At 60.5% G+C, this 139,323-nt stretch overlaps 3 protein-coding genes and 2 long non-coding RNA genes across 5 annotated transcripts in view; 3 read left to right on the top strand and 2 right to left on the bottom strand.

Annotated features, from left to right (window-relative positions):
• Positions 1 to 14,288, bottom strand: part of GLT1D1 (glycosyltransferase 1 domain containing 1) — a 15,747-nt gene extending 1,459 nt beyond the window's left edge. Inside the window, exons 1-10 of the mRNA XM_059676637.1 lie at positions 14,157 to 14,288; positions 10,621 to 10,769; positions 10,119 to 10,224; positions 8,076 to 8,127; positions 7,240 to 7,276; positions 6,108 to 6,164; positions 4,613 to 4,708; positions 3,806 to 3,855; positions 1,628 to 1,671; positions 445 to 565 (exon numbers count right to left, since the gene is read on the bottom strand). Of these exons, the coding sequence (XP_059532620.1) occupies positions 445 to 565; positions 1,628 to 1,671; positions 3,806 to 3,855; positions 4,613 to 4,708; positions 6,108 to 6,164; positions 7,240 to 7,276; positions 8,076 to 8,127; positions 10,119 to 10,224; positions 10,621 to 10,769; positions 14,157 to 14,224 (780 nt within the window). The 5' untranslated portion in view covers positions 14,225 to 14,288. The remainder of the gene's footprint in view (positions 1 to 444; positions 566 to 1,627; positions 1,672 to 3,805; positions 3,856 to 4,612; positions 4,709 to 6,107; positions 6,165 to 7,239; positions 7,277 to 8,075; positions 8,128 to 10,118; positions 10,225 to 10,620; positions 10,770 to 14,156) is intronic.
• A 2,824-nt stretch (positions 14,289 to 17,112) lies between these two features.
• LOC132221961 (uncharacterized) lies at positions 17,113 to 17,958 on the top strand. The gene is made up of 2 exons (XR_009450114.1): positions 17,113 to 17,227; positions 17,430 to 17,958. It is a non-coding gene; the product is annotated as an uncharacterized LOC132221961 (long non-coding RNA).
• Positions 17,959 to 20,252: 2,294 nt separating this feature from the next.
• SLC15A4 (solute carrier family 15 member 4) lies at positions 20,253 to 31,687 on the top strand. The gene is made up of 8 exons (XM_059676636.1): positions 20,253 to 20,840; positions 24,688 to 24,983; positions 26,767 to 26,935; positions 27,310 to 27,387; positions 27,771 to 27,939; positions 28,990 to 29,145; positions 29,651 to 29,809; positions 30,752 to 31,687. The coding sequence occupies exons 1-8, from the start codon at positions 20,307 to 20,309 to the stop codon at positions 30,904 to 30,906; spliced, it is 1,716 nt and encodes a 571-aa protein (XP_059532619.1). The 5' UTR covers positions 20,253 to 20,306; the 3' UTR covers positions 30,907 to 31,687.
• Positions 20,956 to 24,619, top strand: LOC132221962 (uncharacterized). Its single transcript, XR_009450115.1, has 2 exons — positions 20,956 to 21,108; positions 21,149 to 24,619. It is a non-coding gene; the product is annotated as an uncharacterized LOC132221962 (long non-coding RNA).
• Positions 31,688 to 40,080: 8,393 nt separating the features above from the next.
• Positions 40,081 to 113,573, bottom strand: TMEM132C (transmembrane protein 132C). Its single transcript, XM_059675909.1, has 9 exons — positions 113,291 to 113,573; positions 73,759 to 74,647; positions 65,204 to 65,350; positions 57,037 to 57,217; positions 48,949 to 49,092; positions 44,110 to 44,315; positions 43,005 to 43,290; positions 42,566 to 42,757; positions 40,081 to 41,346 (listed from the first exon to the last, which is right to left on the bottom strand). The coding sequence occupies exons 1-9, from the start codon at positions 113,373 to 113,375 to the stop codon at positions 40,081 to 40,083; spliced, it is 3,396 nt and encodes a 1,131-aa protein (XP_059531892.1). The 5' UTR covers positions 113,376 to 113,573.
• Positions 113,574 to 139,323: the final 25,750 nt, after the last annotated feature.

Below are 139,323 nucleotides of genomic sequence, written 5' to 3'. Positions count from 1 at the left end.
GGGGGGGGGACCCAGGCCTCATGAGAGGGCAGTTGGGAGGGACCAAGCCTGCAGGGGAGGGCAGTTAGGGGCAATCAGGCTGGCAGTGGAGCAGTTAGACATTGATCAGGTTGGCAGGGGAGTGCTTAGGGGGTGATCAGGCTGGCAGGCAGAAGCAGTTAAGGGCAATCAGGCAGGCAGGCAGGCAAGTGTTTGGGAGCCAGCCCAGATTGGAGAGGGTGCAGGCTTGGCTGAGGGACACACACACACACACACACACACACACACACCCGTGCATGAATTTTGTGCACCGGGCCTCTAGTAAGAAAATAAAATAAATGAATAAATACATCGGTATTGTCTGCACTGAGCCCCTGGGGAAATGCAACTGCATTTTCCAAGCTGGAAACGTGAGGAAGATGGCACCTCGCATGAGGAGGGGAGCGAGGGCCTGAGAGCTGTTACCTCCAGAATGGCCGCCGACATGCCCTCGGAGAGCGAGCTGTTGACCAGGGCGAGGCAGTTCTTCTCGGCCGCGTGCAGGTCGCCCTGGGGCATCTCGGGGAGCAGCCGCACCCCCACCGACCTGCAACACACGACAGACTGGGAGTGGGAGGCGTGTCTCCGGCGGGTCCCCGCTCGTCGGCGGGCGTTTCAAATGCATTTAACACACGAGACACGCGCTTCCCGGACACTGCGAGTCCGAGATAAGGCTCTGCCGTTCTGCCAGAGGACTGAGAAAACGACGCGTTTCCAATATTAATGCCACCCCCTCCCACCCTCCTGGTGGCGACATAACAGGTGAACAGAGAGAATCAGGCACTACAGTAGGAGAACGCAAGCAATGCCCGCGTTCCCGCCCGGAGCTGACAGTATTTAGTCCTGTGGGTTTGACCTTTAAAATATACGTATTTACTGATGTCAGAGAGGAAGGGAGAGGGAGAGAGAGAGAGACATCCATGATGAGGGAGAATCATGGACCGGCCGCCGCCTGCACGCCCCCACCGGGGCTGAGCCCACAACCCAGGCCTGTGCCCTTGACTGAAGCCAACGGTGACCTCCTGATTCCTAGGTCGACGCTCAACCCCTGAGTCACGCCGGCCGGGCAGTTTTTCTGTTTTTGTTTGTTTTCGCTCAAGAACACTGACTCACGGCCGTCCCCTCCGCCCCTCCGCTTCTCACCACGGCCGTGATTTGATACGTGTCCTTTCCCAGAATCGGTCACGCTCTCATGTACCTGCACCTGTATCCGTGAGCCACACAGAGACCTGATCGTATACGGGGACACGTCAGAATCTCCCAGTCCCTGCTGCTGACCAGTCAGGGGTGGCCAGTAAGTGGGGCAGAAACCGGTTGGGGGGGGTCCCTGAGGAAATCACCTAACGGGGTGACCCGGAGGGGAGAGACGGTCCTCGGACCCTGGCCCGTTCCCGGGAGCGGCGGACGCTGCGGCCCGCATTTCCGGGCTGGTACGCGGGAAGTCACGGTGTCGGTCCCGCAGGACCGGCCGGGGGGTGGGAGGAGGAGTCCTGTGTAAAAGGCCGGGAGCAGAGCCCGGGACTCGTTGCCGCGGAGACGTGGGGAACGGGAGAGAGTGCGGGCCACTGGGGTTCCCCTCCCGCTAAACCCCTGCTCCCCCGATGCTCACCTCTCCACCTTGGCCTTGACTTCCCTCGTGAACACCGGGTCCACCTGCAGAGACGAGACAGGCGTGAGCGAGAGCCGCTCTGGACAGTGACAGCGGCGAGGACAGCAGAGCCGACAGAGGAGACTCTGGGTGGGCCATGCCGTGCAAATAATGGGGCGGGGGTGGTTTGAGGGGAGGCCCCGGAGAAACACCCCCCGTGGGCTGTGGGGTCCGAGCCTGGAGCCCGGGCGCGGCCACCTTCGGGGGGACCAGGGGGCGCTCAGTGTGGGGCTGCCCCGCGTGCGTATCACCCAGAGGCTGGTTTTGCCGCACCCCCCCCCCCCCCCCGTGTTATTAACAGTGAATGGAATTTACCGAGAACTGACAAAATGCTCTCTGGTCTGTGCAAGTGTAACACCAAGTGTGAAACACTGTGACCAACACGTTGGCTTCCTGTTACTCGGGGGGAGGAGCTGGGGGCGGGGGGAGCTGGGGGGCGGGAGGAGCTGGGGGGTGGGGGGAGCTGGGGGGCCGGGGGAGGCACAGGCACTTCCTGTGTCACTCACACCTGCCAGCGGGGCTCCGAATGACGACCCGCCCAGCCAGGGGGGTGCACATGACGCTATCCCTGTAGTTTATCAGGAAGCCACTGTTTTCCAGAAGCTTCGTGTGTGTGCGCGCACATGTGCGTATGTGTGCACGCACGTATGTGCATGTGTGTGCACACACGTGTGTGCGCGCGCGCACGTGTGTGTGTGTGTGTGTGTGTGCTTTACACTAAACAAACGACAGGGGTTGAGGGGCGCTTGGGTCTCGTGCGGCGGCCTTGATACCTTGGGGAGGGTAGGCGGCCTTTTCCTGGGTAAACCTACCATTTCCAGGGTCTGTGCAACACTGAGCCAAGCATAGGGAACCCCCTCCCCACCACACACACTCTGCATGCTTTGTGGGTCCCGCGGGAACCAGAAAACCCACAGAAGGAAAAATTACAGAACCGGCGAGACCCTGAGCTGCGAGGAACCCCGCTGCCTCCCGTTAGGGCCCTGAGGGTCACGGCGGGGTCATTCCCGCAGGCAGCCCGCGCACCCTCAACGCTCCCTGCTTGAGGAGAGGACGTTGGGGTGCATGTGCAAGTCTGGGACGGACACCCGGGGAGGACAGGGAGGCCTCACTGCCCTGTGACTCCCCATCGCCTGGGCATAAACCGAGGTTCACTCGCATGAGGCGGCCGGGTGGCCGCGTGGCTCTCCTGAACCCAGAGCAGAGGGACCTCCAGGCACCCCTGACTCCGTTCCCGGGCAACAGCCATGGTCGGGCTGAACACCTGCCCGCCAGGTGAGCCCCTCTGTGCAGCGTGGCCCCTGAGGGCCCGGAGTCACCGCCCTGGGCTTGTCTGCGGAGTGGGTTGGGGGTTTCCCAGGCAACCTGGGCCAGCACAGGGCGGCTTCTGTGCGACAGACAAACCCTCTGCTCTGCGTGACTCTCTCCCTGCGGCCGCCCCGGGTTCCGTGACTACGTGTCCCTCACGCTTTGTAGCAATAAATTCCCCTAAAGCTGCATCAAGCCTCTCACTCTGCAGCTGGGGTCTAGTTTCCACTTATTTTTCTTTTTCTTTTAATCCTCACCTGAGGGTATTTTCCCATTGATGTTTAGAGAGAGCGGAAGGGAGAGGGAAACACAGAGAGAAACATAGACATGAGAGAAACACATGGATTGGTTGCCTCTTGCACGTGCTCCGCCAGGGCCCAGGCCAAGGAGGAGCCTGCAACCCAGGTACATGCCCTTGACCGGAACCGAACCCGGGACCACTCAGTCCGCAGGCCGACCTCAACCACTGAGCCACACCAGCCGGGGCTAGTTTTCATTTTCCAAAAGGCAAACAGACTTGCCCTGGACGGGTGGCTCCATTGGTGGGAGCGTTGTTCCCTCACCAAAAGGTGGCGGGTTCGATTCCCAGTCAGGGTGCATGCAGGAGGCAGCCTATCTCTATCTCTCTCTCTCTCTCTCTCTCTCTCTCTCTCTCAAAAATCAATAAAAGCATATCCTCAGGTGAGGATTTAAAAAAAAAAAAAAGGCAAACTTACTTACTCAAAAAGGACAAAATCACTTAGTTAGGGCCGTAACGGGGACTCGTTTTAGAAGAAACCTAGAGCACAGGCCACAGAGGCGTCGGGCAGGTGCGCACAGGGGTCCACTCACCTCGGGGCCGACGATCACCAGGTACGCGCTGGGCTCCTCCCGGTGCCATTCTGGGGAGAAAAGGGGGGAAGACGCCTTAAAAGTGGTTACAAGTCCCAGCGGAGCACGAGCTTCTACAGGAATCGTTCCGTCTTCGGGCTTCCCTCCCCGCAGTCCGTCTAAGTGCGGTGGCTGTAAGCGGTAAACATGCTGGCGTCTCTTGCTTTTAGGTAAATATTATTGTCCTGGAGCATTGCGCCTTAGCCAGACACCTAACGCGTTAGGTAACCAGAAGCACCATGCCACCAACCTCCGAACACAGGTTACCGTGAGCAGCAGAACTCCCAGCCCACCGCACCAGCGGCCTGCCTATAGCACTCCCCGTAACATTAGTTTAGCCTCATAACTCTCGGCTGTTTCTTTTAATATATATTTTCATATGGATTTCAGAGAGAAAGGGAGAGAGAGAGAGAGGAACATCAAAGATGAGAGAGAATCATGGACCGGCCGCCTCCTGCACGCCCCACATTGGGGATGGAGCCTGCAACCCGGGCCTGTGCCCTGACTGGGAATGGAACCCTGACCTCCGGGTTCATAGGTCGACACTCCCCCTGAGCCGGGCGACCGGGCTCCGCTATCTCCCATGCGTCCTCAGGAGCCGGGGGCAGAGAACGAGGAAAGAAACAAGGACAGTTCCCACAAGCGCGACTGTTTTTCTGGTTTTTCCACAGGAGCGGCCGGAAGCGGTTTTGCTGACCGTGCAGAGGACGAGCCGGGAAGACCCCAAACCCCACAGGAATTCGCACGCAGGTCCCTCAGCCGCCGTACCCGAGAAGGCGTCCACCAGGTAGAGGGGGTCTTTGACCGGCCGGAGTCCGCATACCAGGAGGAACACGTGCAAGTTATCGGCACTTTGGGGAAGGCCTGCAAGACAAGAGTTTGGGGAATCTGTGGCCGCGTGGGAAGCTCACTGGGACGTCACATGTGGCAAACGCTGGATCTGAGGGCGGGGGGGGGGGCGGGGCGGGAAAGCTGGGGGCAGGGGATGGGGGGGGCAGTTGGGGCGACAGACAACCACATGGATGAGAGCAGACACCTAATCCTAAAACCCAGAGACGCCGATTGCTCTAGAACATCTCACCCTAAAGCCATCCTCTGACCCAGGCAACGACCACAGTCACGCCCCCTCCCTGCGCCCGTATACTCTGCAGATGTTCACAATATTCACTTACAGCCCGGCCGGCCGGCGGGGCTCAGGGGTTGAGCATTGACCTGTGAACCAGGAGGTCACAGTTTGATTCCCGGTCAGGGCACAACCCCGGGTTGTGGGCTCCGTCCCCAGTGGGGGGCGTGCAGGAGGCAGCCAGTCCATGACTCTCTCTCCTCATGGATGTTTCTCTCTCTCCCCCTCTGTTCCTCTCTGACATCCATATATATAGTTTAAAAGGGCAGCCGGCAGGTCCCGGGAAGATCTCCTGAGAGTGTTTTAAATCCCCGGCTGCCCCATCAGTCACGCCCTGTGAGCCCGAGAGAGGCCGGCCCTGGATGACAGACCCCGAGATGGATCCCAGCCTGAGGCCCTGCGCGGTGACGCACGGAAGATGGAGTGAGCGCGCGCCGGGCCGTGTCAGCCGTGTAAGCCGGGCGCTGGGGGGGCGGGGGGGGGGGGGGGAGCAACCCCCCTGACGCCGAGGCCCGCGCGCCGGCTGAGATGGATGAGGGCACCTGGGAAATTACTTCTCATCAAATGCCGCACGTTTTTTTCTTTTCAAAGGAGCCGAACGCTGACACACGGTGCTTGCCCGAGGCCTGGAGTGACATGTGTGGGGTGAACACAGGCTGGGGTGCCCTCGGCTTTTGGAGCAAAAACAGGCTGGGGTGACCTCCTGTCTGCTGCTGGATTTTGCATTTTCCGTCTCTTCCCTGAAGTTCAAGGCCGGACTGCAATTCCCACTCCCCTCCCCCCTCTCCCTCCCCCTCCTCCCTCCCCCTCCCCCTCCTCCTCCTCTTCTCCCTCCCACAACAGTAGCCCTGCCTGGTCACCCCCAGAAAAACATTTCAGGGTGAAGCAGAGGTGTCTGCAGGCTTCCTCAGAGATGCAGGCACAGCCCTGGCCAGTGTTGCTCAGTGGACAGAGCGCCTCCTCCCTTAGCCAGTGGCTCTGCTCACCAGGAGGCGGCGCTGAGATCGGGCAGAGCCACATCCCTCCTCCTCCGGCCTCCATCCATTCCTGTCCCCCCCGCCCACCTGGACCCAGAGCCTCTGTGACCCCACAGCCGCTTTCCTAAAAGCTCGAGGCCGGCCGCCCTGCCAGGCCCCTCACCTGCGCGCTGGAGGAAGGTGCTCCACGGGAAGGCGGCGTTGGGAGCCGTGGCGATTCCTGGGCCGGGGGGGGGGGGGGGGGGGCGGGGAGAAAGAGAGAGAGAGTTAGTTCATGCAGCTGAGACAGCAGCTACTCCGTGCGGACCCTGCAGTGGAGCCACACCTGGCCCCGTGGGAGCCGCCCGAGTCCCCAGGGCTCCGGGCGCCCCGCCGCTGCCTTGGCGCACGAGGCTCAAAGTGACACCCGGGTCCCCAACCGTCCGCGTCTGGGCCAGAGGCCTCTGGGCCCCCAGGTCTGTTTCCTTAAAATCACGTGTAAGGGGCGGGGGGGGGGGGGAGGTGTGTGTGGCTCAGCAGCAGAGCGTCGACCTGTGAACCAGGAGCTCAGGGTTCGATTCCCGGTCGGGGCACAGGCCCGGGTTGTGGGCTCCATCCCCAGTGGGGGGCGTGCAGGAGGTGGCCGGTCCATGACTCTCTCATCATGGATGTTTCTCTCTCTCTCCCTCTCCCTTCCTCTCTCTATAAAAATGAAACATTGGCAACTAAACACGAACAGTCCCGGGAGCAATGATGTCCTCATTCAAACCCCTGACCTCCGCTTCTCCCACCGGACATGGCTGTCTGCCATCGGGGTCACGTCCCCAGCCAGAGACACGTGCAATGCCCTCTGGAAAATGAACATTTAACGGGGCACGGGGATCCCTGGCAGCATCCACCAGACGGTCTTTTCTTTAAAAATGTTTTCCGCTTGCAGTTTACACCCCACGTCGCTTTGCTGTCGCTCAGGTGGACGGCGTCGCATTGGACAATCGTCTATTTTACGAAGCGGTTCCCCGCCCCCCGGTACTTCCAGCTCCCACCCGGCACCAACCAGCCAGGGACAGAGCCTGCCACCGAGTGCGAGCCCCTGACCGGACTCCCACCCAGGACCCTTCAGTCCTTGGGCCGGCGGCTCTAACCACGGAGCCCCGGGCAGGGCCAGGTAGCTTATGTCTTAATGTGAGAAAATAAAACGCGTCCGTCCTGTGAGCTGCTGTTCAGGGCCTCTCAGCCGTCGCACTCGTTCACAAACGCCTCCGTCCGAGTCTCTAGAAGATAAGAATTCTCCCCCAAATATATTTAGAACTTCTTACCTTGGCCCTGGACGTAGATCTTGCCCTTTGCCTGTGGCTTTTGAAAGCGAGGAGGAAAGAAAGGAAAGGAAAACAAGTCAATTCATGGGCCATGACAACAGCTTTTTAGAAATGAGACGAAGGCTGTAAAAACAACGAAATCCCCTTGGAAACAGGGCGGGGCAGCATGGGAGACGCTCGAGGGGCAGCTCCTCATGCCAGCAAAGAGCTGCCCCGCCCGAGGGCGGGAGAGCCCGCTCAACACAGCGCCCTCGGGAGGCAGCCCCAGGAGGCGTCCCTGTGATGAGGAGGGACAGGAGTCTGAGCTTCGTGGTGACTGGGTCAGCGGGGAAGCTACGGCAGCTCCAACCAGCGCGAGCCAGCGACAGAGCACGTGGTGCGTGTCCTGCGCTGAAGCTGGGGGGGGGGGTGCATTGGGGGAAACGTGGTTTGGGGGTGCACATCCTTGAACAGAAAGAATACACTCCCGGAACTCTAGGGAAAAAGAAGGGAGGAGATGGAGATGGAGAAGGAGGAGGAGATGAAGGAGGAGATGGAGGAGGAGGACAAGGAGGAGGAGGAGGAGGAGATGGAGATGGAGGAGGAGATGGAGTGGAGGAGGTGATGGAGTGGGGAGACCACCAGCCTGCGGACCAAAGCGCCCTGATGGGGCGTGTGCAGGGGGCCGCCCATCCATGCGTCTCTCTCACAGCGACGTCTCTCTGTGTCTCTCCCCCTCCCCTCCCCTCCACTCGCTCTAAAAATCCACGGGAAAATATCCTGACTCCCTCCCTCCTCCGATTCTGCAACGTCCCCGGCACAACCGACATCACAGCACGAAACGCCCGGACACGCACCCACTGCAGGCACGCGGCCGCCCTCATGGACTCGGTGAAAGCCACGGCGAACCTGGGGAGAGAACGGAGAGGAGGCCGTCAGGGAAGATTCCGCGAACGTCCCGGAGCAGCCCCGGCGACGGGCTGTGAGCCGGGCAGGAAGCCCAGCCCCGTCACCGGCAATCCGCCCGCTCTCGCCTCTGCTCGTGTCGCCAACACCGGAACCTGCGAGGAATGAACGCACAAGGCTCAAACCTCCCCAAGTCTTTTTTTTTAAAGTGTGTGTTTCTATTGATTTCAGAGAGGAAGGGAGAGGGAGAGAGAGAGAGAGAGACATCCATGAGAGAGAAGCATGGGTCGGCTGCCTGCTGCACGCCCCACACTGGGGATGGAGCCCACAACCCGGGCCTGTGCCCTGACCGGGAATCGAACCCGGGACCTTTCAGTCTGCAGGCCAGTGCTCTATCCACTGAGCCACACCGGCCAGGACCAACACTGACGTGTACTGAGTGACAGTCTGAGGGGCAGGGCCAAGGACGAATGAACCAGAAGCCCCCGAGGGTGCTGGGCAATAAGAAGGAGGTGAGAGAGTGGCCACGTGGGAGGACAGAGCGTGGACTCCGAGCTTCTCCAGTGGCCACGGCGGGGACCACCTGAGCCATCAGTCACCGGGAGGCAGCCCATGAGGTGAGATGACAGACACACCCGCGGGCCGTGCTGGCAGCAGTCACGGAACCGGGCAGTGAGGTCGCACGGACAGCGCCCCTGGGAGCGGAGTCCGGATGAGAGAGTGCAGGCGCGAGGGGAGCAGCTCATCCGCAGGAGGCCGGCGTGGGAATGAGGGGACCGGAGCGGGTGGGTGTCTTTCCTGCAGGGGCACCAGCTCCCTGCCCGTGTTTTCAGAGAGAGGAAGGGAGAGGGAGGGAGAGATAGAAATATCAACCAAGTCATGCCCTGGCCGCTTTGGCTCAGTGGATAGAGCGTCGGCCTGCGGATTGAAGGGTCCCAGGTTCGATTCCGGTCAAGGGCATGTACCTTGGTTGTGGGCACATCCCCGGTGGGAGGTGTGCAGGAGGCAGCTGATCGATGTTCCTCTCTTATCGATGTTTCTAACTCTCTATCCCTCTCCCTTCCTCTCTGTAAAAAATCAATAAAATATTTAAAAAAAAAAAAAGAAAAAACAACGAAGTCAGTGATCAGCTGCCTCCTGCATTCACCCTACTGGGGATGGAGCCCACAGCGTCGGCCTCTGCCCTGACCGGGAATCGAACCCTGACCTCCTGGTTCATAGGTCGACGCTCAACCACGGAGCCCTGCCGGCTGGGCCCAGACACCCTTACAAGCGGGTTCCCAGCCTTTGGCGCAGGGGGGTGAGGACACGTAAAGTCACCGGTTTCTTACGGGAAATTCAAACCCGGGGAGAACTGTCGGGTGGAAACCCACAGCCTCACTCTGACCGGTAGCCTCGGAAGCCCTGGCGCCCAAAACCACAGGGAACGGCCACAGGCCACGGCTGCGACCTGCCGACAGGAGGTCCACGCGGGTCCCTGCCGCTGCCGCACCCTCCCAGCGGCGGGCTGTTTCCGGCCCGGACTGCCCTCCGCTCCTTTGCTTGGCAAGATCACCTTTTCCTGCCAGGAGCCCTCACAGGACGGTTCCACACCTTTAACACCCCCCGTGTGAAAGCCGTGTCATGACCACACACTCACTACAGAATCATGCTTTCGAGACAAAAACCTCAGAGGCTGAGCGTCAGCCTAGGAACCAGGAGGTCACGGTTCTACGGTTCGATTCCTGGTCAGGACACAGGCCCGGGCTGCGGGCTCCATTCCCAGTGGAGGGCGTGCAGCAGGCAGCCAATCCACAGTTCTCTCTCATCATGGATGTTTCTCTCTCTCCCTCTCCCTTCCTCTCTGACATCCATACAAATATATTTTGTAAAAAAGTCTCAAATGAAAGAAAGAGGAGGCTTCATAGGGAAGACGTACCCCCCTCCCCGCCCCTCGCCTATCGGCTTCCCTGTCTCCGTGCCTCCACCAGCTCCACCCAACGGGGGGCACGCACCTGGCTTCCTCCAGGACCTTCCCCATCACCAGGTGCTTGTCTCCCTGGTGCACGTCTTCATTCAGGTCCGTGCCGCCAAAGACCACCCCGAAGGGGATGCCGTGGCCTGCGGAGGAGGACAGGTGAGGAGGGGGCGCAGCTGGGCACCGGCCCTCCCCACCCCGGCCCGAGGCAACGACCAGAAACCCAGGTTCCTGGAACACGGGACCGGAGTCGTGGTTAGTTTTATTTTTATTTTATTTTTTAAAATATATTTTTATTGGTTTCAGAGAGGAAGGGAGAGGGAGAGGGAGGGAAGTATCAACGATGAGAATCACGGATCGGTGGCCTCCTGCACGCCCCCCTCTGGGGATGGAGCCCACACCGGGGCCTGTGCCCTGACTGGGAATGGAGCCCTGACCTCCTGGTTTGTAGGTCGATGCTCAACCGCGGAGCCAGGCCGCCCGGCTGTGTCGCGTGTGCTGCTGGACAATGTGGGTGCCGGGGCTGGGGAGGGGCTCACCCTGTAGCAGCCGGCCCGCCCGGCAGAGGTGCAGCGCCAGGGCCGCCTGCACGGCCTCCGCCCGGATGAGGTGGGCGACGTCCGCGGGGCCGGCGAAGTCCGAGGCGTCCTTCAGGAGGCACACGTGGCCCTCGGCTTCCAGGTGGTCCCTGTGGAGACGGGGACACGGAGAGAGAGATGGGGGGAGAGGGACACGCCCAGGTTGCTGCCGGGATTGAGATTTCAAATCAGCCCGGCCAGCGGGGCTCAGGGGCTGAGCACTGACCTGTGAACCAGGGGGTCAGGGCTCCATTCCCGGTCAGGGCACAGGCCCGGGTTGCGGGCTCCATCCCCAGTGGGGGGGGTGCAGGAGGCAGCCGATCCGTGATTCTCTCTCATCATGGATGTTTCTCTCTCTCCCTCTCCCCTCTTCTAGGACAGTGGTTCTCAACCTTTGGGTCACGACCCCTTTGGGGGTCGAACGACCCTTTCACAGGGGTCGCCTAAGACCATCGGAAAACACATGTATAATTACATACTGTTTTTGTGGTGAATCACGATGCTTTAATGATGTTCAATGTGTCACAATGAAATTGGGGGTCACCACAACATGAGGGGCTGTATGAAAGGGTTGCGGAATTAGGCAGGTTGAGAACCACTGCTCTAGGAGATCATAAAATATATTAAAAAGAAAGAAAGAAAACTGGGAAACTTCCTCAGGCAATTGCAGAGGGATCCACCGCCTCAGGGGCCGGAGCTGGGGGCGGGGGGGGGGGGGGGGAGCTGGGCGGGGGGAGGGAGGGCTCCTTCGCTGGCTGCCACAGGTCCTCCGGCTCCTCCCCCCTCCCTCCCGCTGTTTCCTCAGGGCTTGTTTGCTCTCCGTTATCTGAAGTACTTCCACTCCGATAAGAACACTTTCGGACACCGTGTCCCAGATGGTGACAGCGGAGCCCAGCTCCCAGCCACGTGGCCCCACCTTAATCCTGATGCCAACAGGCACGCCCGGGGGCTGAGGGGCCCCCCGGACTCCAGACACGATGGCAGAGCCCGAACCGCTTCCCTTGGCTGAGTCCCACCCTCCGCCCCTAGGAGCTTGCAGACCAGAGTCCAGGAGCCCTGGCACCTGGGTGGTGTCTGGCAGTGCGGCTTAGGGCAGGGGCAGGCTGCCTGGCGTGGCTCAGGGGTTGAGCGTCGACCTCTGAACCAGGTCACGGTTCGATACCCTGTCTGTGGGCTCCATCCCCAGTAGGGGGCATGCAGGAGGCAGCCAATGGTGATTCTCTCTCATCATTGATGTTTCTCTCTCTCTCCCTCTCCCGCTTCCTCTCTGAAATCAATAAAAAGTGTGTCTATATAAAGAAATTGGACAGGGGATGGAAAACCTCTCCTTGAAATGGCCAGGGAGTAAACATCTTTGGGTCTGTGGACAGAGGGCCCTGTCCCCCTCTGCCACGGGGGGCAATGAGGGGCGGGGGGGCGGGCGCTGCTCGTCCGGACCTGGCCGGCGACGTTCAACCTTTTCATCTCAGAGCTCACATCCACGTGTGTGTGTGTGTGTGTGTGTGTGTGTGTGTGTGTGTGTAATTTGCATAGGTATACGTTTCATTCATTCACCCTGGAATGACATGTGCCTTGGCCAGAATTGAACCTGGGCCCTTTGGTCCGCAGGCCCACGCTCTACCCACTGAGCCAGACAGCCAGGGCCTGTGGTCATTGATGATCTGAGGGAAGAGAGGTCCCTGCCCCCGACGAAACAGTCAGGTTTCACACGTTTTGAACACTCTGGCGGCGTGCAGCGCGGAAACCGCTGCCCTGGACCGGACGCCACGACCTGGGCTGCCCGGGCTCCTGGACTCCTGGGAGGAGGGTCTGTCCGGGACCCTGAGGCCGCGCCCTGGGTCAGCACCAGCCAGGCTCCCTCTGACGCCATGTCCACCCCTTCGCCGGGGCGCTGACGCCGCTGTGTGTGCGTCCCTGTGACACCCAGGACTCAGCCTGTCAGATGAACTCCGCTCCCCCGGCCTCTGACCTTGTTTTGTAACTCACTAAGCTGCTTTTTTTTTCTTTTTAAAACATATTTTTATCGATTTCAGAGAGGAAGGGAGAGGGACAGAGAGCGAGACAGAGAGATACATCCATGATGAAAGAGAATCGTGGATCGGCTGCCTCCTGCACACCCCCCCGCAACACACACATTGGGGATCAAGCCAGCAACCCAGGCATGTGCTCTTGGCCGGGATGGAACCCTGACCTCCTGGTTCATAGGTCAATGCTCAGCCCCAGGCGCACAGGCCAGACGTGACTGTTCATTTTAATGAGGGGGAGGCAGACCCTCAGCAGGAAGTAAACTGAGGAATTTCAAGGAGCACGTCCATTTGTTAAAAAAAAAGAAAGAAAAAAAAAAGCGCTTTTATTGAGTCAGGCAGCTGTCAGCTCCCTCCCTGTCCCCGGGGCTCAGCATGTAAAACAGGGTAATTGCAGACAAAGTCAGTGTGGGAAGGTAAGGGCTCTGCTCACCACCCTGCTGCTCCCCTGAAATTAACGTAAAATTGAATGTCAACTGTAATTGAAAAAAAAATTTTTTTTAAATTTAAAACTAAGTTTAAAAAAAGGAAGATAGCCCTGGCCGGTGTGGCTCAGTGAACAGAGCGTCGGCTTGTGTACCAAACGGTCCCGGGTTCAATTCCGGTCCAGGGCATGTCCCTGGGTTGCAGGCTCTGGGCCCCAGCTGGGGCTCGTGCAGGAGGCAACCCATGGATGTGTCCCCCTCACATCGATGTTTCTCCCCGTCTCCCCCTCTCCCTTCTGTTCTCCCTAAAAGTCAATGCAAACACATCCTCAGTTGAGGCTGAACAACAACAGAAGGTGAAGACAGCAGCGAGGAGGGCGGGGAAGGCGGGGACGCTACACGCGGGGAGGAGGGAGGGGCCCCTTGGCGAGCAGGACGCGGGCCAGGGGTACAGAGCGCACCCCAAAGTCCGAGAGGTATCCGCCTCGCTGAGCCCCTCCCCCTCCCTCGCAGCTTCGGGGGGGTCCCTCCCGCACACCCCGGATTCTGCGCAAACGCCGCGCCAGTGGAGGCCTCCCAGGCGTCCTGCCCGACATGGCACCTGCGCACGCGCGCGCTGGGACCCTCTCGGGTTACGCGCGTCTGCGTCCCGGGCCGCGTGTTGCCAAGGTCCCTCCGGTCTCCACGGAGCCCGACCTGGCTTCCCGTCGCTGGATCCCCGCCCGATACACAGACACCCTCGCAGGAGAGCCACGCGCAGGCCGCGTGGGGTGCGCGCGAGCAGGCGGTGCGCGTCCCGGCCGCCCTGCCCAGGCCGGTCCCCGAGGGTCCCCGCGCCAGCCCGAGCGGCCGGACCAGAGCCGGGCCTGGGCGGGGACCTGGGCCGCTCGCCCCTCGCCATCGCTGCGCGCCCCCGCAGGCCCCGCCGGCCGGCCGGCCGTTGGCGCGCGCGGATCGCGGGGGCCGGAGGGAGAGCCGGGCGCCCGCCACCCCCGCCCCGCCCCGGTCCCGCCCCGGCCGCTCAGCGACGCCGGGCGCCCGCACCTACCGCACCCGCTGCGCGGTGACCGCGTTGCCCGTGTGCGGCCGCAGCACCGCCAGGAACAGGAGCCGCATGCCGCCGCCGCCGGTCCATCGACTTCCCCGCGGGGACCGGGCCCAGGGCGGGGCGGGGAGCTCACCGGGCGGCGCCACCGGGTTCGGTGAGTCCCGCCCGAGGCTCCCGAGGCCGCGCCCGCAGTCGCCGGTTTCAGCGCCAGGGCGTCCGGGCGCGCGGGGCCGCGAGGCCGGGGCGGGGGGGGGGGCACACGCTGGAACTACAAGGAACCCTGAGGGCCCCCATCGGCTCCGAGGCGACCAGCTGTGGCTGCTCCCGCGGGGACAGGCTCCACCGGGGAGGCCGGGTCCTTTCCCAGGGAGACCAGGGCCGGCCACGCCCCTCCTCCCTGCGGCGGGGGGGGGGGGGGGCACATACACTCCTGGACCTGGAGTGGGTGGGCGGGTCCCCATCTCTGTGGCTCAGTCCCAGGGGTGACCGGTGTCCACTCCCAGGGGACTAGCACCAGGGACGCTGAGATCGCTTTTCTTGAAACAGTTTCAGCCCCGTGGCTGGCGTGGCCCGGGGCTGAGCGCCCACCCAGGAAGCGGGAGGTCATGGTTCCATTCAGGCCGAAGGCACAGGCGCGTGGGGGCTCCATCCCCAGGGGGCTGCGGGAGGCAGGCCATCCATGACTCTCCTCGGTGACGTCTCTCCCTCTCCCTTCCTCTGAAACCCTTAGAAATAGAATACAAATACACGTAGAGCAAAGTCTCTCTTCCCGGGACCACGGGTCCCAGCCCAGGGAGGCGCTGGGGCGAAGCGACCTCAGATCCACGCTCCCTCCTTCTCTCCCTCCGGCCTGTGGCCTCCGAGTGCGGCGTCTGCTTCTCTGTTTCTATCAGAGGTTTCGTCTCTGGGCCACCCCCCTCCCTGTGGGGGGAGAGCTGCAGATGTGTGTGTGGGTGAGGAAGGGGGCCCCACTATCCGCTCAAAGAAAAGGTCTGTACAGAGCTGTGGTTTCCAAATCCTGGCTCTCACTCACGGCCCTTGAGAGCAACCAAATATATATAAAAAAATTAAACTAATTAAAAAAACAACCCGTGGGTGTGAAAGGAACGAGTCCTTCTCAGGTTGCGTCAGGAGGCCCGTGGTGGGGGGGGGGGGGTTCTCGCTCTGGGCAGGAGCCGGGGCTCTGATGTCCTCCTGTCCTGAGGGCTGGGCGGCCAGTTCCCCCAAGGATGGCCCTCCTCACCCCCAGGCCGGCGTCTCTAGGCGGCCAGAGAGGGAAGGTGTCCTAACGGCTCCGGAAAGCCCTGCACAGAAGCCACGCTTCCTCTCGTCAATTGTTAACTTACTTCATTGCATAACCGGTCTGTTCAGCACCGACAGGGAACGGGTCGGAACTCAGAAAGGAGACCGAACCCACGGCCCGAGATAAGGCGCTGGGCAGTCTTGATGTCAGGCTTCCCGACTTCACGCGTCGCCGAGCTCCCGGTGCCCACCGCGGGCGGCCCTGTCCCAGGCACTCGGCAGCGTCCCACCAGCCAGATGGGGTGCGCGCCCCGCTACAGGGGGGACGCCGAGGCCCGGGAGGCGGTGTGAACTCTTCACCCCGCTTCTGGAACTGCCACATGGACACGGGGTTTTTTGTTGATTTTCATTCTGTGGGGTTTGTGGTTGTCGTTACAAAAATAGGAAATATATATATAAATTGACTCTTTTTACTAAATCATTGTGGTGGGAAAGCGCTAACCCGCTCCCCTTGGGCCTGCCTCCTGCCGGATGCCTTCTCCCTTATTGAATGAAACACGCATCCCTCAATGCTGGGAAGGGCATCTGCAGAGGTGATTACATTCCCAGGTGAGTTGCCCTTAAGGCAGGATGAGTCTCACCCAATAAAATGGTCCCTTTCAAGGGACCTGCATTTCCTGATGTCAAAGCATGGAAGGGATTGGATGTCAGGGCGAGTCCCTGCTGGGGGCTTTGGGGATGACGGGTCTCCTTGGAAAGGACGCTGGAGGATCCAAAGGCTGGGGACAGCCCCCCCACTCCCCCCGCCCCGGGCTGACAGCCAGCAGGTAATGGGCACCTCAAACCCTCACCTTAAAAAAACTAGACTCCCCCAAACCGCAGGGGCTGGAAGAGCCCGGGTGCGATCTCCGTTTTGCAAGACCCTGAGCAGAGAACCGGATGTGATGTGCCCACCCGGGGCCCGCGGACCTGAGAGCTGATTTATGGGTGTTGCGCGAGTTCCTGGGGCTGTAATCTGTTACACAGCAGAGGAAACGAATAGAGCAATACATCAGCCAGGCGTTTCCAGCCCAGAACCCTGCTCCTGCAGCGCGTCTGAATAGCTACATAGCATCCATCCAATGTAATCAATGCCTTCTAATTGCACAAGGTTGCTGTTTGCAGGCGTTTTGCTACTTTAAGCAACGTCGTAATGAACGTTTTGTAGCCAAGTCTCTGCGGGCCCGAGATTCCAGGAAGTGGAACTGCGCCAAGTTCAGGCCAGTGACTAATTGCCCTGCAAGAAAACTACTCGCGGGGCGCGCTTCTCACTGAAGCATTTCCCAGAACATGGTCCCCGCTGGGAGGTTTTAGTTCAAGTGACAACCACGTCCCCGCTCTTGGCGTTCTACATTTTTGCTGGTGTTCTCATGAGGGGTGGGCACGGCACTGGTCCTTTTTCTGTTCTCCGTGTACACGCACGTGCATGTATGTGCTTTTCGGAGCTGGGACTTTTTCGGTTGTCCTCATCAGGAAGAGGATTTACGGGCTCACCAATGAAATGTGCAGGAATAAAAAAAAAAAAAAAAAAAAAAAAGCCGTCACAACCGCGGCCTAGGAAGGTCACTCTGAAACCAGGTCTCTCTCCTCACCTCCACCTTCTGGGTCGCTTCTCTCCGGGGTTTCACGCGACGGGCCCCGGCGATGCCAGGCTTCTCGCCATGGGACAGATCCAGCGGAGAGAGAAATCAGTTCTTTTCCTGGTCGCGCCAGTTAAGTCAGGGACCAACGTGGGTCACATGCCCATCTTTGAGCCAATTGCTGTAAACCTGCGGAGCGGATGGGCCTAGGTCAGTGGTCGGCAAACTCATCAGTCAACAGAGCCAAATAGCAACAGTACAACGATTGAAATTTCTTTTGAGAGCCAAATTTTTTAAACTTAAACTATACAGGCAGGTACATTGTTATTAACTTAATTAGGGTCCTCCTAAGGCTTAGGAAGAGCCACACTCAAGGGGCCAAAGAGCCGCGGTTTGCCGGCCACTGGCCTAGGTCACGTGGGGGGCTGCTGGCCCGGGGGACAGGGCAGCAGGGATTAACCAGAAACTCCCGGGGCTGCTCCCCGAGCAGGGCAGGCGCCTGGGAGCACGAGGGACCGCCGCCCCCGACAACCCCACATGCACTTGGACAGTTTTACTTCCTGAATGTTTATCCAACGCATTTCATACGTTTCCCAAAGAACTCTCTACAGTTAAGGACGTTAACTTTGTCGCATGTATTTCAGACATTTTTTTCCAGTTTGCTGTTCACAGAGATTGTTTTACACAGAGTAGCTGCGAGTCTGTGTGAAGTCAAATCAACACACTTCTCCTTGAGGGCTTCCGGGTGAGGCTTGGACATGCATCCCCCGCAGGAGGCCTCGTCTTTGCCATCATTTCCTCTCAGCGCTCGTACAGACGCCGACTCCAGCGAGGTTCCTGTGTCCCCCGTTCTTCCCCGTGGACTGGAAGTGCCGTTATCATCATACGCTGAATTGTATGATGTTTGGCCTCCAATTCTTTTCCTGTGATCTTTTCTGTACGGCCCGACCTCAAAAACCAATACATTTATAACCACTGGTCATCATTCCGTGTGGATTCAGGTTCCTGTAAGGAATTGTGAAAGTGGTCGTTAAGATAGAACGGCCAGGCCCGGCCCGTGTGGCTCAGTGGTTGAGCATCCAGCCATGAACCAGGAGGTCACGGTTCCATTCCTGGTCAGGGCACATGCCTGGGTTTCAGGCTTGATACTCAATGGGGGTGGTGGGGGGGGGGGGGTGCAGGAGGCAACCGATTGATGTCTCTCCCTCTCCCTTCCTCTCTCAGAAATCAATAAAGACGTTAAGAAAAAACAGCCCTGTTAGGTGTGGCCCCACATCCGTGAACAGGAACAGCTGCCCTTCTCCAAGTCCACCCCCTCCCCCTCCACCCCCTCCCTCCTCCCTTTCTATGGGCGAATGCCCGCTTCCTGCAGACCCAGGGGGCAAAGGGCCCAGAAGAGGGTGCTGTTCACCAGGCCAAATAAGAGCTTGAGAAAAGGGCAAGTCCAAACCGCTGTCCTCCCAGCCACAGGTTTCGCATCCCCCGTGAAACCGAAACTCGAGCTGCTCTGCCAGCCGGACTCACTCACAGGAAGGCAGGCTGGCAGGGCTGTGGTCTGGGCCCAGGAATGCCAGGCTCCACGGCATCAGCTGCTCGGTCCTCGCTCTCCCTCCACCTCGGCGACCTGCAGCCAGGGAGGCGTGCTGCAACAGGGACGCCTTGAAAGAGACAGAACTTATGCCGGAGCCGGTTTGCTCTGGGATAGAGGACCCGCCTGCCGACTGAAGGGGCCTGGGTTGCGGGTTGTGGACTCAATCCCCAGCGTGGGGCGTGCAGGAGGCGGCCAATGATCCTCTCTCATCATGGATGTTTCTGTCTCTCCCTCTCTCTCCCTCTCTGAAAGGAATGAAAATATTTTTTAAAAAATAGAACATATGACGTCTCCACCCCTGAACCGTCATGGCTCGATGGCAGGGCCTGTGACTGCCTCCCTCACAGCGGATGACGTGCGCCCCGGCCTGGTGGGGAACTGGGAGCCGGCGAAGCAGAAGCGTGGGCCGCGGTGCGGGTGCCCAGCGGTCACGGCCAGGGCAGCAGGCCGGGGGAGGCTGTCTGTTGACTGAGCGGGTGGGCGACGGCGGGAAGACGCGGGGTCCGTGGCGGCGTTTAGAGGAAACGGAGAGTGAGCAGGCAGATGGGGCTGCAGGGGGAGGGGAGAGGCGCAGCTGTGGAAGGAGAAGTGGAAGCGGCACGGAAGATGTCAGACATCGGCGGCCCCCGAAATGGCCTGGGTCTCGGATGGCTTCCGACTTCGCGCTGTCGCCTTCTCTCATCTCGGCACTGAGCAGGGGCCGGGGCCGGGGGCCGGGCGGTGACGCACAAGGAAGGGCCCTGCCAGGGTGTTAGAGCGAACGTTTCCGACTTCAGTTCGCACGTGTGCCCTGGCAGCGAAGTCCGGCCCAGAGAGCTCCCCGGGCAAGAGGCTCCCGCCAGGCTATGCTCTGGAGGCACTGCCTGGCCTTCAGACACCTGCCCTGCGAGGGAGGCCATTTCTTTATTATTTAAAAAACACACACTTTTATTGATTTCAGAGAGGAAGGAAGAGGGAGAGAGAGAAACATCAATGATGAGAATCATGGATCGGCTGCCTCCTGCACGCCCCCTACTGGGGATCGAGCCCGCAACCCGGGCCTGTGCCCCGACCGGGGGTGAACCCTGACCTCCTGGTTCCCAGGCCGATGCTCAAGCCCTGAGCCCCGCCGGCCGGGCTCCGGGGACATTCCTGGTGACAACTCAGGAGCTGGGGTGGAGGCGGCACCCAGCGGACGGCAGAGGCCAGAGGGGCGCTCACCTGGCACTCGGCGCGGCGCGGCGCGGCGCAGCGCTCCCGGCCCCGAGGTATCTGCTCTCCCGGCAGCGCCCGGACCCCGGGCAGGAGCGCCAGCAGGGGGCGCGGGGCGCAGCCCCGGCCTTGCCACCCGGACCTGCAAAGCCGACGCACCCCCGGGCCGCCGCGCGCAGCCTGGGCTCCCCCCGGCGGGGCTCGGGAACCGCCAGCTCAGCGGTCGCTCGCAAAGCCCGGGGTCCCCGGTGCCGCCTCCGCGCCACGGTCCCACCGGCGGCGGAAGTGGGGGCTCCTCTCGGAAAAACTTCCGGGGCGGTACCGGAAGTTCCCGGCGGGCTGAGCGGCGGCGAGCCCGCCCAATGAGAACGCTCGAAGGGCGGGCCCAGGCGCCTGGGGAAAGCTGGTCTCGCGAGAAGGGCGCGGGCGGGGCGGGGCCGGGCCAGACAGCAGAGAGGAGCCAGGGAGCGGGCGGGCGGGCGGGCGAGCGAGCGAGCGGGTGGGCGCATGGAGGGCGCGGACGGGCGCGCGGAGGAGCGGGCGCCGCTGCTGGGCGCGCGGCGGGCGGCCTTCGCGGGCCGGCGGCTGGCGTGCGCCGCGGTGCTGCTGACGGAGCTGCTGGAGCGCGCCGCCTTCTACGGCGTCACGGCCAACCTGGTGCTGTTCCTGAACGGCCCGCGCTTCGCCTGGGAGGGCGCGCAGGCCAGCCAGGCGCTGCTGCTCTTCATGGGCCTCACCTACCTGGTGTCGCCCTTCGGCGGCTGGCTCGCCGACGCACGGCTCGGCCGGGCGCGTGCCATCCTGCTCAGCCTGGCGCTCTACCTGCTCGGCATGCTGGCCTTCCCGCTGCTGGCCGCGCCCGCCACGCGCGCCGCGCTCTGCGGGGCCCCGCACCCCACGCGCGGCCGCAACTGCTCGGCGCCGTCCTGCGCCGACGCGCCCGCCCGCTACTGCGCGCCCGCCGCGCTCGGGGCGCTCGTGGTCGTGGGCCTGGGCGTGGGCGCGGTCAAGGCCAACATCACGCCCTTCGGCGCCGACCAGGTGAGCGCAGGTGCACGCCGGCCGCCGGGGGTTTGGGGGCGTGGGGGGTGGGGGCGAGGGTGATGCCTGGGCCGGCAGAGGCCGTGGAGGCGGGGCCTGGGGAGGGGTCCGCACGGGGCGGGGCTCCGGGTGGGTGGCCAAGGGGGACTGCACGGAGGGGGCACCTCCTTTCTGCAGCTGGGCCCTTGGCGGGGGCGCCTGCGGGGCATCCTTGGAGCCTTCCAGACGCGACCTCAGCAAGTGCAAAGGCCCTGGGGTTTGGGCCCTGGTTGCCGCTGCGGCGGCAGTGGCGGCGGCGGCGGCCACAGTAGCGGTCACGTGGCAACATGTCAGTGTATCAGTCACCACGTCTTCCTCCCAAAGTCATATCTACAAGGTTTCGGATCAGATGCGTTAGGAAGGAGAGCGGGGAGGGAGGTGGCGGGCGGCCCGCGCTGCACGGCTCGGGACGGAGTTTGAGGTCCGTGTTCCGTGCGGCGGGAGGCGCGTGTGGGTTTCCATCTGGCGAGTGGTCCGATCTGATTGCGTTTCCGAAAGACCGGGCCCCTGCCGCCTGCCAGCCAAATCTGGGCGACTTCCCGTTTTAGAGCCGAGAATAAGACTGGGTCTCGGGCTTTTAGGGGGAAGGAAGGAAGAAAAAAAAAAAGCATGTTTCGTGAGAGTGAAAGTGATATGAAATTCCGACCCGGTCTTGCCAGGCCAGCTGCGCCCGGGCCTCTCCCAGCCGAGGAGCAGAAGGAGAAGTTGCGACCAGACAGAAGGCCCCTCAAAACTTAAAATGTCCCCGCCCCGCCCCCTCTCGGGCAGAGCTGCAGACCTCTGGGGTGGAGACCAGGTTGTATGGGGCGGGAGGCCAGCAGCAAGCTGGGTACGAGAGGCTGTTCTTTAAACTTTTCTGTCCGTTCAGACATTTTTTTAAATATAAAGTTAAGGAAACATTGATGAACGGATGCGCAGATAAAGCAGACGTGGCCCTCCACGTGGTGGAATATTACGCAGCCGTGAACAGGCAGGGAGCCCCCACGCCTGCCGCCAGGTGGACCCACCGGGAGACCAGGATGCTGAGTGAGGTCACAGGAGACCTGGTTCACCCTCTTGTGTGACATGCCCAGAGCAGGCCGGCTGCAAAGACTAGAAGTGGACTCGTGGTCGCCAGGGGCCAGGAGAGGGGGCCTGGGGTGACAGGTGGCGGCAGAGGGACTCGGGGTCCTCGGTGGTGGAGATGGTCCCCGGACTCTGTGACTAGGCGGCTCCGTCTGCGTTCCCCAGGGTAGAGTTGTTTTTGTTTGTGTGTTTTTACGTGAGTCACGTGTCCTTACAAAAACACGGAGCAGGAAGAAGGCAGTGCCTGTGCCAGGTCTTGCTCCACTCCCGGGGCTGGCTGCCTGGGGACGGGCTGTGGCTGGGGCGGGAAGCAGGCCAGGTCGGTCTCGGACGGTCCGTCCGTCATGTGCTGGCCCTCCTCATCTGGGGAGAGCTTTGTGGCATTCGGGTGCTGTGTGCCAGGGGAGACCCGTGGGCGGTGTGTGGGGCGGCCGCGGGAGCCCTGGGTAACTGGGAAGGAGACGCCGCTGAGGAAGGGGCGGGTGGTTGCCGATGCCGACGGCCAGCCCGTGCGTCCCCAGCGCTGACCTTTTCCAGAGGTCACGCCATCCTCCACGGCTGGATCGGGGCCTTGGAATCGTGACCCGAAAGAAGAAAAGCTCATTTTACCGTAAAGACAGCAAGCGACACTTTTTTTTTTCCTGGAGGGGAAATAATCGCACTCCTGGGCACTTTAAGGAATTTTTCCAAAGCAGCCAGCTGGCGGACTCACGCCACACGCCCCCGTCTCTTCTCTGTGCTTCTGCGACCGACACTGTGGTCTCCTCCCAGCGGTCACACGGTCCCTGGGCGTGGGGCAGGGCCGATGACGTAACGTGACTAATATGAAGTGACGGCCGGCTCCTCGCCCGAGGCATGTGACCCCGTGTGCCCGAGCCAGCGCCCGCGTGTTCCCCAGAAATCACGGGCTATTCAGGGCCTCGTTCGGGCTGAGCTCTCCCAAGTACTTCCCGGCGAATTACACGCGGAGGTTTAAGTAACCTGACTGGCAGGTCACACAGGATGTGAGGTGGGATCCTAAACTCAGGCGTGTGCCTGGCTCCTGGAGGGCTAATTTCTATGCTTCGTTGAAGGGGATCTGAGCGTGTCGGCGGGACCAAGTGCCACTTGGATCCATGAGCCGTGTCTGCACTCCTTGTAGCTTTACGTGGACACCCCCTTCCCTTTTAAGCTCCCCTCCCCTCCCCCCTCCAAACAAAAAGACTTTTTGTGTATATTTAGTTTTATCTTCTCTGTAGCCACTTCTCTGCTCACAGTTCCTCTTTCCTGTCTCTAGGGTAGCGTGAACGTTTTGAGTCCAGCCTAGTAACACTGAAATGAATGTGTCGCCATGAACAGCTGTCTCAGATGATAAAAATTCCCCTACAAATCGCTGACTCAGTGTCACGCCAGCATTTGGTCTAGGACCCGTGTCCAGTTCTGACGTGGGAGGGAGAAGGTTTACTTAGAATTTAGAATTTCAGTTTGAGGTGGTGCCACTGTTTGATTGCAGTTGGCAGATTAATTTCCAACACCGTAAACAATCCGGGCCCAAGTATCGGTTCAGGAGACCCGGACCTGCGTAAAGGTTGCCTGTGTGCGGTTCATCGCTGCTGTCCGGGCCTCCGTGAGGGGCCGCGTTTGGTATTGAGAAAGGAGTTTGTCTCGTGGGTCAGAATTCCGAGCTGTTCCTGGAGCTGAGACGGCCCAGCTTTCCCAGACCCTGTCACGCGAGACGGCAGCCTGACCGGCCCTGGCATGAGCCCAGCCCGGCCTTAGCTCCTGAGTTCCAAGGGTTCATGAAGGGAAGTTGGCTGGAAGCGACTCGGGGCGAGCGGAGACGTGAGAGACGTGAAAATCCACGCGGCAAGGGAAGCCGTGGGCCTGCGCCTGCGTGTACGGTCCAGCGCTCTGGGCTCCGTGTGAGCGTGCACCCCAGACACCCCCTCTTCTTCCCCTGGGGCCGGTGTTTGCCCGGGTCCAGGAGTCGGTTGGAGTTTCCCGGGACTCCCTCCCCTGTCGGAGCCTTGCGGGGCCACAGAGAGCCCTCCTCCCCCAGACAGGCTCAGCGTCAGCCTGCGACTCCCTCCTTGCTCCAGATTTCCCGGGCACAGCCGTGCCGCCGTGGTCGGGGGCCGGCCGCGGTGGTGAGGCCGCCGTGGTGAGCGGGAGGTCTGCACGCGGCCTGTGCGCCTGCATGTTGAAGCAGCAGCCAGGTGTCCCACGCAGGTGTCCAGAGGCTGTCCTGGGACTGTCTCCGGGGTTGGCTGGATGGAGGTGTAGTTAGAGGCGCAGTCCGGACTGTGTGGTGATGGGGGGTGGGTGCTTTCTTATAGGGGCCCTGAGTGGGCCGGAAACGTGTTGATGGTGCTGTGATGACAACAGTAATTATATAAATATGCAGGTTTTTACATTTAATTTGGTTTTTTCCTTCACCATTTAGCCTCTTGACCCTATACCCTCCTCCTAAATATATTTTTTAACATATAAAACCACTACGGCTCAGCCGGGTGGCTCAGCCTCCTAGGAACCAGGAGGTCACGGTTCAGTTCCCGGTGAGGGCACAGGCCCGGGCGGCGGGCTCCATCCCCAGTGGGGGGCGTGCAGGAGGCAGCGGACCCATGATTCTCTCTCATCACTGATGTTTCTCTCTCCCCCTTTTTCTCTGAAATAAAAAATATTAAAAAATAACAAACCCCCCACTGTGCGTGCTTCTCATCCTTGAGGCCACCATCCCGCTTCACGCCTGTTGCGCTGCCTGCAGGTGAAGGACCGCGGCCCGGAAGCCACGCGCCGGTTCTTCAACTGGTTCTACTGGAGCATCAACCTGGGGGCCCTCCTCTCGCTGGGCGGCGTGGCCTACATCCAGCAGAACGTGGGCTTCGTGAGCGGCTACGCCATCCCCACCGCCTGCATCGGCGGCGCTTTCCTCACCTTCCTCTGCGGCCTGAGCGTCTTCGTCACCAAGCCCCCCGACGGCAGCGCCTTCACCGACGTGTTCAAGGTCCTGGCGTACTGGTGCCGCCCCCAGCAGCGACCTGCGGACCGCGGTCCCGGCGGGTGAGGGCGCGGTCTCCGTCCGGGCCCAGTTTGCCAGGGCGTTGGGTCGGTCCCTGTAGCTGAAACGCCTGCTTGCGTCTGCGGGTGCTGAGCAGGGCGCTGGGTGGGGGCGGCCGTGTCTCGTGTCCTTAACCTCCTGTCTGCACGGGCGGTGGGCGGGCTGTCCCTCCGTCCTGAAGACAGACCACGGCCTGACTCGAGCCGGGCTGTTCATGTTTAACCTCGTGAGCTTCCTGGTTGGCGCACGGAGGCTCCGCCTGCTCGGTCACGTCGAAGTGATAACGGAGACCTGGCGGAGACAGGCGTGCTCTGCACGTTTCTCTTCTGATGAGGAGTTTGGACTCATTTGAGTGGGAGATCGGGCCGTGGCTCACTTTGGGCGCCTCCCTGTGCCCCACAGACAGCAGCCCCTGCGGGTCGGCACGGGCCATGATCCCGTGCTCCCCGCGGGGCTCGGCCGGAGGTGGACGCCAGAAAAGAGGGGCAGGGGCTTCCCCGCGCAGCCTCACAAGTCCACGTGCCGGGCAAGTCCACGTCCTGGGGAAGGTGGGCCCGACGGCAGGCACCTGCACGCGGTCTATAAGTCCAGGCCGTCCTCAAGGAGAGAGACAGAATGTCCTCCCTCGTCGTCTGCTGACGTATGAGGCGCCGTCGGGAGCCGGTCCCTCTGGGTGCACAGTGCGGTCAGGCCTAGGATGTGTCATCGCCCAGAGAAGGACAGGCCTCCTTGAAGGGGTCAGTCCCCGGGCCGGAGGTCACCCTCGGGCACTCTGCAGCCACCCCACGCCTGCCGCCTCGGCTTGTCTGCGCGTCTGATTCTGCCCTGGGAGCCGGACACGCCCGTCCCAGCTCCCGCTGCCTGTGGGGGTTCCCGCCGCTCCTGGCCGACCCGCAGGCCTAGTCAGGGCCACGTCCAGTTCCCAGTTCCGATCCCAGACCAGGACCACGCGGAGGTTCTACAGAGGCAGCGGCTCTGCCCGCTGCCCCTCCCCTCTGGGTGCTCCCACGGGGCCAGGCCCAGCCAGGGCGGCAGGCGAAGGCATTCCCCACGTCCTCTGGAAGGAGCCACGTTGGCCTGCCTGCGGGTGGCTCCTGCAGGCGTCTGGGATTTCCCTTCGCCTGGGAGGCCTCTTTGGCACTTTAGGATGAAAAGGGTCGCCTTGCAGAAAGGCCTAGAGGACCCTCAGACCTCCCTCCTCCCACAGGCCCGGCTCTGCGACCCGGGGCAGGTGATGAGCTGCGGGGAACGGAGGGGGGGGGGGGTTTGGGGGGGGGGGAGGGGAGGCCTGAGCACCCCTTACCTGCTGCCGGTCACCGGCCAGGCAGGTGATCCAGCTGTGCCCTCCGGCTCTCCCTGAATCACGCACGGGGGCTGCCTTTATGTAAACAGCGGGTGGACCACCCCTGGGGCCTGGTGTCAAGTCTCCACATTTGATAGATGATCTTAAAAATCCAAACAGCCCGGCAGTTTTCAAATATGAACCCGGCCGGGGAGCTGATGCCATCGCTGCAGCTTCCTCCATGTGGGGGCTCTGGCCACGGGGGGCTCTGGCTGGTGTGACGGCCCTGGCGGGCAGCCGTGGTCGGGGGAGCCCTGTGCCTGTCAGCCTTCTGTCAGCCGCCTCGGGGCTCAGGGCTCGGCGATGCTCAGAAGAGGGGGGCCTCCGCGGGTGTCCTGTCAGCAGGTGGCACAGTGACGTTTAAGTAAATTCTTCCGCCTCCAGACTTCAGTGTGACCTGGTTCCGGGGGGAGAAAACTAATTCCTTCGTTTTGTTTCCCAAGTGAAGGCAGTGGAGGCTGCCAGCCGCCCTCTAAACACAGTCTGTTTGATTCCTGTAAGATGTCCCGGGGCGGGCCCTTCACGGAGGACACCGTGGAGGACGTGCGGGCCCTGGTCAAGGTCGTGCCCGTGTTCTTGGCTCTGATCCCCTACTGGATGGTGTACTTCCAGGTGGGTGGTGACGGCGCTGCCCTCCCGCGAGGTGCCCGCGCGGCCCTGGTTCACGGCGCCCCCGGGGCCCAGGTTCCGTTCCCTCGAGTCTCTGGCGTCTGGGAGTCTCCTGTTTAGTTCCCGACTCATTTTTGCTGATTGAAACACTTTGATGTTTTTTTCTAAAGCAACAGCCAGGAGTGGGTCCCTTCTGCTGTCCAGGCCCCCTTTCCTTCGGTTTCTCATGTGGGTGACTTAGTTCAAAGTCGGTCTCGGACCAGTTCAGGATGATCAGCTAGTAGACTCGTCCGCTGTTTTCAAGCCGGAGGGAGAGGCCGCAGGGGGGCGGGGGCGGGGCCGCGCCCGCACCCCTAACGCTGCCGCCTGTCACCCAGATGCAGACCACGTATGTCCTGCAGAGTCTTCACCTGCGGATCCCAGAGATCCCGAGCCTCACGGCCACAACGAACACGGTGAGCGGGCGGGCGGGGCCGAGGACGGCCTGGGCGGGACACGCGGGCCCTGCCTGTGGCCGACACCGCACGGGTGGTAGCGGCCAGCGAGCCCAAAGCATTCACCCCAAAGGGGCAGCTCGCTGTGTCAGAGACGTGCCCGCTGGGGTGTCAGTCACTGTATAAGCCGAACGTTGGTGACGCACGAACGAGTGTGCTCACGGCTCTCCCTCCCCGATGCCCTGAACCGCCAGTGCGGCGCCTCCCGGACCGGCCTGGCCCCGGGGCTGAGCTGGGCCTCTTCCCGGGAGGGCGACCCCGTAGAGACGCCCCGCACGGCCCCGGGAGGTCGGAGGTCGCCCTGGGCCTCTCGCGGGCGCCCTGACCCAGTCCGCCTCCTCCAGTTCCCGGCCGCCTGGCTCACCATGTTCGACGCGGTGCTCATCCTGCTGCTGATCCCGCTGAAGGACAAGCTGGTGGACCCCGTGCTGCGCCGGCACGGCCTCCTGCCGTCCTCCCTGAAGCGCATCGCCGTGGGCATGTTCTTCGTCATGTGCTCGGCCTTCGCTGCCGGTAAGAGGCCGCCCGTGGGGGATTCAGGCGCGGTGCTGGGCCCGTCGGCTCGGGGTGGGGAGACGGGCGATGGCTGCATCGGCGCATCTCACAGGTTCAGGGCGGAGTGTGATTCTCCCTGCGGGTTCTTGTCGTGTCTGGGGCTCCGCGTGCTCCGGGCCCTCTGCACGGTCACGTGGAATTCCACGTGCACTTTCCTGGGAGGAAGGTATCCGCAGGGAGGGTCCAGGTCGCCCCCTCCCCCCCCCCCCCAGAACAGAAGAAGGGGAAGGACGAGAGCCCAGGGCTCCCACGCCCCCGATGCAGGGGCTGCCTGCTGGGCACTCCGCTCTCAGCCCTTCCTGCCGGGCGGGCGGTCGGCTGCAGTGTTTCCTGTGAGGAGCCGGGGTGTTGGGATGCTCAGTGCATTTGCACTTTTCCTTCATGGCTGTTTGAAAACGATTCAGCGGGAAAACAGCCTCACTTTATAACGAGAGGAGAAACGCTGGTCTCCAGAGTCCACCCTGCAGCCCCGCTGTTCTCAGGAATTCACTGCCCGGCGTGCCCACAGGGGTTTACACCCCCAGCCCCCCACCCCCAGGAGCGAGTGGGGTGCTTCATAGGCTCAGGACATGGGTCCCAGGGTTAGCATCCCCATGTCGGAGCCAGTTTGCGAGGAAACCGGTGATTGAGGCGAGGTCGTGCCTGCATGGAGTTTGCACCGTGTGCTCCGTGTGTGATTCTGCTGCCCGTCGGGTCCCGGGCACCGAAGGGCCTCGAGTTCAGTTCAGGGTCAGGGCACGTGCCCAGGTTGCGGGTTCCGTCCCTGGTAGGGGAGCCTAAGGGAGACAGCTGATCGCCTCTCACATCAGTGTCCCCGCCCCCCCCCATCAATGAAAACAGGTCCTCAGGCGAGGAGGAAAATTGCAATCATGTAAAAATTAAGTAGCCCCTGCGCGCGCGCACCCCCCCCCCCCCCCCCCCCGTGTCGGACGGTGCCGGCCTCCCTAACCAGTGGCGCCTCCAGCGCTCGGGCTGCGGGAGCGAGGCCTGTCACCGCTGTCCTTCCAGGGATCCTGGAGAGCAAGCGGCTGGACCTCGTGCGGGTGAGGACCGTGAACCAGACCATTGGCAACGTCGTTTACTTCGCCGCCGACCTGCCCATCTGGTGGCAGGTGCCCCAGTACGTGCTCATCGGCATCAGCGAGATATTCGCAAGCATCGCCGGTGAGGCCTGGGGCCGTGGGGCCGTGGGCCTGGGGCCGTGGGGCCCTGAAGTCTGGGGCTGTGGGGCGTGGGGCCCTGAGGCCTGGGGCCGGGTCTTGTCCTGAGGATAAAAGCCGTGGTGTCCTCCCTGAGGGGCGGGGGACAGAGGGGCAGAGCGTCTGTGTTGGGGCGGCTGTGGTTCAGGGTCCAGCTGAGGAGAGAGCAGCTGCCAGCAGCACGTCCGTGCGGCACTTCCTCCTCCGGGGCCACAGGGAGGGCTTCCTTGGTCGGGCTCGCCAGGCACCGCCTGTGGGCGCGTGGTGCCCGCTCAGACGCCCACGGGGAGGCAGCGGCGCCCCAGCAACCCCATAAACCTGTCTTCGCAGGCCCGGCTCTTCTGGGGGCCGCCGGGTGGGGCTGCCCAGGGCCAGGGCGGGGCCAGGAGGAGTGACCGCTGGGCCCCGTGCACTGGAGCCCCGCCCGCCCCTCCCGCTGGGCCTCACAGCCCCCCCCCCCCACCCCCCAGGTCTGGAGTTCGCGTACTCGGCCGCGCCCAAGTCCATGCAGAGCGCCATCATGGGCCTGTTCTTCTTCTTCTCCGGCGTCGGCTCCTTCGTGGGCTCGGGCCTCCTGGCGCTCGTGTCCACCACGGCCATCGGCTGGATGAGCAGCCACACGGACTTGGGTGAGGAGGGCGTCGGGGGCCGGGCGGTGGGCGTGGGTGAGGACGGCGTCCGGGGGCCGGGCGGTGGGCGTGGGTGAGGACGGCGTCCGGGGGCCGGGCGGTGGGGGCCGTGCAGGACGTCTCCTGTGGCTACTTCCTGGTCCGGGACCCTGGCTGTCCCAGTGGCCGCCTCGGCCACAGCCCGGCTGCTCTGTCCACGGGGCGTCCAGGCCTTAGACGCCACTCCACCTCCGTGTCTGCATCACTAGGCCCCGCTGTTGACGAGCTTCGCAGTGTTTTCTGCCGCGCTCTCGTTTCTGCTGTTAAAGGGGCAGAGGTTATAGTTGCCCTTTGTAATGAACAGGCTCCATCACCATCAGCTGGACCAGCAGGTGGCGCCGGGGGTTAAACAGACTCAGAGGAGAGGTGGCTGCTCCCCCCCAGCTTTCCCCAGGGCTGGGAGTGGGCTTTCTGCGCTGGCTCCGTGCTCTGTGGGGTCTGAGGGCGGGGGTGGGGGGCCCTGCAGGACAGGCCGGCCTCAGACCAGCGCCGCGCACACCAGGCCCTGGGCTCATCCCCGACTCCTGTGCAGGGAGCTGACAGGGAGACTGGCTGCCCGTTGGGGGAGGGGGTGACCAGGCCGGGCTTTCTCCAGTCCCAGCGAGTCCCTCTCAGTGGCTCTAGGCCGGCCTGGTCTTCCAGGGAGGACAGACGCCTGCGTGTGGGGCTCGCCTGCAGGTGTGGGGGACGCACACAGCGCTGAGGGGCCGGGGCCTGGGTGCCGACCGGTGGCTCCGGTGCCCTCGCCGATTCTGAGGAGGCGGCCGTGTGTCCAGATGGCGGACAGGTGACCCTTCGCCTCTGTGGCCACAGGAGAAGGGGCCGACCTAGGCAGGGGCCCCCTGAAACAGATAAGACCCTGCGGCCGTCCCGGGCGCAGCTCACGCCTCCTCTGCGTTCCAGGCAACATCAACGGCTGCCACCTGAACTACTACTTCTTCCTCCTGGCCGCCGTCCAGGGCGCCACCCTCCTGCTCTTCCTCCTCGTGTCCGTGAAGTACGACCGGCAGCGCGCGAGGGCGTCGACGCCCGGGACGCCCGGCAGCCGCCGGGCCTGACCCCGAAGTCCCAGCGGGTCCGAGACTGACACTGGGGGGAACTGGCCGGAGAGCGGAGCGAGGCAGCTGTTAACCGGGAACGTCCGCCCCCTGACCCGATGGAGTCCTCCTGCCTGGCGGACGGGCAAGTGCCTTCCTGTGGCTCGCCTGCTCACGGGGCCTCTGGAGCCGAAGCGCAGGGGCCGCCTCATCAGGAGAGACGCCCCCCCTGCAGCCGCCGTGCCAGGCCCACGCGAGGGGCACGGCCGAGGCCACGTGTCTGCTGCCTCTTCGTGGTTTACACACGTGTAAGCGTGTGATGTGACTGTTTTCCTCCTGATTATAAGCACCCACTCGTGGTGGAGGGCGGGGGGTTCAGGTGACGGTGGTCGGTGGTCAGACGCGTGGGACTCGCCAGCCGCTCCTCTTGCCTCCGGCACGCCGGCACCGAGTAGGTTTATCTGCTGCTTCAAACATCCTTGTTTTGTAAACTGCTGACGTTGCTTTTTCTTTTAATGAAGAAGGTGAGTCAGGAGATCGTTAAGCCCGTGTGTCCCGTCTCGGCTGCGAACGGCTGCGTGTTTGAAGCGTCCTGTGTGGCGTTCGGTGCCACGGAGCCGAGGGCCCGTCGCGGGCCGGAAGGAGCCCGTTCTTCTGAACAAAATTCATGTAATTAAGAGCCGTGGACAGTTTACCTGTGAACCTGACCGTGGGGTCACTGCGTTTGTATATTATTTTACATGCCTCTGGGTCTGACTGTTAAGTAAACTCTTCCTTTGTCGCTGGACTTTTGGTAAAAGGACCTGGTCTCAGTGTGGTTTGTCCGAAGCCCCGTCCACTGGCATTTCCACATGGGTGTCCCAGGCCCTGAACCGGGACTTCAGGGCCAGCCTTTCCCAGCAGCACAAGAGCGAGTCCTGAAATGACAACCACTCGAAACACTGCTCACAGCTGAACTCTGGGCCACACGAAAGCGATGACCTTCCCTGTCACCCAGGGTCCCACTTGGTGCCAACCAGCCCGTCCCCGGGAACCAGAGCCCGAGGAGGGGCCGGGCCGGGACAGCCCGCAGACTCGCGGTATTAAAGCGGGTCGGTGAGGGGCCCTCCACTCGCATTTGAGTCACCGTTTTAAAATGTTCATGTGAACACCGTGGGACACGGGGCCTTCGGAGCAGTGAGTGCATAAACCATGGCTGTTGGACTAGAGCAGCAAATGCACGAAAAGTCACCCGTACAGCCCGGCCGCGTGGCTCAGGGCTGAGCATCGACCTAGGAACCAGGAGGTCAGGGTTCGATTCTGGGTCAGGGCACAGGCCTGGGTTGCGGGCTCCATCCCCTGTCAGGGGCGTGCAGGAGGCAGCCGGTCCATGATTCTCTCTCATCATTGATGTTTTTCTCCCTTCCTCTCTGACATCAATAAAAATATTACAAAGAAAAAGGAGGCAGATATTTTTAAGAAGAAAAAGTCATAAATACAAAGAAAGTGAAGGGAAGAGCCATGTGTTCGAGGCTGCCCGGCCGAGGGGGAACCAGCATTCTCTCCTGGGGGGACGTGGGCCAGTGCCTCCGTCCATCTGGTCTACCTCGTGCTCCAAACCGGCCCCGCAGGTGAGGGGTCAGGCCGGCCTGGTGGGACGTGACTCTGTCACAGGCTCCCAGGGGGCACGGACGGGGCAGGGCCGCCTTCCCAGCGCCCGATTCTCTAGGGGCTCTGGGACCCGGTGAGGCAGCCCCACTGAAGAAGCTGCCCACCACGGCCTGTTCCAGAAAGACACCCCCATCCCCTCGACCGCTGGGATGCCGGGGGTGGCGGGGGGGGGGTGGGCAGGCCGCCAGGGCCTTTCCCTGCGGATTCTCCGTCTGTCCCCACCTCCTCCCTCAGGGTCAGCCAGGGCTTCAGCCGGGCCAGGATCTTCATCCTCTTTGGCGCCTTCGAGTCACCGCTCGGCCTCCAGTGAGGCCAGACCCTCCCGACTTCCCCAGACACGTCCTCGACCCACACACGCGAGGCAAGTGCCCTCGACCGGGACTCGAACCTGCCCCCTTTTGGCGCCCAGACCGACGTTCTGTCCACTGAGCCAAACCGGCAAGGGCTCTGTTTCTTTTTTTTTTTGTTAATCCTCACCTGAGAATATTTTTCCTATTGATTTTTAAAGAGAGTGGAAGGGATGGAGGGAGGAGGAGAGAGGGAGAAACATTGATGTGAGCGAGACATCGATCGGCTGCCCCCAGCACACACCTCAACTGGAGCCAGGGCGGGAACCTGCAACTGAGGTACGTACTCGTGACCGGGACTCGAACCTGCAACCCTTTGGTGCCCAGGCTGGCACCCTAACTACTGAGCCACGCCGACCAGGGCTGAGGGGACTCGCACGACGTCTCCCTGGGGCCCCGGCAGTGCACCCCCACGTGTGCGTGAAGGCTGACAGCCTTCAGCCAGAGGACAAGGGGCTGGAAGAGAGAGAGAGAGCCCGTGGCTGACTGGCCTCAGCCAGCAATGCTCCGAGGCTGGGAGGGCACAGGGCCCTCCGACCGGGATCCGAGACGCCCCCTCCCCCCACACACACAGAGACACCTGCCCCCCACTGTCCTGGGCCAGGGAGGAAGGCCCAGCCCTGTCCCCAGGGGCGTGGCCCCTGCAGGGCCCCCCGACCAGCACACCGTGAAGGACGGCTGGTGACCACTAGACGTTACCAAGGCGTCGTGGGCTGACGAACGGGCTTTCTCACGGGGACGAGCCTCTCAGCTCTGCTTAACAGCTCCTTTCCAACAGCTGTTTCCTGAAACGTAAACACCCCCGGCTGCGAGCATTAAGGGAAGAATGTTCAATCCTAGATCGCAATGAAACAGCATGTCCTCCCGGCGCCCACTCCTTCACGTGCCTCTGAGCAGCGTCAGCGGCGAATTGCTTCTGGTGCACGGACTCCTCAGGGCCCTCCAGAGACACGGAGCCAGTGAACAGTGTGATGGTTCCCATTTACATTCCTGTTCATACTTGTGTCTGCACTGAGGGCGTGGCTCACCTGACAGTGGAAGCCGGAGGCTCTGCGGGTGGATGGGGTGAGTTCTCCACGGAGTCTGGAGGCCTGAGCCCGGAGGCCAGTGGGCTGAGCAGCACCCTGAGGGCGGGAGAATGCAGATGTTTCAGCTCATCAGTCAGGGAGGAAGGGAGGGGGTTGGGGAGAGAGAGAGAGAGAGAGAGAGAGAGAGAGAGAGAGAGAGAGAAGTCTCCCCTTACTTTTTTAATTCTGTTCAGACCCTCACCTGATTAGACAAGGCCCACCCACAGGGGAAAGCATCTGCGGAATTCGCTCCGTCCACTGACCCCCAGAAACACCCTCACGGACACCCCGGGAACGCTGCTGGACCAGGCCCCTGGGCTCCCTCGGCTCCGACCCCTCAGGTGGGCGTCCGGCTCATATCCGCACCCTCCCTTAGTCTCCGGGTCACAGCCGCCGGCGCCGCGAGGCCACGTCGTTTCCCGGAGGGTCCATTTTTAATTATAATCCGAGCTCCGAACCCAGGCCGCCCGCCCCGGGATGTCTTCATGACGCTTTAAAACAGGGAAACGGGTCATCAAACACCCAGTTCAAACGGTTTCACGGGCGATGAATGGCCTGGGGGCTCCGTCCGGAAGACCTTTCTTCGGCAAATATTTTTGGGACGTAAAGCTTATCAGATAAATGGCCTCGACTTCAGGTTTCTTTCACTATATATATTAACTTCAGATCCTGCAGAACTGTGGGCTTTCTCCAGGTTGCTCCCTCCATCCTGACACGGAATATACTAGTAAACGCAGCTACTTAACCTAGAAACTCTCCCCCGAGGAGACCCTCCCCCCCCCCCCAGGTCAGGGGCTTGCAGGGTTTGCATCAGCCCTGCCGGCCTGTCTCTCGCTGTGGCTCTGCGCCGTCCCCCACGATTCTGCAGAAATAAACGTCAGTGCTCTGCCCGAGGCTCTCCATTTGCTAAGAGCTTTAAGAGCCGAGCTCTGCGACGCCCCATTGTTTGAATCCTCTGATGGGAAAGTTCCTTTTCGATTGATCGGGGACACAAGGCAACGTGCATCTGAAGGTTTTACAAAACAGCTCAATACCGGGCCAGGGCACGTAGGCGAACGGACAAAGCCGTGCAGCCGAGCCTCAGCGGCTCTGAAAGTGGATTTAATGGCAGCACCGAGCAGACAGTTTGCGCTGCGGGGCGGGCTTGCCTGGCTCAGCTCACCTCGCCGAGATGGGAGGAGGCCCCGTATGATGAGTGTGTGGAAAGGCACCTCAGCGTTTACAACGGGAGCTCTGTATCAGTTATTCGTGCTGCATGACAACATGCCCCAAACAGAGCCACTTAAAAACAGTTTCCACCCGGCTGGTGTGGCTCAGTGGTTGAGCATCCACCTACGAACCAGGAGGTCAGGGTTCGATTCCCGGGCAGGGCACATGCCCGGGTTGCAGGCTCGATCCCCAGTAGGGGGCATGCAGGAGGCAGCCAATCAGTGATTCTCCTAATCAATGTTTCTATCTCTCTCTCCCCCTTTCTCTATAAAAATCAATAAAAACATATTTAAAAAAAAAGATTTGGGGTCAATTTAACCTTCTCTCTGAAGGACGGTGTGGCTCAGCCGTGCTCTGGAGCCCATGAGAAATGACCTTAGCACATAGTAGGTTGTTTTCCATCCACATTAGATACTTCTAAATCCGACCCCCAGCCTCACTCTCTGCCCAGCAAACATCCGGAGAGCCCCCATGCACCTTGGGCGGGAAGGCAGCTCCTGCCTGTGACAGTCACACCTCGCCTCCCGCCTGGAATTCCTTCGCTCACCAAGTGCGCCCGCGCCTCCCCCCACGCGGGAGTCCTGGAGCTTCTGCTTATCAGCGAAGCACTCAGCGAGCTGCAGCTTCTGAGAACGGCCGCGGGGTCCTTCCCCCCCCCCCTCCCCCCAACCCCGTAATCATTTCCTCGATGCTCTGTGATCCTTAATTACCTCGCCATCGATCTCTCTGCCTGGGAGCATCTGGCTGCTCGGGGGGACGCGTCGGCTGATGGAAAATCCAATCGAGCTCGCACATCCCCCAGCCCCGGGCCGCTCACAGGTACGACAGTGGCTGCCGGGCGCTCCCCTTACAGCCCAGCGTCTGGGAGCCTCTGCTCACAGTGGCCACATGCTGAGCACAGCACGTGTCTCCCAGGGCCCACGGGAGACGGGGTGGGGCTCCCCCGTGGGGAAGGCGGGCCGGGTGTTTTTAGCCTCAACAAGTGCAGCAGGGGAACCAAGATGTCGGCGTAGGGAAAAGTCAGTTCTCGCCGCCTCCCTCAACCACATCAGAATTACAACTAACACACAGAACCACCCTCACTCAGAACCGCCTGAGAGTTGGCTGAATGGATGTCCTACAGCTCGAGACGCGAGTGAGAAAGCACATGGGGGCTGAGGGAGGGGCGGAGGCACAGCACGGGCTGGTGGGGCACCCCCCGGGGCCGCCTTTTTATTTTAAATATATTTTTATTGATGCCAGAGAGGAAGGGAGAGGGAGAGGGAGAGAGAGACATCCATGATGAGAGAGAATCATGGATCGGCTGCCTCCCGCACGCCCCCCACTGGGGATGGAACCCGCAACCCGGGCCTGTGGCCTTTGACCGGATTTGAACCCGGGACCCTTCGGTCCGCAGGCCGACGCTCTATGCACTGAGCCACACCGGCCGGGGCCCGACAGCCTGCCATTGTCCTTGACGGAAGGAAAAAAAACCCCCGGCTAAAACATCCACACACTCTCCGTCGCCTCAAACCAAACTGCTTTATAATAAAAAACAAAATCACTCCATTGTGCGCAGCCCCGCAGTTTCTGGCTTTCATCGCCCGGACACTTTTATAGGCTCCGCGCCCACGGCCGCCAGCGCCAATGGCCCGTAATCCCCGAGAATGAGGAATCGCGGCTTTCCTTTCTTATGATGAAAAGGCCCCGCTTCGGGGAGAGCGGAGCGTGGCGGCGGCGTTTCCTCGGCGAAGGTCGTGAGCGAAGGTCACTCGTCTGCTGGCGACGACACGCCCTCGTGCCACTAGCCCCGGGGGGGGGGGGTCAGTCCGAGCGGAGCTGGTCCTCCATCCTCAGGCCCCGGCCGGGCTGGCCACAGGGCTGACCCCGGCACCTGCCCGTCACCTGGTCCCTGAGTGAGACGGAGGGGGAGAGACACAGAGAGAGAGAGACATCGATGCGGGGGAGACACAGCAGTGGGTTGCCTCCTGCGCGCGCCCCGGCCAGGATACACCCCGACTGGGGATCCAGCCCGCAACTGAGGGACGTGCCCTCCGCTGGGATCAAACCCGAGGCCCTTCAGGCTGCAGGCTGGCGCTCTACCCACTGAGCCACACTGGCCCGGCCCGGCCGGATTGTCGTCCTTCATCTCCCCTCCCTGTGGGGCCCCTCACGCCCCCCCAGTGGGCCCCACCCACCCCCGCCACCCCCCAGGCATCCGATCGTCTTGTATCAAGGAAACGTCTGCTAATTACGCTTAAATATGAGCACTTGACCTTAGCTTCGGAGGAAAATGAAATCTGAGGGCAACACCCGTGAGGACAGAGCCAAGACGCCCACAGAGGTGACCCCGGCCATTTTAATAAAATCCTTCCAGCGCTTGGGGCTCCTTTTAAAATTGGAAAAATAATTTAAAAGTCATATTTCTAATGGCACCCTTTCAAAATATGATGCAGCCACGAAAAAACAAAAATCCTGCGCTCCATTAAAAGCAGCGGCGGACCGATAAGACGGCCTCCTCTCCGCTTTATTTCCGGGAAGAGGGGCTGCGGGGCTTTTATTTTATTTTTTTTTTTCCACTTTATTTCTTCTGGCGTGTCTTCGTCTCCCAGATTCCGTGCAATAACTGGAATTGCTTTTTCTGTGCGTCTGTTTCATTACGTTTTTTAACACAGGAAAGTGGAGGAGAGGCTTGGCTCCGTGTCATAACCGAGGCCACAGTCTTCGGAGATGCAGGCGTGGGTCCGGGTGCTGAGCCTGTGACCTCCCCGCCGTGACCTTGAGAAGGATGCTCTGAGCCTGTGACCTCCTCTGTGATCTGGGGGCGGGGGTCACGCCGCCCGGAGTTGGGGTGAATAAGTTCAGGGTGCCGTCGCCGACAACAGTGTCCGAGGGAGGAGGACTCCGGCTGCCCTCAGGGTCGCCGGTCCCTGAACCGACGCCGCTCAGCGGGTCAGAGTGGACCCCGGCGTCCCTGCCCGAGGCCGGCAGCAGCCGGTTTCGTCGTTGAACTCGGGGCGGAAATGAAGAAACATCAGCGTCAGATCCGGCCCGACCCCCCTTCTCCCTTATGTGGAGCCTTCACCTTGTAAAGAAATATATGGGCTCGCTGGGTAGGGAGCGAGATTCAGGGACAGGCATGGGATCACACAGAAGGGGTGAAGGCTGGCTTCTCTCACTATCCCCGGGGGAGGACGGGGGCCTCCTGGCGCCCCGATGAAGAAAACAGGAACCCCGTCAGCTCCTCACAGGAAGAACGGGCCCTGGCGAGGTTGTGGGGTGGGGCTCCCCTGGGGGGGGGGGATTGCAGGGGTGTCTCGGCCCCTCCGGGCTAAGCCGCAGAGACAGAGAGCGAACGGTGGCTGCCTGGGGCTGGGGGTTGGGGGGAAGTGGGGAGCGAGTTCCTTTGGGGGACGATGACAGTTTCCTAACATTCCTGGAACGAAGGGCGCCCATCTCTGTAAGCCCACCAACCGCCGTCGAACCGAGCATTCCACACGCGCCCGCGTTACGTACGCGAATCACATCTCCATGGAGCCGCGCTTTACAAGAAATGGCACCATCTTACCTTCCACCCCAAGAATCCTCTTCCCACAGCCAACCCCCAGCCACCGCGGTGCCCCCGACACCGCCAAGAGCAGCATGAGCACAAACGCCGTGCAAACAACACGTAAAAGTAACCCTTCCCCCGGGAGAGGCCCACACAGGCGTCCGCTCACGGCCAAGGCCGTCCTTCGATGGAGGCGGCAGCCCCCGAGGTGCGGAGCGCAGGTCGGCCGCGGCGGACACGGCTGGGCCTGGTCAGACACGCGCTTCTGAGCCTGTAAAACATACACACGCATGCGGAGCCGCTTTAAACGCAGCCGGAGCTGCTGTCCGGGGACCCGCCTGGCGCGTCTGGGACCTCAGGCCTCTGGCTGTTAAAACCCGGGCCCAGAAACCAGAAACCTCTGTGCTGGGGGCAGAGCAACATTGTGTCCAAGCAGCTGTCTGCCTGGCAACAAGGTAACAAGGAAGCAGACACTGTAACCAGGGTGGCGGCGACTCCGGGGCTGGACGCTGGGAACAGTTTGGCGTTCAAGATACCGTGTTACCTTCCGCGCCCAGTAACAATACATACATATTTAAGAAATAATGGATTAAGGGGCAGTTTCTAAGAGTTCACCTAGCGAATAGGCATGTGATCTATGTCCAATGTAGGGAAAACATGCCATGGGATCCTCAGGCATAAGCACTAAACAGAAACCCCGTGGACTCCAAGACAGAAAAGAAAAAAGACGGGGGTGGGCGGGGGGGGGGGGATATAGGAAAAAACAAGACGAGAGGAGCAAGTCAAGACTTAGACATCCTCCTCTGACCACACCCGAGGGACCGCTACCCACACCTGAGTCCTCGCCCCACGGGGACACCCCTCGCCCACAGGGACACCCCTTGCCCCACAGGACACCCCTCACCCACGGGGACACCCCTCGCCCACCGGACACCCCTCGCCCACACCCAGCGGCGGGCGTGGATTGAAGACGGAAGTGCCTCTTCGGGGCCCTAGTGGTTGATGACGCTCCTTTCTTAGAAATATCAACAGATGATTCTTTCCGTCTCTTTTTATTTGCTTTTTGCATTTTTTTTAACAAATCATTTTTGGTAGCGTGACTGTGTTATCCTCGGGGACACATGGCACACGCGCCGGACTGGGCCCTGTGCGCGGTCAGCGTGGCCCCCCCAGTTCCTCCCGCGGACTTTGGCTCTGCCCCCCCCCCGCCCCCCACGGCTACAAACCCGGGGACAAAACTGCAGTCCCTTCCTGGCTTCCAAACGCCCAGGAGTCCATAGCGCGCGGCCCTGCGCCCCTGCGCCCCTGCGCCTCCAGCCGCCACCCCAGCGCCCAGGTCGCCGGAAACGAGGGGAGGGCCGAGCCCGGCGCGGGGCCCTTTGGCCTGAGGGTCCTACACCCCGTCCTGGAATTTCTCCAGATAGTTTCTCAGCTCGTGGGGGGCGCCCCCGCCCAGGTCCGGGCACACCCACGTGAGGTCCTCGTCCCGGCCGCTGGGGACGGAGTTGGCGGTGGGGCCGCCGCCGCCGCCGCCGCCGCCGCCGCCGCCGCCAGGGGAGATGGCAGCGAACTGCACCTTCCGCCTCCGGGAGCCGGGCGAGGGCGGGGGCTCCCGCCGAGGGTCCCGGCTCGGCCAGCCCCCCGGATCGGCCGAGGGTCCCGGCGCCTGGCCCTGCGCCGGCTTCGGGGAGCCGACCCCGTGGAGCCGGAGGCGGCTGCTGTCCTCGCCGCCCGCGGGCCCGCGGTCCAGGACGGTCGTGCGCTCCTCGGGCGGCGGGGGCGGCGGGGACCCCTGGCCCACGCCGTCCAGCAGCTCCGTCTCGTGGCCCAGCCACACCCAGTCGTGCGAGTGGGTCGCCCCGGGGGCGGCGGGGCCTTCGGGGGGCAGCTGCTTGCGCCGGAACCGGAGGGCGAAGGCGGAGCAGTTCACCAGGAAGACCAGGATGGCCAAGCAGAAGACGCCCAGCAGCGCGAACATGCCGATCTGCAGGTCGGAGAGGCCGCGCGCCCCGGGCGCCCCGAGCGCCCCGGAAGCCAGGCCGCCGCCCGCCCGCCCCGCCCCGGCCCCCGCCGGCGCCGGGAAGTGGCTCAGGTCCAGCGGGATGTTCTGCACCCGCCCGTCGGCGGGCGGCCGGGCCGCGTCCAGCCGGCTGCTCCTGGCCGCCTTGTTGTCCAGCAGCGGCCTGGCCGTGGGGCCGCTCCGGCGCGGGGTCCCCTCCTCTCGCTCCCGGGGCGCGTCGGGGCCCGCGCGCTCGGCCTCCGCGCCCTTGGGCCGCCGGTCACTGGCCTGGTTCCGGATCTCGCCCTCCTCGCCCTCCACGTCCTCCTCCGCCGCCGCCTCCGCGCCGCCCCGGCCGGGGCCCGAGTCCGCGTCCTCCGGCCCGAACTTGACCCTGACGCTGCCCGTGCCGCCGGCCAGGACGCTCCGGCGCTTGGACTTCTGGCAGGACTCGGCGATGCTGAGGTCCACGCGCACCAGCGGGCCCTGGCCCTCCCCTTCGGCCGCCACCACGGGCCACCCCGGGGCGCGGGCCGGGGGCGCGGACACCACGGCCTCGTCCAGGGAGGAGGCGCTCAGGGTGAAGTCCCGGCCGTCGTAGATGTCCAGGGGCGCCACCGAGCCGTCGCTGAACCGCAGCCACGCGCTGACCACGGCTTCCTGCGGGGGGCGGGGGGCGGGGGGGGGCAGCCGGTTAGGGGAAGGGGCGCCGCCTCTGCTCTCAGGACCCCCCACCCCCCTCTTGCCGCCCCTCCAGTTCCAGACCAGGCACTAAAGCAAGTGCGGGGGGCCCAGGGTCACCCCAAGATGTGCCTCCCTGGGGTGCAGACTGTTTTGAGCTAAAGCAGCGGTTCTCAACCTGTGGGTCGCGACCCCTTTGGCGGTCGAACGACCCTTTCACAGGGGTCGCCTGAGACCATCCTGCATATCAGATATTTACATGACGATTCGTCACAGTAGCAACATGACAGTTAGGAAGTAGCAACGAAAATAATGTTATGGTTGGGTCACAACATGAGGAGCTGTATTGAAAGGGCCAGAAGGTTGAGAACCACTGAGCTAAAGGCAACTTAAAAAAAATTTTTTTTTTAAAAATTGATTTCACAGAGGAAGGGAGAGGGGGAGTGAGACGGAAGCATCAATGATGAGAGAGAATCACTGATCGGCTGCCCCTGCACACCCCACACGGGGGATGGAGCCCGCAACCCGGGCCTGTGCCCTGACCGGGAATCGAACCCTGACCTCCTGGTTCCTAGGTGGATGCTCAGCCCCTGAGCCACGCCGGCCTGGGGAACTTAAGGCAATTTTAGCTTCAGGCTCAAGAGAAACTCCTGCCCCTCTTTTTAACGACCTCGAAGGGCTTGACCGAGGGGCCTTGTCCATGAGAGATGGTCAGCGATGGCCTTTACTCACTAAACAGCTGCTCTTCCAATCATCCTGCAAAGACCCTAGAACAGAACCCAGAGAGCCCCACGGTGGCTCAGTATCGACGTAGGAACCAGGAGGTCAGGGTTCGATTCCCCTCAGGGCACAGGCCTGGGTTGCAGGCCCGATCCCAACCAGTAGGGGGCGTGCAGGGGGCAGCCGAGCCATGATTCTCTCTCATCATCGATGTTTCTCTCTCTCTCTCCCTCTCTCTCTGAAATCAATAGAAATGTATTTAAAATTAATAAAATAAATCAATCAGGGAGGTGGGGACAGTGTGGCTCAGGTCACCCCAAGTCCCTGTGGGTAAGCTGGGTGCCTCTGTCTGCAGTGCCTCGGCCTGCATTCTAGAAGGGGGTTCTGAGACCCCCCCAGCCCCCCACCCCACTTCCCCTCCCACAGAACCAGGCCCAGGAGCTGCCTGCCCCTCTCCACCCTGGCGCTGGGCTCCCACCTGCTTGGGGGCCCGCAGCAGCTCGTCCGCCTCGGCCACAGCCGTGACCACCCTGCCGTCCTCCGTGCTGGGGTGGAGGGTGAGGGACAGCCCGGCCACCAGCTGGACGGCCAGGTCTGTCAGCGACACTCTGTCCTCTAACACCGTCACCGTCTTCTCGGCCAGGATGGAGTCGGACAGAGGGGACAGCACCTGGGGGGGGGGGGGCGGGACATGAGACAGATCCATCATCACACCGTTCCGTGCCCTGTTCCTCAATCCCAGACGGCCGGAGGGGCAGAGACAGGAGAGGCCGCGAATCCGAGCTCACCACCCACCCACACCACACCGAGCTCACCACTCACACACCCCCTCCGGTCCCCCAGCACCCACCACGCTCAGGGCCGGGCACCTGCCCCTCCCCCAGCGCCCACCACGCTCAGGCCGGGCAGCCTCCTACCTGGATGGTGGCCATCCCAACCTCTCGCCCGACCAGGACCCTCCCGTCCAGCAGGGCGGCCACGTGCGGCGCCTCCAGCTTCATGACGTCGGCCACCAGGTGGGTGATGTCCAGCTGCCAGTCAGGCCCGAGCAGGAGGCGGGGCTGTGCCCAGGGCCCGGCGCCCTCGGCCAGGAAGCGGGTGAGCACGCGCACGGTGGCTCGCTGGTACTGCAGGGCGCAGCCCCGGCCCCGCCTGGCGTCCTCGTCCTCATCCTGGTCCTGGTCCTCGCTGGCGCGCTCGGGCCTGCGGGCAGGAGGGGCGCTCAGGCCAGGGGAGGGGCTCACAGAGGCCCTGGGGGTGAGGGCGGGGTGCCTCCGCCTCCAGGGGGCTCCCCCACAGGCCCAGGGCCTCAGGCAGCTCCCTCTTGAAGACACTTATGGACAAATAACAACATGAGCCCTAACGGACCCTCAGCCTCTGCCGCCGCCGACATAGCTCAGTCATGAGAAAGACACAGATCACATGTCACCTCTGACCGCCCCCCGGGACCCGCCAGGGGCGCCTCCATTCCTGGCCTGCAGGAGGCAGCCGATCCGTGATCCTCTCTCATCGTCGACGTTCCTCTCTCTCTCTCTCCCTCTCCCTTCCTCTCTGACATCAATTAAAAACTAAACATAAATGCAATTAAATTGTATCCAATAATTTGATAGTCACGGAGCTTGTCAAGCTCCTAGATATTCCCGAACCGCAGAAGGAGGAGAAAATAAACCCCAAACTCCAGTTCCCTGGGGGCCGAGGGGCTGGAAAGACGTACAGCTTCCCTCTCGTCCCTTCCAGGGCGGCTCGCTCAGGGGCCGGCCCACCCCAGGCCCGAGGGAAGGGCGCAGCGGCCCGGTCTGACGCTGACCCTGCCGCCGGTGGCCCTCCTGCTGGCTGGGTCCGCTGGCCTGGGTCTCCTCACAGGGCTGAGGTTAGGCCGGAAGACAGGTCATCGCCATGACAACAGCAGCACCTACTATGCGCAGGCCCTGCGCCGGCTGCTTTCATGCGATGAGGGATAAACAAAGACGTGGTCATGCTCTGGTGTAACCCCCCCGCACCCCCCCCCCCAGCGGGGCTCACCTCTTACTGGCTGCGATGGGCACCCGCCAGCCCTTGATCTGGCTTAGCTCTGTGTCTGAGACCTCGATCTGCAGCGGCAGCTGGGGCGCCCACACGGTGACGTGCAGGGGGGCGCTCAGGTGCTGGTAGGTGAAGTTCACCACCGCGTCCACCTTGCCCTTCATCTCCTTCCCGTTGACGAAGACGTAGTCACAGCGGTCGGACACCTGCAAAGACGGAGAGGGGAGGGGAGAGGGGTTCACGGGCCGGAGACCATCCCCGGGTCACCCCGTGGCTCAGGGGGTACACAGGCCCAGGTCGGGTTCCCCCCAGGCCAGGTCCGGGGGCAAGGAGGCGGGGGGGGGTGTTGCTGGGAGGTGACCCTGGAGGGCGCCCGGGGGGCAGAGTGAGGGGGACAGAGAAAGAGGGAGAGTCCCTGGAAAGATGCCGGAAGGAGCGGTCCCCAGGGGGACTCTGACCATGGGCGCCCCCACGACCAGCAAGCAGAAGACTGGAAACCAGAAGCCCCTCCCCCAACTTTGGTGATAGTTACGCCTCCTGGAAGTCAGACCGGGGATATGTTCTTCCATCTGAGAAGACTGAGAAGTGAAAGGAGAAGCAGGCTGGGTTAGAGAGAAACACCGTGACCGTCTGCGGAGCCGAGTTCATGGGACGGGACTGACACGACCCCACGTGCCCCCATCAGCGGCCAAACTGAGAAGTCCTTGGAGGCAAGAGGGACCGCGGCTCATCTTTGATCTCTTGGCTCCTCACACCAGCTGCTCAGGGGGAGCTCAGCAAAGTGGATACTCAAGGGATGGATGGATGGATGGACGGACAGATGGAGATGGGTGGATAGATGGATGGATGGGTGGATGATGATGGACAATGCATGGATGGATGAGTGGATGGCGGATGGATGGATACATAGGTAGATGGACAGTTTGATGGATAGATGCATGGATGATGGATGGATGATGGATAGATGATGGATGATGGATGGATGATGGATGGGTAGATAGACAGTTTGATGGATAGATGGATGGATGACGGAGTGATGGATGGACGATGGATGGATGATGGATGGATGATGGATGGATGGATGGATAGATAGATAGTTGGATGGATAGATGGATGGATGGCTGAGTGATGGATGGATGATGGGTGAATGACGGATGGATGGATGGGTGAATGATGGACAGCTGGATTGGTGGATGAACAGGTCCTTCCCTCACGGGCACACCCACTTCCAGACAAACAAACAAGAACCTTGGGGTGCGGGGACCTGTGATGAGAGCCGAAGGCAAGAGGGAGCCGAGAGCCGTGGAAACACAGGACGTTAACTTGGAAACTGCTGACAGCACCTCTGCCGCCCGCTAACCTTTTCGGGGCCACTGCCTCCTGGGAGGACACAGGCAACGCGAGTCCCTGCGATGGAAATGCATGTCCTGCAGTTTCGTGGAAACGTTTCCGAGTTAATGAAGTCATTCCCGGCGCCTCCACAGGGCGCGTTCCCACCCTGAGCTGTACCTGCCGCCGCGGCGCTGATCTGCTGCCCTTGCACCCCCATCCGGTGCTGAGCAATGAGCCCCCCCATCACCCTCTCTCCCGGCTCCCAGGACCATGATGGCTACTCTGGGCCCAATTCCACCTTCACTCCTCGCACTGGCGTTTGCAGGGGCAGCTGGGAGGGCTGGGCTCGGCACACACACACACACACACACACACACACACACACACCCCGTCTGCCGGGGGACAGGGGCGGGAGCTGGTGGGCGGGGCGCATACCCATCGATCTGCTCGCGGTCCAGCACTGGCCTGAAAATGTTTACACACCGGAACATTCCGGATTCAGGGCGGAAACCAATTTCAGCCCCGTCCCCGGCTCCTCATTAGCGTGGAGACCGTCCTGGCCGGGGCTGCAGCAGCGGCAGAATCGCCGGTGAGAGTTATGTCCGCAATCATTTCTTTAATCAATGTTGCAATTTACGGGCCATTGACTCCCTCGTTTATTACCTTCCTGAGCTCGGGTGGGAGGGGAGCTGCGGCTCCAGAATATAGAAGTGATTATGCGGAGGGCGTGGCGCTGCAGTGGGGGGGGGGGGTGGAGGTGAAGGGGAGCGGGAAGGGGGGGCTTGTCCCTGCTCTTCCGAAGGGGCTGTGAAGGCCTGGGGACCTCGCTGCCCTCATCACGGCCGAGCGGCCGAGGCGGAAACCACGTTCCCACAAAGGGCCCAGACCCACTCGTGTATTTATTTATTTTTTAAAAAATATTTTTATTGATTTCAGAGAGGAAGGGAGAGGGAGAGAAACATCAATGCTGAGAGAGCATCATGGATCAGCTGCCTCCTGCACGCCCCCCACTGGGGATCGAGCCTGCAACCCGGGCCTGTGCCCTGACGGGGCGGGGGGGGGGGGGGATTGAACCCTGACCTCCTGGTTCCTAAGTTGACGTTCAACCACTGAGCCACGCCGGCCGGGCCCAGGTCCCTCTTACGAGGGCTCCACCTCATGGCCTCATCGCCTCCCGCAGTCCCTCCTCCCACCACCACCTTGGGGGGCAGGACGCCAGCAAAGGAATTTGTGGTGCGGCTCAGGGCTTGAGCATTGACCTAGGAACCAGGAGGTCACGGTTGGATTCCCGGTCGGGGCACAGGCCCGGGTTGCGGGCTCCATCCCCACCAGTAGGGGGCGCGCAGGAGGCTGCCGATCCATGACTCTCATCATCGATGTTTCTGTCTCTCTCCCTCTCCCTTCTTCTCTGAAATGAATAAAAACATTATCTTAAAAAGAAAACTGTTCCGAAATCAAACGCCTGCTACAGGTCATTTTCTGGCCACTTAGGAGAGGGGGCCGGGGAGGGAAATGAAGTTCCGAGACAGAAACAGCAGATTTCCTGGCCTCGGACCTGAGCTGTGTCCCCTGCTCTGAGAACCACGCCCCCGGGGGCTCGCACACAGTAGGGCTGCCTCCTTTCACGCCTGCGATGGGTCTCCCCATCCTCTCACCCTCAGGCCTTTCTGGAGTTTGCTCGCCCGTAAACATCTCAGAGAGACGGTCCCTGACGCTTCCACTTAAAACTGCGGCTCTCCCAGCCTCCCTCCCCGCTCCCGGCTCTATGGCCCCCTTTCGTCTCGGCCGCCTCGCATGCTGTCCGTCCGACCGCCTGTTTGGGTTCCTATGTCTCCTCTGTCGCTGACTTGACCGAGGGCTGGGGCTGTTTGGTTCCGTGTTGGATCCCTAGTGACTGGACAGCACACAGTAGGTGCTCCCGAAACGTGCACCGAAGAGCGAAGGAAGGAATCGGACCCGGGAAACCGGGGGCCCTGAGCGGTGTTTTTAAAATAGCAGATTAGTTCCCGGCGCTGAAAAGCCCTGGCCTTCGATTTCGTTACCAGCCTGAAGCCTGAACGCATCCGAGTTCTCTGCCCCGGCGTCCTGCTGGTTCAGAGACCAGACCGGAGGGGTGGGGGCGGGGGTGGGGGGCCAGAGTGATTGGCAGCCATCCAGCCCCTGAGACCCCCCCCCCCGGCTTCCCACATCCCCCCGCCCCTCCGAGCCCCCGGCCGCAGCTACTGGTGATTTTGCCACCTTCCTCTTCGGTGTTCGTTTTGCCGGGTGTCCCCAGCCCACAGTGCGAGGTGTCATCCCCTCGCGGTCCGGGGCCAGGGGCCGGGCTGAGCTCCGTCCGGGGCGCAGGCTGCAGGGGCTCCTGGGGGACCCGACCCCCCCCCCACACACACACACACGCCGGGAGACTGCGGGCAGCTGATTTCGTCCTGATAACAACTGGCGAGCAACCTGCAGGGCCCGCGACGGAGAATTAAGTGGCCAGAAACGCTCTCCGCATCCGGGGGCAGCGTGTTGTCAAGGCAACCGCAGCCGGTGGCTGGAGGAGAGAAGGCGCCCGGGCCGGGCCTCTCCACACACTGCCCCCGGGACGCGCAGGGCCCCCCGCACGAGTGTGGGCACAGGGACATGCACACACGGGCGGCTTCCCACGGTGACGGGGGGCCGGACAGCCGGCCAGAGGCCGGGGCTCTCCGGGGGCGATGTTTCCCGCCGGGGCCTGTAGTTCCTGTCTGGACACAGTGGGTGCCCTGTGGGCCTCTATCGGGGAGAAGGCAGGAAGTCTCCAGACACCCCACAGGGCACAGCCCCCCCCCACTCCCCGCAGGAACACCTGGGGCAGAAGGTCCAGGGTGCCCAGGTGGCAAAGTCCAGCTCAGCGTCTAGACCAGCCGTGGGCAAACTACGGCCCGCGGGCCGGATCCGGCCCGTTTGAAATGAATAAAACTAAAAAAAAAAAAAAAGACCGTACCCTTTTATGTAATGATGTTTACTTTGAATTTACATTAGTTCACACAAACACTCCATCCATGCTTTTGTTCCGGCCTCCGGTCCAGTTTAAGAACCCATCGTGGCCCTCGAGTCACAAAGTTTGCCCACCCCTGCCCTAGGCCTTTGCCATCCAGCACAGCTGCCCCTCGCCACCCGCGGTCACAGGGCACCGGCCCAGGCGGCAATGGGAGGTGTGGTCCACGTCTCAACACACACTCGAGCCCCGGCCTGTGGTGCTCAGTGGTCAGAGCGCCAGCCCGCGCACCGGAGGGTCCCGGGTTTGATTCCCGATCAAGGGCATGAACCTGGGTTGCAGGTTCCAACCCAACCGATGGATGTGTCTCTCTCACATCAATGTCTCTCTCTCTCTCCCTCTCTCATCAGTGTTTCTCTCTCTCTCTCTCTCTCTATCTCTCTCTCTCTCTCTCCCTCCCTCCCTCCCTCCCTCCCACTCTCTCTAACAGGCAACGGGAACACACCCCCGGCTGAGGATTAACAACCACCACCAAGACCCCTCACCTTGAGGACGTCCTCATCGGCCGACGTGCACTCCACGGACTCCGAGATGTCGGCCACGGCGCCGCTCTCCTCCACCGACACCACCCGGAGGGGCAGGGCGACCGTCCGCCCGGTGAGGATGGCGGTGTTGAGCAGCTCTGAGTCCTGCGGGGGAACCGGACACACCAGGGTCAGGGCGGCTGCGCCGGCTGCTGCGGGGGGCCTGCCCGGCTCTGTGGACTCGACACCCTGGCCCCCACCGCGGGCACGTGGGCAGAGCGCCCCCCGTGGGGACGGCGGCCCGAGAGCGTCGCACAGTGCGCTGCACCGGCAGCCACCCTCCTCGCTCGCGACAGCAGCAGCCACCCCGTCGCCCTGTCCGCAGCAGCAGGGCTGTGTCCAGCCGCCCAGACCCGGAGCTGCCCGGTGCCAGCAGGGGGTTGGGGGGGTAGAACGAGGTGGCGCATCTACACCGGGGAAGGCTACGCAGAGTGAGACAGAAGGCGGTCTTACCCTCTGAGAGCCTGGAGGGACCTGGAGAGTATTTTTAAAAATACATTTTTATTTATTTTTTTAATCCCCCCCCCCCCAGGATATTTCCCATTGATTTTTAGAGCGAGTAGAGAGAGAGGGAGAGACAGAGAGAAACACATGTGAGATGTGAGAGAGACACAGCGATGGGTTGCCTCCTGCACACGCCCGACCAGGGCCCGGGCCGGGGAGAGCCTGCAACCAAGATGCCTGTCCTGGACCAGAATCGAACCCAGGACCCTGTGGTCCGCAGGCCGATGCTCTATCCGCTGAGCCACACGGCCGAGGGCGCACACCTCTCTTGGGAGTGCGGGCACGACCCTCCTCTCTCGGGCGGAGGTGGTGAACAGGGGGCACCCTGGGCCCCTCTCCCTTCGGGCTGACGTCTCCCCAGGTCCCCACCCCCCCCCCGGAAACACTGCTCGCCTGGGAGGGAGGAGACACGGGTGGAGAGGTTTGCTCAGGTCTTTCTCGGGGAAGCAACTGGCCCAGCAGCGACGTTTTAATGACACGCGCTCGGCGGAGGGGGCCCTGGGTCCCGGGGGAGTCCCGGCCTCGCTCTGTCCGACGCTGGGGCCGCGGCCGGCAGTGACCTCGGGCCCGGGGGACTCTGGGGCCGGGCTACCGTGGGCGGCGCACGCGGCTGCTCCAGATGCAGCGGATGCTCCCGGGGTCTCCAGGTCCAAGTCCGCTCCCAGGTTCATTACCGTAATGAGCTCAGAGCCGGGCTTCCGCCCCCTCCTCCCGTCCCACCTTCGGCTAATGGCTCCATTAACGCCCAGGTTCCCGCCTGGGTTAATGAGGTGAGCTTCCCAGCGCCGGCTCCTCTCTCTCTCTCTCTCTCTCTCTCTCTCTCTCTCTCTCTCAGAGGGAGAGGGAGAGGGGGAGGGAAACATCCATGATGAGAGAGAACCATGGACCGGCTGCCTCCCGCATGCCCCACACTGGGACGGAGCCCACAACCCGGGCCTGTGCCCTGACCAGAATCAAACCCTGACCTCCTGGTTCCTAGGTCGATGTTCAACCCCTGAGCCACACGGGCCGGGCCCAGCGCACAATTTAAATGCATAACATACACTGTCTTTGGGGTCGGACCCAGCCCCAGCCGGACCGGAGCAGACACCACCTGTCTTTACCTGCAGGAGGCGCTGCAGGAGGCCCCCCGGCCCTGCTCCCCGGGCCCTCGGAGCCCAGAACACACCCAGGCACCGGCTCAGAGCCCCCGGGACGCGCCCCAGGCCGGCAGGACTCAGGTCGCTCGCTGTGCGACTGAATGGCTTCTCTCTGTCTCCCTCCCGCCCTCCCTCCCTCCCTCCTTCCCTCCCTCCCACACACACCAGGGACGGCTCTGCTTTGCTGAGAAGAATCAATAGGAAGTCAGGCCTTTACATCACTGTCATCTCCAATTTGCCGGAGCCCGAGGCTCTGAGGAAACACGCCGTGTTATTCGATTCTCCCTCATACATGCAAATTGGCGGCACCGTCTTCTGTGGCTGCACAGATGGCAGTTTTAACTAAATAAAGAGTGCGGGCTGCTTCCGGGGCGAGAGACCCCGAGGCCGGCGAAGGGACCGCAGAGATGTCGGACCAGGCCCGCCGGCCACAGGGACCGGGCCGTGTCCCAGGAGTGAAAAACCAATTTTATCTGTGAAAAACCAATAAAATATATATTTTTAAAAATATTCTTTTATTGGTTTCAGAGAGGAAGGGAGAGAGAATCATGGGTCGGCTGCCTCCTGCATGCCCCCCACTGGGGATCAAGTCTGCACCCCGGGCCTCTGCCCTTGACTGGAATCGAACCCAGGACCCTTCGGTCCGCAGGCTGAGGCTCTATCCACTGAGCCACACCGGCCAGGCACCCCTGCAGTCTCTCTGCAGTTCCTCCCAGAAACCTCCGCAGGGCGAGCAGGGCGCCGAGGAGGACCCCCTGGAAGCAGCGAGCGCTCAGCACCCGGATCGGACGTGCGAGGAGCCGCCCGCCCGCACCGCATCCCAGCAGCCGCCCACCCGCCCGGAACCAATCACTGCGGCCGCGGCCTCGCCAGGCGTCAGGCGGCATCGCTCAGGCTCCCGATAATCATAACCGTCATTACAGTAACGGATGCTTTCGCCTCTTCGTTTCCGACTGCGGCTGCCATAAAACTCCGCAAACGGGAGGCTCAGCACCCGGAGATTGATCCCCGCTCCGTGCTGGGGCTGGAGTCGGAAAGCAGGGTGTCAGCGGGGCTGAGTCCCCCCGAAACCCGCAGGGGAACAGCCTCCCTCGCCGCTTCTAAGCTTGGGGGGCAGGGCGAGGGGGGCGGCCGACCACCCTGGGTGCCCCCCACCCCCCTCGCAGAGACATGGCTCCAGCTCTGCCGCGCTTGGCTCACCCTTTCCTTCCCTGTGTGTGTCTGTGTCCAAACGTCCCTCTTCTTTCTGATTTTATTTTTAAATATGTATTTTCAATGATTCCGGAGAGGAAGGGAGAGGGAGAGAGAGACAGAAACATCCACGATGAGAGAGAATCATGGCTCGGCTGCCTCCTGCACGCCCCCCACTGGGGATGGAGCCCACAGCCCGGGCCTGTGCCCTGAGCGGGAATCGAACCCTGACCTCCTGGTTCACAGGTCGACGCTCAACCCCTGAGCCTCGCCGGCCCGGATTAGTTTTAAAAATTAAACACAGGGGATGACATTGGTTCCTACGACGACACAGCTTTCGCGTGTAGCAATTCCTTTCCATGCGTCTCTTCCGTGGCTCTCCGTGGGGGTCAGACCCCCAAGGTCGCGGGTCTTGCCAAGGTGACCTTGGGGGTCCAGGCACATGGGTGCTCACTGCACAGGACTCTGCTCATGCTTTCTCGCAGGAAGTGACCAGCCAGCCTCGCCCCTGTTCCCTGGGGGCAGTTCCCGCCCCAGAGCTGGGGCCTCGCCACCGTCAGCCCCTTAGCAGATCAATCCTGCGAACGGCGGCCGGACCCCCACGCCCCTCCCCGAGGACGTGCGCGCACAGCTCTGCGGGCTCCGGCCCCGGGCCCTCCATTCTGGGCTGCGCAGGGCGCGGGGGGGCGGGGCGGGGGGATGCGGCTCCCAACTCATTTACTGCCAATTCGCTCTCAGTGCCATCGGGGCGCCGGAGCCCAGCTCACTTACCCGTCAATTTGCTGCTAATGCAAGATGGAGATGCTATTGCGAGGCGCTCGTTTAAGACAAGAAAGCAATTCCCGGTACGAGGCGCGCGCCTCCGCACGGCCGAGCCATTACCCAGGAGCCTCCGCTGGGAGGGACGCGAATTAGGGGCAGCGGGTCCCAGAGAAACGTCCTTTATTTTATCTTATTTATTTTGCAACCTCGTGGAGAGTGGACTCGGCCGAGACATACGGGGCGGGCAGAGGCAGGGTCACAGCTGCGAGCCCATGAAACAGTGTGTCCTTGTAGCATTACCACCCTTTTAGACCGGCGGTTCTCAACCTCCCTAACGCCGCGACCCTTTAACACAGCTCCTCATGGTGTGGTGACCCCCAATGTCATTGTTACCAATTGAACATCATGAAAGCACAGTGACTAACCACAAAATCAATATCTGATTATAGATGTGTTTTCCGATGGTCTTAGGCGACCCCTGTGAAAGGGTCGTTTGACCCCCAAAGGGGTCGCGACCCACAGGTTGAGAACCGCTGTTTTTGAGTATACTGATTTTTATTGGTTTCCGAGAGGAAGGGAGAGGGCGTGCTGGAGGTGGAATTTCTCGGTCACCTCCCAGCTTTCATCCAGTGGCGTTGGGGGTTGTGGGCCCAGGAATGAACTCTGGGTAACGCAGGCAAAGAGGGGAGTGGCCACCGGGATCTCGGGGTGTCTGATGGCCGGGCTGGGGAGTGGGGCGGGTGCTGGGATGAGGCCGGGGCAGTGCAGGCCACCGGGCACCGGGCATCGGTCAGGGAGATGCTGAGGAACGCAGGCCAGTGAGTCCCCACACCCCGGCCCCCGATGAATTCCACTCTGCTTGTTGGCACAGAGGGCGCACGCTCCCTTCAGCACGGCCTGCCCGAATCTACCCCGAGCCCCCCACGAACCCTCCGTGGGCAAAATTACAGATGGAAAACGGACGTCTACCGCCTAAAGCAGCGGTTCCCAACCAGTGGGTCGCGACCCCTCTGGGGGTCGAACGACCCTTTCACAGGGGTCGCCTAAGACCATCGGAAAACACATCTATAATTACATATTGTTTTTGTGATTCATCGCTATGCTTTCATTATGTTCAATGTGTCACAATGAAAATACATCCCTCATGTCAAATATTTACATGACGATTCATAACAGCAGCAACATGACAGTTATGAAGTAGCCACGAAAATAACTTTGTGGCTGGGGGTCACCACCACAGAATGTATGAAATAATGTATGAAAGGGTCACGGCATTAGGAAGGTTGAGAACCCCCGGCCCAAGGGATGGAGGACACTGCCCCCTCGTGGCAGAGATGGGCACTGCGCCACCTCCCCGCGCAGGGAGAACTATGACTGATTGTTTTGAACCCGCACCAGTCACAGCCCGGCCCCTGACCCCTGGCCCTGCGGGCTGGTCCAGGGCGCGTTCCAGATAAAACAGACACATTGCACAATTTAACCATCTTAACGGACAGGCTCCCTCGCGACACCGCAGTCCGTCTCTGCTCCTGCCCGGGGTCCAGGCCGTCGGCCACTGACCTCCGTCTGCACAGTTTTGCCTTCGGAGAAATGTCATAAGTGGGTCCCTCCTGCACGTCCTCTCGAACGCCAGCCTCCTGCAGCACCGCGCGTGGCTGGATTGGACATTTTTCCATCAATCCTCCCCTGGGGACATCGCTCCCCATTGATGTTAGAGAGAGAGGCAGGGAGAAGGCGGGGGAGGGAGAAACATCCATGTGAGAGAGAACCATGGCTCGGCGGCCGCCTGCATGCCCCCCACTGGGGATCCAGCCCGCAACCGGGGCCTGTGCCCTGACCGGGAATCGAACCCTGACCTCCTGGTTCCTAGGTCGGCGCTCAGCCCCCGAGCCAGGCCGGCCGGGCTCCATGCCCTTTAACCTGGCATCTCCCAACGACGGGCGACGTTGAGCATTTTAATTCTGCTAACATTTCGGATTTAAGTAAATGCCTGTGGTGTGTCCTGGCTCGAAGCCACGGAGACACTGTTCAGACATCGAATTCCATCCTGACGCTGAGAGAATTTAAAAAGGAGCCAAATCAGAGGACGGTAAGGAGGCAGGCACGTTGGCTCATCCCCAACAGGAAAAGAAGAAGAAGAAGAAGAAGAAGAAGAGAAATCTGAAGAAAATGACAAGGGCACTGGAGGCAGCCGGCGGAGCAGGCACCAGCGTGATTTATGCCGCCGCCGTTGCCATTAATTATTGACATACATGCAATTAGGGGGGCTCTACCGTTCCCCGTGTCACTTTTCCTTGTAAAACTGGGATTTAAAAATTACAAAATGGCCTCTAGTCTGGACCAGCCAATCCCGTGTCTGCATAATGAGATGGCTGGACGCCCAGGCCGGCCAGGCGGCACCTCTCCCCACCCCGGGGAGCCCGGCCCCCCGGCCGGCCGGTGGTCCTCACCTCCTCCCTCAGGTTAAGGAGCCCCGGCTGGGGAGTCGGGTGCGAGGCCGGCATCAAAGGACGACCCCAGACAGCGCTCCCCGAACCAGGCTCCCCGCTGCCCGCTGCTGACCTCTCGGGTAAATGCAAACCTTTTGCAAATGCAAACCTTTTCGTTTCCTCTGCTCCGGCCAGCCTTACAGAGTTAAATATTTATGTATATCCCAGAGGCCCGGTGCACGAATTCAGCACGGGTGGGGTCCCTTGGCCTGGCTGGCGATTGGGGCCGATCGGGCCATCTCGCCCAGTCCCAATAGGGGCCGATTGGGGCCGGCCAGCCAGGGAGGGACTGCAGGGGGGCTCCAGGGCGTGTCCAGCCCACTCGCCCAGTCCCCATCGGCCGGACCCCAGCAGCAAGCTAACCTACCGGACAGAGTGTCTGCCCTCTGGTGGTCAGTGCACGTCATAGCGACTGGTCAAGCAGTTGACCAAACGGTCGACCAGTCAGACACTTAGCATAGTAGGCTTTTGTTATATAGGATTATTTTTTGATTGATTTCAGAGAGGGAGAGAGAAAGAGAGAGAAACATCACTGATGAGAGAGAATCACAGATCGGCTGCCTCCTGCACGCCCCCCACTGGGGAGTGGGGGTGGTCAAGCTTGCAACCCATCGGCTCTTACGGTTTTGCTGCCATCCCAGCGGCCACAGCTTCGCCGCAGCGGCTTCTGGTGACTGGGCCCTGTGCCGGGGCCCATGGGGTCCCGGGAGCAGGTGGCCCCTCTGTCAAGCCCGCGGGGAAGGCCGAGAGTCGCTTTCCAATAGAATAATGAACGTGCTGGTTCCGGCCTCTCTAAACCCCGTGACAAACCCCGGTCGGGGCCAGGGAGAGAATCTCACGTCACCTCGCCCCTCGCATCCGCGTGGAAAGCAAGACCCAGCTTCATTCTCCGGCAGGCGGCACCCACACAGGCTCCTGAACACGAAACCCGCACAACGCCTCTCCCTTTACGTCCCAGACCCTCCAGCGCGAGGGGGGGGGCGGCCCCGGGGGGTTCCCTGCGCTTCCCAGGCCGATGTTTCCTCCCATCACTGGGCGTGGCGGCAGCTCAGACAAGGTGTTTCCCAGAACCTCTCAGTGGACACAGCCCGCGTCTGGGATGCAGGGGGCGGCTCCTCAGTGACTGCAGGTCTGGTCACCGAGGTCGGAGAGGCCGCTCCCAGGACACGGCCGCTCACGGATTGTACGGGGGAGCCGCCCGCCGCCGTCAGCGGGGAAGGGGGCTGCGGAGGCCGCGACCGCCCGACCCAGGCCGCAAGGGGAACGGAATGGCCTCTGTCCTTGCTTCCTAATAACCGGAGGGAAGGAGAGGGACCCCATGGCCCTCGAGCCGCGCGTGCCCGTCCCTCTGGGCTCTGGCACCAGCGGCCCCCGAGTCGTGCTGGGGAGGACGTGGCTTCTCCCTCATCCACCTGCTGCCCGTCTCCCCCCAGTCCGGCCCCGTCATCTTTAAAACGAGAACCCGGCCGGCGGGGCCAGGGGCTGAGCGCCGACCCAGGGACCAGGAGGTCACGGTTTGATCCCCGGTCAGGGCCCAGGCCCGGGTTGGGGCTCGATCCCCAGTGGGGGGCGTGCAGGAGGCAGCCGGTCAGTGGTTCTCTCTCATCACTGATGTTTCTCTCTCTCCCTCTCCCTCCCTCTCCCTCCCTCCCTGAAACCAATACAAACGTACTTTAAAGATAAACTCGGGTGAGAAACCCCGAGACACAGAACTAGCCACCAGGGACACGCCTGGGCACGGCAGCCTCCTCGTGCCTGGCCGCCGCGTGCCACCTGCTCCTGCCCCGGGGGAGGCCCCTGCAGGGCGAGCGCAGCCCCAGGACGGCTGGGCCAGGGACGCGGAGCCCCGGCCGATGGACGGGGGCGATGGACACGTGGGCTGTGAATCCGCGAGCCGCACGCGCCGCAGCCAGCCCCCCGGCCGACGGGCAGGGCCCAGGACGCACCCCGCGCGCGAGGCTTACCGCGGCCAGAGGCACGATGCCGACCAGGTCCTGCTGGCTGATGAAGAGCTCGGACACGGCGCTGCCTGAGGCGCCCGCGCGCGGGGACTCCAGCTGCCAGGCGATGGGCTGCGAGCCCGACAGGCTGCTGAAGCCGGCGATCTCGAAGCTCAGCTGCACGACCTCGGTGAGCGTGCTGCTCCTGTGGGGACATGGGGACGCTGAGGCCGCGGCGCCTGGGGGGGGGTGGGGGGGGGGACTCCTGCCCGGCCCGCCCTCTGCCCCCCGGCCGCCCGGGAACAAGGATCTGGGGGAAGCGACACGCCTTCTGGGCAGCGCCTGCCGGGCAAGATGCCACAGACGGGGCGAGGACAGAGACCCGGCTTATCACACCTCTTAGCGACTGAACCTCATCTCGTAAGAAAATGGAGTGGGGGGAGGGGGGCTTAAGAAGCCCAAAGTGATTGGGGGCTCCATCACTGCACCCCCAACACACACACACATACACACACATGCGGGCGCGCGCACACACACATAAACCCGCGCACGCACGCACACGCACATACACACACATACACACTCACACACACACACACACACACACACACACAATCGTCCGTGTGGGATTTCAGCTCCAAAGCCACTGCCCACGGCTTTGTGGCCGCAGACACAAGTGACCGACAGCCCCGGCCAGTGGGCTCAGTGGTTAGAGCATCGCCCCGGGGACGGAAGGGTCCCGGGTTCGATTCCAGTCAAGGGCGTTTACCTTGGTTACAGACTCCATTCCCTGCCCCCTCCCAGCCTGAAGGGTCCCTGAGTGTCCACTAAGGGGGTGAAATGAAGAGCAGAGACTGGGATGGGGGTCGCCTGGTCCCTGGCCTTACACCTGCCCCCCCATCCCCTGTCCCTGCGCCCACAGGCGGAGCAGCGCCCGGCGCTCTCGGGGCTGCCAAGACCTGGTGCCGTGGACAGGCTCCCAGGACGTGACCTGAACGTGGCTGCGGAGATGCCCTCGGGGCGGCGACAAGGGGGGGACAGGGGGGCGGGGGACACAAGGTCATTGGCACGCAAACGGCTGCGAGTCGTCTCTCCGTTGACGCTCAGGCGCCTTCCCATCGGCTTTTCATCCTCCTTCCTCGGCCACTCCAGCGCCTGCCTAATAGTTGCCACAATTTTCTTGCCGCCAGAGGCATGATTGTTTCTCTGAAGAGACAGAGAAAGGCGGGGGGGGGGGGGGCGGGGGGGGACAGCCGTCTCGCACATCATCGCGGGACATGCCAGGCGCGGCGGCAGTTGCCGGTCCTGTTTGCTTATGTAACCGCGGAACACACCAGCCGGCCCAGCTCTCCCCGCAGCTGCCGGCGCCGTGAGCCTCGAGGGCGCCGAACCCGCCTTGGAAAGCAGGTCGGAGGCTGCTAACCAGATCCTGCTGATAGGTCTGCAGCACACGCCTACACACGCCTACACACGCCTACACACGCCCATCAGCCATGCCTGCCCACAACCCTGGCCAGTGGTCGGCAAACTCATTCGTCAGCAGAGCCAAATGCCAACAGTGCGACGATTGAAATTTCTTTTGAGCCAAATTTTTAAACTTAAACTATATAGGTAGGTACAGTGTGATTAACTTAATGAGGGTCCTCCTAAGGCTTAGGAAGAGCCACACTCAAGGGGCCAAAGAGCCGCATGTGGCTCAGAGCCGCAGTTTGCCGACCACGGCCCTAGGCTATAGTGACACACGAGCGTGCATTAGCATTTACATCTGCTGCTCACCTGGATTTGACTACTGTCATGGTTTGCAATTTTTTGACGCTTAAGAAGATACTTTGTCGCACACACACACACTCACACACACGCACACACATGCTCACACACACACACACAAACACACACACGCTCACACACACGCTCGCTCACACACACACACTCACAGACTCTCACACACACGCACGCACACTCACACACAACACACACACTCACGCACACACAACACACACACTCACAAACACACACACATGCTCACACACACACGCTTGCTCACACACACACGCTCGCTCACACACACACACTCACAGACTCTCACACGCATGCACGCACACTCACACACAACACACCCACTCACACGCACACACAACACACACACACTCACAAACACACACACGTGCTCACACACACATGCTTGCTCACACACACACACACTCACAGACTCTCACACACACTCAACACACACACACACACACACACACACACAGGAGTGAAGTACAAAGTTTCTCCTGCAGTCCGGACCCTTCACCTCTCAGACCCCCTCCCACCTCCTCTGTCCATTGACAAATACTCGCCTTTATTTTACTTTTAATTGTGGTCAAATGCACACGATAGAAACGTGGCCGTCGCAGCCACCAAGCCACGGCTCCACGTCTGGCGCGTTCACAGCCAGGCGACCGCCCCCCCCCGCCCCCCGCCCCCCCACCTCCAGAACTCGCTCCATCTTGTCTCCTTTAAACTCTGTCCCCGCGAGACACCCCGCCCCCCCCCCCCCCCCCAGCGCCCGGCCCTCCAGCTACTCCGGTCTCTGTGGGTTTGACGTCTCCGGGTCCCTCCCGGGGTGGAATCAGGGCGTGCGTCCTGTGGTGTCTGCCTCATGCACTGAGCAGAGTGTCCTCAAGGCTCAACCGTGAAACTGGATGGGAACCATCTCTTCCCGTTTTTTAAAAACTATGTTTTTATTGATGTCAGAGAGGAAGGGAGAGGGAGAGCGAGAGAAACATCAATGATGAGAGAGAATCACGGACCAGCTGCCTCCTGCACGCCCCGCACTGGGGACCGAGCCCGCCACCCGGGCCTGTGCCCTGACCGGAATTGAACCCGGGACCCTTCAGTCCGCAGGCCGGCGCTCTACCCACTGAGCCACACCGGCCAGGGCTCTTCCCATTTTCAGCCTCAAGCGTGAGCAGGCCCCGTGCGCTGCTGGTTGGTGCCTGGCTGTTTCTTCTTTTCTGTTTTCCTTCACTTCGCAATGTTTCTTGGAGGACGTTCCAGGCCAGCAGAGGCAGCCACAGCTCATTTTAAACGGCTACGCAACATTCCCCTCGGTGGGCGTGCGATTCACTCGACCCGCGGACGCCCGTCTCTCACAGTCGCCGCCGCGATAAACGTCCGTGGTCGGCACAGGCCGCGGGCTACGTTCTCCCCAGGGGACCTGCGCGGCCACAGGTTTGGGGCGTTTAAAAGTCCCTGTGGTGGCCCTGGCCCGTGTCGCTCAGTGGTTAGAGCCTTGGCCCCTGCACTAGAGGGAACACATCTGGGCTGCAGGCTCTATCCCCGCCCCATCGGGGTGCAGGCACAAGAAAGAAATCCCCTTTCAGAGCAATGCTTTTTAGGATATCATTTGCTTTTAAAAATAGCTGTCTTGATTATTAAAAAAAAAAATGAAAAGAAACGTAAGATTTCCCTCCATAAAACAGGAGGGAGGGATCTCTCTGGGAATTACTTCGCGCCTGATCATCTATAAGCAGAGAAGGAGGCCTGGAAGGCAGAACTGCTTGGAGGGGAGAGAAATGATTGGGGAGAGGGGGTTGCGGGGGGCAATGCGGAAAGAGCAGGGTCCAGGGGCCTGAGGGGCCGGAGGGAGGGCTGGCCGAGGAAGAAGCCACGAATTCACGTTGACAGGGACCTTTCGGCGAGGCCTTGAACACCGGGCCAGACCCCGCCCCCAGCTCGCCAGGCCTTTCCGTGGGGAGCTCTCAGATGATTGTCAGCGATTCCCTCTGCGGCGGGAGCAGCAGGCAGGCAGCTGCCTGGCTTCGAGGCATGACCTACATCCTCGTTTCCAACGCGTCCTTCTGTTCCCACAAAAGACTGGGATTCAGGCGCGCGCTCTGGGGGCACTGAGGGAGGGGCCTTTTAGGATCACGCGGCTCTGCGGGCGGGAGCGTGCCGGGCCAGCGCTGTGGCCGCGTTCATTTTTATGTTCCCCTCTCATCCGTGGCTACGGACACTGGGTTTTTTGTTTGTTTGTTTTGTTGTATAATTCTTAATTTCTTCTTATTTTTTAAATTGATTTCAGAGGAAGGGAGAGAGAGAAACATCAGGGATGAGAGAGAATCCTGGACCGGCTGCCTCCTGCACGCCCCCCACTGGGGATGGAGCCCGCCACCCGGGCCTGTGTCCTCTTGGTTCATAGGTCGGTGCTCAACCACTGAGCCACACGGGCCGGGCACTGGGTTTTCCTGTTTAGGAATGACACAAAGTTTCCCCTTGAAATAAGTTTATTTACATAGAAGGAAAAATGATGGTGACGTCAGCGTAAGATACTAAGAGGTGACATGTCGCCGTGTGGCCTCAGGACTCTGAACAGGTCGCCAGCTGCGTCCGGAGGGCAGGCCCCACGCGGAGAGCCGAGCGGTGGGCAGGTGCCGCCGGCAGGTGTAACCCGTCCGGGCCCGACTGTGTCCCCGGATGGGGACGTGCTCGCTCAGGGCCTGGGACTCAGGTAAGATGCCCGGAGCCATCACCGCGATCTTGTGAGCAGGAGGCAGGGTCCGAGCACAGGCCAAAGATGGCAGAGCACGAAGCGCGAAGGAGCCGGGGCCCCCGATGGCCCCGTGGAGCCACTCACCAGCTCCGCCCGAGTTCTACCTCTGAGCTTCATGTGGGTTAAAGGGAAAAAAAGCCCAAAGCGTCTGGTTCGGCCACTGTCCTCTGGTTTCTGTCCGTCGGCGAGAGCCTCCGCGAAGGCAGGAAAACGAGGAGAAACCGGCAGGTTCCGGCAGGGAGTCTAACCCCAGACCCACCGTCGGAGCTGTTCTTCCCGACGCGACGTCAGGGCGAGATGCGTGAGGCGCGCACACGCGCGTGCCACTAACTACCAGACGCTGGAGCGCGCGGCCCCGATGGCTGCGGCGGCGAAACGTCCGAGACGGCCGCATCTTCGCTCAGCGTGACGTCGTGGTGTGAGTGCGAGAGTGTGTTTCTGTCCTCGCGTTTTCTTTTCTTTGAATCCTCCCCCGAGGACGTCTCCCATTGGTTTTTAGGGAGAGCGGACGAGAGAGGGAGACACAGAGAGAAACATCGATGCGAGAGAGACACATCCATGGGCTGCCTCCTGCACGCGCCCCGACCAGGGCCCGGGGCCGGGAGGAGCCTGCAACCGAGGTCCGTGCCCTGGACCGGAATCGGACCCGGACCCTTTGGTCCGCAGGCCGGCGCTCTATCCGCTGAGCCACACCGGCCGGGGCTGTCTGCATATTCTCCCCCCCTCCTCTTTGGAGCGCAGCGGCTGTGTGAGCCGGACGGAACCCCAGCTGGACTCACTCCGGTTTGGGTGCTTTTCTCTATTTCCCCAACTTGGCCAGCGCCCAGCCTTCATCTTCCCTCCCCCCTGCACGGTGCCGGCAGAAGCGAGGCGTGCAGGGAGCGAGGGGGTGGGACGGACCGTGACTCGGAGAGGAGGGAGCCGGGCCGGGGCAGCGAGGGCTCCGTGCACCTGCCGCGGTCCCCGCTTTCGGCTCACGCGTCCCCCTTTGTCTTTCACGCCGTTGGCAGGAGCCCCAGGCAATCAGGTGCTATTTCAGGCCCCGTGTCGGCGACGCTCGCTTCACGGGAGACAATGAGGAACTGATCCGGGCCCGCCGCACCCGTGTCCCCGGGAAGGAGACCGGCAGCCTGGAATCTTATCGTCCCCACCAGACGCGCGGACGGCCCGCTCCTCCTGGTACCTGTCGGCTCCGCTGCCTCCCGGCGCGGCTCCCAGCGCCGCGCTGTCACGGGTGTCGCCGGGCTGACAGGAGCCGCGGGCGGAACGGAAACCCGTTCCTGTGGTTTCCCTCCCGCCCGCCCCGCCCGCGCCTCGCTCCTGGGTTAGGGAGCGCTCTGTTCCTCTGATACGGATTCTTGTCCGTTCTTGTTAATATACTTTCATGGATTTCAGAGAGGAAGGGAGAGGGCAAGAGAGACACAGGAACACGAATGATGAGAAAAAATCACCGATCGTCTGCCTCCTGCACGCCCCACCCTGGGATCCTGCCACCGGAGAACGTGCCCTGATCGGGAATCGAACCAGGACCTCCTGGCTTGTAGGTGGACGCTCCACCCCTGAGCCCGCCGGCCGGGACACTGGCTGGTTCCTGTTTGTGCCCTGACGGGATGGACCCGCGAGCTTGGCGCATCCGGACGATGCTCTAAGGCAGCGGTCGGCAAACTGGCCCCTTGAGTGTGGCTCTTCCACAAAATACCATGTGTGGGCACACACGTACAGTGCGATTGAGACTCCGTGGCCCATGTCACGGGGCCAAAGAGCCGCATGTGGCTCGCGAGCCGCGGTTTGCCGACCGCTGCTCTCAGGTACTGAGCGGCCTGGCCAGGGCCTGCCCCATCCCTTAGAAACGTGCAGGCAGGGGGGGCACTGCCTGGTTCCCCCCATCTAAGGGCTCTCGGGTGCTTATAACCTGTGTTTGTAAGAGACTGACAGCCATACTGGGACCTGCCGCAAGGACTCAAACCGGAAGCCAGTTGCTTGCTGACCCAGTGATTTGGGGGGAGGGGGAGGGCGAGGAGGGGCATCTGACCCTTTTGTCCAAACCCACGCACACCTGCCCTGTGATCCCCGTGGTTCCCAGATAGCGACCGGCCGTGGCCCGTCCCCCGGGCAGCGCTGGGGGTGTGAGCGGCCGGTCGGAGGGCCAGTGACTGCTAAGGTGACTCCTCTACCCTCCAGCCCCGCGCTGCCTCCCGGGCGATGGATGGGACGCCTCACCGTTTAGCCCAGTTACACGCCGCGGGCGAGGGATTCATGGGGCGGAGGCGGGAGGAGAAGCCCTATTAGGCCCCGGGGGAGGCGGGGCGGCCGGGGGAAGGGCAGCGGTGAGGCTGCAGGACGGGGAGGGTCTTAGAGTCATCTCTCCGCTAAGAGGCCGCCTCTTCCCCACACGCCTTTTTTTTTTTTAATTTCCTAGTGAGTGTTGCTGTGTTTGCTACTGAACAAAACCCCTGAGTACTTTGCCACGTGAGGGGGTGTGGCTGTCCTTTAAAATGCCCGTGCGAGAGGCACCGATGGGTGTTTCTCTCTCCCTGTCCCGTCCTCTCTCTAAAAATCAATAAAAAAATAAAAGCCCCAGCCGGTGAGGCTCAGTGGTTGAGCGTGTGTGTTGTGTGTGCGTGCATGTACGCATGTGCGCATTGTGCGTGCGTGCGGTGTGTGTGTGTGTGTGTGGTGTGTGTGTGGTGTGTGTGTGTGTGTGGTGTGTGGTGTGTGTGTGGTGTGTGTGTGTGTGTGTGTGGTGTGTGGTGTGCGTGTGGTGTGTGGTGTGTGTGTGTGTGTGTGTGTGTGTGTGTGTGTGGTGTGTGTGTGGTGTGTGGTGTGGTGTGGTGTGGTGTGTGTGTGTGTGTGTGTGTGTGTGTGCTGCACATGCATAAAACAAGTATTGATGGAAGGTCTATGTAGAAGTTTGAACCCCGATGGCCTCAGGGCAGGAGCTGGGTGAGGGAGGCTGGGGTAGAGTCTGTTTGTCATTGTCTCGAGGTTTTGAGGTTGGAACCGTGTGAATGGATCACCTATCCTCTCTCTCCCCCTCGGTGACACACAGTGGGACCTCACTGACTCACCTGAGCCTCGCTGACGCACAGTAGGACCTAGCTAACTCGTCTGAGCCTCAGTGACGCACAGTAGGACCTCGCTAACTCGTCTGAGCCTCAGTGACGCACAGTAGGACCTCGCTACTCCCGAGCCTCAGTGACGCACAGTAGGACCTCGCTACTCCCGAGCCTCAGTGACGCACAGTAGGACCTCGCTAACTCGTCTGAGCCTCAGTGACGCACAGTAAGACCTCGCTACTCCTGAGCCTCAGTGACGCACAGTAAGACCTCGCTACTCCCGAGCCTCAGTGACGCACAGTAGGACCTCGCTAACTCACCTGAGCCTCAGTGACGCACAGTAGGACCTCGCTAACTCGTCTGAGCCTCGGTGACACACAGTAGGACCTCACTAACTCGTCTGAGCCTCGGTGACACAGAGTAGGACCTCGCAAATGCATCTCTGCTCCAAAGCCCGCACAACACACAGGCAGCATCGCGCCCTGCCCTCTGGGTACCATCATGCCAGGGAGGTCCAGCCTCTGACGTGAGGTGGGGGGGGGGGGTGTCCAGAGCTCGTGACCTTGAGTGCCAGGCGCTCACCTGCGAGCTCACCTACCTGTTGTGGGCGCCGGGCCCCAGGCGCTGGCAGACCACAGTGCTGGTGCTGTGCTTCCCGCCGGCCCCCAGCTCCTGCCGCACCGCCCACTGGCTGGGCTCGCTGGGCCGCGCGCTCAGGACGTTCACCCCCTTCTTGACCTTGGCCCTGGGGGGAGACGGCAAGAGAGAGCCCAGGTTAGTGCCCGCCTTCCCCAGGGGCCCGCCACACTGCCACCATCTCTCCTCCGTTTCTTTATTTAAAAAATATATATATTTTTATTGATGTCAGAGAGGAAGGGAGAGGGAGGGAGAGAGAAACATCAATGATGAGGGAGAATCACGGGTCGGCTGCCTCCCGCACGCCCCCCACTGGGGATGGAGCCCACGACCGGGCCTGTGCCCTGACGGGAATCGAACCCTGACCTCCTGGTTCACAGGTCGACGCTCAGCCACGGAGCCACGCCGGCCGGGCTACAATGATTTTTTTTATAAAAGGTATTGCTGCCAGATTGCTGCATAATTAACACACAATGATGTATATTTTTAATTTCCCTGGTGTCGCAGCAATGGCTCAGTCCTGAGTCTTAGGTCCGGTTCTGTCCCCCTGGGGACGCGTGCCCTCTGCCCGACAGACAGCACCTCTGTGCCCCTCGGTACTGAACGGGGGCGGGGCGGGAAGGGAGCCTGCCACCGAGGTGCGTGCCCTCGACCGGAATCGACCCCGGGACCCTTTGGTCCTCAGGCTGACGCTCTATCCACTGAGCCAGACCGGCCAGGGCCCCGGAGCCTTCTTTAAGAGACAATCTGGCCCTGGCCGGTGTGGGTCAGGGGTTAGAACGTTGGCCTGCAGACAGAGGGTCGCGGGTTCAACTTGGGGTCAAGGGCATGAGCCTAAGTAAGCATTTTGGGGTGAGTGAGGGAGGCAACCAATTGGTGTCTCTCTCTCCCCCTCCCTTCCCCTCCCCTCCCCTCCCCTCCTCTCCCCTCCCTTCCACTCTCTAAAAATCAGTGGCAAACATCCTCACTCTGCAGGGGAGGGAAGAAAAGACAATCGAGCGAATGAAGCTGGGGGGGGGGGGGCGGAGACACCGCGCCCCTGGACGATCCTCTGAGCGTGGAGCCACGGGGCGGGCTGGTCTTAGAGAGAAACAGGCCGCACCGACCTCCGCACCGACCTCCATGCGGAGGAGCCGGTGTCACCCCTTCTCTCTCCCTGGATCCTAAATCTCATTATCACCTCCCTCTGCAGTGCGGCCGCCGCTCCCTGCCCAGCGAGCGCGGTGCAGCCGCTGCGACGGATGAGAAATGAGGCGGAGGGGCCGGGCCAGGCGCCCTGCTCGGCCGGAATCTCTCGGGTTGTAAGTATCAGGAGCTCAACACAGACCGACCACAGGAAGGAAGGAAGGAAGGGCGGGAAGTGAGAAAGCAAACATCTTAAATGAATCCAGCGTCCACGGGGCCATCGGACCTGGGCGATCTCTCTCTCTCTCTCTCTCTCTCTCTCTCTCTCTCTCTCTCTCTCTCCTCCTTCCTTTGTTTCCCTGTCACATGACGCTGGCTCCCAAAACTGTGAATTTATTGTTTTTTCTTTTAAAAAAAATCCTCACCCGAGGACATTTTCCCATTGATTTTTAGAGAGAGTGGAAGGGAGAGGGAGAGACAGAGAGAAACATCGATGTGAGACACACACACGGATGGGTTGCCTCCTACACGCACCTCGACCAGGGCCCGGGCTGGGAAGGAGCCTGCAACCGAGGTTCATGCCCTGGACCAGGATCGAACCGGGGACCCTTCAGCCAGTAGGCCGACGCTCTATCCACTGAGCCACACCGGCCAGGGCTTTTCTTTTAAACACTACTGCAGCCCGGCCAGTGTGGCTCAGTGGTTGAGCATCGACCTAGGAACCAGGAGATTATGGTTTGATTCCTGGCCAGGGCACAGGCCCGGGTTGCGGCTCGATCCCCAGTGTGGGGCGTGCAGGAGGCAACTGATCAATGCTTCTCTCCCATCATTAATGTTTCTCTCTCCCTCTCCCTCTCCCTTCATCTCTGAAATCAATAAAATATATTTTTAAAAACACACAAGAAAAACAAAGGTGGCAAAAAGGAGGGGGCGTTGTCAGGGGAACAGCTCTCCTGGAAGGAGTACGTCCTGCCCAAGTCCTCCGGACCCGGCATCGGAGGCGGGAATCAGGGAATTCCCTCGGGTAGGTGTGTGTGTGTGTGTGGGGGGGTGCCTGGTGTGTAGGCAGGGACGGCTCTCGCCTCCAGCCGCGCAGGGACAGGTTGGGTCAATTTCCACCCAATTTAGTTCCATCCTCGGCAGCCAGGCCTGTGTGTTCTGTTAATTACGTTTCCTGTTCGGGAGGAGAAGGAGATTTCCCCAGATCCGCCTCCTCCACACGGTGCCAGGCCCGGCAGCGCGATGACCGGAATGGACAAGCAGGACGGCCACCTCTCTCATCAGACATGTCACCCGGGCGCCAGCGAAAGGGGCCAGGATCCTCGCACAGCGACACCTGACAGAACCCAGGAGAGAGTCGGCCGGCGGGGCTCAGGGCTCAACTTAGGAACCAGCAGGTCACGGATCGATTCCTCATCAGGGCACAGGCCCGGGTTGGGGGCTCCATCCCCAGTGGGGGGCGTGCAGGAGGCATCCGGTCAGTGATTCTCTCTCATCATTGATGTTCTCTCTCTCCCTCTCCCTCTGTCTTCCTCTCTGAAATCAATAAAAATATATTTTAAAATATATTCTATTGATTTTTTTTTTTTTTTTTTTTTTTTTTTTTACAGAGAGGAAGGGAGAGGGATAGAGAGTTAGAAACATCGATGAGAGAGAAACACCGACCAGCTGCCTCCTGCACATCTCCTGGGGATGTGCCCGCAACCCAGGTACATGCCCTTGACCGGAATCGAATCTGAGACCCTCCAGTTCGCAGGCCGACGCTTTATGCACTGAGCCAAACCGGTCAGGGCTAAAAATATATTTTTAAAAATGAAAGAAAGGAAGGAAGGAAGGAAGGAAGGAAGGAAGGAAGGAAGGAAGGAAGGAAGGAAGGAAGGAAGGAAGGAAGGGAGACCAGGGAAAGTTACAAGGAGGATGCATTTGCAGACGCCAATCCGGAGATGTGGTGTGGATGGCGTGGCTGGGCGGACGGACGGACAGCCGCCTCGTGCCCACGTCTCCGTGAACCACCCCGTCCTTGCACGTCCTAACAACGCCAGCCCACACGGCGCCCGTCCCCGCCTCCTCGGTGGGAAGAGAAATGTCTGTGTCAAGGGACAGGCCGTTCCATCTTGTCGCCTCGCCATCTCGGGTCTGACCTTGAGGCGCGACGGGCTATGAACATGACACACGGCCGCTGTCCCGTGACGCGTGGCTGCAAATCACAGCGAGGAACGGGCGGCGCGTCCCGGTCAAAAGCGCGTGGTTAGGGCTCTGCCTGGCGGAGGGTAAGGGGAGCCCCGGGACCCCCACACGCTATTTATGTATGCTTGTGTGTGCATCCTCACCCGAGGATGATTCTTTAGAGAGCGCGGGAGGAGGGGAGGGAGAAACACCGGGGGATGGTGGCCTCCTGCTCGCGGCCCCACGGGGGAGGGGCCAGGGATCCAGCCTGCAGCGGAGGTGCCTGCCCTCGGCCGGAATCGAACCCACGACCCCTCAGTCCGAGGGCAGACGCTCTAACCACTGAGAACACTGGCAGGGCTGTGGCTTAGCCCTTTAAGGTCTGCCCACCCGACGGAGGGCCATCAGCCTGTGGACGCATCGCTTGCTCTCTAACGGGGTCTGTGGTCCCTCCCTGGCTGCGCAGCGGGCGGGACTTACGGCAGCCGTGGGCTCAGATCCGGAGCTGATTGGCTCTGAGTGTGATTGACACAAGCCACGCCTCAGTAACTATCTTGCCCTCCGCTCTTCCCGCCCCTGTTCTGCTCCTTTTCCTTCCAAACGAGCAACTGTCGGAGGGTCAGCTCATCCAGACCCATCGGGCCCTCCCGGGGACACAGGGGATTAACAAGCCACGAGAAGACGCCACGGAGCCTGCCACAGAACCTGCCACGGAGCCCGCCACGGAATCAGCTGCAGAACCTGATATAGAACCTGTCACAGAACCTGATACAGAACCAGCTGCAGAACCTGATACAGAACCCACCAGAAACCAGCGGGGCTGAGGCCGGTCCCAGGAGGCGGCGAACCCGTTTCCCCCCGAGGTCACCGGAGTGAGGTCGCCCCGCACAGCTAGGCCGGGGCGGCGAGTCAGCACCCGCTTTCTCTGCCTTGGGGTGGCGCTCCTGCCTGGTCACCCTGAACAACCACACGAGTGGCCAGCAGCCAGCCTGGCGCCCTGCCCACCACTCCTCAGGGCACAGAAATGCCCCAGCGGCGCTTTCCAGAGATTCGCCGCAGGCCACTGCGTCCGAAACCAGAGGCGGACGGGCGGGGACATGCCGGCTGTCACCCGGGCAGCGGGAAGCATCGCTTTGTGACCCTTTGTTTCAGATCCAAGCACAAGTGTACAGGTGTGTGCGTATCTATATACACGCGAGCGCACACACACACACATACGCATACACACATGCACATGCACACACACAAACAGATGTTACGTGAGAATGCGAGTCACGTGTTTTCTACACTCACACTCACACTTGCACATGCTCTGGTCACAATGCAAAGTGCATTTCCGTGTGCAATAAAAAAGCGGTTGGGAAAGCCCGCGTTGAGCCGAATCTGTATTTTCCGAGATGCCAGCCCTGCTGTATAAACGGACGGAATTCAGAGGCCAGAAAGCCCTGGCTGGTGCAGCTCAGTGGATAGAGCACCAACCTGTGGACTGAAGGGTCCCGATTTGATTCCGGTCAAAGGCACATGGCCAGGTTGCAGACTTGATTCCCAGAGGGGAGGGGGGTCTTGCGGGAGGCAGCCGATCCATGATTCTCTCACATCGTTGATGTTTCTCTCTCTCTCCCTCTCCCTTCCTCTCCGAAATCAATAAAAATTTTAAAAAATGCAAATTGGATCCCTCTCCGCCTCAAGGGCTTCCCTGGCCTCCTCTGAGAAGGCCCAAGCCCCGCCCACTCCACCCCTGCCTCACCTGGGCCCCTCCCAGGGCCTCAGGCAGCGCCTGCACCTGGGCGGGGGGCGGGGGGCGTGGGGGTGGGCAGGGTGGATTGAGCCCATGCGTCCCGGCCCACAGAGTAACAGCGACAACAGCAGCAACAACTGGAAAGAGTTGTAACTGCCCCGGCTCGCCGTCTCCGGACCACCCGCCATCGCTCGCCGCCTGGGTACAGCACAAGCGCCGTTAATTCCGTCGTTTAGGCGCCAGCGCCCGGCCAGCCCCGCCCCTGTCCTCAGCGACCCACACAGCCCGCTCCCCGGGCGGCTGACAATGTGGCATTAAAACGCGAAGAATATGAATTTCCTGCAGCTGCCGCTCTCCCATTGTGCCGCCCGCCCGGGGCGGGTTTTGTTGTGGTTTTTTGTTTTGTTTTTAAATTCCCCCAAACAAAGTGATTAGGAGGGAAACCACCCAGACACAGGGGGCGGAGACGGGGTGTAAACAGCCCGTAGGGAGGTTTCTCCTCGAATCCGGAGCCTCCTGCGCGTTCAATACGCGGGCACAGCCTCCCTGTCTAATGTTTTTTAAACTGTCACCCAGGCTACTTTTCCATTGATTTTTTTTTTCTTTAGAGAGATTGGAAGGAGGAAGGGAGAGAGGGAGGGGGAGAGAAACGTTGATGTGAGAGGCTCACAGCCACTGGTTGCCTTCTACCCCTGCCCCGACCAGGGCCGGGATCGAACCTGCGACCTTCCTACAGGTGCGCAGCCTGACGCTCTAACCACCGCGCCCGCCGGCCGGCAGGATGGGTGTGCTCAGTGGCAGCAGGGACTGAGGACGCCCGCCTTCCCTGCCGCACCGTGTCCCTGTGACCGAGACCAGGTCTGTCTCTGCGTCCGGGATCGAGTTTCAGGCTGCGACCCACCTCACGGAGCCGCACAGCCGGGCGACTCAGTGGTTGAGCATCAACTTATGAACCAGGAGGTCACGGTTCGATTCCCGGGTTGTGGGCTCGATCCCCAGAGCTGGTGGGGGCAGAGTGGGAGGCAACCCATCGATGTTTCTCTCTGTTTCTCTCTCTCTTCTCTCTCTCTCTCTCTCTCTCTCTCTCTCTCTCTCTCTCTCTCTCTCTCTCTCTCTCCCTCTCTCTCCCTCTCCCTTCCACTCTCTCTAAACATCAATGGAAAATTTACCCTCGGTGTGGATTAACAAACTCTCAAACAAAAAGGTAGGCCCTTGGCCACATTACATGATGAAAGGCTCATGAGGTCTGGCCTTGCGCCTCTTTCTTCAGTGATCATTTGGGGACCAGGAAGCATGCGTTCTGCTCACGGGAACAGCCCTGTGGGTGTACATTCCCCCCATAAAGGTTCTCAAATCCACATTCTAAACGTCCTGCATTTGCTGAATATTTTCCTTTACAACAATCTGCCTTTTTTTTTTTTCTTTTTACTTGTACAATGACTAGCCCACGAAACGCGACGTTACTATTATGAGGGGAAAACTTTCATCTCTCGATGAAATGGAAGGTGACCATGAGAGCTAAGTCTGTGATTATTTAACCATTTAAAGCCATTGACCCAGCCCTGACCGGTTTGGCTCAGTGGATAGAGCGTCGGCCTGCGGACTGAAGGGTCCCGGGTTCGATTCCGGTCAAGGGCATGTACCTGGGTTGTGGGCACATCCCCAGTAGGGGGTGTGTAGGAGGCAGCTGATCAATGTTTCTCTCTCATCGATGTTTCTAACTCTCTATCCCTCTCCCTTCCTCTCTGTAAAAAATCAATAAAATATATTTTAAAAAAAAATAAAGCCATCGACCCAAAAGCTAACAGCAAAGCGCAGACCCCACTCCGGACCGTCCCCTCAAGCCCCCTCCGTACCCCCCCACCCTGTGAAAATCGCTCACACCCCTGCTGTCTTCCTTCCCTTCTCCAAATCGTTTCTGGATGTCAGACATGTCAGGGGATACTCAAGAAAGACAAATGTTACCGTACTTTGAAGCCACTATATTTTATCGCCTGAGAACGGCCTGACTGCCCACAGGATGCAAGTACTGTGAGGACCTCCTTCCCTCTGGGGTGCACTTAGTAGGTGCCTCATACACATTATGAGTGGCTTCTGGCTCCAAGCCTCAAACCCGCCCCCACCCGCCAGGAATAAACTCGCTGGATTACAAAGACTCTGGGGGAGGGGGGGAGGGGGACGATTCCTCTCCCATAAATCAATATCGTTGGCACAAACCCGGCGTGAGGAGCCGTCACATGTCGGTGGGGATCGCAATCCGTTTTGGGCGCTGCGTTTACTTCCTGCCAGAGAACAATAGGTCTGGTGACAGATGCGTGGCCCCGAACGCGGGGACGAGCGGGGAAGGAAAACGCCTGATTAATGGAGCCCCCGAAACACGCAGCCCCCCCCTTCCTGCACGGGGAGGGGGGCGGAGACACAAATTAAAACGGAGGAAGAGGGTCGATTTTCCAGGAATCGGAGGTGCAGGGAGCGCCCATCAAGCCTGTTTCTTCTTTTTTTAATTTTGTCCTCCCGCAGGGCGACCAGGAAAAATAAAAATCACCTTCGTTTCATTCATCGTCATTGTCCTGTCCTCCTCTGACGCCCCGGATGGAAAACGGAATCGTGTGAAGATCAGACTTTTTAAAAGATGAGGTTTTTTGTGTGTGTTTTTTGCCAAAAGGGGGGACCCCTCAGTCGCCCGAAATGGACATTCTCGGCCAAAACCCGCGGCCAGGCCGCCGCCTCCCGCCCGGACGGCTCAATGGCTCTTTCACGCTCCCGCCCAAGAGCCGCAAACGGGAAACTTCAGCCCCATTTTGGTTTTCAATAAAAATCTTGTTCGACGGGGTCATGAATATTCATGCCCGCGGCTCCGTCCAGAGGAGAACAAGGGGACCCCCTGACGCAGGGGGGAGGGAGGGAGCCCGCTGGGCGGCAAGAGGGTCGCGGGGTGAGACGCTATGTTGTTGGACACGTGCGGGCGTTAAAGGAAAAGGAAGCAAAGAGGGAAACGGGAAGTGACCGGGGCCTGAAGCCGGCCGGCGCCGTCGGCCTCACAGCGAGAGACACATCGCACGCCGCCCTCACTCTCCGAGTCCGATGGCAGTTCCAGGTCAAAAGAGAGGGACGGATTGCGGGACCCTACCTTGGACCCCGTGTCTGGCCTCTTGCCCCGCCCCCAACCCGCAGGTAAGGAGGGTGTGAGGGCGGGAGAGCCACCTGGCTTCCAGGTGAAGCAGGAGGGTCCCTCAGGGCCGGGCAACCCCCCTCCGGAACGTACTCCCCTGAGCCCCCCCTCCCACTGGGCGGTCAGGTGACCAGCCGTCCTCCTATCTGGGGAGATCTGCCCCAGGAGTCCCTATTCTGAAAGACACCAGACCCAGCTGCAACCTGAACCTCAGGTCATGGGACCAGCCCTGGCCCGATCGGCTTGATCTCCGAACAGATCTTAACCCGACAGGCTTTCCCAGCCCCCCGCAGCCTCCGGGCCGTCGGGAGCCTACCTCAGGGTGAAGAGGTCGACCGTGGAGTTGCCGGTCACGGTGACGTAGGCGGTGACCACGTCCCCTTGCTTGGCCGGCCTGGAGGGCAGCCAGACGGCCACGCCGCCACCCAGACGCAGCTCGCGGAGCTGGTCGCCGCGGTCCTGGGCCCGGTAGAGGCGCACGGCCCCGACCCTCTGCAGGGCGGACGCGGCGTCCTCCCGGCCGTCCTTCCCGGGGCGGATGGCGTTGCCCTTCCTGAGGTCACCGCCGGCGCAGTCCCCGTGCCCGTGGTCCCCGGGGTGCACGGTGTAGTACAGCTCCACGGGGCTCCCCTCGGCCGGGCCCGCGGGCCGTCGCCTCCCGGCCACCACGGCGGGGGCGCTGAACCAGGCGGGCGGCAGCCGCAGCTCGGCCACGCACAGCCCCAGCGCGCCCCGCGGCCGGCAGCCGGCCCGGACCTCGCGCGTCTCCCGGAAGGCGAACACCCGCAGGCAGGGCAGCGGCTCCGCGGGGCCCGGCTCGGCCCAGTCCCGGCCCAGCACGTGGAACAGGACCTGCGCGACCGGCCGGCCCGGGTAGATCTTGTCCTGCAGGATGTGGGCCCGCAGCTTCCAGTCGGAGCTAGACTTCTCGGTGGGGCCGGGAGAGGTCGAGGTCGCGTCCAGAGGCACCGCCTTCTCCACCGAGAAGGGCCCGCAGGTGGCGTTGACGCGCGGGGGCCGCCGGGCCCTGTAGGTGAGGAAGGACTCCACGCGGGCCTGCAGGCTGGCGTTGAGCGCGGGGTCCCGGCGGGCCTCCCGCAGGGGGAAGGAGGTGTCGGCTCGGAGGACGCGGAAGCTCACGGGCAGGTAGGGCGGCGGCGAGGAGAACCTCTGGGTGGGGCCCGGGACCCCTCGGCCCTCGATCACTGCAGGGGGCAGAGAGGGAAAAGGAAAGAAAAACAAGGCGGTCACGGGGCGCCTCAGGAGTCCTTAGGTCCATACGCGGTGGTCACTTTTTAAAGGAATGTTTTTATGGATGTCAGAGAGGAAGGGAGAGGGAGAGAGAGAGAAACATCCATGATGAGAGAGAATCATGGATCGGCGGCCTCCTGCACGCCCCCCACCGGGAATCGAACCCGCAACCCGGGCCTGTGCCCTTGACCGGGAATCAAACCGTGACCCCCAGGTTCCTAGGTCGACGCTCAGCCACTGAGCTCAACAGGTTGGGCTCCGTTAGTGATTTAGACACGAGAGGTGAACGTGCTAAAGTCCTCTTGGGTAGCGTGGTCATGATCCTTCCGGAACCAGCCCGCAGGGACTCTACCTGCTCCCCAAACCATGTAGGTGTTTCAGGGTGAAACACAGGAAACTGAGATTTCGCTGCTAAGCATCACGCACGGCGGAGACTTCACGTGGCCGAGCTAACAGAGCGCTGGCAAGTTACCGACGAGGGTGAGGTGAGTATGCTCGCAAATTGCGTGAGTTGAATACATGTTTTACAAAAGTCCTGTATCTTATTGAGTTTTAGAGAGAGGGAGAGGCAGAGAAACATCGATGTGAGAGCAACACAGCCATTGACTTCCTCCTGCACGCCCCAGGCTGGGGGGTGAGCCCACAACCCGGGCACGTGCCCTGAGCAGGAATTGAACCCGCGGCCCTTTGACGTACTAACTTGAGCTAAAGCAGACGGACATCGTAAAGAAGACAGTGCGGTCTGCCAGTGGTTTTGGACGTAAAGCTTGGCCACGGGGGGATCCAGGGCTGATCTCATCAGCAGCCACGTGATGTTTGGCAAGTGTTTATCTTCTTGGATCTTGAGTTTCCATGGAAGGATGAATGGATGATGGATGATGGATGGATGGATGGATGGATGGATGATGGATGGATGATGGATGGATGGATGATGGATGGATGGATGATGGGTGGATGATGGATGGATGGATGGATGATGGGTGGATGATGGATGGATGGATGGATGATGGATGGATGGATGGATGGATGATGAATGAATGAATGAATGGATGGATGATGGATGGATAGATAGATAGATAGATAATGAATAGATGAGTAAATGGATGGTAGGAGGATGGGTAGATACATGGATGGATGGATAGTTGGGTGGGTAAATGGATGAATAGATGGGTGATGAATGGATGCATAAATGAATTGACCAATGGTTGGAGGGATGGATGGTTGAATAAATGATTAATGGATGAATGAATAGATGATGAATGATGGATGGATGGATGGATGATGGATGGATGGATGATGAATAGATGAATAAATGAAATGATCGATGGATGGAGGGATGGTTGAATCAATGATCAATGGATGTATGAATAGATGATGGATAGAAGGATGATGGATGGGTAGATGGATGGCTGAATAAATGATTCATGAATGAATGAATAGATGATGAATGATGGATGGGTGGATGGACGGATGGATGAACAGATGGATGACGGATGGATAGATGATGAATGGACGAATAAATGAGATGATCAATGGATGGATGGACAAACGGATGGATAGAAGGATACATATGCAGATAGAAAGGTAGGTAGGTAGACAGAGCTGATATACAGGATAAGGTAGTAGGTTTGTCCAGCAATTGCAGAATGGCCCCACTTCTCCTCCCGTCCCTACACCTTCTGTGTGTGACTTCACAGCCCTCCCTTCCGGACGGGGAGGCTACGGGCCCCTCCTTGAGCCCAGGCCGGCCTCGCGATCTGCTTTGGCCAACAGGAGATGGCGGAAGTGGGGATTCCCAGCCCCGTTCTCCAGGGGCCTCTCCCACGACTCCCGTCACCCAAGGGCACAGCCCAGCCGCCTCCTGGAGGCCGAGACCACGTGGAGGAGAGCGGGCTGCCAGCTTCCTCCCTTGTGAGATGCAGGTCACGACCGCCACGTCCACGCGCCTCCGACCCTGACCCGGTGGATGTTCACAGGACGGCGCCCCAGGAGCTGCCCAAGGCCCCGGCCGCACCCCCACAGCCTCCAGCACTTCGCGGAGCACCGACCGGTAAATTCATCTCACATTGTGGGGATCCCGATCAGGGAGCGGAGCAGGGAGCAGAGGTAATCACCAGTCCCGGTCGTATTTCTTCCTGACACTCTATCTCCCAGCCACAAGGAACCGCTCTGACGGCCGACGCTCAGCCTGACAAACACCCACCCGCTCACTCCGCTCACCCGCTCACTCCGCTCACCTGCTCACTCAACGTCTCCCGGGGAGACAGGGCCGAGGAGTAATTTTTATTGATCCGGAAAAGTCCAATTCCGGTCTCCTCCGGCCACGGGAGAGGGGATTGGGCCCTCCGCTGACAGCCGGCCCTTTCCATCTGCCGTCAGCCGACAGCCTTTCCGTCGGCGGCTCCCTGCCCGGCATCCGTTCTCTTTATCTGCTCGGCCTGTCAGCGGCGGGGATATTGCGTCCTCCGTCAGTGCGGCCCGTCCACCGGGAGCCCAGCAGCCCCGCCGCGGCCGGAAATTGAGTCTGTGATTCCGAGATAGGGGCCCCGAGACACGGTCCCTGCCACCGACACGTTCCCTGCCACCGGGCCCAGATGGAACGGCCCCGGGGGATGTGACCCTTTCAGCCACCGTCATGCGTCACCACCACCGTGACCCTCAGTGTGGGGTGTCGGCCAGGATGGAGGCGTAGGCGTGGTTCTCGCTGAGCCGCGACATGAAGGATGGGGAGAGGATTCAGAGCAGGAGCCCGAGCAGAGGGTTGGTGGAGAGAAGGCTTGTGTCCCTGGGTGTGAGGGGTGGGGTGTGAGGGTGGGGTGTGCGGGGTGGGATGTGAGGGGTGGGGTGTGCGGGGTGGGGTGTGTGGGAAGATGGGCTGGGGCCAGCCTTTGCCCTGAGCGGGGTCAGGAATCGATGCCCAGGAGGCTCCCTGGAGGAAGGACGAGGTGACGCTTTCCTCTGCCGTCGATCAGGTAACAATAAGCGTCCCCGCCTGGCTGGTGTGGATGAGCATCGACCTACGAGCCAGGAGGTCAGGGCTCGATTCCCGGTCGGGGCACAGGCCTGGGTTCCGGCTGGATCCCCAGTGGGGGGCGTGCGGGAGGCAGCCGGTCCGTGATTCTCTCTCATCATGATGGTCCTGTCTCTCTCTCCCACTCCCTTCCTCTCTCTCTAAAAGAATCTAACAAACAGTAACTGATGGTTTCACACATCAGGGAGGAGCGGCGCTGCCCGTGCGGACACTCCCCGCAGAACTGAACCCACTGCGTCTGCCGCTCGCGTGCCCGCGGCTCGGGGGGCCGTGGCTGCCTCTTCGCGGGGAGGCGCCCGCTCACGGCAGGTGGTGGCGTTGCTTACGAAGACGCCGCATTAATCCTGCGGGTCGCAATCAGCTCCATTCACGGCCATAAAAGGAGCCGCGTTCCTGCTCTTCACGACGGCCTTTCTCCTCAAAACCAAAGAGCTTATTTCCAATGTGGCCCACACCCCCTCCCACCCACACACTAATGACAGATCATTAGAAACACACACAAAACCTCCCGTCCCGCCGCCCCCGCCCGCCCCCGCATGTGAGTCTCAGGCCCGGGGTTCGCATCTGCGGCCGCCTGGCTGCCCAGCGTTTGGCGTAATCACGTTAATGAGCCGCCGGACCGCGAGGTACAAAACGCGTTCCTGCCGGTGGCCGGACACGGCGGGAAAGGGCCTGGAGGAGATGGAAGTCTCTCTTTTTCTCTCTTTTCCTGTTTTTTGTTTTTGTTTTTTCCTTTCATGATACGGGCTTCCACGTCGCGGACTGTGAACGGGACGTTCAAACCCAGCGTCGGGGAAGGAGGGAGCCTCGTGGGGAGGGTCTGGGCGCTCAGGGAGACGCAGCCCTGAACGGAAGGGGGCCTCTCAGCCCCCGAAACCTGCCTTCCCGCTGCGGGAGGAGGAACCGGTGGCCCCGCCGCTGCCGCCTCTCACACGTGTGTCTGCATGTGTGAGACGCTTCCAGCCAGCCCCTGAGCAAAGCCCTCTTCTGTTTTTAAAGATATTTGTGTTGGTTCCAGGGAGGAAGGGAGAGGGAGAGAGAGAAACATCCATGATGAGAGAGAATCACGGATCGGCTGCCTCCTACACGCCCCCCACTGGGGATCGAGCCCGCAACCTGGCCTGTGCCCTGACCGGGAATCGAACCCTGACCTCCTGGTTCCTAGGTCAACACTCACCACTGAGCCCCGCCCGCTGGACAGAATGTGTATTTCTAACAAGCTCTCAGGTGATGCTGCCCGTCCAGGACCCCACTTTGAGAACCCACACCAAGGGGACAGGATGCAGCCGCTGCAAATGACAACTGCCCCCTAACCTAACCCCTGGGAGGCCCGAGGAGTCTGCCCCCAAGAGAGAGCCCCGTCGACCTCCACCGGCCCCCCCCCTCCCCTCATGTTACTGTCCTCCTTGCCGTCCTCGCTCTCCCCACAATGCTCCTGGCTGATCTGCTCATCTCTGCTCAGGTGTCAGGCGTCTCTCTCCACCTGCTGGACAGGGAGCCCATGGAGGGAAGTCCTCTCTCCGAGGCCAAGGTCATGTCTGGGATGGGGAGCACTTGGTGAGATTGACAGAATAAGTGAATGAATGAATGAGTGAGTGAGTGAATGAGTGAGTGAATGAGTGAGTGAATGAATGAGTGAATAATGAGTGAGTGAATAATGAGTGAGTGAATGAATGAGTGATATGAATGAGTGAGTGTATGAATGAGTGAATGAATGAGTGAGTGAATGAATGACTGAGTGAGTGAATGAGTGAGTGAGTGAATGAATGAGTGAATGAATGAGTGAGTGTATGAATGAGTGAGTGTATGAATGAGTGAGTGTATGAATGAGTGAATGAATGAATGAGTGAGTGAATGAATGAGTGAGTGTATGAATGAGTGAGTGTATGAATGAGTGAGTGTATGAATGAGTGAGTGTATGAATGAGTGAATGAATGAATGAGTGAGTGATGAATGAGTGAGTGAATGAATGAGTGAGTGAATGAATGAGTGAGTGAATGAATGAGTGAGTGTATGAATGAGTGAGTGTATGAATGAGTGAGTGAATGAATGAGTGAATGAATGAATGAGTCAGTGAGCAAAGGAAACGGGTAGGTGCCCTGGGACCCCGGCGGCCGCCCCCGGAGCAGCCGGCACTGACCCCCACAGCCCGCCCGCGCCTGGGCCCTGTCCCTCCCGGGACCCCGGTGGCTGGTGCCGGAGCCACCGAGCCTCGCCAGGCCCCTCCTGCCGGGTCCCCGCCGCCGGTGTGGACGGGCTGGGAGCTGCCGCCTGCGGACTCACGGCCGGACGTGTCTCGGCAGCTGCCTGCTTCCCTCAAGTCCCTCGCGAAGACAACACTCTATTAAAAAGTGGAAACAAGATCGTCCCCGTCTGGGCATCAAACCAGGGCGGCGGGAACAGCAGGACACAGAGGCGGGGAGGGCGGCTCCGTCTAAAACCAGACCATCAACCCTCCCTCCCGGCCTCCCAGCAGCCTCAGGGACAGCAATAATGAGGCCACCGCGCAGGGATGGCCGGACGGGGCTGTCCACCCCAGAGGTCGGGCCAGGCCCCGAGGGCGCTCCTGTTAGTGAGGCCCTCACCCTGGACCTCGGCCGCCTCCGCCGTGCCCTCAGGTCTAAGGCACAGGGAGGACAGGAGGGGGAGGGAGGACAGGAGGGGGAGGGAGGGAGGAGGAGGGAGGGGGGAGGGGGACGGAGGGGGAGGTTGGGCCACTCTTTGAAATGAGAGAGAACATATACATTTGGATTCTCCGTTACTTTTGAGAAATTGGATTTGGGGGCAAGACCAGGCTGGCCTGCCTGCTGGCAGGAAATTGGCCAATTGCTTCACGAGAAAAACATATTGTAACTCTGTGTGGGGATGGATGCTGACGAGAGATTGTGGTGATGGTTTTGCAACAGATAAAAAAATAGCGTGCGAGCCTGGGTGTGTGTGTGTGTGTGTGTGTGCGTGTGTGTGGGGTGTGTGTATGTGGGTGTGTGTGGGTGTGCGTGTGCGTCTGCGTGTGTGTGGGTGTGTGTGTGCGTGCGTGCGTGTGCGTGTGCGTGGGTGTGTGTGTGCGTGCGTGCGTGTGCGTGGGTGTGTGGGGGGGGTGTGTGTGTGGGTGGGTGTGTGTGTGTGTGTGTGTGTACGCGGGATGGAGGGGGTCCAATGGGGGGGCACGGGGGGCATCGGTAACACTGTGAACAATAAAGATACATTTAAAAAAAGAAGAAATACTAACTTGGGCTTTTAAAAAATTAACGAAGAAATCTCATGGTTTTCGTCCTGCCCCAGAAGCTGACGGTACAGGCCCCTGACGCCGCAACAGAGAGCGAGCCCCCTGGGCCGATGCTCCCACTCCGCGGATGGGAGAGTGAGGCTGGAGGTTCCGTGCTAGCATTGCAGGCGCCCCCTGGGAGACGCATCCAAACGGAACCCGCCCTTCCCTAAGGTTCCGCGGGGAGCGGTCCCCGTCCTGCCTCACACGGGGGCTGCTTCTCTGCTGACGGAAATGGGCGGGGCAGCTGGCGGGGCTAAGGGCGAAAAATGCACCCGCCCCGTAACCCACTTCTAAGCTTCTGCCCCAGAGACACACACACACACCTATGCACACACATGCACACATGCCTACGCACACACATGCAGACACATTCAGACATGCATACCTATGCACACACATGCACATACCCATACCCATGCACACAGACACACACATACCTATGCACACAGACACATACCGATGCACACATATGCACACATGGGCAGACATACATACCTGTGCGCACACATGCAGACACACATACCTATGCACACACATACCTATGCACACATGCACACATACATACCTATGCACACAGAGACACACATACCTATGCACACAGAGACACACATACCTATGCACACACATGCAGACACATTCAGACATGCATACCTATGCACACACATGCACATACCCATACCTATGCACACAGAGACACACACATACCTATGCACACAGACACACACATACCTATGCGCACACACACATACCTATGCACACACACACATACCTATGCACACACATGCACACATGGGCAGACATACATACCTGTGCACACACATGCAGACACACATACCTATGCACACACATCAGCCACACACACTTATGCACACATGCACACATACATACCTATGCACACAGAGACACAGACCTATGCACACAGACACACACATACCTATGCACACACATGCAGACACACACCTATGCATGCACACACATGCAGACACACATACCTATGCACACATGTGCGCGCGCACACACACACACACAACCCCATGCACCAAAGGAAATGTATCTGGAAGGAAGCTATGCTCTTAGAGGTTTTAGCAGAAAGTTAGAAACAACACAACTACCCATCGTCCGTCAGTAGGAGCAAGATGGCCAACCCAGAATGTGTTCTTGCACGAGAAGACAGAAGAGCAATAAAAGGGAGAATCTAGGCCCTGGCTGGTGTGGCTCAGTGGACAGAGCGCCGGCCTGAAGGGTCCCAGGTTCGGTTCCGGTCAAGGGCATGTGCCCTGGGTTGCGGGCTCCATCCCCAGTGGGGGGCGTGCAGGAGGCAGCCGATCCATGATTCTCTCTCATCATTGATGTTTCCCTCTCTCTCCCTCTCCCTTCCTCTCTGCGATCAATTTGCATACATATGGAAGCATCTGGAAAGAAGCATGGCGGCACACGGCAATTATTAGAGCTGAAGGGTGGACGCACGGACACGCACTGCGTGATGCTCGCTGGTTTCTCTGTGTTTGGACTCCCCCCCAACAGACGTCAGTTCAGAGAGTGACGAGAAGAAAGGGCTAGGCTTGTGCTCACCGCCCCACGCGGGGGCCCCGGCCACGCCGAGCACCACATCGAGATGCAAATGAACGAAACAGACGACATGAAGCCCGCGGGTCCCGGGTCCCGGGCGCCGCGTCCATGTGCTCCGCGGCGCGTCCTCGGCCCGAGCCACACGGCCGTTCAGAGCTCACGAACCGACACTCATTAAATCAGGCGCCTCCGCACAGAAGCCCGCGGGAAGCCAGCCTGCGTATCGATCAGGGGTGAACACACCGCCCCCGGGGCCCCCGAGACCCAGCTGGTGTCCCTGGGAGCGGCGGCCCCTGGGCACGCGGCACCAGGCGACATAATGACTGTGAACATCGCGAGGAAGAGACTCGGCTGAGTTCTCACCGGCCTGTCCGCCTCGGGAAGGTGGGAAGTTTCAATGAAACGCCGAGCTCAGTGTCATTTAAACCCTCCGAGGCGGAATGAGTGGCACCCGCTGACGGGCCCCCCGCAGGGGAAAGAATCCGGGAAGCGAGGGAAGAAGGAAGGGGGTTCGCCCTGCACGCGATCTGCGGCGACCTTTGCTATAGATGCTCTGATTTAATTCATGCCAACAGCCGGCGGGGTGCCCCAACGCCCCTACTGTGTGCCAGGCTCCGAGGGTAGAACAGGGGACCCCAGAGACGGCTCTGCCACTGGGGCCCCCTCGCTGTGGGGAGACGGGGCCTTGGAAGAGGAGTGAGCACAGCCCGCAGGGCGTCAGCGCGGTAAATGCTGCAGCGGACGGACGCATCTACCGGACGCGGGGCAGGTGTGGCGTGGACACGGCGAGGGAGAGGGTCTCCCAGCCAGAAGGCGGCAACCGGGCAGAGGAGCGGAGAGGAGGGGCCGCCGCGGGCGTGTGCGGCTTCGGGCTGTTTGCTCACGAAGGAGAATAAAGCCTCGCGTGTCCTTGGAACCAGTTCTCAGGGGAGCGTCCGGGGGCAGACGGAGTGGCCGCTCGGCTCAGGGCGGCCAGGGGCCGGTCTCTCTCCCGCTTCAGGGGATCAGAGGCTCCCACCACCGAGGGCCGGCGGCGGCTCTGGGCAGCCACGATGGGGGCCCGGCCATGCGTCTCCACCGAGCGACTCACCCACGGGGAGGGCGGTGGGACCGAGAGCCGCGCGGGAAATCCAGATGGGAGAGGCCCACGGCCACGGCCGGCATCTAAGTCAATACCTCGCCGTAAGAGACGGTCAGAAGGCTTTCTTCCCCATCGAGATCCTTTTAACAAATTTACTTTTTATTTTTTGTTGATTTCAGAGAGGAAGGGAGAGGGAGGGAGAGAGAGAAACATCCATGATGAGAGAGAATCACGGACCGGCTGCCCCCTGCACGCCCCCCGCTGGGGATCGAGCCCGCCACCTGGGCCTGTGCCCCGACCGGGAATCGAACCCTGACCGCCTGGTTCCTAGGTCGACGCTCACCACTGAGCCAGGCCGGCCGGGCTTCCTATCAGGATCTTGAGCAAAACAATCGAAGAAATTGGGGGGGGGGGGAGCCACGGAGAAGTGTCCGGTCCCTCGCGAGACACCCCGGACGCGTGCCGTCAGCAGTTTCCCGGCGTGGCCCCCGCGGCTCCGCACGTCAGGAGGGAGTGAGCACGCCTCGTCCGGGCACCTGGCCGCCGAGCCCAGGAAGTCGTTAGCTCGCTTCTCCGCTCGCTCCCTCCCACGCCCGCACCCGGCGATTTCAGGCCCTCCTCCCTGATTGCAGCTTCCTGCCGGCGCCAGCTGCCGAGCCGGCCGCGCCTGCGTTTCCTCCGAGGGAACCACGGGACACAGAGCCCGGCCGGCCCGGCTTCAGCCCCGGACCGCGGTCCAGACCTCAGACTTCTCCTCGGGGCTGAGTCTCCCGGGGTCCCTACACCCCAAGCCCAGCGGTCGTCGCTGTCCGCCCTGGACACACGCGAGCGGGTCGCGCCTCAAATCCACCCATCACCTCTCCTGGGCTGCCACCCCCGCCCCCCCCCCGACACACACAGCCTAGACCAGTGGTCGGCAAACTGTGGCTCTGAGCCGCCTGCGGCTCTTTGGCCCCTTGAGTGTGGCTCTTTCTAAGCCTGAGGAGTACCCTCATTAAGTTAATCACAATGTACCTGCCTATATAGTTTAAGTTTAAAAATTTGGCTCAAAAGAAATTTCAATCGTCGTCCTGTTGATATTGGGCTCTGTTGACGAATGAGTTTGCCGGCCGCTGGTAGACACACTTTCTATTTCTTTTTGGTTAATCCTCACCCAAGGATAATTTTTTCTATGGATTTTATTTTAAAAAATATGTTTTTATGGATTTCAGAGAGAGAAAGGGAGAGGGAGAGAGAGAGAGAAACATCAGTGATGAAAGAGAAACACGGATCCGCTGCCTCCTGCAGGCCCCCCACTGGGGATCGAGCCCACAACCTGGGCCTGTGCCCTTGACCGGGAATCGAACCCTGGCCTCCCCAACCACTGAGTCACACCGGCCGGGCTTAAGCAACGTTAGTGAAGTATCATTGGCATCCTCTGAAATTCAGTCATTGACGTGCACAATTCAATGATGATTTTTAGTGACCATGTGTGTGTGCGCGTGTGCGTGCTCACGTGTGTGTGCATGCGTGCATGTGTGAGCTGGCTCCCCTGCACTGTTTCATGCGACAAAAAGTATCTTGACTTCCACCCAAATTATAAATTATACTCCAGAGGGAGAGAGAGAGAGAGAGAGGGGGGAGAGACAGAGAGAGACAGAGAGAGACAGAGAGGAGAGACAGAGAGAGACAGAGAGAGACAGAGAGAGACAGAGAGGAGAGACAGAGAGAGACAGAGAGGAGAGAGACCTCAAGATGAAGTGAACAGGAGAGAGAAGGAAGGTTCGGCTCGCGGTGACAGGACGCCGCGGTGATGTATACGAGCAATTACCGGCCGCCAGATGGGTCACGTGCGGCTGCTCCTTTGCACAATAAATATCTGACGTCCGTGTATTAATTTCTCATACTCTGTCTTGCTCCAAAAAAGAGACTTACAAAGATGCTGACGAGACAGGAAGATTAAATAAGTTAAAATAAGAAAAATGAGGCGGGGGGGGGGAGGGAGCGCGGGCCGGGAAGGGGGCCGAACGGAAAAGCTTCGTAAACAAAACGCTGAGGCGCGGACTTGGGCGCGATTCCCGGAGACGGGTGACAGCCGAGCCCCGGCGTTGCCGGGACCGAACGGCGGGGGCCGGAGCCTCGTTTCCACAGCGTGGTGTCTCTGCGGCCTCCACACCGTGCCTGGCTGGACTCCCCCCGGCCCCCCGCCCCCGGTGCGGTCGCTGAAAGCCACCCTACTGCGCGCCCGTGGCACCCGCCAAGGAGGTGCAGCCGAGACCCATCGACGTGGGGGGATGAGGCACTGAGAGTGTGTGTGTGGCCCTGGCCGGTGTGCTCAGTGGTTACAGCGTCAGCTCTCGCACTAGAGCAGCGGTTCTCAACCTGTGGGTCGCGACCCCTCTGGGGGTCGAACGACCCTTTCACAGGGGTCGCCTAAGACCATCGGAAAACACATCTATCATTACATATTGTTTTTGTGATTAATCACTATGCTTTAATTATGTTCAATTCGTAACAATGAAAATACATCCTGCATATCAGATATTTCCATGACGATTCATAACAGTAGCAACATTACAGTTATGAAGTAGCCACGAAAATAATTTTATGGGTGGGGTCACCACAACATGAGGAACTGTATTAAAGGGTTGCCGCATTAGGAAGGTTGAGAACCACTGCCCTAGGCGGTCCCGGGTTCGATTCCCAGTCAAGGGCAGGTACCTGGGGTGCAGGTTCAATCCCCGGCTCCAGTCAGGGTGCATGTGGGAGGCAACCAATAGATGCGTCTCTCTCACATCCGTGTTTCTCTCTCTCTCCCTCCCTCCTTGCCTTCAACACTCTCTAAAAAATTTTTAAAAAATCACCCGGCCAGTGTGGCTCAGTGGTTGAGCATGGACCTAGGACCCAGGAGGTCGAAGTTCAATTCCTGGTCAGGGCACAGGCCCGGGGTGCGGGCTCGATCCCCAGTGGGGGGCGTGCAGGAGGCAGCCGATCTGTGACTCTCTCATCATTGATGTTTTTCTCTCTCTCTCTAAAAACCAATAAAAACATATATATTTTTAAAAAGTTGTTTAAATGAAAACAAAAAGAGATGCCAGCCGTTAGACCTTCCATTCCATCACCTCGGCATTCCCAAGGGGAAGACCACGTGTCTCCCACCACAGAGCCAATGAGCACCCAGGATGGCTCTGATTGGCCCATCTCTGGACCAATCCCTGGGGCCGGGGAGATGCAGGCGGTGATGGATGGACAGGCCTGGAGCCAAGACTAGGTCTTGAAGAATCTCCGCAGAACACTTGTCAGTTATAAGGGGTCCCTGCCCGCTGGGCGGCTGGGCTGTCAGGAAGGGAGTCTGCGGGTTCTGGGGACCCACGGGCGCCCCTTCACCCCGCAGGACTGGGGAGGGACAGCAGCAGGTTTGCCCTGCGCCCTCCCACCCTGGACAACGGTGCTGACAGTCCGCGTCCCACCGCCCCCTCCCCCGTGGCGGCCCTGCCCAGACGTCGCATGGCTGGGGCGTGGGGGGGTGCATGTCCAGGGGCGTCCCCCCCGGCTGAGAGGGGTGAGGCCTTTAGGACAACTGGGTCCCCAGAGGATGAGGAGGCCCCCCTTCCCCGTCTCGCACCCCTCCCTGTGAGCCCCGTATTCAGGCGCCTTCCCCACACCGCCCATCCCGCCAACAAAGCCTCAATGTGTTCGATTGGGCCCCGGGCCCAGCTGAGCGCCCGCAGGGAGAGGCTTTCAGCCCCAGCGCCGGGTCCCAGGGAAAAGGCGCCCCTTCCCTTTCAGGGCAGACAGGCCCCCGCCTATAAATCACAGCCCCCCGGGCGGCCGGCCACCTCCGTCCGCATCTGCACAAAGCGCGCTGGGCCTAGAGCCGCTGGGAGCAGCACTGGGGGGCAGCGTGGGGGTGCGGTGGTGAGGGTGGGGGAGGCCCTCCCGGGAGATTTGCATCTTCCTGGGTGTGAGAACTGGTGGGAATCACAGGCCCTCTGACCCTCAGAACCCCAGGGCGGCGTCAGGGGGCGCCCGGGAGCACCTGGGCCTCAGACCATGGCAGGGTTTGGGTTCGCAGACAAGAAAAGGGAGCGTGTGGGCCGGCCGGCCGGGAGCTGGCAGGACGGTAACGAGAAAGGCCTCCAGCTTGGTGACGTCATTCACCACCAGCGGAGCCACGGCGGGTCCAAATAACAGTCCCCGCGTCCTCGGGTGGCGATTTCGTGGAGTCCCAACACGAGAACAGCGCTGCCTCCTTAATCCTTTCCTCCCGGCGTCACCGAGACACCAGCCGTGCAAGGTTAAGGTAAACGATGTGACGATTTAAAAAACATATATATATATTGATTGAGTTCAGAGAGGAGGGGAGAGGGAGAGAAAGAGAGAAACATCTGTGATGAGAGAGAACCACGGATCGGCTGCCTCCTGCACGCCCCCCACTGGGAAGGGAGCCCACAACCCGGCCTGTGCCCTGACTGGGAACCAAACCGTGACCTCCTGGTTCACAGGTCGACGCTCTGCCCACTGAGCTCACCAGCCGGGCTCACGGGGCAGCCCCCTTCTTCCTCTCCATTGCAGACAGCTGACGTGTGATTGGAGGGCGGGGAGGGGGGACAGGGGGCTTGGACTGGGACTTCCTTTTGTAAAAGCTCCCAGAATAATTGCATTTGATTTGCCGCTTAACAACAGGCAGCTTTTAATTAAAACCACGTCCTCGCTGGCGCTTAGGACACGGAGTGAAATGTTACTTCCCGCGACGACGCGGCCGCTGAGCTGGCTCCTCCGGCACTAAGGGCGGCCGGGCCGGAGTTTACCTGGTTTTTGTTCCTTCCCTGAGGCTGTGAGCTCGTCAGTGTCGCGAAGGCCCTCCCTTGATTTTCCGTCAGTTTCTTCTCGTTTTATTTTTTTTATCGAACAGACTGTCAGACACTCTCTTCTTACCTTCTCGTCGTCAGCTGAGAGCCGGTAGAACAGCGCGGGTTTGTTTGCAGGGGGTTTGCAGCTCACACACTCACACACACACACTCACACACACTCACACACACACTCACACACACACACACGCACACACTCACACACACACACTCACACACACACACTCACACACACACTCACACACACACTCACACACACACTCACACACTCACTCACACACACACGCACACACTCTCTCACACACACTCACACACACACTCACTCACACACACGCGCGCGTGCACACACACACACACACACTCACTCACACACATACGCACACACACGCACGCACACTCTCACACACACTCTCACACACACACACTCACGCACACACACACACACTCACACAGACACACACACACACACTCACTCACACACTCACACACACACACACCATTTCCATGGGTTTCAGGACGTTCCGGATCTTTGCTGAAAGCCCACTTTGTAAAACACCAAGCTGTTTTGCATTATACTCGTGGGTTTTTCTTTTTTTTTCCTTTTTTTAATATGTTTTTGTTGATTTCAGAGAGGAAGGGAGACGGAGAGAGAGAAACATCCATGATGAGAGAGTCATGGACCGGCTGCCGCCTGCACGCCCCCCACTGGGGAGGGTCCCCACGGGGACCTCGGGCGTCCGTGGGACTTGCGGCCAGCACAGGCCCCGGCGAACAGGGGCCCTCGGACGCCATCCTCTCAGCAGGACTCAGCGGGCAGCCGGGCGGCGGGCCCTGCGCACATGTGGGAAGAAGAAAAGCCAAGGGCGCTCTGGCCGCTAATGGGAAACATCCCGGCCTGGCGGGCGGGCGGCGGGAACAGAACCCCAGCTCGCGTCAGGGAAGGATCAAAGGCGAGGAAACGAACCCCAGCTGGTCTGGGGGGCCTGGGCTCGGGGACGGGGATCATAATCAGACGTGCAGGCTCCTCCAGCCTCTCCCGCGTTTAAGCACCCCCCTCCCCCGACGGAACAGAACAGCGAGGAGGAGGCGGCGAGCGGGGATCAGGCCAGGAGCCCCCGGGGAGCGGCCTCTCCTGCAGCCGAGGTCTAGGCCGTTATGGCCGCTGGCCGCCAGGACCCCCGGCCCCTCGCCTCCTGCTCGCACACAGTGGCAGCTCGAACGCGGCCCCGAAAAAGGACTTGGCCCAGGAGGAGGCTTCTGCTCCCTCTTTCTTCCTTCCCAACCACCTCACAGACGTGTGGCCGGCCCAGGCGGCGGGGCTCCCTGATTGAACCTTGGCCCCTGAACCGGCTCCTTTCCCCATCAGGGCACATGGCAGGGTTGTGGGCTCGATGGATCCCCCGTGGGCGGCGTGCAGGAGGCGGCCGATCATTGATGTTTCTCTCTCTCCCTCTCCCTTCTTCTCTGAAATCAATAAAAATGTGTTTGTTTTTTTAAAAAAGTACTGGGGTTTGGGACCAGGGAAGTGGGGCGCGTGGGGTGAAGACCCCTCTGTGGAGAGACAATAAACACCCCCCCAGCGCAGCCCCGAATGTCAGGGCCCCCCCACTTCCCTCTGCACACGGCCCTTTCCTTCCATCCCCCCACTGAAAGGGGGGGTGCATCCTGGGAAAGGCAGGCTGCCTGCACCCCAGCTCCTGATAGGCACGCGAAACAGAATCAGGGGACCCCCCCTCGACCTCCCCAGTTTCTCTGAGCTTCCTGGCTTTTCTGGATAAACCAGAGAGAGCCCCCCTGGGCACATCCTGTCCTCCGAGAGGCACTTAAAAGCAGGTCTGTAACTTGATCCCCGGCCCCCCTGCCCCCAGAGCTGGAGGCTCTCCCCCCAAAAGAGACCCCCGGCCTGAGGGGAGGTGGGCCTCTGGTGCTTTGAAGGAGGGACCCCCCCAACACAGTCACAGACTCAAACAGGGCTCAGGGGGAGGCGGCGAGGAAGGGGGCGGGGACCCTCCTGAAACTCGCCTTCCAGGTGGGAAGGCCGGGCTCATGGGCCGCTCGGGGGCCAGAGAAGATCCTTAACAGCTCGCGTGAATCCCCCCAAGGGCCGCCTGCTAAGCCTTTAAGCCGCCAACGTCTTCACAAGATCGAGGGGCTCACCCAGCGGCCTCCGCGCCGCCCGCCTCCGCCCCCCACGGCCGGGGCCCCGGCTCAGGCAACAGTCCACTCGTCTCCAGACCTCGGGTGGGTCCCATCTTTTATGCAGAAAAATAAACAGTAGAAACGGAAAACACGTCTCTCACGAAGGCAGAGGGAGAAAGAACGGATCTTGGCCCAGCAGCTCCCGCCCCGCAGGCTCTGGCCCCGGCAGCCAAGGGCTGCGTCCCCGCACCCGCTGGGGGTGCCCCCCCCCCCCCCGCCACGGGCTCAGCGCTGTGCTAGGCACACGAGCGGCATCCGTGACACACACACACACACACACACACACGCACACACGGCTCCTGCTGGAGTCGCCATCAGGCATGAGTGTTACAGTTAATCAGCGACATGGATACGTTGCTGCCGAAGCTCATGGCTTACAGGAAGGCTTGTTCCTTGATTTGTAATCCTCCCCCCTGGATGTTCTCCCATTGATCTTTAGAGAGAGTGGAAGAGGGAGGGAAGGCAGGGAGAAACATCAACGTGAGAGAGACACCTCGACGGGTTGCCTCCTGCACGCGCCCGACCGGGGCCAGGGCCGGGGAGGGGCCTGCAACCCAATCGAGGTACGTGCCCTTGACCGGGGTCAAACCCAGGACCCTCGGTCCGTGGGCCGGCGCTCTACCCACTGAGCCACACCGGCCAGGGCCCAGCTGTTATGTCGGGACCACCCCCAGCTGCCCCTCCCTGACTGCCCGATGCCCGTGTCCCCACAGCCCCCGACTCTCGCAGGCCTGGGAGCGGGAATTTAAAGAAAACGCCCCTCGCGCGGAGGCACGTCTTTCCGGGGCTCCCTGAGGAAGGGGCCGGCGGACGGGAGCCCTCCTGACCAGAGATGCAAGCCTGGCCGAGGGTGTCTAACGTCGGAGACGGGGAGCGGTGGACTCGCCCAAGAGAAGAAACAGCAAAGGGGCCAGATCGTTGCCAACAGCTTGGGAAGCACCGCGGGCGGGAGGCCCGGGAGCTGGCACCCTCCTTCCGTCCGTCCGTCCGCCCGCCCGGCACTGGGCCTGGGCGCTGCTCATTGGACAGAGAAAACCCGGGGTCAGAGCCTGAGGTCTCTGCTGGGAGGAGGGGGTGCGGCTCCTTCCAAGGCCAGCACAAGGTGGAGACGTGATGGACAGAGACGCCCACACCTGGCCTGGCCGGGGCGGTTCAGTGGTTGAGCGTCGACCTATGAACCAGGAGGTCGGGGCACATGCCCGGGTTGTGGGCTGGATACCCGGTAGGCGGCATGCAGGAGGCAGCAGATCCATGACTCTCTCCCATCATCAATGTTTCTCTCTCCCTCCCTCCCTGAAATCAATTTTAAACAAAGGAGAAGGGGGAGGACCCCAGAGGCGCCCCCACCCCCCAAGCTCTGTCCCTTTAAGCCGCGTCCCCCCCGGGGCTCCTTCCCCCGCTGCCCCAGGCTTGCTCGTCAAGGCTGACCGGTTTCTGATTTCCACGGCTTTCTTTCCGCGGAGGCGCCTCATGCCAACTTGGAAAGAGGCCAAACTGCAGCTCAGACGGAAACGCTCCACCTGAAAGCAGTGGCGGCTCCGACCGCAGAGGCTGGGCGCGGAGGGGAGCCTGTGCCCCGCTCTGGGCCGCCTCCTCCGGGAAGTCCCCCCAGACTGAATGGGAATCGGACAGGGATGTGATCGCCCCAGTCACCTGGAACGGAAAGGAGGACGACAGCTGGGGGGGGGGGCGTGGGGTTCCGCGGGGTGTTCACCACAGGCGAGGCCCCCGCGGGGCCCTGGATCGGAAACGGCACCGGCATCCGTCTCCCGCTGCTGGAGGGAGGAGATGCCCCCACGTCCGGCGAGAGCAGATGGCGGGCCCGGCGGCGCCTCCTCACGGTTGGGTGGTTCGTCCCGGGCGCAGTGAGACGGAAGGCCCTTTGGCTACGCGGCTGCATTGTTTTTAACGGCGCCTATTTGATATCGTTTTAAAAAAATGTTTTTATTGATGTCAGAGAGGAAGGGAGACAGGGTGAGAAACATCCATGATGAGAGAGAATCACGGACCGGCCGCCTCCTACGCGCCCCCCACTGGGGATCGAGCCCACAACCTGGGCCTGGGCCCCGACTGGGCATCGAACCGTGACCTCCTGGTTCCTAGGTCGGCGCTCAACCACCAGCTGGGTTTGGTACTTAAATCGTAGAGTCAAATGAGCCCTGGCCAATGTGGTTCAGTGGATAGAGCGCCGGTCTGCGGACCGAAGGGTCCCGGGTTTGATTCCGGTCAAGGGCATGTGCCCGGGTTGTGGCTTGATCCCCAGCCCGGGGCCTGGTCAGGGTGCGTGCAGGAGGCAGCCAATCGCTGTGTCTCTCTCCCATCGATGTTTCTGTCTCTCCCCGTCCTTTCCACTTTCTCTAAAAATCAATGGGAAAATCCACGGGTGAGGATTAACCAGAGAGAGAGAGAGGGAGGGAGGGAGAGAGAGAGAGAGAGGGAAGGAACGCCTTATCAATCTGGGGGAAGGATGGTCTTGCTAGAACTGGTAACTGGGTCTTCCACAGAGAGCGGCCGCCGGGATGTCTTCACGGACTTACTAATCGAGAGACACGGCACATTACGAAACAGGCACCCCGCATCAGCACCACCCCCCCGCCCCCCAGAAGTACCGGCTGCGGGGAGGAGCTCCTCTCCCTCCCGAGCCTGCGATGGCCCCGCAGCCACACCAGCAGCACCTGTTCACACGTGCTCGTGGCTAAACGAACTCACAAAGACACACGTTTTTAAATAAGTTCGGCCTTGTCCCACCTAACGCACACATTCAAAAACATCTCCACCCAGGGCCGTGGTGGGAGCAGCAACTAGACGCCAGTCGCGTACACAGGCGTGGCCCCTGTGAGGGCAGCGTTTTCACGAAGAACCTGGCTCTGTGCACTGACAACACGCAGGTATCATGGAAAACTACCCTCATCACTTAAACTCCAACACGGCGAGGCAGCAATAACCCCCCCCAGCCCTCCCCGCACGCACCAGTCCAGTCGGATGAGCTGGGAGAAAATGAAGGCTCCAATCTCTGTTTCCAACAAAATCATTTTGGGAGAGATGGTTTAGAGCAGCAGTTCTCAGCCTGTGGGTCGCGACCCCTTTGGCGGTCGAACGACCCTTTCACAGGGGTCGCCTAAGACCATCCTGCCTATCAGATATTTACATGATGATTCATCACAGTAGCAGCATGACAGTGATGACGTAGCAACGAAAATAATGTTATGGTTGGGTCACAACATGAGGAGCTGTACTGAAAGGGCCAGAAGGTTGAGAACCGCTGGTTTAGAGTGACAGAAAGAACTCATGGGGGGAGGGGGCGTCAGGTAGTAGGGGGGGGCAGGTAGTGGGGGGGGCAGGTAGTCTGGGGGGTGCTTTAGTTCTGGGTCTCAGCTTGTACGTTCAGAAAAGGGGTGAAGAACATGAACATCTGCAGCCTGATTCTTGGCTTTGAATTCCTGGCCAGTTACCAGCTGTGTGTCCTGGGGCAAGTGCGTTGTCTTCCCTGTGCCTCAGTATTCCCATCTGTAGAATGGGACGACACAAGGACCCACCTGGGGGGAGGGCGTGCGTGGGGGCTGTGCTGAGGGCTGACAGGTTCATCTTGTAAAACACTCACCATGTAAAACACTCAGAAAAGGCAATACCTATGTCTCATCTAAGTTCACTGTCACAATGTTATCACAGAGCTGATTAACCGTTCATCCATCAGCACCATGTGAGGTGTACACAACATTTAGCCAAGGATACAGACACGGGTGGGACTCACTGCAGAGTTTTACATGAAGCCAATGTGAAAATATGAATTAGAAAAAGAATAAAACCGGATTCGGTCCTATAGCTTTAGCAACCATGAGATAGCCCAATAACTCTTGAGTTAAATGAAAACAAAACAAAAAACCCAACATGGAAGCCTGCCATGATTCAGAACTAAGTGACAGCATGGGGAGATGCAGCCAGCGCAGCAAAGGAAGGACAATTCATAGCCTTGGGTGCGTATATTGAAGAAAAGGAAAGGGAAATGTGAATAAATGAATCGCACTTCATTCCAAGAAACCAAGAATGAATGTAAAAGGGTTTTTGCTGATGAAGTTGGAAGTGGATGTGTACGTGTCCTCCGATGGGATTGGACGTGTCGGTGGACCGTGTAGAAACCGTTAGGCTCAGGAGGAAGGTGGCGATGACCCTTCACGTCTGTTGCCGTTCCGGCTGGAGCGGGTCCCGGGCCCGCCTGCTGGGCATCTGGACGCCTCGAGTCTCGGGGACCTGGGCGGAGGCGGCCCCAGGAGACAGCTGAGCTGACCCGGGCCCGTGCCCACCTCAGTGCTTTTGCATCTGCAGCTGCCTGTCCAGGTCAGAGTAGGTGACTGTGTGCAGAGACCAGAGGGTCTTCCAGACGCCTCGGCGTTCGTGAAATCCAGACGTTTCCAACTGCTGAGGAGGGTGGGGTGGAGGCAAATCGTGAAAACCAGGGAGAAGTGTAGTGATGTCCTTCTCCCGCCTCCTCCTTCACACACACACACACACACATGCACATACACAACTCACACACACATAACTCACATCTACACAGACACACAACACACACAGACATACACATACACACAGCACTAACATGCACAACTCACACACACAGTCACACAGATGCACAACACTAACATACACACCTCAGATACACATACCAACAACTCACACATACATACACACACATACACACAGCACTGACATACACAACTTACACACACATTCAACTCACACGCACATTCAACTCACACACACATGCAACTCACACACACACAACTCACATATACACAGACACACACACAACACACACAGACATACACATACACACAATACAACTCACACACACATTCAACTCACACACACACACACACAGAGACACACACAGACGCACACACACAACCAGCCAGCGGCCGCCATCTGGCTCTCCGGGAGGAGCAGGACACGGTGTGCACCCCGAGGTGCCCCGCCCCCCGAGACCGCGGTTTCTGCAGACGGTGCTGTCCGGCGGGCGGGGCCCGGAGCCACCGGGCAGCCGTCCAAGATCCCAGGCCGCTTGGCAAGACCCACAGAGGCTCAGGCAGCCGTAGCCGCGAAGAATAAAGATAATCCCAGAGGCGGCTGGGAAAGGCCGCCCCCCTCCAGGGGAAAGCCATTCGGGGCTCAGACACTCACTGCTCCCCCGGGACACGGGGGGGGGGGGCGTCCAGGGCAGCGGGACAGCGGGCCCCCATCAGGTGCGGGCCTTCCTCGGCGGGCGGCGCCTCGGAGGGGCACCCGGGTCGCCGTGGGAGCACAGACGGGCTGGGCCAGGCCTTTTATTTTTAATCCTGAGAAAGCCCGGGCCGCGGCGGGCTGGGCGGAGAAGCCGGCGTGAGAATGACACGGCCCACGGCTCCGGGGCACAGCCCGCGGCCGGAGCGGACGCACGGGGAGAGAACGCTTGTCCGGCGAAGACTGTGACCCGTTTCGGGCCGGAAGGCAGCGAAGGAAACCGTCCCCCGCGTCCACACGCAGCGGAGAGGAGCGAGGGCTGGGCTCCTCCTCGGCCCCGGCTGCGAACCCCGCCCTGTCCCACGTCTCTCAGAGCCACGTTCTCACCAACGAATGAACGCAGTCCTCCCGCCGGACCGGCCAGGACCGGGGCTTGGCTGACCTCGCTTCTCCGAGGGTCCACCCCCAGCCCTCCACACGCTCTCCTCCATTCGCGCCCCCTCAGTGGGGTTTGCTGAGATCAGGGCATTACAAAATATTTTCAAACAGAAAGGAAAGAAGCCAGGTATGCGAATCCAGCGTGCTCATCCCCCCAGCAACCCCACATCCAACCACACCAGGTCTTTTGTTGTTGCTGCGGTTAATCTTCACCCGGGGAAATTTTCCCACTGATTTTCAGAGCGAGTGGAAGAGAGAGGGAGAGACGGAGGGAAACATCGACGTGAGAGAGACACCTCGAGGGGTTGCCTCCTGCATGCGCCCCGACCGGGGCCCGGGCCGGGGAGGAGCCTGCAACCGAGGTACGTGCCCTTGACCGGGAATCGAACCCGGGACCCTTCGGTCTGCAGGCCGATGCTCTATCCACTGAGCCACACCAGCCAGGGCCAAATGAGGTCTTTAAGAGGGAAGCACTGAATCGCTCAGTGGACACAGAAAAGGAAAAAAAAAGCTTTTCAAGACCCTGAGGGACCAAGACCTGGTTCCTGGTCCGTGGTGTCTTCCCGGGTGGTCACTCCCGGGGGGCGGGGGGCGGGGGGCGGGGGCGGGGGCGGGGCTGCCCCCCTCTCCGTGCAAAGTCCCAGGGCCGAGGCAGAAACCTCAAGGAAATCGCCATGGAGGTTCCCATGGAAACCGCCGGCGAGGGGAGCGCTGAGAAAAGCAAGGAGCAGAATGAGGAGCAGGGGAGGCACCCAGCAGCTACCCCAACCTTTGCTTCCGAGGGGCGCAGCGGGGGCCTGGGTGGCAGGAGGCCACCACCCCCGCCGGCTCAGTCTCTGGCTGGAATCCCGGGGGCGCCTCAGACCGGGGCCCCCTCCCCAGACCCCGGCTTGGGGCGTGGGGACCAGGCGAGGCCCCTAACGAGGTATTTCCTCCCCGTAGTCATTGGCAACCGCAGCCCAGAGGTGGCTGCGCGCGCACAGGCTCAGGACGGCTCCTAATGGCTAGTTTGTTTCCCACCAGCCTTGTCTGCAGCGCGCGGGTCCGGGCGCTCACGCTGGACGAGCTGGTGGCTTTGAAACAGTTCGGCTCAAACACAGCGTGAGAACAGAGCCTCCACACGCCCTCTCTCTTCCCTCGATCGAGGTCCGTCGGCCCTGGCGTCTTCCTGTGAGAGTCCTCGATGATTTCTGTCTGTGCCCCTCGCTGGGTGACCCTGACCCTAAGCTTAACCCTAAACCTGACCCTGACCCTGACCCTGACCGTAACCCAAACCGGAACCCTTGCCCTGACCCTACCCCTGACCCTGACCTTTAACCCTAACCCTGACCCTGACCGTAACCCAAACCGGAACCCTTGCCCTGACCCTACCCCTGACCCTGACCTTTAACCCTAACTTTAACCCTGACCCTGACCCTGACCTTTAACCCTAACTTTAACCCTGACCCTGACCCTGACCCTGGCCCTGCACACAGGACCCCAGCCCGAGAGCAGCCGAATGAGTGGGATCAGCCAGGCGGCGCCCCTGCTCCCAGGTGGCATCTTACAAGGAAATGACGTGTCCTCCTCCTTCCGTCATCGGCTGCCCGCGGGCCCCTCCCAGGCCTGTGCCCACCAGCACACCCCGCGGATCCCACCTGCAGCCTGGGGAGGCGACGGGGGCCCGTCCGTAATCTGCCCCCCGCCTGGCAGGGTGTTCGCGTGAAGGCGGCGCCTGCATATCGGTTTTTATATGAACAGCAAAGCCCAGCCTGTCCCCCCACGGCCGGGCCGAGAAGAGACGGCGAGCACCCCGCTTCCCCCTGGGCCGCGATGGGGGCACAGTCCCGTCCGGCATTCCCCCTGCGTGCGCCCGACAAGCCCTCCGTCCTGTGGCGATGGCTGCGGGCCGGTGTCAGCCCCTCGTCCTCGAGGCCCCGTCCACCCTGGGCTCCGGAAAGCTGGCTGCTTCCCGCGCAGAGAATCCTGCCCCGTTTCGGTTCGCTCTCTCGCTCGGAGCTGATGGAAATAACTCCACCCCCCCCCACCCCCCCCCCCCCCCCCCCCGGACTCGGCGTTTGGATCCCAGATCTTTCGCCAGGTTTCCTGCAGCCTCGCCGGAGAGCTGGCTATCAGCCGGCTCGCTTGTCTGTTTAATGCAGCCCGCTCCGCGAGACGAGGCCTGCAGGGCGGGGACCCTCCTGCCCACGGTGTGTGGCTGGGCCCCCCCTCCCCAACAGCGAGGGCCCGGAAAATCTATGCGGGACGAGTGGCTGAGCCCTGCTCTCGTTTACATAACAACATCGCACATGACAGCCCGTTCCCCAGCTGGTTCCTCCTGCTCATCACCGGCCTGGCTATCTAGCCTTCAATATGGGCGGAGCAGCAGGCTGAAGCCAGCTGTGCAAGCCCAGGAAGCTTCCGGAACTCGGATGCTCCAGCCAGAGGCTCGTCGGTGCTCACAGACGATTCGTGCACAAAGTGCGTACCCCATAAAGCAGCACCCAGAGACGCTGCCAAAGGACCTTCAAATATACATACATATATATTAATTAATTTCAGAGAGGAAGGGAGGGGAAGAGAGAAATAGAAACATCAATGATGAGAGAATCATGGACCGGCTGCCTCCTGCACCCCCTCCCCCCACTGGGGATCAAGCCCACAACCCGGGCACGTGCCCTTGACCGGAATCGAACCCAGGACCCTTCAGTCCCCAGGCCGGCGCTCTAACCACTGAGCACACCAGCTAGGGCCTGGGTTGACTCTTGTAAGTGCCCGGACCAGGGGTCGAACCCACAGCCTTGGTGCATTGGGACGATGCTCTAACTGAGCCACCTGGCCAGGCCTCCAAGAGCCCTCATGAAATGGGGAGCAATGACGGCCCCCAATTTCCGAAAACCTATTTGAAGACCCCTTCCCGTTAAACCACACCATCTCCCCCCAGGTTACCACCAACTGGACTTTAAACGACAGATGACAGCCCTGGCCGGTGTGGCTCAGAGGCTAGAGCGTCTACCTGCGGACTGAAGGGTCCCAGGTTCAATCCTGGTCCAGGGCACCTGCCTGGGTTGCGGGCTCCATCTCCAGTCGGGGGCGTGCAGGAGGCAGCCGATCCATGATTCCCTCTCATCATGGATGTTTCTCTCTCTCCCCCTTCCTCTCTGACATCAATAAAAATATAAACAACAGATGACAATCGGCAAAATCGCAGACAGCAGAGGGTACACGCCCTAAATACGTGAGGACAACAGATCCTCAAAGTCACACTCCCACACCCACCAAAGTGCACCCTGACCGAGCCTGCACGCACAGCTGTACGGAGGGGAGAGGGGGGCGTTGCCGGCCGAATCGCGCTTGGCTTGCATTTCGGCGCAGCCCGGGGAGTGAAATCAAATGAATTGATTTTATGACAAGGACAATTCGCCCAAGAAAAACGCGCTTTGATAAAGCGGCTCCGTGAACAAACACCCCCCACAGACGTGCGTCTGAAATAACTTCCCGGGCCGCGGCTGAGCCTGGTTATCAGACGACTGGGGAGACGATCAAAGGTCGTGTATTTCTTCTCCGATGCCCTTGAGAGCCGCCATACCTTCGATCTTCACGTTGACAATGGCTGTGGGTTTTGTTTTGTTTTCTAGACGTTCGTCTGGCTTGGCAACGCCCACGGGGCCCGCACGTCGGATCATCACGTCGCTGCCTGGGAAGGGTGCGGATGGAGAAGGTGGGGCTGGTAGGTTTGGGCTGCCTGGCTGTCAACCCTCCTTCTCTTGGTCACAACACCCTGATTTCTTTTTTTTTTTTTTAAATATATATTTTTATTGATTTCAGGGAGGAAGGGAGAGGGGGAGAGGGAGAGAGAAACAGCCATGATGAGAGAGAATCATGGACCGGCTGCCTCCTGCACGCCCCCCACTGGGGATGGAGCCCACAACCCCTGCCCTTGACCGGAATTGGGCCCGGGACCCTTCAGTCCGCAGGCTGACGCTCTATCCACTGAGCCACACCGGCTAAGGCTCTTTTCTGTGTTTGTTTGTTTTTTAACAATGAGATATAATTTTCTCCCAGTAGACCAGAAACAATTTTTACTTTTTTAAAGTATGTTTTTATTGATTTCAGAGAGAGAAACACCCATGATGAGAGGGAATCATGGACGGGCTGCCTCCTGCACGCTCCCCACTGGGATTCGAACCTGAAACCCAGGCCTGTGCCCTGACCGGGAATCGAACCCTGACCTCCTGGCTCATAGGTTGATGCCCAACCCCTGAGCCACGCCGGCCGGCTCCCGCCCTCAGAATTTGAAACAGGAAAAAAGGAGCTAGCCGGGCCTCCAAGGGCCCCCTGCTCACGCCCATCATGACATTCACAGTTGCTTTTGTGGGACATGTTTCCGCCGGGTGACGTGGAGACAAGGCCACGTATTTCCACGGCCTCCCGTGACCCAGATGTGTCACAGCTCCTGCCTCCGGGTTTAACGTGGCTCTGGACGGCTCCTCCCTGCCTATCGACAGCCAGGGGCGGCCGGAGCCGAGTCTCCCGGATGGCCCTCCAGTCCTGGCTGCTCCCGGAGTGAGTGCTGCGAGCGCGTCTGGTGATGGCGGGATGGCGAGGCCCGCGGGGCTGGTCTCACGTCCGCTGTCACGGGAACAGGCTCCCTGCCCGGCGCCCCCGGCGGGACCCGCTCACCCAGAAATCCCCGCCGTCCTTCCCACGGCCCGCACCCCCTTTTCCTCCCCACTCTCAGCCCCTCAGTGTTGGGTTCCCGACCGTCTCCCCCCCCCCCCTAGAGAAGGTCACGCACCCCAGGCCCAGCCAATGGGAGCCCCGTATGCCATGGGCGTTGGTGACGGGCTCAGGGTTGGGCAGATGTTGAAAACGGGGTCACTCAGAGGCCGGGGTGACCGGCCTGGGCTGCCGCCAGTTTGAACCCATGGATAGAGCATCGGCCTGCGGACTGAAGGGTCCCGGGTTCGATTCCCGTCAAGGGCACGGCCCTCGGTTGCAGGCTCCATCCCCGCCCTGGTGGGGGCACGTGCGGGAGGCGAGCAATCCATGTGTCTCTCTCACATCGATGTTTCTCTCTGTCTCTCCCCCTTCCTTCCATCTCTCTAAAAATCAGGAGAAAAATATCCTCGGGGGAGGATTGACGAAACAGACATTTTCTCCTCGTCTGCGTGTGCGTCTAGGGACACGCTGCCCACGCGTGAAGCCCCCACGGGCGCGGGCGTGGAGGGTGCCCGGCCGGGATCCCACCGGTGTCCGCAGCGGAAAGCGATTCGGCAGGGAGGAGGGGGCGGCCGTGTCGCGGGCTCTCGGCTACTTTTGTTGTTTGAAGGGTAAACGCTTGAAACACGTTGCCATAGTGACAGAGGCACCATCAGGCCCGGATCAAGTCCCTCAGGTTTGCCCGCCGCCGAGTTCTCCTGCCCGCGGGACTTTCCGGATCACCCCTCTGTTCCCGTGTCCCTCATGGGAGAGCCCCCCCCCTCCCGCCCCTGCTCGTCCCCCCGCGTCCTGCGTGTCTGTGGCATCATTTCACGCCTCCCCGCCACCAGGGGAGCCCAGACAAGCCGAGGGACCAGCCAGGCTCGCTGGGTGACACAGAGCAGCAGGATCCGCACCCACGCCGGCTCTTGTGGTGCCAGGAGCCCCCACACCGTCATCCCCCCCGGGACCAGGCCGGCGAGGGACCCAGAGGGTGTCCCCCTTCCTCAGAGGCCAGCATGGCCCACCTGTCATGATGTTGGGTTGTTGTGTTTTGATTTCAAGAGAGGAGGGGAGAGGAGGGAGAGAGAGAGAAACATCAATGATGAGAGAGAATCGCTGATCAGCTGCCTCCTGTATGCCCCCCACTGGGGATGGAGCCTGTGCCCTGACGGGGAATCGAACCGTGACCTCCTGGCTCATAGGTCGATGCTCAACCGCTGAGCCACACCGGCCGGGCTCCATTTATTTATTTATTTATTTTTAGAGTAAGTGCAAGGGAGGGAGGGGAGAAAGAGAGAGAGAAACATGGATGTGAGAGAGACACATCGATTGGTTCCCTCCCGCACGGGCACCGATGGGGGCCAGGGATCAAACCTGCAGCCCAGGTACGGGCCCTGGGCTGGGGATCCACCCCGAGGTCTCGGAGCAAGAGCCGATGCCCCAACCACTGAGCCACCGGCCAGGGCCCAGGCCCGTTCCTGCCGGCGTCCTCAGACCCGTGAGAGCCCAGCCCCGGGGACGGAGAGAGGAAGTGACCGGTCAGACTGGGAGCCTTCAGGAAGACGGAGCGGAGGGGCTGCCCACGGCCGTGGATGCGTCTGGAGCCCCAGGCGGTCCCACCGTGCAGGCGGGCACGTGGGCAGCACCCCCGTGAGGACGCGGTGGGAGAAGGGCGCAGAAGTGGCCGCGCCCACGGGGATTCGTTTATCTTAGTGCATCTTCCTCCCCTAGGAGGATCTTGGAGTTCCCACAAAGGGTGGGGGGGGGGGGAGAGAGAGAGGTGCCCGTCTGCGGCTGGAGTTGTCTGGGCAGTTGATTAAGCCCATCAGTCACGGCCGGGGAGAAAGGCTGGGAACCCGGCAGCGGCCAGGGTCCCTGGGAGACTCTTGAACTTGGAGTCTATTTAATGGCTCTTGGCACCGAAAGCAAACAAGACTCAGTCCGAGATCAAAGGCCTTTTATCTCCCTCCTCGGAGAGCTCTGCGGCTCCAGCCACTTATTGTCGGAGCCAAAAATACCCCCGGAGCGAGGGCAGGCGGAGAGCAGGCTGCCCGCTTCCCGTCCTGATCGCGAGGCGCGGCGCCCGGCTTTCCAGGTGGTTTCTGAAGCTGGTTTAGAAGGAAAAAAAAACACAACATTCAGCCCTGGCCGGTGTGGTTCAGTGGGGAGAGCGTCGGCCTGCGGACCGAAGGGTCCCGGGTTCGATTCCGGTCAAGGGCACGTCCCTGGGTTGCAGGCTCCTCCCGGCCCGGGCCCTGGTCGGGGCTCGTGCAGGAGGCCACCCATCGAGGTGTGTCTCTCACGTCGATGTTTCTCTCTGTCTCTCCCTCTCCCTCCCACTCTCCCTAAAAATCAGTGGGAAAATACCCTCGGGTGAAAAATGTGCATAAACACTCTGGAGGCTTGACATATATATATTTTTACAAAACGTGTGTGCAAACCTCCCGATCTGTCTCAGACACTGAAGTCCTGGGTCGGAGTTTCCATTGTTCAAAACCAACGGTCTCCTCGCTGTCCTCCGGGCAGACCCACCTTCTCCCGCCCCCTGCGCCCTGAGCCGCTCCGCACGCGTGTTCCCTGAGCAGCATCCTCTCCTCTCCCAGAGCTGACGGCGCGGAGCCAGGCGTGACCGGCCGCGGGTTATACCATAAAACAGGAAAGAACGGCAGACGGCTCAGTATCTTCTCAAGCCAGAGCCGGCTCTCGCGAGCGTCTCCAAGCTTGCAGTCCCCAGAGTCGGCGCTGATGCCACGTGGCCGGGACCAGAGAGACAGAGGACCGGCTGCCGAGAAACAGACCGACCACCGAGTCAGACACGAGCCGGAGCCTGGACGGAAGTTTGCGGCCCGCGGTTTCGCTTCTGTTCGTGATTCTGGGGTTCCCTCGGGGATCCTGAGACGGCAGAGCCCGGAGGAAACGGGGCGTGCGAATCGGCGGAGATGGGGTATTTCTGAGGCCTGGCCACGCTGGCCGGTCACTCATTCAGTCCAGATCTCGGTGGGGTCTGAGCTGACACAGGGAGTGGCGCGGGGGGGAGTCGCTGTGTGCAGGGGCGGGGGGTGCGTGGAGGAGCCAGAGGTGCCGGGGGGAGCTGGGTTTGCGTTTGTTTTGTTGTTGTTAATCCTCAACGAGGATATTTTTTCCATTGATTTTTTAAAAATATTTTCATTGATTGCAGAGAGGAAGGGAGAGGGAGAGGGAGAGAGAAACATCCACGATGAGAGAGAATCATGGACCGGCTACCTCCTGCACGTTCCCTGCTGGGGATCGAGCCCACAACCCGGGCCTGTGCCCTGACCGGGAATCAAACCGTGACCTCCTGGTTCCTAGGTCGATGCTCAACCCCTGAGCCACACCGGCCGGGCTCCATTGATTTTTAGAGAGAGTAGAAGTGAGGGAGGGAGGGAGAGAATGAGACACATCGATGTGAGAGAGACACATGGATCTGTTACCTCCCTTGAGAGGGGCCGGGGAGCGAACCTGCAAGCCAGGTACATGCCCTTGACCTGGAATCGAACCCGGGACCCTTCGGTCTGCAGGCCGACACTCTAACCGCTGCACCACCCGGCCCGGGCTGGCGCTTGGCGTGTGAGGACACCGTGGTGAGTGACATAGACGCAGTCCGTGCCCCAATGCTTCCAGCGGAACAGCCGAAGCCGGAGGCGTTGAATTGACGTGTGTGTGGAGATAAATTCCTATGGGGCCTCTTCCCAGCGTCCCCACCCCCCCAGTGCTGGGCACTGCCACGGCTCCTTCTCGGTAACAATCGTAAAAAAGGCGAAGGAGTCCAAATGCCCTGCCCAGCGTCCCCCGGGAGCCGAGAGAAACGGATGTCGATGGCACTTCCCGCGTTAGACGTGACCGACCCTTGGCCCGCAGCCCGGGAGGAATGACATTGTGCATTAACAACAAAAATAAAAGAAACCACGTACCTTGTGCCTCTTCTTACTTATCACCAAAAGTTTATGGGGTGTGTTGTTGTGGTTAATCCTCACCCGAGGATATTTTTTGCATTAATTTTTAGAGAGAAGTTGGGAGAGATAGGAACATCCATGATGAGAGAGAACCATGGGTCAGCTGCCTCCTGCACGCCCCGCACTGGGGATCGAGTCACAACCCGGGTCTGTGCCCTGACCAGGGACTGAACCAGCACAACCGGCAAAATCAATAAAAACATATTTAAAAAAAAACAAAACAAGAAAAGCAAGCTCCCTGGTGTAGCTGCTGTTCCCTCGGAGCCTTCTCTCCCCGTGTGCCCCGTGTTTCACGTTTATGCTCCTGCTACCCCATCTCCACCCCGTCCCTCCACACCCTGTTGCCATGGACACGGATTCGGATCCCTCTCTCTTCTTCTGGGACCAACACGTCCCCTCATCCAGGGCGGGTTCTTCTCCTAACTCCAACCACAGGGAACGCGTGGGAGCTCTCTGGATTGTGGGCAACTGGGCGGGGGGGGGGGCGGAATTTGGGGGGAAGAGCCAAAAATATGCTATTAACCCGCTGGAACCTTCCGGATAACTGAGAGGCAGGTTTTCCCAGGCCCATCGCACAGATGCCCAAACGGAGGCTCCGTGGGACCCGGGAGCAAGCGAGCCCGAGCCCTGTTCTTGCCGAGGTCGCCACCCAACTGGGTGGGACGCGCTCCCCCTGGACCCGCCTTCCTCTCTCCAACCGGCATCTGTCTCATTTTGCCTCTGAGAGCGAAGGGAGGGCTGGCTGACAGGCGAGTGATCGATGGTGTTTGCTCATCCTCGGTTCAGGCAGGTATGACACAAACTCAATTAGGAAAGCGTGTCTTCCTGCGCCTGCCGCTCACGCGCGCGAGATCGGGGGATTGCTGGGGAGGAGAGAGATGCAATTTGCACAGCCTCTCTGGCTCCCCTCTCCCCACCCCACCCCCCAAACCCCCGTGTTGCTCGCACACCTGCATTTGGAGACGTAGGAGTATTGCTTGTTTGGGTTTCTTTTCCTGGCTCCAATCACTCACCCTTTTTTGGGGGTAGGAGCACCCCAATTTTCCTCTGCACCCCACACTCCTCCACGGCCCCTCACCAGGATAATGAGAGCACATCGTCTTTTCAAACCAGGTCGACTGGTTCGGAAATGGGACAGAAGCAGAAACAGGGCCAGTGGCATACGGTCTGGCCTTTGCTGGCTCATTGGGTTTCGGGGAGAGAAGCGTTGACCCCCCTCAAGGATGCTAATCCAGAACTGCCAGGAGCCACCACACAAAACCTAAAAAGGGCACCCACACTGTACGAATAGGCGAAGAACTGAAGAGAGAAAGAAATGATGATGTCACAGGCAACGCCTGGATCAAGCCATACCTGATGGCTCCTTTCAGTATGATGTCCTCATCCCCCAAAGGATGACTGGCACCCACGCGCAGTCTTCCCATTATTTCAGTAATTATTCGCTCCATTGCTACGAGATAGGCCTCACCCAGAAGGTCTTCTCTGCTTACAGTGAGACTCTGGTCTCTGATTTAAAAAAAAAACATATATGTTTTTGTTGATTTCAGAGAGGAAGGGAGAGGGAGAGAGAGAGAGAAACATGGATGTGAGAGAAATACATCGATGGGTTGCCTCCTGCACGTGCCCTGACCAGGGCCCGGGCCAGGGAGGAGCCTGTAACTGAGGTATGTGCCCTTGACCAGAATCGAACCTGAGACCCTTCGGTCCACAGGCCGACACTCTACCCACTGAGCCACACCACCCCGGCTAGGGCGTCATTTCTTTTTAAACACGTTGTGGCTTCGCTGCCCTTTGCTTAAGCTGGGTTCTCCTGCACTTGCACCAACGGCATCATGACTGACCAGCTAAACAACCCGACGTGCATTCAGAGACCACGTCCAGGGCGGGGGGGGGGGGGGGGGGGGCGGGGCGGGCCGGGGGCAACACAAGCTCGTCGTTTCCAATGGAGACAAATCGGCGGCCGGGGTGCCACCGCCGCTGCTGGTGAACGTTGGTTTGATTATTTTTGTTTGTTTGGTTCTGTTTTGACTTAAAAACCACCAGTACGCGGGAACTCCATGGGAAAAGCAGGGCTAGCCGTCCGCTGTGTGTGGGGGTGCTGGGGCGGGAGGGGCTGCTTTCAAGCTCCTGAGTTTATCTTGAGAAGAAGAGCCGCCTTTACGGCCCCCAAGTGCGGTCATTGACCCCCAGATGCCGAGGGGGGCGGTGCGAGACCCCCGTTCCCACAGCGTCCGGGTCCACGGGGGCCGCGGGGAGACGTGGCGGGAAGCAAACGTGATCATGGAGGGGCCGGAGGGACCGGCCGAGCGAGAGGATGGGCAGCGTCCACCGCAGAGCTGTTGGGGGGCGGGTTAACCTGGGGGGGCGGGGGGGCCTGCGGACCCCGGGGTGTCGGGGCACCGAGGGGACGACTCTCTGAGCCGTGGACTCGGGTCCAAGCTGCGTCCCAGCGGGAAGGCCCTGACGGGGAGGCCTGGGGAGGTGCTCACGGGCTCTCCGTTTAGCTTCGTGATAAAGACGCAGGCCCCCGTGGCCGGCTTTTCTCATCCCCTGACGTTGTCAGATCCGCAGTTCTTTCCCCCTTTTTCCTTATTGTCGGTTATTTTTAAAACAGCGATGTGGTGTCTGTGAGACTACCGGGCGGATGGCTCCTCCTTCTCCCTGGCTCTGGTCATTAACACTTCGTGAGAGCCGTGATTGATTGAACCGCTCCTCTGTGCCAAGTCGTGCCGCGCGCACCGGGCGGAAAGGCACCCGGAAGACATGCCCCCCGGGGATCTACGCACGGCAGCATTTGGAAAAGGCGTCCTTTCGGCTGGAAGGAGTGAAAGGTCGGGAGGTGAGCTCGCCCTGGTTTAGACAGGGCCCTACATCGAGGGCGGGAGTCCGTCCAGGACAGAAGGGACAGACACACAGAGGAGAAGGCCACGTGAGGATGGAGACAGCCCCGGCCGGTCTGGCTCAGCGGCTAGAGCATTGGACCGGGGACTGAAGGGTCCCGGGTTTGATTCCGGTCAAGGGCACATGCCTGGGTTTCGGGCTCACTTGGGGGGAGGCAGCCGATCGATGATTGTCTCTCATCATGGATGTTTCTCTCTCTCCCTCTCCCTTCCTCTCTGAAATCAGTAAAAATATATTTTTTAAAATTAAAGAAAATCAACAATAAAGATATCTTTTTTAAAAATAAATAAACGAGCAGAGTCATCATCCTCGCCTCTATCCGCACCTCCACGCCACCCTCACGAAGACGCTGGTGCCGGCGGTTTGGGGACTCGCACTTTTTGCGGGGAGGGTTTCCCAAGAATTTCAAAAGTTCACCCAAAGTCACGGGCATCGTCCTTCCTGGAATCTAAATCCACGAGACTAGAGACAGAATCCTGCCTCCTGCACGCCCCACACTGGGGATGGAGCCCACAACCCGGGCCTGTGCCCTGACCAGGAATCGAACCGTGACCTCCTGGTTCCTAGGTCGACGCTCAACCCCTGAGCCTTGCTGGCCGGGTGTCTCTGTTCTCTCTTTCCAGGCAGTGCCGTCTAAGTCCCAGAGGTGTTATCAGCACCTTTCCCCGGCTCAGGACACAGGTACGAGGGAGAATGAGGTCCTGACAAGAGAACAGCTGCACGGATATGGGAGGCGCCCGCCCAGAAGCAAGTGCAGCCAATTCAACACTTCGTATCCTCCCTCAACGCAGAGACAACCAATCTCTGCTTGGAACCTCTCTCAGTCGTGCCGAGGGGAGAGGCGCACGCACTGGAAACAAAGTACACGTCAAGGAAGAAAAATATCGGGGGATTCAGCTCTCACACAGCCGGTGAAGCAGGAGAACCTGACTGGAGACGCAGGCGTTGATTCAGCAAAGATGCATTTTGTCAACCTTAAGACAGTGGCTAAAACTTAAAGAGATATAACGACCCAACGTGGAGATAAACAGACTAATAAAAAGCATATTGCAGGCCGGAAAAGAAGAGGGAAGAGTAGAGATGGAACATCCAGAAAGCGACGCGCGAGCCGGTAGATCTGAATGTAAACGTGGCCGTGCTTACATTAAATATAAGCGGCCCAAACACAAGGGTTAAAAGACAGAGATGATCAGTTGGGTCAACGGGCAAAACCTGACTATGTGCTGCCTAGCAACCGCCCACATTAAAGGTAAAGTCGCAGATGGGTTCAGAGCAAAAAAGACAGAAGAGCTGCTGCCATGCAAACACTAACCAGACGAAAGCCGCGGTGGCTACGTCCATGCCCAAAGCAGCCGAGGGCAGGAAAAGGCGTCGTCTCAAGAACAAAGAGGGGACATTACACAACGACAAAGGAGTCGTCTCACCAGCAGAACCAAAGTAAAACAGTCAAACCCACACGTAGAGGCTTCCACACGCCTCCCAGAGACGGACAACGGGCCAAAAACTCAGCAGGAATAGAAAGAACCGGACCAGCGCTGCAGACGCCGGGGAACCCCTGGGGCGCGGGGCGAGGCGAAGGTCTCTTAGACGGGACCCCGAAGCACACCTCGGGCGAGAAAAAAACGAATCTATTAACTTCGTTAGAGTGAGAAGAGCTCGCTCTTCCACAGACACACACTGGAAGGATCTGTGAGCGCATCTGACGAAGGCCTCCCATCCACCATACAGAACGTGCCCTCAGGGATCAATCATAGGCGGATAACAACCAATAAAAAAAAAAATCAAAAAAACCTGGCAGAGGTTTGGAAAGGACATCTCACCGGAGAAGACAGCAAGCGGCCAGTAACCAGGAGAAAGCATTCCCACCAGCCCTCGTCACGAAGGCGAGAATGAAGACCTCCAGGAAACAGCCGCCGTGCGGCTGCTAAAACTGCTGGAACATAAAAAATAAGACGAAACTAAGGGGACAATAGGGGCGGTGCCTGAGACAAGTCATGAGGGGCGCTCTCATAGCCGCTGGCGGGGACGCAAAGGTGGCCGCGTTGGAGAAGAGTTCGCCGTTTCTGATGGAGGCGGACGTCGCGCGACCGTGACCACCCAGCCATCCCAGCCCTACGTCACCCCAGAGACAGGAAACCCCACGTCCACACGGAAACCCCGCGGGGAGTGTTCATAGCGACTCCTTTTCACAATTACCACAGAGCGGAAGTCTGCATCCCACGTGCCCTTCGATGGGAAATGGACACACGAGGGTGGCGCGCCCACGCGGTGGAATCCCGGGCAGCAGGCATTCCGTGTCCGAAAAGGCCCGCGGGCGGCTCTCTGGGTGAACAGGAAGTGCCCTGTGCGAAGTGAAAGACGAGATCCGAAGCTGGGTGTGCACAGGGCATTTTTATGGGAATTTGTGAAAACAGGCAAAACCGTGAGGACAGAGCACGTGAGTGGTGGCCAGGGCCTGTGGGGGGAGGAGGCGGTGGCAATGCAGGGGCACAGGGGACCTCGGGGGGGATAGAAATGACCTGTACCGAGCCCAGCCAGCGTGGCTCCGTGGGTGAGCATTGACCTATGAACCAGGAGGTCACGGTTCGATTCCCGGTCAGGGCATGTGCCTGGGTTGTGGGCTCGGCCCTCAGTGTGGGGCGTGCAGGAGGCAGCAGGTCCATGATTCTCTCTCATCATGGATGTTCCTCTCTCTCCCTTCTTCTCCCTTCCTCTCTGAAGTCAATAGAAATATCTTTTTTGATAAGAGAAATGTCCTCTCCTTTAACGGCAGGTGTTTCCATCTGTCCAGACTCGGAACTCTGTCCTCAAGGGCTGCGCTGGCTGCAGGCACATTCTCCCTGAATAAGCCTGACGCTGGAACAAAGCCGACCGCCGTACAAAACACGCCGCCCATCACGCTCCCCATTCACCCCATTAATTCAGCAACGCTCCCTTCACCCCAATTAATATACGGGAGCCGCGTGCTGATTAACCTCGCTTCGCAGGACCGAGGATTATGAAACGCCTAACTCCTCCGAAGGCTGGGGCGGAGGCGGGCGGCACTCACGAGGCGCGAACACGGCTGTGGCTGCGGGTTCTGAGCTCGGTCTGCTCGGCCCGACCCGCCACCCGCCACCCGGGGACCTCGCTCACAGGAGTGGAGTCGTGAGAGGAACCATGAAGAGCGGGAGGTGACAGCGCAGATGCCCGAGGGAGGGAGGACGAGGGGACCTGAAGACACACCCATCCAGGCGACCCATCGGCTCAGCTTTGGGGTGATGGCACCATCGGGAAAAGTGCGCCCACAGTTGGCAGAGCACCCTCGCTCTTAAGGGAAGTCACACATAAATCCCGACTTTTTTTAACTACTTTTGTTGATTTCAGAGAGGAAGGGAGAGGGGGAGAGAGAAACATCCACGATGAGAGAGAATCACGCCCCCCACTGGGGATCGAGCCCGCCACCTGGGCCTGTGCCCTGACGGGGAATCGAACCCTGACCTCCTGGTTCCTAAGTGGACGCTCAGCCACTGAGCCATGCGGCCGGGCAGAAGGGCACACATTTAAACAAGGGTCAGAGAGCATCCGCATGGGGTGGCCACGGCCTTGGGTCATGACAAGCAGCAGGAGGAACAGTTTGTAGAGGAAAAGTCCCAGACTTGTGGGTCCCCACACCACGTGGTGGGAATTGTCCATCAAACGCAAGGCGAGGAAATCCCACCAAATCGAGGCTACCCTAAGCCAGCGGGAGGGAGGGAGGAAGGGAGGGGCGGCTCTGGGGCCAGGGAGAGGCCTCCCGTCCCCGTGGTTTCTGTCACCCCAACCCTTGCTGGGGAAAGAGCACCCCCCCCCCAACAAAACCCCACAGCGTCACTTCCCCCACCAAACCGCTCCCCTTGGCCCCTGCGACCAGGGCGTTTGTAACAGACGCTACTCTAACGAACGCACAGATTAACCCCCCCAGATGGAAAAGCAGGGTGTGTGTGGGGAGGACGGCGGGGCGGGGGTGAGCTTTCCTTATAAAGCGCCCGCAGTTCCTTTAACAAACACCTGGAGCATCAGAGGGCGCACCTGGCGGCAGCGCCCCCGCGTGGCGGGGAGAAACCCTGCGGCGCCCGCCTCCGGCTCCAGGTACAATGGCTCCACCTGCTTCCACCGGCGGCTTCCGGCCCATCAGCCCCGTTACCGCCCCCACAACCGCTGGGACGCCCTCGGGAAAGGACATTTCGGGGAGGAGGCGGCCCCTTTCCATGTGGGGAAACCGAGTCCCAGAAATGAGGGGACGCAGAGCTGATAGCAGAACGGCGGCCCAGATCCCGGAGCGGTTTGCGCCTCCGAGTCGAGCCGGAAAGTGTCGCCCACGCCCGCTCGCCGGCCGCTCCGGGGAGAGGGACCCCACTGCCCGCGCGGTGTCGTCCGGTCGGCGTGTCCGAGCCGCTGCGGCCTCGAGGAGGGGCGTCTGGGGCCTCGGGGGCGGCGCGCAATGACTTGGGGAAGCAAACGCTCCCGGCTCGGCACCGGGCAACTTGTCCCCCCGGTGTCTCCCCAGCCCGGCGGCCAGCGGGGGCGCAGGACATTCGCCGGGGTCACCGGAGGGGCCCCCCGAGACCAGGGCTCGCGCGGGCGGCGGCGGCAGGGGGCGCCCTCCCGGCCCCTGCGAGGACCCGCCCGGGACCCCGCGCCCGCTGCTCCGGCCTCAGGGCCCCCGCGTCGCCACCTCGGCCCCAGGGCCGCCCGGGCCGCACGCAAATAATAATACCTGACGGAACAACAGCAACGGCGGCCTCTGTGGGTTCCCGGGCGCCGCGCCTTCGCTGACCGGGTCCCCTCCGCCCGCGCGCGCTCGGCATTCCCATTGCAGAGGCGAGGAGACTGAGGGCGGGGGCCCGGGACCGCGGCGGGGCAGCCGGTCTGGGTCCTCCGCGCGCCCCCACCCTCGGGCACTGCCCAACTCGGTGCCCGGGGGTCCCCGTCCCGCCACGCCGAGGGCCCCGCGCGCGGCCAGGGCTGGGGAGGGGCGCAGGGCCCGCTCGGCCCGCCTGGATCGCCGGTCCCTCCGACTGGGCTGGGGCGGGAACGCTGGCACCGAGGCCGGCACAGCAGCTGGTCCCCGCCCGCGTCTGAGCCGCCAGCTCCGCGGCGGTCCCGCCATGGCTTCGGTGCACACGGGGCCGGGGTGCGGACCCACGCAGTGTCCCTCCGCCACGCCCCCTCGCCCCCGGGAAGCTCGCGAATCTACTCCAAACCCACAGCCGCGGCGCGCAGCTGGGACGGGGCCGCCCCACGCCCGCCACAGGCCCTCCCGGCGGCACCAGCGCCCTCGCCAAGGCCCCCCCGACATAGCGCCTCCCGGCCTCCCCGCCCCCCGCCCCCCGGGCTCCGGGCACCGCGCCGCCCCGCGTCATACCTTTGCCCAGCAGCGCGCCCAGCACCAGGCTCAGCGCCCCGCACAGCGGCGCCACCGGCCCGGGGGCCGCGCCGTCGGAGCGCATCCTGAGTCCGCAGTTCAGGCCGCCGGCCGCCCGCCCGGGGCGCAGCGCCCGCCCGCCGTCCCCGCCGGCCGTTCCATGTCCCGGGGCGACCCCCGGCAGCGCGTCGGCCGCGCGGTGCGGCTCGGGAGGCGGCGCCCCGCCCTGCCGGGTGCTCGCCGCGGCGGCTCCGACTCCGACTCCCGCTGCAGCGCGCGCTCTGGCCGGACAACTTTTCTCCGGCGGCTGCCGCAGCTGCGAGCACCCCGCCCCTCCCGCAGGCCCCGCCCCCTCCCGCCCCGTAGGCCCCGCCCCCTCCCGCCCCGCAGCGCGCAGGCCCCGCCCCGCAGCGCGCAGGCCTCCCCCCTCCCGCCCCGGACCGGCGGCGGCGGCGGCGGCGGAGAAAGGGCGCCCCCCAGCCGGCCGCGAAGGGGTGAGGCGCCCTCCGGGCTGGGGCGGCCGGCGCGAGGGAGGGCAGGCGCGGAGGGGAGGCCGCAGGCAGCCCCCCCATCCCGGGTCGCCCCCCTATTTGCAGCCTCTGGTCTCCGCGTCCCGGAGGCTTCTGCGCAGGTGCCCGGGACGGAGCGGGACCCTCCCCTCGCGCCCGCCGGTGGTCGCTGCGGCCTGAACCTCAGGTCGCCCCCTGTGGGGGGTTATTTGTTTTGGGGGTTTGTTTGTTTGTTTTCTTGCCTGCGAGCCAGGGACACGTGGAATTCCAAAGTCCCTCGCAGCTGGTGCGGAAAGACCTCCTGGGTGGGTCAACGCAACACACAGAGCCGTGCAAAGCGGGACCACACACACACACGCAGCACACACACGCACACAATACACACGCATGCGCGCGCACATGCACACATATGTACACACGCACATGCACACGGATGGGCGCGCGCCTCTCTGCAACCCATGGGGCGCGGAGGTGAAAGGAAGGTCCCGTTGTCACTATTTGTCCTGCTCATTGTTGGAATGCCGCTCCGCGTGTGTGTGTGTGTGTGTGTGTGTGTGTGTGTGTGTGTTTAATGTATGTTTACTGGTTTCAGAGAGGAAGGGAGAGGGAGAGAGACATCCATGATGAGAGAGAATCATGGATCGGCGGCCTCCTGCACGCCCCCCACTGGGGATGGAGCCCACAACCCGGGCCTGTGCCCTGACCGGGAATCAAACCCTGGCCTCCTGGTTCCTAGGTGGACGCTCAACCCCTGAGCCACGCCGGCGGGCCAAGTTCCCCCTCTTTTTATTTTATTTTATTTTTATTTTATCACCTCCTCCGTGGAGACCTGGCCCAGGTCCTGCTCCTGCCTTCTCAGCAGAGAGGGCCCTACTCGGTGCCAAAGGAAAAGGCATTATTTCATTTGGGGGCGGGAGCAAGTGCTGGGCCCCCAGAGCAGGGAGTGGGGGACGCGGTGTGGGCCTTGCTGCCCCTGTTAGCCGGCAGGAGGGAGGGAGGACGAGGCCGCTCCCACCCTCTCAGGCGGAAATAATCGATCTGTTGTATTTCTCGCCGGGGCTGGAAATATTTAAATGAGAAATATTTACTCTCCAATGACTCCCAGGCTGACAGATAGCAGCGAGAAGGGGCTGTGAGGAGCCCGGGCTGCTGTGTGGCTGCTCCTGTGGCCGCCGCTGCCCCCCCCCCCCCCCCCAACGAGCTAAGAGCTGGGGTAACTCGCCGGCGTCGCCGGCCTCCCCAGGACATTCAGGGACTCCTCGTGCCCGAGGTGGGGAGAAGGCCGCCGGGGACACCAGCCAGGCCAGGGTGGGAGCTGAGAGGCGCGTCCGGCGAGGCTGGCGAGGCGCAGTGGTTGAGCGCCGACCTCTGGGCCAGGAGGCCGTGTGGGAGGCAGCTGACCCAGGATGCTCTTGCATCATTGATGTTTCTCTCTCTCCCTCTCCCTTCCTCTCTGAAATCAATACAAAGATTTTTTTTTTTTTTAAAAAAAGAGGGGAAACCAAACGCACCAGATGGACAAATGTAACAATTGAAAACGAGAAGGAAAACGGGAGCGGAGGCTGGGATCAGTGAATGCGTGTCTCAGTCTCTGAAGGCATCTGCTGCCCCCGGGGGTCCGGGGCTCAGACGCCCCCCAGCCCGGAGGGGGCTCCTTCCTGGACGCCAGGGGCCGGGCACTGCTCCTCCGCAAACCTCACTTCAGGGCCCGTTGGATCTCCCCCCGGTCCCTCCCAACATCAAACGCATTCGCCCACCAGACCAAACCAGGGAGAGAGAGGAGGTGGTCAGGGGAGCTTTTTCTTTTCTTTTCTTTTTTAAGGAAAACCCACAAAAAGAGAGGCGTGAAGTTGGCGGTTCCCGGGCTGCCCACTCCCCGTGTTTCTTTTTTGAAAGGCGGGTGTTAACCCTGAAATCGTTGATTCCTTCACTAAAATTGCTTCCAGATGCTTCTCCGAACTTCATCGCGAACATCAGAGGCCGCTAATCTCCTCAAACGCGCGGGCGAGACTCCCCGCGGGCTCCGGGCACATGGAGGCCATTAGCATGATGGACAGGAGGGAAGGGTTGTGGGGAAGAGGAGACCATCTGCTCCCCAGGTGCCCGGGGCTCCGACGTCAGAGAGGCAACCTCAGGGTTCCTGGCGTTCGCGCTCCGATTCCTAACTCTCGGTGTGGCCGGGCCCGGGGAGGCGGCCTGTGAACTGTAGCTCGGGAAGGTCTGGGTGGTCGTTGCTAAGAACGCGGGACGCTGGGGCTATGTGTTGGCCTCATGAGACAGCGATGGTCACGGTGCAGCTCTCAGGCCAAGCTTCTATGAGAAATAAGAAAAAAGGGAGAGGGAGGAGGAGGGAGGGCGGGGAGGAGGGAAGGAGGGAGAGAGAGGGAAAGAAGGAAGAAAGATACCATGTTTTAACACTCTCTGCCAGCGCTTTTCTTAATGTAGACAGACATCATCTTGTGTGACCCTCACAAGACATTTTGTGTAGTCACCCCGCAGACATCTGTCCATCGCTTGCCATGGAGCCGGCCGGGATGTGGGTTCTAGCCGCGAACAAAACGGATGATGGTCCTTAACCGGCGGGCCTTACGTCCTAGGAGACGGACGAAAGAAATAGGCAGCCAAACGCACCCTATAGGCATACACAAGAAGCGGAACGGTGGGAGAGTCTGGGTTAGGGGACCGGCTTTGGGGAGGGTGGGTGAAGAAGGGAGTGGGTAAGCTGGCGGATTTCCAGGGAGAAGGAGAGGGAGAGAAAAAAGAGAGGGAAACATCGATGTTAGAGACACATTGATTGGTTGTCTCCCGCATGAGCCCCAACAGGGGGCAGGGATCAGACCTGCAACCCAGGTACCTGCCCTTGACCGGAAATTGGACCCGCGACCCTCCAGTGTGCAGGCCGGGGCCCTAACCACTGAGCGCACAGGCCAGGGCTCCTCTGGCCTTTTCCAGCCCCTCCTGGCCGACCTCTGACCCCTTACAGATGAGCCGGTTTCTGGGAGGGACGGACACACAACTTTCCCACCTTGTGTCCCATCGTCTGTCTCAGGTTCACGCCATCTGGGTGACTTGAGGGAGCTTTGGAGCGAGACTCTCTCCACGGTCCCTGCCTCCCCCTGACACTCCCTGGTGCAAAAACAAAACAAAAAAAAAAGGAATAAAAAGATTGACCTTCCGTGGGAAACTGCCCAAATCGTGTTGTGTTGCCACTTGGAGCAACGCGCTGCCAATTCCATTCATTCAGGTAGGAATCCTGGGCTCCCAGCCTGCAAACGGTTCCAGGGTGAACAGCGCCCCCTGGTGGCGGCGACTGGCATTTCCTGCTGGCAGAGGGTGGGGGGGGGGGGGCTGGGCGGGGAGCTCAGGTTTCTGGGTTCCAGCAAGAGTGGCCCAGGCACCTGGGGAGAGTCAGTAACTTCAGCTGCGCCTCACGCTTCCCAGCGCCTGTCTTTCTCAGGAGGCGGAAGGGCTCGCTGCTGGCCCCGAGCAAAAGTGCCCACACCCTCCCGGGCGTCCAACTTGGAGAGGGTTCCGATGGCCGGGTTCCCGACCGACTCGCCTTCATGGAGCTCTGGGGCCGGTGCTGGATGTTTTTGGAGAGTTCGAAGATGAAGGCCCGGACCAGCAGGGAGAGGGATGAGGCTGGAGGGAGGACGGAGTGGACTTCCCGCCCCCGCCACCCCCCACCCCTACCCCCGGGACTCACGGCTCAGCAGGCCTGGAGGATGCGTCATTCCGGCCGCCCTGACTGTAGATGTGCGGGTGGAGGTCACATGCCCCCCTGGGCGTCCAGGCACAATCCAGTCGGGAAGCAGAGCCCCTGGGAGTCAGGCGTGTGGTCCACGGCGAGGCCTCGCGTCATTGTGGGGGCACGGAGACACGCCCAACTCCAGAAGGGGGGTGGGAGGAGGAGCAGCCATCACCAGGCAGCTTCCCCGAAGCGCAGACATGGATGCAGGACCGGCTTTCAACGCATTTCAGGGCAACCAGCCGAAACGTGAAGGGGAAGCTGCAGAGAGAGGCAGGCGTGACCGGCTGCCGGCCCGGGCCCTGGGGCGGGGCCTGCTCGCCCAGTGCGTGGAGGAGGCCGGCTCTGCTGCGGCCAGGCCGGCGCCCACGGCGTCATCCCACGGCCACACGTCCTGCGTGTCCAGGTTTCCCCGGAGCTGTGTTAGTTTCCTGCGTTGAGACACGACCGTGGTACCGAGATGCTCGGAGTGGATGGAGAATGAAGCCAGCAGACCCTCCACAGGCCGACAGCCTCCCATTGCCCGGGAGCCTCCATTCTGCAGCGAGGGGACAGGTCAGCGAGGGGACAGGTCAGCGAGGGGACAGGTCAGGGTGCCCGCGTGGCCCGGGGAAGCCAGTGCCAGGAAGCCCGCTCAGCCATGACTGGCCTCTTCCTCAGAAACCTGCGTCCATCCGGTGAGGTCGGTCGGCCAGCCAACCGGTCAGCTGCAGGCAAGCCGTCGCTCATAAGCCATCAGCGGGGGACTCACGGCTCCATTACCCTGACCGCGTGGGCCACAGCTGTTCCATCGTGGCCTTTGGACACAGGCTCCGTTGCCTGTTGTCTTCTCAGGATTAAAACCGTTGCTTCAGCCCCAACGCGTGGCTCAGAGGTTGCCCGTCAACCTGTGAACCAGGAGGTCAGGGTTCGATTCCCGGTCGGGGCACAGGCCCGGGTTGCAGGCTCGATCCCCAGTGGAGGGCGTGCAGGAGGCAGCCGATCCATGTTTCTAACTCTCTCTCCCTTCCTCTCTGAAACCAAACTATAGATATAAAAGCCTAAGGGACCATTACAACGGAATGACTGGACCGACCGTTCAACCAGTCGCTATGACGCGAACTGACCACCAGGGGCAGACGCTCAAGGCAGGAGCTGCCCCCTGGTGGTCAGTGTGCTCCCATAGCCAACCTCCTGGGGTCCCTTCCCCCAGCGGCCGGCCCCTCCCCCCCATAGGCCTCCATAGCCCGCCAGGCTGGGGGACCCCACGCTGCACGAATTCGTGCACCGGGCCTCTAGTAAAAAAAATATATATATATATTCTATTTTTAAAGAAGAGGAATAAACTCTAACTGCTCGGAGGCCATTCCCCGAGCTCAGCCGGCAGGAGCCAGCGCCTCCTCTGAGCGTAAGGTCCCGGCGGCGGGCGGAAGGACGGGAGTCCCACTTCATTACACAGCCCACCCGAAGGCCCCTCCTCGCCCCTCCAAAGGGAGCCGCTGCCGGTGCAGCCGCTGTGCGCGCCGCCTTATGAGATGAAAATCAGATCAAGCGCCGTTTCACGGAGCCGGCCGCGCGGGGGGATTGCATTACCTGTCTGACCTCGTTAGGCTCGGCGTGCGCCAACGGGCCGAACGAGATGATGCAATTTGCTCTGCGGCAAGCGGGGCGGGGGGGGGGGGGCTCTGCATTCAGATGTGCAGAGGGGGGGAGGGGTAGGGGGAGGGGAGGAGGGGGAGTCTGAGGCGGGAGTCCTGGAGGGCGTCCCCCCTCCTCCCCGGAGGCCAGGAGGACTGGCCCTGCCTCTGGCAGCCAGCGTGGCTCCCTTCCCCCCCGACACACACACCTTCAATCACGCGTGTGCAGGGGGCGGGCCGCGTCTACACGGACAGGCAAGAAGAAATGGGTTTTGCATGATTGCCGTTCAAACGCGCTCGCCGCGGTGCAATTTGGAGCTGCCTTTATGTGGAAACAGCTGCGGGGCGCCCAGAGGCCCTTTGCAATCAGCACCCCCACCCCCACCCCCAGCTGAAGTGATGTTTCCCTCCCTCCCGGGCCTCCTCGTCCCTCATGAATAAATAAGAAAATCCATACGTATCCAGAGCGGAGGAGAATGAACGGAATGGGGGGTGGGGTGCGGCGTTGGAGGGGGGGGATGGAGGGAGGTGGAGGCTCATTGACTTGGAAAGGGACAGCTCTTGGCTCAGCGGTTGAGCATCGACCTATGAACCAGGAGGCCAAGGTTCGATTCCCGGTCGGGACACAGGCCCGGGTTTCGGGCCTCCTGTCCCGCAGGCCAGGGACTCCCTTTGAAGCCATCTGGCCCCGTGACGGGGCTCGGGGACCAGGTCCGAGAGCAGAGCGACCATGTCTCAGACCCACACACTCACCTTCCTCTCCAGGTGCTGGGAATGGGGGACGCAGCCGCCCCAACCCCCCACCTGGGTGGGGGCCCGGCGTTGGCCGAGATGAGGAAACCCAATGAGGTATAAAATGAAAGCGCCGTGCCAGCCACAGAAATAACGAGAAGACTCCCGCGGGGCTGACGCGAGGAGGCAGGAGGACATAGAAGCAGGAGCGTGTCAAGGTTAAAAAAACGCATCCGTCTCTTTTCCCTTTTTCTATTTTTTCCCCCCGCTCCGGTGCGGTGGCTGTGAAAACGATTCTTTCGATTGTACAGTTCGTTGATTCAGGTGGAAACTTGGGAAGTAAAAGACTTGATTGTTGGGCAAAGGGGGTTTCCGTCCTTGGCCACCAAAAATGGCAGATGGTGGCGAGGCTGCTGGTGGGGAGAGCCGTAGGGCGCGCCCACATGACGTACGAGGGCGTGTCGTCACCAAACACCGTTACTGCAGCAAATGGCACTAGCGCGGCTCAGCGGGCACCGACGCCAGCCCTCTAGGCCGTGCCGAGGGGGCGCGGTCGGAACCGGACTGAGCCGGGGAAATCTTTTTTAAAAATATTTTTTTATTGCCGAAACCGGTTTGGCTCAGTGGATAGAGCCTCGGCCTGCGGACTGAAAGGTCCCAGGTTCGATTCCGGTCTAGGGCATGTACCTGGGTTGTGGGCATATCCCCAGTAGGAGATGTGCAGGAGGCAGCTGGTCGATGTTTCTCTCTCATCGATGTTTCTAACTCTCTATCTCTCTCCCTTCCTCTCTGTAAAAAATCAATAAAATATATTAAAAAAAATATTTTTTTATTGATGTCAGAGAGGAAGGGAGAGAGAGAAGCATCAATGAGGACAGAGAATCATGGATCGGCTGCGTCCTGCACCCCCCTATTGGGGGTCGAGCCCACAACCCGGGCCTGTGCCCTTGACGGGAGTCGAACCCGCAGGCCGACACTCGGGCTCCCAGCCCAATGGCTGAGAGTGTCCTGCTTCTTTCTCAGGTCTGTCCTGCTTTGGACGCGCAACGAAGCCAGCCCGCTTCGGGTACCAACAGAGCCCAGTTTCCGGCACCCGGATTCCCCGGGTTCTGAATACAGGGTCCGGCTTTGCTGGCAGCGCGTTCTATTTTTATTTTATTTTTTTTTTTGATCCTCACCTGAAGATATTTTCCCATTGATTTTTAGAGAGAGTGGAAGGGAGAGGGAGAGACAAAGAGAAACATCGATGTGAGACAGACACATCCATGGGTTGCCTCCTGCACGCGTCCTGACCAGGGCCCGGGCTGGGGAGGAGCCTGCAACCAAAGTGCCCTTGACTGGAATGGAACCCGGGACCCTTTGGTCCGCAGGCCGGCACTCTATCCACTGAGCCACACTGGCCAGGGCTGGCGGCACGTTCCTTAGAGCCGTGGCCTGGGCCTGGGCCTGTGTTGAGGTCCCGGGGTCCACCCCACGTCAATGTTCATTGCGACCTCCGCGGGCGAGCGGGAGGGGACAGGGGTTAGCTTTCCTGCAAGCGGCCCTGGGAGAGGCGGAGGGAGCTCCCCCTGACTCAGAGGAACCCCCCGCAGGCGTCGGCTTCTGCGGACTAATTACCGGCTGCCAATACCTGTCAGGGATCCTTGGACACTCGGCGAGGGGGGGCTGTCAGAAACGGGGTGCTTAGCATTCAGGCCGCGGCATCCACGCAGGGGGCTCGGGGACATCCCTGCCAGGTTCCTAATGAGGCCGGTGCGGCGGGAGCGGACGGAGGCGGGAAGCGCATCGCGATGGGCAGTGAGGCCTCGGGCAGCGGGACCCCTGAGGAAGCGGGTCCGGGTGTTGGTGTGCTAGTCAGATCTCTGCTGAAACTCCTGTGTGTGTGTGTATATGTGCGCATGCATGTGTCCATGTGCTCACATGTGTGCGCCTGTATGCATGGGCGTGTGTGCATGGATGTGCTCGTGAGCATGTGCGTGCGTGCATGCATGTGTGTCTGTGTGCACAGGCGTGCGTGCACATATGTGTCTGTGCGCACACGTGTGCACCTGTGCGCATACATGCCTGCGCACACTCATTCTTCTGTGTGTCGTCCACGCTCATGTTGTTTTCTCCCGAAGGAAACAGTTGACAGCAGATTTATGAAAAACGGTTCCTACTGCACCTTCCGGAAAGGGGTGCTAACCGCCCACCTCCTGACCCTTCAGAAGTGCCTCCGGCCGCAGGGGGTCCCCCTGCCTGCGGTCCCCTCCCCGGATTCCGGGAGTAGCACCCGATTCCCACGGACCCACCCCAGCGGCTCTGAATGGCAACGCCGTCCAGTGGGGTCACATGACAGGCTGGCCAATCAGTGCAGGCCCTCTCTTAGCGTCAGTGATTGGAGTCACGTGACTCCATCAGCTACTCCCCCACTTGTTAAGCGCAGGAATGTTATTCGTGAGAAACGCAGCTTTTGGTTAATTTTGCTCTTCCGCTTCCACCTCTAAGTGAAATCACATGGTATTTGTCTCCCTCTCTCTGCCTGCTTCACTCAGCCCAGCGCCCTCTCCGTCCGTCCGTCCGTCCGTCCGTCCTCGCCGTGGCAAATGGTAAGACTCCATTCATGTATGCACCACCTCTGCTTTCTCCACCGTCCCTGCTGTGCACCTGGAACTAACATAACAGTGTTGCCGACTGTCTTTAGAAATGAAATAAATGGAAAATACATAAAAATATAACGGAAAGGAGCACCCTGGTCGCTGCCAGGCCAAGCGGGAAGCCGGCTCCGTCCCCACCCGGGTCCCTCCTGCTGATCAGACAGAGGAAGTCTGCACTGAGCACCAGCCGGGCCTGGGCGCCAGTTGGGGGGTCTGGCCCGGGGGTGGGGGGTCCCGGGAGCGGGGCTGCGCCCCGCCAGGCAGGGAGGCTGTGAATCTGAGCGCCCTGCGGGTCCCGGTGACGGCTGTATTCATTGTGCCCTCCCTTCGGGCATTGACGTTCCATTCGGTCACCGCTGGAATCGACCTGCTTCCCCCGAGGCCCTGTGGCCTGGCAGGCGCGGCTCCGACAGCCACGCCACAGGAGGGTCCCCGGGGAAATGACCTGGACCCGGCGGCCGCCCTGGCCCCGCCCCGCCAGCCGGCTCTCCTGGATCCCAAGGCTCGCGAGCAAAGGAAGACGCTCTAATGACACGTCTTATTAAAAACATTCAGCAGGAAGCGAGGGGGCCGCACGTGTCCGTGAGGAGCGTGAGGCGCAAAACCGGGAAGCAGCCCCACCCCCAGAGCGGACCCGGGAACACGCACAACGTGCTGTAGCCGCCAGTGGGGCATCTATTTTATGGGGAGGGGGAGGGGCGAGGGGTGTTTAATCCACCAGACACTTGGGGGGAAATTGACAATTCAACCACCCCCAGCCTTCCAGTCCGTGAAGAGGGGTTCTGGGTCCCCACGAATCTAGGCCTTTTCATGAATATCTTTCCGTTTTCATTGCACAAAGGTCTTTCATGCAATGGATCCCTAAGTATTGCCTATCTTTTCATTCTATAGTAACTTCTATATATACATATAATTACATATATATATATTTAATCCTCACCTGACAATTTATTCCCATTGATCTTTAGAGAAAGTGGGAGGTGGGGGAGAGAGAGAGAGAGAAACATCGATGTGAGAGAGACACATCGATTGGTTGCCTCCTGCTCGCACCCTACCATAGTCGGGATCGAACCTGCAACCGCGGTCCCTGCCCTTGACCAGAATCAAACCCGAGACCCTTCAGGCCACGGTCGGTGCTCTATCCACTGAGCGGAACCCCCGGGGGCAGGTGTGGTGAACCGAAGGCTCTGCGATGGGGAGGCGGTTCCCGGTCACCCATGTGACTCCAATGCAGCCTCCAGGCCCATGGGGGGGGGGGGGCGGGGGGCTCGGAGGAGGAGCCCTGATGCTGGGAGGGCCTTGGGGGAGGAGAGAGGCTTCCGTGCTGGTGGAGGCTCTGGCGTCTGGTCTGTGTTGAGGGCTCTACTTTGCCACCTTCCAGCTGCCTGACTTTGGATAAGTCCCTGGAACTCTCTGTGCCTCGACGTTCCCTTCCGGGAAATGGGGACCCTGGGAGTCACCGCAGGCGGCCTGTGGGGGTGGTCTTCCCCGAGGGCCCGTGCCCAGTCACGGCCCACGTGGGGCAGGCAGGTGCTGTTGTTGGCGTTAATGTTGGGGGGACCCACGCCAACCGAGTCCTCGGCTCTGGACCCAGGCTGCCCGGGGTTCAGTCCTCGCTGTGACTCACTCCAGCTGTGGAGACGCGGACTCGTTAGCTAACTTTCTATGCCTCCGTTTCCTCACCTGGAAAAGGCAGGGCGACCTTCCTATCTCCCGTGATAGGTTTCTACTCCGGCCGCGACGAGTCCCCACAAACTCACAGGGAGCCCAGCCGGGCCCTGGCCTCGGGGGAGGCGGCAGGATTGCCCTCGAGTCTGTAAGGAAGGGAATCTGACGGGGGGGGGGGGGGGGGCTCCCAGCTGATGTCTGAGCTGCCACATTGTTGCTGTTTGAAGGTGGACCCGGGTCCTTGTTACAGTAGCAATAGCACCGCTGGGTGGGCGCGCCAGCCAGGCCGACGCTGTCTCCCAGGGCCCCGCCCACGTGTGTGTGTAGAACAAAGCCTTCCAGGATTCCCCCGATAACTGGGGGGGTGTCCTTAGCACTAAGGGGGTGCAGAGGTGAGGTGCTTATCAAGTAATTTGCCCGGGTTTTGTCCAAGGGGAAAGCTAACCGGCCGGCCTCGGGGCTCCATGGTTGAGCGTCGACCTAGCAACCAGGAGGTCACCAGTTCGATTCCCGGTCGGGGCCCAGGCCCGGGTTGTGGGCTCGATCCCAGTGGGGGGCGTGCAGGAGGCAGCCGATCCATGGTTCTCTCTCATCACTGGGGTTTCTCTCCCTCCCTCTCTCTAAAATCAATAAAAAAAAATTTTTTTTTAAAAACTAATCAGTGTGTATCTCTTTGGTGAATGTTAACCTCTGACTGAGAGAATCTACTTTTTCTCCTCGTTCACTCCGAGGCAGGCTGCTCACCGCCTAGCTCCACGCGGGGCTACAGCAGCCAGGATTCGGGGAGACAGAAAAGCCAGTTGGCCTAGAATGAGTGTCCCCGTCCTGGGCGCGGCCGCAGGGCCCCGGTGCCCATGGGGGGCCCCACACTGGCTGTGAGCGCCTGGTGGGTAGATTAGATCAGCCAGCCGCCATAATCCACTTTGGCGCCTGCCCGCCCTCCATCGCAGCCGGGCCTCGGGGCATCTGGAACCGGCTTCCAGGGAGATAATGCAGATGAGCGCTTCTTACGGGAATCCTGTGGCTTCCAGAACCTTCCCGCTCCCGGGACCAGAGCTGACTTCAAGGAAGACACAATGTGGCAGCCTCTCCCCCCACCCCCCCCAACTCTGTGGGGGCCTGGGGCAGGAGCAGTGAGCAGTAGGTGGAGGTGTCCTGCGGGGGAATATATATTCAGACCAGCCGGGCCAGTGCTCCTCCGGCCCAGAGCCCTCAGGCAGCCCCGCTCGGCCTGGACAAGGACAGAAAGGGCCATTCACCCTTACTGCCTCCGAGCTGAGTCAGCACCAGCTGTGGGGTGGGGGTGGGGGGGTGCTCACAGCTCAGCCCAGCTCATCAGGGATGGGGTGGCCACTCGTGGCTCCCCCTGGCCCGTGGGAGCTGCCACAGGAGAAGGAGGTTCCTCACCTGAGGGCTCCCCAGGGCAGGAGCGTGTGAGGGCAGGGATAGGACAGACGGAGGTGCTTAAAAACCAGGCACGCTTTCGCCAAGCAGCATCTCTCTCTTGCCCGGCCGGCCTGGCTCAGCGGTTGAGCATCGACCTAGGAACCAGGAGGTCACGGTTCCATTCCCGGTCAGGGCACAGGCCTGGTTTGTTCGCTCGATCCCCAGTGGGGGTCGTGCAGGAGGCAGCCGATCCGTGATTCGCTCTCATCACTGATGTTTCTCTCTCCCTCTCCCTTCCTCCCTGAAAGCAATAAAAATATATTTAAAAAAAAATAGCAACTCTCTCTGGTAGACAATTTCTGCATCACCCCAAGCACATGACAACTTCTCCTTCTTACGCGGCTTGAAAACAAAATATTCGGCTCGGCTCATTTCCACCCTGTGCTTCTCTGGGGGGGAGGGGGTGGGGGGATGCGGGGACAGTTAACACCCAGGCAATCTGACAGCAGCCGGGGAAACGGGAAGGGCTCCAGACAGGATTCTGTGCCGAAGGTCATGGTGGGGGGAGTGGGGGGGACCACTTTGCAGGCGACTCCAGGCGACAAAGGAACATGGGGGGCCGGTGTTTACTTTTTAAATTGAACATTTGTTTTTCTTGAAGGAGCAGCCACGCGTAGAGGAAGGTGGGGGACACAGGAGGACAGGCGACAGCTAAACCTGACGCATGGTGGCCGCAGGCCGAGGGGAGAGACGCCGGTTAGAAAACTCACCTGCAGGCGTGTGTCTTCTAAAACCGCCTCTAACAGGCCTCCCCCGGAGACCAGGACTTCATTAATCCCAGGTTCGGGAAACAGGCCCGAGCTCCACATTCTGCAAAGCACAGAACAGGCTCAGGCCTCGGGCATTTGCATATAAATAGAGCTCCGATCCATAGGAGGAGGGGGGAAAATGACTTTCTACATTTTTATATATAATTCTCACTAAATTAGCCTTTAAAAATGTCCTTGTCATGTAGATCGATTTTTTTTTTTATGTCCCTAGTTAAGCAACGAAAATGAAATTTCTTTTCCCAAAGAAAGAGCCGCCGCGGAGCTCAACGAAAACCTTGGTTACTAAATCCCAGGCTGATGCCGGGAAACACGGGGGACCCGCCTGCTCCCTGCGCGGGTGCGGAGGGCTCAGGGCCGCCGTCCTGGGTCCTGGGTCCTGGAGCTGGTGGAGGGCACGCAGGCCTTGCGCTGGGCTGCCTGGTTATTCGGGGTTCCACCCAGATTGGGGGGGAGGGTCTGGGACCAGGAGATATTTAGGGAAACAGCCAAACACACAAGAGAATTTTGCTAGAGGCCGTTCACACAGGAGCGGTTTTCTGCTTCATTGCAACAATGTATCCATGGCGCGCGCAACAATGTATCCATGGGCGCGGGCAACAATGTATCCAGGGGCGCGGGCAACAATGTATCCAGGGGTGCGGGCAACAATGTATCCACGGGTGCGGGCAACAATGTATCCAGGGGTGCGGGCAACAATGTATCCAGGGGCGCGCGCAACAATGTATCCACGGGCGCGGGCAACAATGTATCCAGGGGCGCGCGCAACAATGTATCCACGGGCGCGGGCAACAATGTATCCAGGGGTGCGGGCAACAATGTAACCACCGGCGCACACACCTCCCGGTACTAATGCAGGTGGGAGTGGGGGAGGAAGGCAGGAGCTGGAGCCCCCACGAGGCTGAGGGCCCCCCCATGAGGCTGAGGCCCCCCAGGAGGCTGAGCACCCCCCCCAGAGGCTGAGTGCCCCCCCATGAGGCTGAGGCCCCCCAGGAGGCTGAGCACCCCCCCAGAGGCTGAGTGCCCCCCCATGAGGCTGAGGGCCCCCCCATGAGGCTGAGGCCCCCCAGGAGGCTGAGGCCCCCCAGGAGGCTGAGCACCCCCCCCACGAGGCTGAGGGCCCCCCCAGGGTCACAGGACCTTTTGAGCCCCGGTGTCTCCATCTGAAAAACGGTTTAATAAGCGAGTCTTTATTGCTGTAAATGCCCAGCAGCTAACCTTGGTGAGGGGCTTGGAGCCAAGCTTACGAGGCGGCGATGAGATTGTCTGATTTTCAAAATTACCTTCTTTAAATTTTTATGGCCGAATAATACTCCCATCCTGTGTCTGTGCCGCCTCGGCCCCATCCGCTCGCCCGTGGGCGGACACGCAGTTGCTCCCGCGTCTCGGCGGTTGTGAGTGAATGCCGCATTGAACTTGGGGGTGCGGTCGGGGAAGACAGGGGGAGACCTGTCCTGGCCTTTTGCTGACGCCACTGCTCACTCAGCGACCGAGACGCGGGCTGGATCGCGCCCAGTGTTCCCTCCCGAGCATTGTCCTCATCGTGAGGGAATTGCAATGGCCTTGGCTTCTATGCTCAGCTCGAGGGAGCGCAGCCTTCGCTCATTTTCCCTCATTTCGGATCACACGAATGCCTAGCTTTGCTCGCTTTTACTGACATATATATTATCATGTCTTTATTGATTTCAGAGAGAGGAAGGGAGAGGGAGAGAGAGAGAGAGAGAGAGAGAGAGAGAGAGAGAGAGAGAGAGAGAGAGAAACATCCATGGTGAAAGAGAAGAGAGACAATCATGGATCTGCTGCCGCCTGCATGCCCCATGCTGGGGATGGAGCCCGCAACCCGGGCCTGTGCCCTGACCGGGAATTGAACCCTGACCTCCTGGTTCCTAGGTCGATGCTCAACCCCTGAGCCTCACCGGCCGGGCTGGCTCTGCTCAGTTTCAATGAGCAACGATTGATTTCACCAAAAACAAATCAAGACGCGTATAATGAGAGGGGTCCTATTGGAGGCCCTGAAGAGCCAGACGGACATGTTGAGCTGGCTGGCCGGGCCCTTACACCCCCACGGCCCCGCCCGGAGTCCCCCCCACCCCCCAGGTCCTGTCACATGCGTTTGCGGTGGCGCTGGACGGGGATAAAGGACATGGGTTCCTGCAGAGCCAGGTGTCTCGCCATGAATTATGCATCCGCCGCGGGCGCCGTAAACCCAGCGCAGTAAGTAAATGTCACCTCGGTTCTCCGGGAAGAGCGCCCGGAGCCGAAGGCCACTGTGGACACAGCCACGGCGACTTTCCGCCTAAATGTCAGCGCAGGGGGAGCTCGCTGCCCCCACACCCCTCTCCCTGCTCATCGTCTCTGACCTGAGGCGTGCGGGGCGCTGTCCGGGACGTGGATTTCTTCTTAACCAGCAACGTGGGGAGTGAGGAGGAACCTCGGGCGGACCCAAGGGTCTCGGGTTCGGTTCCCAGTGAAGGGCACGTCCCCGGGTTGCAGGGGCGCGTGGGGGGAGGGAGGGGAGAACAAATCGATGTGTCTCTCTCATGTTGATGTTTCTCCCTCTCTCTCACTCCCCCCCCCCTCATCTTTTCTCCCTCCTACAGTCTCTAAAAATCAATGGAGAGAGAGAGAGAGAGAGAGAGAGAGAGAGAGAGAGAGAGAAACACATTCACGTCTGTATCGCCAGCAGCTGCCGGGCTGGGATTCGAACACGCGGGTGTTCGCTGGAACCTAAGTGGCCGGCGCGGGCGCTGCCCTTGTCTGCAGCGCGTGGGCCCTGCTGGCACCGCACCCAAACCCACGGGACCTCCCAATGCAACCACGGCCTTGTTCACTGTGTGTGACGCGGGCACATAATCCAGGGAGGGCTGCTCGGCCGCTGGCCTGGCTCAGGGGTGGAGCGTTGACCTAGGAACCAGGAGGTCAGGGTTCGATTCCCCGTCAGGGCACAGACCCGGCTTGCGGGCTCCATCCCCAGGGTGGGATGTGCAGGAGGCCACCGGTCCATGACTCTCTCATCATGAATGTTGATGAGAGAGAGATAGAAACACCCATGATGAGAGAGAATCAGGGGCCGGCTGCCTCCTGCACGCCCCCTGCTGGGGATCTGGCAGCAACCCCGGGCCTGTGCCCTGACCAGGAATCCAACCCTGACCTCCTGGTTCCGAGGTCGACACTCAACCCCTGAGCCTCGCCAGTCGGGCAGAAATTCCCTTCCGAGGCCCCAGTTAAGCCCTGAGGAAAGCCCGTGGTGCTTATGGTAAAACCGTTTTTAAAGGAGTTTCTCCTACGTCATTGTTAAGCCCGATTCTTCGCTGTCAGTTCCCACGAACATTCTGGACCCGGCCCCTTCACTGTTACCTGCCGTGGCCCCTGTGGCGGCGGAGGTCATGCTCACCCAGCGGATAACCCGCTGAGGACAGACTGGCCACACTGACCCCTCCATACATGCACCGTGTGGGCATGACCAAGCGTGTCCCTCATCAGCTCCTGCGACTAACATGTCGTTAGCATGTACCCTATTGCCAGGCTGTGTATGCAAGAGAGGGCACAAAAGGCCGCTTATGCAACCTGGGGTCCCCCTCCCAGGGCTCAGCGGCTCCGGAAACAGGGTCTAGGGAGGCAAGTAAACGGCTCCTTGAGGTCTCTGAGCCTAGACTCCTGGTCTGAGCATCCAGACGTCCCTTAATAACTTCAAGTGTGAAGTTCTGTGACAATCAGTTGATTCTCTCTCTCTCTCTCTCTCTCTCTCTCTCTCTCTCTCTCTCTCTCTTTATAATTGGAGATGAAGCCATGGGGAGGCTGGGTCACCTTGGAGAGAACAAGGACCCGCGCTACCCTATGCTGCCACCAGGGGGCGGTCAGTGCCTTCCACACAGAGCTGGACCGTCCAGCCCTCCTCTGTGTTAGTTCCAGGATTATGAGGATCCATCAATGCTATTGGGAATATTCTATTGATAATATGGGAGAGCCCTGGCCGGTGTGGTTCAGTGGGTGGAGCGTCGGCCTGCGGACTGCGGGGTCCCGGATTCGATTCTGGTCAAGGGCACAGGCCCGGGTTGAAGGCTCGACCCCCAGTGTGGGGCGTGCAGGAGGCAGCCGATCCATGATTCTCTCTCGTCATTGATGTTTCTCTCTCTCTCTCCCTCTCTGCAGTCAGTTAAGACAAATATATTTAAAATAATATTGGGAATAGCAGGGGTATTGGGTTGAGGCTTGTCAAGTCGCAGGTGCTCTTAAACACAGCGTCCGGTTTAATCTGCGTGACCACTTGGCGGAGCCGGCTCCTCATCTCGGCCGGGCAAACCAGCCTCTCTCTGCAGGGACGCCTGTCTCCGGATCGAGGCGCCCCCCCCCCCCAAATCCAGCATTTCCTCATTTTCACCAACGACATCCGCACAGACCCTGTTTCCGAAGAGGATCGCGTTCTGACGTCACAGGGGCCATGCATTTTAGGGGGACGCTAACGGGGGACGCTGACCCCAAGGACGGGCGACCCTCCAGCACAGCACCCTTGAAACGAAAGGCTGTCCAAGGAGCTGTCGCGAAAGTCCTATAAAGTCCCCGATTTAAAGTGATTTACAGGTCCTGGCTGTGATCCACGCATTTGTCTCAACTCCTCCTGCGTCTATTTCTAATTTTAGTGGCATCGATTAAAGACAATGAGTTCCATATAATTACTGTTCCCAGAAGGCCCTCCTGTGCTCTTGTTATACGTCCCTGGGAAGGGCTCTGTGACGTCTAATAGATCATCCCTAGAACTTCCCTCCCCCCTCCCTCCCTCCCCCCTCCCTCTCTCCCCCCCTCCCCCCTCCCCCCTCCCAACACGCGTCCCTCCCTCCTCCTTTGCTCCATTGAAGCAGCCAAACAAACAGGTAGCTTTTCAAAGCCGGGGGAATTTCTGTCTTCACAGCCTTCCCGCGCCTGGTCCATGTTCCCCCCCCGGGTTGTACAAACAGATAGCTTTTTCAAGTTGATATTTTGCCTCTTTGGAAGTAGAGCTCCGTGCATGTTTGTCTACTTGTCAGGAGATCTCTCTTCAGCGCCTGGGTAGCTGGAGAATAAACATCGCTCGGTGTGAACAACTTCATCACATCTTAGAAGACCCGCATCTCCCGGCTGCATCGGCTCTGAATTCTAAAAGCCGAGGCCCTTGGGTGTGAAAGTCCTTTGTTTGGGTCCATATTAAGCTGCTTTTTCTGCCCCGGCATCTCCTCTGACCTGACCCTGCCGGCCGCTCACAGGCTGGCGACCGGTGAGTGGCTTCATCCAAGAGCACAGCTTTCTCCCGGGCTCTGCGCCGAGGGAAGGCGGCTGCTCTTCTGAGGTCTGTGAAGGCGGTCGTCTGGCCCCCGCCGACGTGGCTCAGTTGGTTGGGTGTCGTCCTGTGCACTGAAGGGACCCTGGTTCGATTCCCAGGAGGGGGCGTGAAGGAGGCGGCAGGTCCATGTTTCTCTCGCTCTCCTTCTCCCTTCCTTTCTCTCTAAAAATCAATACACTATTCTTATTTTTAAAAGTAGTCTTGACGTCGAGATTTGATTAAATGAATTCATGCCATTGAGTGGAAGTTTTAGAGTGAGTTGGCGCCTAACGTAGCAGTAGGCTGAGGAACCCTAACCCTGTCTGTCTGAGGTTTCCTGGTTTTAGCGCTGACAGCCCTCTTTGTGGGAGCGCGCCCTTGGAGCCCCGCCCCCTGGAGCCCCGCCTCCTGGGAGCCCCGCCCCTGAAAGCCCCGCCTCCTGGGAGTCCCGCCTCCCGAGAGCCCCACCTCCTGGGAGCCACGCCCCTGGGAGCCCCGCCTCCTGGGACCACGCCCCTCTGGGAACCACGCCTCTTGTTAACCCCGCCCCCGAGAGCCACGCCTCCCCGGAGCCACGCCTCCCTAGAGCCACGCCCTCCTCCCAGTCCAGGGAGCGTTAATGAGCGGCTTTCTAAGGATCCCACTTGTGTGTGTTCCATTTAATGCCTGGAAGGACTCAAAAAGAACCAAACGTTACGCGCTGGGAGAATCGCCACTTCACGTTGGAGCAAACGTATTGATACGCACGATAGCCTCGGGGCTCTGGGGAGTGAGGTGAATTACAGCAGCAGCAGGAGCTGCGGGTCCTCCCCGCCCGCCCTCCAACCCCTGTCTGAGCATCAAAGAATGACACCCACAGTCCAAACAGGAAAAGGAAGAAGGAACCCAGGCCCTGGGCGCCCAGCAAGGACTCCGGGGGGCTCCCCAGAGCCTCTTGTCCCTGGAGAGGTGGGGGGAGCCCCCAGGGGACGTGTCTGTGGGATTAGCTGGGTCATTTCAAGATAAAGTCCACTAGGAAGCAGGGAAGCGGGAAGCAGCGGGATCCAAGGGGCCTGGATGCTGGGGGCGGAGGGGGGGGACTCAGAACAGAGGGCCTCAGCGGAGAACCAGCCTGGAGGGGGGAGAGGGAGGGCTCAGGCTTAAACTGAAATGAACTAGCAGGTGGGTGCCGGAGGGGGAAGACCGGATTTGGAGGCCGTGGCCTTGGAGACCCTGGCCCTCAAGGATGTTCTAGAAACATCCTGAAGTGGCCACCTGGGTGTTGAGAAGAATCAGCCGGGCGTTTGGGGGCTCCAGACCACCTGTGCTGCACACCCCGCACCCCAAATTGTCCACAAGCAGTCTCGGCCCACGGAGGGGAGCGTTCTAATTATTGGGGGGCGATGGAGCCCTGTTTGTTTGGGACGGGCACCTCCTTGCGCTGGGGAGGGTCAAAGCACTTCCGACATAAGTCCAACATCCAGGAACACGAATGATTAAGCAGCGGTGGTAAAGGAGACTGGCCCGCTGACTCACGGCTTGTGTGCTCAGCCCGCCAGTAACTACTGGGAAATGCTCTGTATGTAAAGGGTTTAAATATTTCAGAGACCGTGTCCCATCGGGTAAGACGTTAGCCTTGTGGCTCCAGCTCCGGAGACGCAGGCATTAATTTTAGGTTTGCAATTTTAAGATAATTTACCTGAGTCTGAACAAGATCGGAATGTTCAAGAGAAGCCGGGAAGCCTCTGGAAGTTTATGGGCCAGATTTACGGGGGCTGCGTAAGCACAGAAGAGAGCTTTCTCTGTTAATGAGGCGCACGCATTGCTTGAAAGGAAGCCAAATACACTAAATTTACGAACGCAATTTGAAATATTCAAAGGAATTTAGTCCGCGGGCCCATTAAGACGTCCTCTTGGAGCGTTCTGAAACAGTAGATTTACAAATGGAATATTAAAAATTTTCAGCCAAACTCCAAGGCTCTAATGAAAACAAAGCGTTTGAGATGTTTGCTTTAATCTGCAGACCGTCGAAAAGGAACAAAAACGCCCCGGCCGGGTAGCTCCATGGGCTGGAGCGTCGTCCCGTAAACCGCAAGGGTGTGGGTTCAATTCCCGGTCACGGCGAATCGCTGGGTTTCGGGGTCAAGCCCCAGTCGGTGTGTGTACAGGAGGCAACCGATAGGTGTTTCTCTCTCTCTTCCTCTTTTTGAAATTAAAAAAAACCAACAACATTAAAAGCTTTTTAAAAAAAAAAAAGTAGGGAGGGTGTACCTGGCGTGTATGAGAAGGGGCCATGGGGATGGAGATGATGACAAGAGAAAACATGGGGAGGTGGGGGCCTCGGCTGGTGGTGATGACGATGATGACGATGATGATGATGATGATGATGATGATGATGATGATGGTGGTGGTGATGGTGATGGTGTGAAGGAAGGTGTGTGTTTACCTCAACCCCATGATACCCGATGAAAAGGAAACGAAACGTGAACGGGTAGACCCAAGACCAGGAAGTGTGATTCTAATCCGAGTCTCTCCATCTAGGGCCTGAGATGCAGTCCTTCCGATGGGTGATGGCGGGACCACGGGTTTGACCACGGAGGCCACCGAGCTGGTGCCAGAGGCCAGACGCGTCCGGGTCAGCAGGAGGCTGGCCGGCTCTCCGGTGGGCGTGAGGCTGAGTGTCCGCGCCCTCCGGCGCCGTCCCTTTATCGCGTCTAAGGCTCACGGAGCTACCGGACAGCGAAGGGGACGGGAACGTCCCGTTTTCAGATCCACGCTTACGGATCAGCCTTGGCTTTCTGTTCCGAAACGTTCGCCATCATTCTGCTGAGCGGAAGAAGCCAATCAGAGAAAGACAAGTAGCCCACGATCTCACTCATGTGTGGAATCTAATGAGCCAAATAAGCTGATGAACAAAAACAGAGCCAGAGCCATAGAAGCATGAACAGACTGTGGAACCTCAGAGGGAGGGCGGGGGAGGTGGGTGGGAAGAGACTAACCAAGGAACGCCTATGTGTGTAGGCGTCACCCGTGGGCACAGACACTGGGGCGGTGAGGGCCTGAGCTGGGGGGGAGTGGGGGAGTGGGCTGGAAGGGGTCAATGGGGGGAGGGGGGAGGAAGACCTATGTAATACTTTCACCAATAAAGATTTTAAAAATAATAATAATTAAGAAATAAAACGTTAACGATCCCCCCCCCCCCCCATAGAAGTGTACATGCAGCTGAGTGAAAGCCGGCAACCCTACCTTCCTGCCCGTAAGCCACGGCCCCTCTGCCCCCAGGTCCCGCGTCCGCTGACCGGCTGGGCCCGTGAGGGTTGGATAAGGCTGATGTCCTGTGGGGGTGGCTCTCCGCGGCTGCCCTGACAGCTCTGGCTTTTTGGGGGGGCTCCCCAGGGCGGCGAAGAGGAAACACGTTCTTCACCCCCCGAAGGAGAGAGGCCCCCTCTCCATCATCGAGGGACTGCCCTGCGGTCAGGGGCGTGCCGTGGGGCAGGTAGGTTTCACCTGCGTGGCCTCGCATCCGTCTCCTCTGCTTATAAAAATATTATCCGTTGTCCGCTCTTTGCTCTGCAGACTCTTCGGATTGTCTGAGACGTGGCCCCTGGGTGTGTGAGACAGTGAAGAGAAGGGAGAGATGGATGGTGCTGCTCCGTTCCCCTGCACAGGGGAGGGGCGGTCAGGGCAGGAGGGCCCCTCACAGCGGCCCTGTGACCCTTGTCGTGGACCCCCCGTCAGGTGGCACCACTCCCCGTCCTGGGGACAGAGCACAGCCCAGCCCCCAGCCTGAGCAGATCCCCCCTCTGTGAGCGTGGGACCGGTGGCTGAGCCCCAGCTTCCCAGGAGACAGACCGGCGCCCTCCAGGGACGGGGACGCGCGTCACATCTGTGGGTGCTCCTGGTCCCAGCAGGCACTCCCTGCGTGTGGGTGGGCCCGGTGCTGCCCGGTTTACCTGCTCAGATCCAGACCCTGGAAAAGGCTCCGAAATCTAAAAATAAAACCATGTTAACAGGCTCTCGACAAGGCCCTGGGGCGCTCCCTATTGATTTCAGCTTCACACAGACTTTGATTTCAAAAAAAAAAAATAAAAGCTTCTGGCAAATCGCTCCTGTTTCAGGCGTGTTTTGTCAGAGTCTCTGTCCCTGCCCGTGGATCACGCGTGTCCTCCCGTGCAGGCGCCAGTGGTCACTGAACGTGTTGCTTTCTTTGCGTACGTGTCTCCCCTTGGTGTGTCCTCAGCCAGAAGATCTCGAAAGGGTGCATGTGATGCCCTAATTACCCACTCCCCCCAACCCCCCATGTGCAATTAGCAAGAAGCTCACAGTGGAAATAAACCCAAAGCTACCGCAACGGTAGCGACACGGTAACAGTCCTGGAAACGGTAGTGGATGTGCGGGCGGGCGTTCACTCGGCAGTGATTTCAACTCTTTTTTTTTTTTTTTAATGTTTACAATCAAATGATGGCAAACAAAACACTTAGGAGACAAACCCGTGGTCCCACATCCCTCCCTCGCTCCGTGGGGCGTGTGTGGCCCGTTCTGTTCATTGCTCGTCGCCTTCATCATCTAGTTCCTTAAGGCCTTGAGCTCTCCTGGTGCCGGTGGCCGCGTCAGCTGTCCTTTCAGGTTAAACCAATGTCCTGGGTCCGGGTTGCCAGGACCCCGGGGTCTCCGGAGCCCTGTCTGTCGGGTGCAAACACGGAGACAGCCTGGGTTCTGCCTCAGGAGGGACGCGGGGGGTGCAGGCAGCCCGGAGCCTCCTGAGAGTGGACTGGTCACCGGAGGGGCTGGGGAGGGGTGTCACCTGGCTTTTTATTTTATATACGAGAGGCCCGGTGCATGGATTCACGCACGGGTGGCGTCTGGCCGGCCCGCCCCATCTGGGCCGATCGGCCGGGTCGGCTGGGGAGGAAATGTGAGAGGTTGGTTGGTGGGCCAGCTCTGCCCGGAATCAGGGTGTGGAGGGCCAACTAGGGGCAGGGCGGGCCGGTCCCACCCCCTGGTCAAACTCCAGTCAAACTCCCAGTCGAGGGGACAATTTGCATATTACCCTTTCATTATATAGGATATCTTTATTGATTTCAGAGAGAGGAAGGGAGAGTGATAGAAACATCCAAGATGAGAGAGAATCACGGATCGGCTGCTCCCTGCATGCCCTCCACTGGGGATGGAGCCCACAACCGGGGCCTGTGCCCTGACGGGGAATGGAACCCTGACCTCCTGGTTCCTAGGTCGACGCTCAACCCCTGAGTCATGCCAGCGGCCGGACTCACCTGGCTTCTCAGGACACTTTCCAGGCGGGAGGCAGGATGGGACGCACTCGCAGCCACCGTTGCTGGAGCCCCGGGCTCCCGACCTCGGCGCTGTCGGCATGTTTTATTCAACGTGCATCTCATTGTTTTAATAAGTAACGGGTAGCACATCCCGTTCCCTCCCTGCAAAGGCTGCCGTCGCCGCCGCGGACCGCCCCAGACGCCCTCTCTGCGCGGAATGCAAATGCCGGTGGCTTGTAAGCGGTGCGATGTACACGCACGTGCTTCCAGCTTTTTAATCATTTTTTAATTTCACTTTAAATTGCCGCTGACATTCGAGGCTGTTTTACATTCCCGCCGGGTGTACGGCGTCGTCTTTCGAAGTTTGGTGACGCTGAAGGGTTCTCTCCGGGGTTGAAAACTGTAATTAAAACAAAAAAACCAAAAAAACAACCTTCGTTTCTGCCTCTCAAATGATGAGGACAAGCACCCGCCCACCGCGGCCAGCGCAGTTTTCCTTTGTGTCCATCATCGGGTCCAGGGGAGGGCTTTTCCTTCCCGGGGCTCCTGTCACAATCCTGCGAGGATGTGAGGGAGACACGTAGATTGGTTGCCCCCCCGCACGTGCCCCCACCGGGGCGGGGGATCGAGCCTGCAACCGGGGTACGTGCCCTTGACCGGGAATTGAACCCGTGTGGGTGCTCTAACCACTGAGCGAGCTGGCCAGGGCCTGGCGGTCCCCGGCCCCAGGTCCCACTTCTCTTCCACTTGAATGTAAGAGTCTGTCCCTTAGCCCAGAACCTCCCGAAAGGGGTCCGGCGGCCGCGGTTAAGTGAGGAAATGAAAGGCTGCCAGGTGGGGGCGTGCATCACTCCGGGATATTTTCAAGCCCAGATGTGACCCAGTTTCGTTCCCCCTCGATGAGTTTTCTTAAAAAAAAAAAAATGATGCCTCCAGCCCGGCCGGCGTGGCTCAGGGGTGGAGCATCGACCTAGGAACCGGGAGGTCACAGTTCATTCGCGGTCAGGGCACAGGCCCGGGTTGCAGGCTCCGTCCCTAGTAGGGAGCGGGCAGGAGGCAGCCCATCCATGATTCTCTCATCACTGATGTTTCTTTCTCTCTCTCCCTCTCCCTTCCTCTCTGAAATCAATGCAAATATATTTTTTAAAAAAAAGAAGAAAAAATGATGCCTCCACGTGGGTGGGGGGTGGGGAGCGAGTCCCGAGTGTGCACAACCTTCGGCCAAAAGGCAGACGCTCCATGCAACTCTGCAGGGAGCATGAAAGGGGGCGGGGCTTGACCAAGGGCGGGGCGGGGCTTAACCAAGGGTGGGGCGGGGCTTAACCAAGGGCAGGGCGGGGCTTAACCAAGGGCGGGGCGGGGCCTCGCGTGCCATCAGGGGACCTAGTGGCGGGGCCTGCTGTCATTTCTTCCCATCCGCGTTGCTTGGGGCCTCGGGTTCCCCACGTGTTCGTGGGAGCGGCACCCCCATCAGCCCCTGGGTTCCTTCTGGGCGAAATCAATACAATGTAACAGGAACAGGCTTGTCAGAGTGTGACCGCCGGGGACCCGTGGGCAGGTGCCGGCGCCCTGCCCCCTCCCCGCCTCCCCCCTCCCCTCCGCGCAGGGATGGAGCGGTTGCCATGGCAGCCGCCGCACGTGGAGAGCTCCCTCTTGTCGCAGCGGCTGCCCTGGAATCTGACAGACTTCACACCGTCTCTAGGAATTTATAATTTTAGCCTGAAATCAGCAGGTTCTGTGCGGTGATTAAAAATGTTCAAATTTATGCGCGGCCCTTCCGCTCAAAGCCTGGACCCTCCCCCTACCCCCCCCCCAACAGCGAGGAGGCATAAACACAGCTTAGACACAAAGGCCGAGTTTGGGGGGGGGGGTCCCAGGTGCTGCTGCTAAGGGGATGTTTGGGGGTGTTTTTCCACGTGGGTGTGGCTGCCTCCCGGGTGGCAGGAGGCCTCGGAGAGGAAAACTCCCCGCTGAGACCAGGAAATGCCCTCCCGGCTCTGCCCCTCGGGGAGAGGGTGGCGTTGTTCCCCATTCTCCCAGCGCCCCTGCCCCCGCCCTCCAGACCCCCATCCAGGAGCCTCAGTGAGCCGCGGGCTCGCCCTTCGTTCCTGCCGGAGGGACACCCCCTAGGAATGTGGTTAACACAGCATCAGGGACAACAGCCGCGACCCTAAGAAAAGCAGCGCTGCCCGGCTGGGGTGGCTCAATGGTTGAGCATCAACCCCTGAACCAAGTGGTCGCCGGCTCCATCCCCAGCCGGGGGCGTGCAGGAGGCAGCCGACCTAAGTCTCAGGCTCATGGAGGTCTCTCTCTCTCTCTCTCTTCCTCTCCTTTGCTCTATAAAGTCAATAAAAATATATTTT

Source organism: Myotis daubentonii, chromosome 19 (assembly GCF_963259705.1).
Source record: "Myotis daubentonii chromosome 19, mMyoDau2.1, whole genome shotgun sequence".
Classification (NCBI taxonomy): domain Eukaryota; kingdom Metazoa; phylum Chordata; class Mammalia; order Chiroptera; family Vespertilionidae; genus Myotis; species Myotis daubentonii.
Note: the sequence above shows the minus strand (reverse complement) of the source record. Positions and strands in the feature narration are given on the sequence as shown.

Excerpts from the sequence above, each read along its gene's own strand:
- TMEM132C (XM_059675909.1), bottom strand. The coding sequence starts at position 113,375 with ATGCGCTCCGACGGCGCGGCCCCCGGGCCGGTGGCGCCGCTGTGCGGG. Across the intron at positions 74,648-113,290 it reads GGGCGCGCTGCTGGGCAAAG|TGATCGAGGGCCGAGGGGTC; the intron begins GTATGACGCGGG and ends TGCCCCCTGCAG. Across the intron at positions 65,351-73,758 it reads GTCGACCTCTTCACCCTGAG|GGCCAAGGTCAAGAAGGGGG; the intron begins GTAGGCTCCCGA and ends GTCTCCCCCCAG.
- SLC15A4 (XM_059676636.1), top strand. The coding sequence starts at position 20,307 with ATGGAGGGCGCGGACGGGCGCGCGGAGGAGCGGGCGCCGCTGCTGGGC. Across the intron at positions 20,841-24,687 it reads CGCCCTTCGGCGCCGACCAG|GTGAAGGACCGCGGCCCGGA; the intron begins GTGAGCGCAGGT and ends CGCTGCCTGCAG. Across the intron at positions 27,940-28,989 it reads GTGCTCGGCCTTCGCTGCCG|GGATCCTGGAGAGCAAGCGG; the intron begins GTAAGAGGCCGC and ends CTGTCCTTCCAG.